The 121896-nt window shown below is 45.0% G+C and overlaps 3 protein-coding genes across 4 annotated transcripts in view; 1 reads left to right on the top strand and 2 right to left on the bottom strand.

Annotated features, from left to right (window-relative positions):
- Nucleotides 1–229: 229 nt before the first annotated feature.
- KDM3B (lysine demethylase 3B) lies at nucleotides 230–84932 on the bottom strand. The gene is made up of 24 exons (XM_056124298.1): nucleotides 84640–84932; nucleotides 63415–63582; nucleotides 58819–58932; nucleotides 55572–55677; nucleotides 53638–53762; nucleotides 49585–49659; nucleotides 46062–46661; nucleotides 40828–42064; nucleotides 39733–39934; nucleotides 31387–31601; nucleotides 30143–30295; nucleotides 26444–26551; nucleotides 22892–23019; nucleotides 19771–20053; nucleotides 18796–19052; nucleotides 14678–14944; nucleotides 12853–13024; nucleotides 12437–12527; nucleotides 12170–12300; nucleotides 10078–10197; nucleotides 8065–8204; nucleotides 7027–7203; nucleotides 4152–4286; nucleotides 230–1680 (listed from the first exon to the last, which is right to left on the bottom strand). Exons 1-24 carry the CDS (start codon nucleotides 84835–84837, stop codon nucleotides 1600–1602), a joined length of 5283 nt encoding a protein of 1760 aa, XP_055980273.1. The 5' UTR covers nucleotides 84838–84932; the 3' UTR covers nucleotides 230–1599.
- A 3062-nt stretch (nucleotides 84933–87994) lies between these two features.
- FAM53C (family with sequence similarity 53 member C) lies at nucleotides 87995–101620 on the bottom strand. Of its 2 annotated transcripts, none has more exons than XM_056124326.1 (5): nucleotides 101481–101620; nucleotides 97847–98076; nucleotides 97399–97456; nucleotides 92568–93352; nucleotides 87995–91019 (listed from the first exon to the last, which is right to left on the bottom strand). In XM_056124326.1, exons 2-5 carry the CDS (start codon nucleotides 97922–97924, stop codon nucleotides 90762–90764), a joined length of 1179 nt encoding a protein of 392 aa, XP_055980301.1. In that variant the 5' UTR covers nucleotides 97925–98076; nucleotides 101481–101620; the 3' UTR covers nucleotides 87995–90761. The 2 variants fall into 2 exon arrangements, with proteins under 2 accessions (XP_055980301.1, XP_055980300.1); XM_056124325.1 differs by lacking the exon at nucleotides 101481–101620 and adding an exon at nucleotides 101027–101415.
- Nucleotides 101621–110329: 8709 nt separating this feature from the next.
- The window catches only part of CDC25C (cell division cycle 25C), a 22497-nt gene continuing 10930 nt past the window's right edge, over nucleotides 110330–121896 (top strand). The window contains exons 1-7 of the mRNA XM_056124776.1: nucleotides 110330–110519; nucleotides 112089–112183; nucleotides 112910–112955; nucleotides 114624–114657; nucleotides 114736–114825; nucleotides 116401–116496; nucleotides 119997–120152. Coding sequence (XP_055980751.1) covers nucleotides 110332–110519; nucleotides 112089–112183; nucleotides 112910–112955; nucleotides 114624–114657; nucleotides 114736–114825; nucleotides 116401–116496; nucleotides 119997–120152 — 705 coding nt within the window. The 5' untranslated portion in view covers nucleotides 110330–110331. The remainder of the gene's footprint in view (nucleotides 110520–112088; nucleotides 112184–112909; nucleotides 112956–114623; nucleotides 114658–114735; nucleotides 114826–116400; nucleotides 116497–119996; nucleotides 120153–121896) is intronic.

Genomic DNA, 121896 nt, shown 5'->3' with positions numbered 1-121896 from the left:
GGAAACCCCGCTCTTCTGCCACTCACACGGTCCCTCCCTCGCCTTAAACTGCAGGATTTCATGGCAGCGTTCCTCTTCTACCAGGCGCGACTCCAGGAAGCAGAGAGTGACCGTCAGAAGCAGCATAGCGATGAAGATGTGAAACGGCTCCATCCTCTCCCTCCACCCCCTCCCCCACCGGGGCTCACTCTTTCAAGGCCAGCACAGGAAGCATTTAGTACACACCAAACAAATTTGTTAGATTTTTAATAAGAACATGGAAATCCCAATCAGCCCTTCAACAAAATTAAAATACAGAAAGTGAAATTAAAAGTATTCTACAGTAAATGACTTTTATTTAAAAAAAAAAAAAGTAACTGTGAACGTATAAACAAGCCTGCAGGGCACTACAGGACAGCTGGGAAGAAGATACATTTCCCAATGCACCTATGGGCCAAGAAATTCCATCATTTTCAAATAAATTCTTAATAAAACTCCACTGAGTTGGAAAGTTTTGCTGAAAATATTTCTGGACAAAACCCCAAAAAACAAAAGCCTCATGTAGGAAATCAAACTTTCCCTCGCATTTGGAACTGTTGAGAGGAGTCCCATGGGAACGCTGGTACGAGGTGAAACAGTTCCTGGAGTTAGCAGTGTGTGTCTGTGTCTCTGTGTGAACACAACACAGCCCAATCAAGACAGAATTCTTTCTCAGATGGCTGTTCCCTCAGATAGGACTGAGATGGGAGGGGGAGAAACTGAAAATATTCCAAAAAAGCCAATTGTTTTAAATTCTGCTTTGGCTAATTTTGTGCTATGATGGGCAGTTGACTTCTAAAAATCATATTTCTTCAAAGAATTTTATTGAAAGGAAGACTAAATGTAATGTGCCTCTCCGCATAATCCAGGAAAACAACTGTGGTATTTCAAAAATTCTAAAAATATCTACTTTCATGAAATAGTAACTATTTCACTACAAATCTATTTTTTTTTCTTCGCTAAATACACACGTTTCCTAATCCTGGAGCCTTCTGGGAAAAGCAGTGGGTTCTCCCTGGGTCCTGCAAGACTCCAGTGTTGAGGGGAGACCCTGTGGGGAATGGTTTCACCCTGTCTCCGGGACGGGCTGTGCCAGAGTCACACGCAGACACGGCCAGGCTCCCACCAGTTCTGTTTCAGCCATGAACCCTGACTTGTACCAGTTATGTGATCCCCACCTTCAAACATTTTCCCAATTTACTAGGCACGAGAGAAAAAAAAAAAAAAAAGAAAAGAAAAGAAAAGAAAGTTGTGCCCATGTTCCTGGTTTCCACGAATCTCCAATCACGAGAGAATGTGCAGAAGAGCCCAGCAGCGACCAGGCAATTCGGAGTCCCCAAAGGCCACAGGATGGGAATGTGACACCCTCGACTTGCAGTCTGAAACTGTGTGTGTTTGAACAGTGCGACTTTCCTGTGTCAACCGTCAGTGTTGAGGCAGCGTAGGAGGAGCGGCTGGAGAGTTTGTAATACTGACCACACTGGCTCTGGTGAGGGCCTCTGCTCCAGCAGAGAAGCCGCGTTCCCTGGATGTGTCGCATGAAAGACCTGCTCCACAGGACAGTCTGGACCTTCTCCATACCTAGGACCGTGCCAGTTTGGATTCGTGAGCTTTGAGGGTGCCAACAGCATCTTTCACAGCGTGATAAATGATGTTCTTCACCTGGGGAGAGCAATCAGCATGTTGAGGTCAGGGCAGCGGCCCCGGGCTGTGTTCTGCATATGACAATGTGTGCTCTACATCCGGTTAGCGGGGGGACCCCTCAACCAGGGCTGCATGCTTCTCAACTCAATACCAAGGTGACTGTTAAGTCACAGGGACATAAGTCTACTCAAACCATCATCTGAGCTTACTAGGTGTTAGCACTATGGTGAGGTTTTTTTAAAAATTAGAAAAAAAATTTGGGGCCAGACCTAGTTATGCTTGGGGGTTACTTCCTGGCTTTTCACCCAACGATTACTCCTGGCAGTGCTCAGGGGACCATATGGAATGCCGGGGATCAAAGTCAGGTTGGACATTCATAAGGCAAGTGCCCTAAGTGCTGCTCAGGCGCCAATGGTGAGGCTTTCTATGGACTTTCGTTTCATTGTTACCTTAATTCTCTGCAGTAGAGTCTATTACTCCATTTAACATTTAGAAATGCAGGAAGCAAAGGTTCCATGGTTATCAACCTTGCCTAAGGTCCATGGCCAGAGACACAGCACAGGGGTTAAGGTACTTGCCTTATATGTATCCAATCATGCTTTGATCCCTGCCACTGTATATGGTCCCCCAAGCACCAACCAGAAGTGACTCCTGAGCACTGCTGGGTGTGATCCCTCAAACCAATCAAAGTATCATCCCCCCCCCAAAAAAAAACCAAAGACCAAAAACCAAAAAAAAAAAAACCCATAAACAAACAATCCTTGCCTTAGATCCTATAGCTATTAAGAATGTTCTGACACAATAATGGTTAAGTGCTATTATTGGATTCCTCCCTCCTGCTTTGGTTGTCTGTGTAGTAGAAAGCAACAGTTAAAGGTACTAAAATAAGGCTTAGAGAGATAGTAACAAATATTATGCTGCTTGCCTTGATCCAGCTTTGCATATGGTTCCTCAAACACAAGCACCACTAGGTGTGGTCCAAACACTTCCTAGCCCCCTGCCCCACCCCCATCCCCCCAAATGAAGAGGTTTAGCTTTTAGTCAAGTCAACTGTTTTAGGGAGGGAAATGGGAAGCTTCAGCAATGCAGCTGAGTAAGTCTATGTACACGTTAATGTCTTTTTTTTTCCCCTTTTTAAGCCACATCAGTAGTATATGGGGGCGGGGTGGGGAGTCTGCTCCTAGCTCTGTGTTTGGGGCTATGGCCCTGCACTCTGTGGGGGACTGAATCTGGGACTCCAGCATGTAAGGCATGTGCTCAGCCCATTCAGCTCACTTTTGTCCCTTATTGCTTTGTGATACTTTAAAAATTTTGTTGTTGCAGTTTTCTGACTATACCCAGCTGTGCTCAGGGCTTATTCCCGGATCTGCGTGAGGGATCACTCCTGGCCACGCTCAGGGGACCATATTGGGTGCTGCGGATCAAACCTGGGTCAGCTATGAGCGAAGCAAGTGCGCTACCAGCTGTACTATTGTTCCAGCCTTTACTGACATAAGATTCTTAAAGAACTCCTGTAGTTTCCATAATAGGGACAGATACAGGACTGGAAGGACATAAAGTGACATTATAAGTAGAGACAGGAGGTAGAGTTTATAAATGACAGAATACTGGGACACTATTTATAATTGATTATTTAATCAATATAATCGGACATTTTTTGTTTTGTGCCAGAACTGGTGATGCTCAGGGCTAACTCCTGGCTCTGGGCTCAGGGATCACTCCAGGTGGTGCTTAGAACCATATGAGATGCTGGGGATCAAACCCAGGTTGGCTGTGTGCAAGGCAAGCGTTCTACCTGCTGTACTACTGCTGGCTCCCTATCAGTGTATTAAGATGAAATTCTATCATCTGGGGGCTGAAGCAATAGTACAGCAGGTAAGACTTGTCTTGCATGCAGCTAACTAGGGTTTGATCCCCGGCGACCCTTATGGTTCCCCTAATTCCTGAGTGGAGAGCTAGGAGAAACTCGAGAATCACTATGTGTAACATACCCCTCCTCCCAAAAACAGGTACACTCCACTCCAGGAGCAGAGAAAAACCGAATCTGGTAGCTTAGAAAAATAAACCTCACATTGTGAATATGATTCTTAAGGACACAGACTGCAGTTTCAAGTGGATTTAAGAAATTGAGTCTGCATAAAAAATTGCTGTGAGATGCAATTTTCTTTTCTCAGAAACATTTCAGAACACAGTGTCATAGTGCCTTTCCTACTAGCCTGAGGAAGTCAGGCCAGTGAAACTGTTATCTCCTAGCACAGAGAACTAGAACAGGGCCTCCTTGGAAATGACTAAGCGAAGAGATGAATATTCTCTCAAAGGAAATCCGAAGAGGAGTCAAATATTTTGAGCAGGGAGAGCCCCAGAGCCTCTGCAGACACAGTTTTCCTTCGTTACTTTTCCTCCATAGTTTCACTCCCAGAGCAAACCCTCAGAAGGAGAGGCCAGTGCTTGTGGCTGACTGGGGAGAGTTGGGTGAAAGTGTTACGTACCTGCAGTTTATCCTCATGGTTTGTATGGGTGTTGGAGAGGTGCCTAAATTCCTGGGTCAGGCGGAAACAGTGCTTTACATGTTCGGGAGACACAAAGTCTTCTGCTACTTTTATGCAACTGTATAGATTGTGAACCTGGAAGGGGAACGGTAGAGAAAAGATTAGGTATGCGAGTTTCAATAACACATGGAAATTGTTCATGATGTGGTTTAGTAAGAAATTACTTCAAATTTCCTTTCTTTTCCTTTCTTTTTGGTCACACCTAGTTGGCTGTGGAGGGCTTAGAGGATCAAATAGTATGCTGGGAATCAAACCCTGGTCAACTGCAAGAAACGTTCCTCACCCATTTTCTCCGATCCTTCCTATTTTTGGGGGCAGTGATGGTGGTGGTTTTGGGTCTGGACGAGAGGTGCTCAGTGCTCTGTGCTCAGAAATGGTCCCTGGCAGTGTCTGGGGGATTGTATTTGATGTCAGGGATTCAGTGTTGGTGACGTGCAAGACAAGTGCCTTACTTTCGATATTATCACTCCAGTCCCCTTTTTAAATTTTAATACCTTATTTGGCAGTGCTCCGGGGACCTACTCATGTAATGCTGGGGATCAAACCAGGGTTGTTACATCTGTATATAAGATAAGCATTTTAACCCTTGAACTAACTCCCAGCTCCCTCAATATTTTATTTATTTATTTATTTATATTTTTTTGCTTTTTGGGGTCACACCTGGGGATACTCAGGGGTCACTCCTGGCTCTGCACTCAGGAATCATTTCCTGGCGGTGCTCAGGGGACCATATGGAATGCTGGGAATTAAACCCGGGTCAGCCCTGTGCAAGGCAAGCGCTCTACCTGCTGTGCTATCACTCCAGCCCCTCCCTCAATATTAAAAAAAAAAAAGGGAAAAGAAAAATGAAAAAGCAAATGAGAATGGGATGGGGAGATAAGCTCAAAGGAACTGAGTGTGTGCCTGGCATACAGAGATCCCAACATTAATTCCCAACACAGTGTGCTGGGTTTGTAACCAGAACTGCATCGTCAGAGCATGAAAGGGCACATGCTCAAAATGCAGAAATACAATGATCAATTTATAAATTAAATGTTAGTACTTGTACAGAGAGGAGTCTAAAACTATAAACCAAATCACCTATTAATAGTGGACTACCTCTGGGGAAGGGGACAGAAAAATGGTATGACAGAGGTAGCTGAGCTGGGAATTGTTTGTTCCTATTTTTGGGTCATCCCTGGTGGTACTCAGGGTGTGGCTTGTGTACCTGGCTCTGTGCTCAGGAATTGCTACTGGTGGACTTGGTAGACCACAATGGATGTTGGGGGTCAAACCTGAGTCAGCTGCATACAAGGCAAGCAGCTTAGCTGCTGTACCATTTCTCTGGCTCAGGAAAAAAGTTTTTTTTAAAAATTTTTCCTTTTTGGGTCACACCTGGAAATGCTCAAGGGGTTACTCCTGGCTCTGCATTCAGAAACTACTCCTGGCGGTGCTCAGAGGATCATGTGGAATGCTGGGGATCGAACCTGGGTCATCTGCATGCAAGGCAAGTGCCCTACCTGCTGTACTATGGCTCCAGCTCCCTAATTTTTTTAAAATTGGGTTTTGGGTTACCTCCAGTGGTGCTCAGGAGCTACTCCTGGCTCTGTACTCAGGAGTGACCCATGGAAATGCTCAGGGGACATATGTGGTGCTGGGGATTTGAACCAGGGTCACAATATGCCTTACTTCCCAGACTGTCTCTTCTACCCTGGGAATTTAATTTTTTCTCCTCTAAGAGTCTCCCAAGCTATAGGTGATGAGAGTACATGGGTTAAGATGGTCTTGTAAGCAGCTATCCTCAGTTCAATCATTGGCACTGCAATATATGGTCCCTTGAGCATCACCAGGAGTGATCCCTGAGCACAGAGTCAGGAATAAATCAACCCAGAGAGCGATCAATCAAAACAAGTATTGGTATTCATAGGGAAAGATGGGGATGTCACTCAAACAAGAAAGTACATGCCTTATGTTCAAGGCCTGGTGGTCCCTGAGTAGCCCTTGACTTGGCTCTGGAGGCCCAAAAGTACTACCTGGCTTAAGCATCACCAGCTGTACATCCCTAATTCTCTAACGTAAGTTGATGTATACAGAAGAAAAATTTCTTTTTTTATGAGTAATTTTTAAGGGTCAGAAAAATAGTATAGTGGGAAGGGGGTTTGCCTTGCACGCAGCTGGCACAGGCTTACCTGTGAGCATCGCTGGGTGTAACCCAAAAAGTAAAAAAAAAAAAAAATTAAAAAAAAAATTTTTTTTTTTTTTGGTTTGTTTTTCTGGATGCACCTAATGCACTTTATGCTCATGAGAACCTTGGCAATGTTTGGAACCGTATGTGGTGCCTAGGATGCAACTGGGGTTGCCAGCTTAAATCCCATACTATCTCTGTGGACCCCACATTTGTATTGTGAAATTTCTGGGGTGGACCAGAGAGACAATACAAGGGTTAAGGCTCTCACACCGTGTCGTGTTGTACCGGCACCACGTCTCATCCTCCGAGCACAGAGCAGAAATAGTCCCTGAGCCATGCTGGGTGTGGTCCCAACACCCCCTCCAGCACACACATACAAAAATCCCATAAAGATGTGGGTCAGAGAGGGGTTCCATGGACTAATGCAGGTCCTGGTTCAATCCCTGTCACCACATGGTCCCCAGAAGACAGCCAGGAGTAACCCACACACACAGCTGGGAGTAGCCTCTGGGCATCTGTGGCCTTATCAATGAAAAAGAAAATGTTAGCGCAGTTTAAGTGCAATATCTAGTGCCTGGTTAAGAAAAAAAAATGAGAGTTGATTATTAGCTTATAATTGTTGAGCTTCACTCCCAAGAAGGAACCTACCTGGTGTGGGGCCCCAGCAGGTATAAAGACAGCATCACCCAGAAACTGAACGATGGCCCAACCTTGTACCCCATATTCTTCATACAGTCGCTTCCGGAGGGTCTGGTCCAGATACCAACTTTGGTCATGAATTGGGTCGTGATCAGGGGGATTCTCTTGACCTTGCTCTTCTCCAACCTAAAAGCATAATCAAAATTCAAAGAGAAAAAAAAATCAATAAAGCATAATGAACATATACACAAGGACACAAAAAGTATTTATAGCACAAATTCAACTTGCTTCAGCAAGTTTCCTGTGGAACAAAGTTCTGCTTTATTCTAGTTGGCATACTTTTTTTTTTATTTATTATTATTACTATTTTTTGCTTTTTGGGTCACACCCGGTGATGCACAGGGGTTACTCCTGGCTCTGCACCACTCAGGAGTTACTCCTGGCGGTGCTCAGGGGACCATATGAGATGCTGGGAATCGAACCTGGGTCGGCCGCATGCAAGGCAAACGCCCTACCTGCTGTGCTATCTCTCCAGCCCTGCATACTTTATTTTTATTTGTTATTACTTTTTTTTGTTATTGGGCCATACCTAGCAGGGTTTAGAATCACTCCTGGTGGACTTGGGGAACCATCTGAGTTTCCAGGGATGGAACCCAGGTTGACCATACGCAGGCCAATGCCCGCCCCGCTGTACTATCTCTTTAGCCCCACCCATCGACATCATTTAAACCATGCATTTAGGGGCTGGAGCGATAGCACAGTGGGTAGGGCACTTAACTTGCACTTGGCCAACCTGGGGTTCAATTCCCAGCATTCCATATGGTCCCCCGAGCACTGCTAGGAGTGATTCCTGAGTGCATGAGCCAGGAGTAACCCCTGTGCATCGCCAGGTATGACCCAAAAAGCAAAATAAATAAATAAGTAAATAAAATAAAGCATGCATTTAGTTCTTTGGGTTATTTTTCCAAGAGGTCTTTTAATGCCAAGAAATGACATTTAAGAAACCCTTGAATGACCGTGTCAGCATCCCCCCCAACTCAGCTGTACCTTTCGGAGAAGCTCCCTGATCTTCTCTGCGTCCTTGGCTGCATATATGTGCCACAGAGCACCAGGCTTCTCTTTCCCATCGTGAATCCTCTGCTTTGTCACCTCATCAGCATCTCCCTCGTCAATTGTCTTGAGTACCTCTGAGAAGAACAAAATGGCACTTTCAGTGTAAAAAGTTAATTTAGTACCTCTGAGTGAAGCAAAAATGTTTACTTCAAGCAAGTTTAGTTTAATCTAGGGTAGAATCAAAGAATAAAAACTTGTATTCTTCTAAGCTTCCTTTACAAAGAAAGTGACTCTAAATCATTCTTTCTTAATATGCAATATTTTGGGTAAATGATTTTTTTTTGTTTTGGGGCCAGACTTGGTGGTGCTCTCAAGGACAACTCCTGGTTAGGTGCTAAGGGACCATCTGGTGCCAGGGATCAAACCTGGGTATCCTGCCAGCAAAGAATGCATATGACCTATCAAGCTAGTTCTCTGGCCCTGAAGATGGTCTCCTTTAAAGTATATTTCTTGGCTCAAATTGAAACTGTATAGCCAGATTTTATTTATTTATGTATTTGTTGCAATGCTCAGGAGTTACTCCTGGTCAGCACTCAGGAATCACCCCTTACTGTGCTTGGGACACCATACAGTATGCTGGATATCAAACCTGGATTGGCAGCATGCAAGGAAAGTGTCTTACCCACTGTCTTTATTCTAGTGGTGCTCAAAGCTACTTCTGGTTTAGTCCATAGGGGTCCAGTAAATGGGGGTCATTCCTGGTGCTGCTCAAGACATCAAGTAATGCTGGGATCAAACCAGGGTTGCCTTATACAAGGAAAGCACCTTAATCCCTGTATTATCTTTTTGACCCTTGGATTTTGAAATTAATTAATGATTTTGGGTCATATCCGCTGTGCTCGGGGCTTACTCCTAGCTCTATGCTCAGGGATGACCTCTTGGCAGGGTATAGGGAACCATAGAGAGTGCTAGGGATTATTAAGACTTACTCGCCTCATTACTAACTCATGACCTAATCAGGTCTTGAATTTAAACTATAGATTATTCCTGTTACAAGCAGAGACTTTGTATGTTTACTAAAGATCTCGGAACCCTAATTCTATATATTTTAAGCCACAAAGCCTAAAGTGTAAGCTTTGCTGGCATGTTAGAAGGGTTAGCTTTTGTGCTCCAAAGCGATAGTACAGCAGGTAGGGTGTTTGCCTTGGATGTGGCCAAGCCGGTTCAATCCCCGGCATCCCATATGAGTGATTCCTGAGTGCAGAGCCAGGAATAACCCCTAAGCATCTCTGGGAATGACCCAAAGAGAGAGAGAGAGAGAGAGAAAAAAAGAAGGATTTGCTTTTTTGGTTTGGGGCTACACCAAGAAGGAGAGTCTTGGCAGTTTTTTGGGGGCTTGGGGGGGGGGGGTGGGTATGCTGTGGTAAGACTTGAACTTAGATCTCCTGCATATAAAGGATGTGCTCAGCCCATCAAATAGATTCTCTAGCCCAGGATAGTTTCTAATGATTATCTATTACAATCCCTGAAAAAAAAAGGGGGGGGGAGATAGTATAGGGGTTATAGTGCTTGTGCGACATGCAGCAGACCTCCAGAATTGTATATAGTCGGTCTCCCGAGCAAGTACAGAGCCAGAATTGGCATCTAAGCACCCCCCACCCCCACCAAGACCAGTCAGAGAGATAGCTCAATGTGCTGGAGCACATGCCTTGCATGTGTGGGACCTTGATCCCCCCAAACTGCAGTTCCCTAAGCACTGCTGGGTGTTGTCTTGGTGGCCCCCAACACCATCAAGGCACAGGATACTGCTGGCAAAGCACTCCTCCAAAGAGAAAAAGGAAAGAAATACAAGTAGCATCTTTTTGTAGAAGTTCCCCTTGTCTAGTACCATTAACATCCACTGAGCACCTATTATACATGAGGCTAGGTCGCGACAGAAGAGAAGCCTGTGGTCCTGAATGGGGACTCCCCCCTAACCCCCCAGCAGCACAGGCTCGACAGTCTTACCTTCATCGTGAGCACCCTCCCCAATGGGGATGCCGACGTACACCATCACATTGACGGCATCAGAGACATCTAAGTGAAGGTTTGTCGTGCCGACTCTTCTGTCCTCTGCTGTTATCAAACCTAAAGAGAGAAGGGAGACACGCAAGTCAATGTCATTTTTCACTCATGGGCCACATCCAGTGGTAAGGGGAGCTACTACTGGCTCAGTGCATGGGCACCCTGCAGTGTACATGGATGAATCTGGGACTCCTGTATGCAAAGAAACACTCCAGCCCCTGTGCTCTCTCCCTGTCTAAAGCCTCCACAGAGATCCATACTTGCCCAAAGGTGGTATGCAGTGAGTAACACTGGTGGAGTGAAGTAAATCCCTCTTCTCCACCGGAGAGAGGGCAGGGGCTAAGGGCTTACTGTGCATGCAGCTAGCCCCAGATTCCAGGCACCACCTGTGGTCTGAGTACCAAGCACTGCCAGGGGTCACTCCTACAAAGAGCCAGGAATTGGCGCTAGGTGTGGGCCACCCCCAGCTCAACAAATCACTCTTTCCCCCCCTAGCATTTTATTAGTTATTATTATTACTTTGGTTTGAGGGTCACACCCGGCAGTAAGCACTCCTAGTTTAGGCTCAGGGATCACACCTGATAGGGCTTGGGAAACCATAGGGGGTGCCAGAGAATGACCTGGCTCAGTGTATGATATACCCTCTCTCCCCTTATTAATTTTCTCGATATTTAGATCACATCTAGCAGGGCTTGGGTGTCACTTTTTGAGGCACTCAGGGTATCATGCAGAAGCAGGGATTGAACTTGGGGTTGGCTGCATACAAGGCAAGCATCTTAAGTACTGTGTTATCTCTCTGGCCCTTTTCTATTTTAGCAGCATTGGCTAGGCAACCAATTACCCCCTCCACCCGCCAGTGATCTATATATGGGCTTAAATGACATTCAAATGAAAAATGGCTTTTATAGTGATTCAGAATAGTATTCTTTAATCAGTAAGTCCACAGACAATAGTTTTTTCCTCAAATTCCAACTTGACCAGGCAACCCTCAGTATATTGACTGGTCCGCAGGTATAGAAAGGTTGAAAAGCACTGGCTTACTGCCTTGGTTAACTGCTAGCCTGTGGACCAATATTCCTGTCTTGACAGGGGCCTACTGCAGGTGTTAAAAAGATTGAAGAACACTGATTTAGGACATTACTGCCATGTCACAAAGAGCTGGTTGAGAAGGATGGTATGCAGAAGACTGTAACTGTTATCCTAGGCTTCTATAAACAAATCATCTTTTTCTGGGGCAGAAGAGAGAGCTCAATGCTGGTGCACATGCTTTGCATGTGGGAGACCTGGGTTCAATCCCTAGCACTGCGTGGTCCTGTGAACATTGGGAGCTGAAGCTGGGAAAAGCCCCTGAGCCCTTCTGGATATGGCAAAGAAAAACAAAAAGAAAATCATGTCAGTACTGGAGGTAGCTCAACAGGCTGAGGATATCACTGTGTTGGTATGCTGGAGGCTCAGGCTCGATACCCCGGGCACAAAAAGAAGTGACCATGGAGCAGAGCTACAAGTGAAAAAGAAAAATCTATCTTCTTCAGTGGAACTTTTTTTTTTTCCTTTTTGGGTCACACCCAGCAATGCTCAGGCATTACTTCTGGCTTTACACTCAGGAATTACTCCTGGCGGTGTTTGGGATGTGGGGGATCAAACCTGGGTTGGCCATGTGCAAGGCAAACGCCTACTCGATGTACTACTACTCTGGCCCTCAGTGGAACTTTTTAGAGGAAACTTTCGGAAGATCAGAGGAACATAAGCTTATGGACAGAGTGCCCAAAGAAACATGTGTATCAATAAAATAAAAGGAAACTATATTCAAAGTTATCCAGGACACTATTCATTTCCTCAGTCTCTTTCACTTGATACTTTATTTTTTGTGACACATCCAGCAGTGCTCAGGGGCAACTCTCAGCTCAGGAGTCGCTCCTGACAGTGAATGTGGTGCTGTGCGGTGCTAGTGGTCAGCCTTAATCCCTGCACTCTCTCTTTATGGAGAAATCGGAACAAGCCACTCAGGGCGGCGGTTATGGCCTCCTCCTCATACCGTAGGCATTGTACATCTTGGGGCCGAGATCAGGCCTCACGAAGTAGCTGGGTAGCCTAGAGGCCAGATTGAGCCTGCCATCTCGTTTGGTATATTCTGGCAGAGGAAGGTTCTCCATCAGATCTTCAAATCTACAAAGGACAGGAAAGATAAACTATCATCATCAAGAACAAAGCACAGGGGCCAAGCTCGCTTTGCGATAATCACTCTACGGTCCAGCAAGGCCCGAGTCTGTGAAGAAAAGCCAGAAGGTTGAAGTTGACTAACCTCGTTGGCATCATGTCCCGAAAATCTTCCCCAGGTGGCCAATCCTTGAGTTTGAGCACCATCGGCTGCCCATCTTCTGATCTCAACCTCTCTGTAAGAGAGAAAGACGCAGACACCTGCTTGACTGGCTGCTGCCAATCTCCCAACGACAGTGGCAAATTTTCTGAATCAGAGCATGTTTCTTTTGGATTTGGAAGCCCCCTCAACCAGGGCTATGGTACATGCAGTGCTGTTCCAACAAGCAGTGCAGAGGATCCCTCCTTTGGAGCACAATGCCTTACAGGAACAGGCCTGCTCTGGAGCTGTGTGACTCTACACGCGACCCAGTGGATTACAGGGCAGAACGATCCTGGAGCAGAAGCAGGGATACAGGTGCTCATTTCCCAAGCTGCTCAACTAGGTATTAGGATACTTACTGCATATGATCTCAAAGCCATCCCAGAAATCCCGAACTTTCACATCGGAGATTATAGCACAGTTCCTGCAGTTCACCAAGTCCACGTCCTGGTCTCCAAATTCCTGGCTGAATGCTTCTGGCTTCCAGAGTTCAGACTTGAGTTTTTTATGCACCCCTGAAACCAGCACAGGCTGTGGAGACAAAAAGATGCCCAAATGGAGCCACCCTGAAAATACTTTTATTTTTTCTTTTTGGGTCACACCTGGTGATGCACAGGGGTTACTCCTGGCTCTGCACTCAGGGGACCATATGGGATGCTGGGAATCGAACCCGGGTCGGCCGCGTGCAAGGCAAATGCCCTACCCACTGTGCTATCTCTCCAGCCCCTGAAAATACTTTTAATTCAAGAGTAAGGAGTAGAGTAGGGGATGGTCTATTCCCCATGATGATTTATTTATCAATGTTTATTACTATTCTCAGACTCATAATCTATGAATTCAAGATGTCAGCTAAAGCAAACAAGCGACTTCTATGATTATACTTGATTCACAACTTGAAGGCTATGCAATAGAAATCATCTCTGACGCCCTAGGAAAGATAAAGAGTTGACTACTCCTTTGGGACTACTACTTTACATAAAAATAAAAAACTTTCAGGACAATTCCATAACTTGTCCCTTCCTCCATCATTTGTTAAACTAAAAATCTGGGAGTGTTATCACTGAAGTACTTACGTGGCTTTGAAGTAGTCTTTTACCCAAGAGAGTACCACCTTCTTCCACCCACCATTACCTCATCCCGTATCACACTTAATGACACCTTTAAGGTGTTATTAACACCAGATCACCACCTCACAAAAACTGTAACTGTCTTTTTAAGAACACAGAGTTAGGGACTAGAGCAATAGTACAGCAGGTAAAAAACTTGCCTTGTATGTGGCGAACCTGGGTTTGATCCCTGGTGATCTCAAATGCATAGCCAGTAGTAGGCCCTGAGTACTGCTAGATGTACTCTCCTGCCTCCCAAAGGTAAACATAAACCACCCCCCCCAAAAAAGGGAAAAAATCCAAAACACAGAGCTGTATAGTTTAGAAATAAAAATATCTACAATGTATTTTAAGAAATCTTCTTCTTTTTTTTTTTTTGCATTTTGGGTCACACCTGGCGATGCACAGGGGTTACTCCTGGCTCTGCACTCAGGAATTACTCCTGGCGGTGCTCAGGGGACCATATGGGATGCTGGGAATCAAACCCGGGTTGGCCGTGTGCAAGGCAAACACCCTACCCGCTGTGCTATTGCTCCAGCCCCGGAATCTTCTATTTTTAAAAAAATCAAAACAGACTTGGAGGACAGCTGAATAGGCACATGGGAGGCCCAGTTCCCAGTTTGACCCCAGCGTTGCACAGGCTACTCCAGCACTGCTAAGGAGTGACCCCCAAGCACCACCATGTGTAGCCCAAAAAAAGCAAACCAAAATAACAACAAAAACCAAACCAAAACAAAACCACATCCCCGCAAAGGCCCCAAACTCAAAGGAGCAAAGCTATCTACAGTAAATTTACTAAGCCTTGGGGCCAGATTAGTGCAGCCAAGGGGACATTTGCCCTGTATATGGCCAGTCTGGGTTTGAACCCTGGAATAAGTCCTAAGCACTGCCAGGTATAGCAAAATAGCAAACCAAGTAACACCATCCCAACCCCCACCCCCACAACTTCTGGCCCCAAACTTAACCATATCCAAGTCTTGTTGTCAAAAGACCCCCTAAAGAAAGTGGCAAATATATTTGGTAGTTATGGTGGGCAAGGAGGTGACTGTCTGCCTGGGAAGTGCTTATTCTTGCTTACCTGGCCTTGCTTCCAACACTCCCGGAAGATCTTCCAATTGTTTTTGTTGCTGGGGTCGTGGAGACAAAGCAGCCTCCCGTCACAGAGCCAGGAGTGAGAAGTATGGGGATCCAGCACATTTAACCCCATCACCATCTCCTTCACCTCCTTTTGGGTATCAGTTAAGTTACAGGCCCGTTTTGCAGCATCTGAGGTTTTCTTATTTTCTACCACCGAGGCAATGATGTGGTCAAGAAAATTAGGTAGACTGGTCTTGTTCTTTGCTCCCTGCCAAACACAAATCCATCATGATAAGCTTGACAGAAGAATTATGAGAAGAGCATTCAAAACACCGTGACAAGAAGTTTGGATCTATCCAATTAAAAGTTACTGAGAACCTCCCAGAATGATTTCTCTCATGTGCGAGATACAAAGATAGTAGGGGAAAAACAAATGCCCAAAGGCAACAGAAGTGAAGAACATGAGAAAAGGTCTTCAGTAGGATGCATGCAATGTGCATGAGGGAAACACTACCACTATGACAATGGTGGAGGAAGTGTCACTCTGGAGTATGTTAGGCATGAAACTGAATCAGTAACAATACTGTAAACCACAGTGCCTAAAAGAGAAAAAAAGTGCCTGCCATAGAGGCAGGTTTGGGATGAGGTGTGAGGGAAACTGAAACTGGTATAGGAAATGGACATCGGTAAAGAAATTGGTGTTGGAATACTATATGCCTGAAAATCATGAATGGCTTTGTAAATCATGGTGCCTCAACTTGAAAAAAAAAAAGTTACTGAGATCTTTTGTAATTGGAGGGTGTATTAAGTTAGTAACTTAATACTTCCTAAACTGAATTATCTTACAGCAAGGAAAGAAAAAAAAAAAAAGAATCTCTCTGCCTTAAGCGATTTGAAACCCACGATGTAGTTTACATTCATTGTATTCAGCATATGCATCTAGACGTCTGGGATCATAAATACAGTAACTGGGTGAGAAAGATCACTGCGCAGGATATGACTCCTCAGTGGTAGACCCTGGCTTGCATATATTAAGGTTGTGGGCTGATTTCCAGCACAACAACAGTGATAAAAACGAAAGAAAGAGGGGCTGGAGTGATACCACAGCTGGTAGTGCATTTGCCTTGTATGCAGCCAACCTGGGTTTGACTCCCAGCATCCCATCTGGGCACCACTAGGAGTAATTCCTGAGTGCACGAGCCAGGAGTACATCCCTGTGCATGGCCAGGTATGACTCAAAATGAAAAAAAAAAAAAAAAAAAGAGTCTTACAAGAGTGAACATTGCTCCTGGGGAGCTGTCTGTGTAGAAAGTGAAATCTGGGGAAATGTAGTCATAGGACCTGTGACCAGGATCACCCAAAAGTACAAATCATTGCAGAAGCTGGACAATGATGATTTGTAAAGGAAACCTAATCAAAGAACAGGAAGAAACTTATCGGAAATAGTTACCCAGATAGTATTACCCCAACACTGAAGATGCAGAACCCAAATCTATGATCACTGACACCAATAATGACTTTGAAATTGGCTGTTATCCCCCAACCCATGAAAATGGATATACATATATACATATATATGTATATATATAATTTATTTTTTTTTCCATTTTGGAAAGGAAATACCCAGCGATGCTCAGGAGTCACTCCTGGCTCTGCACTCAGGAATTACTCCTGGCAGTGCTTGGGGGACCTGCTGTAATATTGCTCTGGCCCCGGGGGACAATAATGTTATTGAACCAGAAGCTTATGTAGGAAGAAATGGAATATTGACAAGTGTTTGCCTCTTGGGGGCCTGTCACATCTCTGAAGTCATCCCTGAGAACATAGCGATCTAAGACGCAAATGAGTATCCAAACCCCCATACACTAACACTGAGTTTCCTAATGAAAATCATACCAGACTACCACACATAAAAAGACTCTGAAAGTGGGCCTTAGAGATAGTATAGCAGGGAAGGTGCTTGCCTGGCATGTGGCTGACACAGGCTTGATCCCTGGCATCCCATATGGTCCCCCAAACACACCAGGAGTGATTCCTGAGTGCAGAGCCAGGAGTAACACCTTAGTACCTCTAGGTGTGGCCCCAAACAAAACAAACAAACAAAAGGACTGTGAACTCAAACTCCAGTTAAGAATTAAGATGACATTTGTCTATGACCACTATCTTTCATAAGGGCTGCAGTATTTATGCACTCTCAGTAACAGTTTACAGAACAAACCATGTGGATTTTATGTTATAAAATTTAGTTAGGAAAGTAATGAATTTTCATTCTATCTACTGTAATTTATTTATTTACTGTGCAAAGAGAAAAAGACTGCGATTGCAGAGGGAAGAGACGAGAGGGAGGAGGGAGAGAGGGGAAGGATTGGGAAGAAGAGAGAGCTGTCCACTATAATTGATATAAAATATATTATTTTCCTATCTCCTTACTCTTTCCTGATAATTTAGACTTATTCTTTTGTTATATATAAAATGTGTGCCAGTTTCAGTTATATAAAGGACTATGATAAAAAGGACAGATTATTATGCATTTATATTCTATCATACACCAAACCAAACAAAAATGCTGATAACAGGAACAAAGAAGAGAGAAAACCCTAGGAAAACAATAATTTCTGGGCCAGGAAACAATCCCACAGGACCGAAGAGCCTGCTCTGCATGAGGGAGCCCTAGTCCACTGCCTGGCCCCACTTCCTTCCTGAGCACCAATGGGCCCACACTAAGCAAACACAACAAAGGGTTAGAGTTTCACATTTCTGTTTGTTTTGGGCCACACCTGGCTGTGCTAGAGGCTTACTGCTGGCTATGTGTAAATGACGTGCTGCTGTACTATTTCTGTGCCCTAGAGTTATTTTTCTGGCCAGCATATCTGCATGATACACAATATTTCAAACAAGTAACTTTATCCATGCAGCGTTCTTAAATCAGGACAACTGAAAAAGGGAGTGTACCAGAGCAGCAGCAGGAATTTTATATCTCGGGAGGTTTCTTCTGAGCCCCAAACCTTGACTTTCCCATGATCCCAAGAATCTCTTATCTATGGGACTGGAGAGATAGTACAGCGGGTAGGGCACAGTGGGTAGGCACTTGCGCTGCAGTGGCCAACCTGGACTTAATCTGACATCCCATATGGTCCCCTGAGCCCACTAGGAGTGATGCTGAAAACTGATGCAGGAGTAAACCCTGAAGACTGCTGGGTGTGACCCTAGCTCCTTCCATGAACGATTATATAAAAAGTGGAAAGGGGAAAAAAAAATCAATGGGGTCTTAGAATGAAAGTTCAGTAATTCTAATAGAAAGCCGAGCTAGAGAGGAAGCGGAAGAGGGATGGGAGGATTGTGAATACACTGACAATCACATGGAAAGGATCTGTCAATTGAAAGGAAATAGGAGCAAGGGAGGTCCCAAATGCCTAAGCGACTGGAAGATGCTACTAACAAAGATGCTACTAACTAATAGCAAAGCAGGCAGAAAACAAGAAGTATGGTCTTTGATATGCTAGGCTTGAGACCGAGAACCCAGTATTAACGTACTGCCTCCATAAAAACTTTGTTTTGCTTGGCCTTTGAGCTGCACCCAGCAGTGCTCAGAGGCTTTTCTTGGCTCTGCTCAGGAGAGACCAATGACAGTGCTCTGTAGACCATCTGTAGTGCGAGGAGTTTGAACCGGGGTGGGTAGCATGCAGGCAAGTGCATTAACCCCCAAATATCTCTCTGGCCCCCAAATACTTTTTAAAGTGCCTGTCAAGAATATAATATATAAGAATATAATATATAATATATATATAATATATAATATATAGGAATATAATATATAAGAATATAAAGTGCCTGTCAAGAAATACTTTTTAAAGTTACTGTCAAGAATATAAAGAGATCAATGGATTAACTTTTCTATAAAGGAACAAGAAACTTCAATGCTTGTCTTAATTTCTATTGACTTGCTAACAGCAAAGAAAGTAAGTGCCTATGTAAAGCACTATAAACAATGTTAATGCTAATGATACCTCGTTAGCTAGACAATGTCGAGAACACAAGTCACCCTCTAACCCGAAACCATCTCTGACAGTTCTTTCATGGAAAAGCAACAAAGGCTAGAGCTGCAGAGTGGACACTTACTGCTGAGGATGAAGAGAAGACGGGAGGGAAGGGTATGCCGGTGTCCAAGGGGGTCTGAGGAAGTTTTCCGGGCCCAGAGTGAAGGAGGTCTCGAAGGCTAGAGCCTTCGGTTTTGTTGTTGGAGGCAGTGGGACCCAGTAACAGACTGTTAAAAAGCTTTGGAGTCAACGGAGAGACCTTTGCAGCGGAGTTGAATGAGTCCAGCCCAAAGGGTGAATGAGACTCTTTATTGAGCACCGACCTCAGGGACCCTGCTTCTGCAAGAAAACAACCGGGAACAGCGTCAGGCACAACAACAATCCCAGCAGGCAACTGACTCCTAAAAATTAGCCAGATGGGAAGGAGGAAAGACGCCCCTCCCCTGCCCCAAACTACATGCGCTCTGTCTGGGTCAAGCTGGTGAGCTCTGACTACATGAGGTCTCATGACCAAGGAGGAATCCCCACTTCTTTCTCTCTTTTCCAAGTCTGGACATCAGACTTCCTTTTGTTTCCATCCATCTTTTGTATCCCTCATTTTCTAAGACAGTTTCTTCAGCGGTCTCCACAACACATGTACTGGAATCGCTGGAGTGCGCATGGAACAAGGGATTCTGGGTTTTCCTCGAAGGAACCCTCACTTAATAGTTGCAGTGGGCACAGGAACTCTAAATATTCAACAATTCCCCAGATGATTCTTGTGCCCCCCAAAATCTAAGTCTAGTCCTCAACTCTGGCTGCACCACACCGGTTAAAGATCTGGTACTGATTCTGACTAAAGACATCTGGGGGAAAGGCCAGGCCTGTGCCTCTGAAACGAAGCTCCACTTCTGCGAAGAAGCTGGAAGAGATTCTCCCATTTTACGTGATCAGCCAGGGAAAGCAAGTGAGAGATTTGACAAATGCGGGTGGTGACGTGTGAATCTGAAGAATCCTAGAATAAGTAACTCCAATGTTCCACACACACAGGCAAGGCCGAGGCTTGTATGCAGCTCACCTTTTGTCTCTTCTTTAGCCTTCTGCGTGGCTAAATCTGCCAACCAGTGCAGGGCAGAGGAGGGTGGGGCTGTATCAGGGCAAGGGGGCCTGATGGCTTTCGGCTCACTGCTGCTATTTGCCGCCGAGCTGTCTGCCTTCAGAGGCTCCTCAGACCTGATGTCAGTGCTGTCAGCTTTGGGAACATGGTCAGGCTCTGGAGTCGTTACCGGGGCAGCTCCTCCTCCACCCGAGAAGGTGGTGGTTTCATTTCCAGAAGAGGCACTAGGGTTTATGCTAGGAAGCTAAAAGCACAGAAAGCCAACATAGTTACATTCTTTTTTTTTCACACCACATCTGTGAAATCTGGTATGCATTCTATACTTACAATACCTCTAAATTCACACTGGCCAGAAGGCTGTTTTTGGGGTAGGAAAGAATATAAATAAATGATACTAGATTTTGTGGAAAGAGCAGCAAATGACACTAGGAAATAAAACAGGAATTTTGTTCAGAATGCCTAAGGCTCAATTTCTCCAAAGACCAATTGGGGATCAGAACCTGTTTAGGGGACTGAAGAGATGGAAAGTTCCTTCCTTCCCTCCCTCCCTCCCTCCCTCCCTCCCTCCCTCCCTCCCTCTCTCCCTCCCTCCCTCCCTCCCTCCCTCTCTCCCTCCCTTCCTTCCCTCCCTCCCTTTCTCTCTCTCTCTCTCTCTCTCTCTCTCTCTCTCTCTCTCTCTCTCTAGGGCTGACAACTGCAGGTGGCAGGTTTGGGGGACCATCTGGGGTGCCAGGGATTGAACCTTAGGTCAGCCATGTGTGAGGCAAGTGGTCTACACATTGTACCACTGCTCTGGTCACTCTTTGTTCTCTTTTCCTTTCTATCTTCCTTGCTTTTTCATGGGGGGGGGGGGAGGAAGGAGAGGATGTGTGTGTGTCAAACTTTGTGGGCTTAGAGGCTACACCCAGTTCTAAGATCAGGGATCACATCTGCTCTGTGCTCGGGAAACATGTGGTAACTGGGGTTGGCTGCAACAAGACGAACATCTTAGCCTCTGAACTAGTTCTCTGACCCATTTTTCTTTGTTTTGGGCCACAGCCAGCAGCGGTCACTCTGCTCAGAGGTCATTCCTTTGATGCTTGGGGGACCATATGCAGTTGTTCAGGACTGAGCCAGGGTCAGCTGGCTACATACCAGGTCCCTTAACCCCTGTAGGACCTTTCCAGCTGCTACACATTTATATATTGTATTGAATGCCACTGTGGTAGCATTTATCAAATTATGATTATAACACTAAAATTAATCATTTAGTGCATTAGAATCTCTGTGGTTTATTTACTATTTGTGAATCTACTTAGTACCCCTGCTACACATACATAATGACTAAAAGCATAAATCTTGATAAAATGCAAAGAATGTATTGGTTATTAAGCAAATTTGAAATGGGTTTAAAGATTAATGAAGAATATTGCACTACCTATTTACAAGTTGGTTTTGGAACACACCTGGCGGTGCTCAGGGCTCTTCTTGGCTCTGAGCTCAGGAGACCACAAATGGTGCCCAGGATTGCACTTGGGTCAGCTACGTGCAAGACAAGCATCCTACCCTCTGTACAATTTCTGCAGCTCCTATGAGAATCGATCTTAAAATGGAATGCTGGGGCAAAGCAATAGTACAGTGGGTAAGGCTGCTGCTTTGAATGAAGCTGGCCCAGGTTTAATCCCTGGCACGCAAAGTGATGGATACTGGAACACTGTATGACTGAAACCTAAGCATAAAGAGATTTGTAAGGGTCTATTCTCACAGTGATTCAATTAAAAAAAAAATTCTCAGCACCCCATATGGTCCCCCTGAGCCCTACCAGGAGTTATCTCTGAGCACCATGAGATATGGCCCCAAAACAAAAACAAAAATAAAAACAAAAAGAGAAAAAAAAAAGTTAACTACTGGGGTTTTCATTTAATAATAATGGGTTGGGGAGAAGGTTCCAAGGCTGGAGTGCATGTAGGAGGCAGGGGTTCCACTCATTCCTGACATATGGTCCTCTGAACACTGCTGGGGTCCCTTACTACTAGACATAGGCCACTCCCAAGCACTGCACAGTGTGGTCTAAAGACTAAACAAACCCCCCATAATATTTGCAAACATCAAGTTGTGCTTGGCACCTAAAACTAATATTATATTATATGTCTGTTATAAATAAAATTTTAAAATCAAAGAGTACAAGGGGTCGGAGAGATAGTACAGTGGCAGGCCTGGGTTTAATTTCAGATACCTCACCCCCGAGTCAGCCAGGAGGGATTCCTGAGTGCAGAGCCCAAAATAAGCAAGCCCTAGGTACCACTGGGTGTGCCCCCAAAACAAAACAAACAAAATTAAATTATAACCCCTCAACTAAAAAAAAAAAAAATAAAGAGAGAGGTCAGAGAGACTGTAAAGAATTTAACTTGTCTGTGGCTGATCCTGGTTCACACTGGCACTATACACATAGTTCCCTAAGCACCACGAAGAATAACCCCTGAAAACCACTGAGTGTAGGTAGCCCCAAAACTCCCTTACCTAAATAAATAAATAAATAAATAAAGTAAGTGCAACAACAATTTACTGTAAAAATTACATCTGGTGTAACTTGGGAAGCTACATGATGCTAGGATGGAACCTAGAGCCTTGTGCATGTAAAACAAGGTAAGTGCTCTACCATTTAACCAGCACTTCCTATCCTCTTTTTTCTGTTTGTTTTTGGGTCATACCTGGTGGTGCTCAAGGCTTACTCTGGCTTTGTGCTCAGGGGTCACTCCTGGTTGGCTTCAAGGGACCATATGGGCCGGGGAGTAAACCTGGGCGAGATGCTTGCAGGTAGCTGTATTATCTTTCCAGCCTCTTGAGCATCGTTTTTTGGGGCTCTTTTCAGAAAAGCTTCTCTAGGAGGAGCTGGAGATGCGATTACATCACATGGCTTCCATGTGAAGACCTGAGTTTGATCCCCAGCACCACCAAAAAAGAAAAAAGAAAAACAGAAAACCTTTCCCATTCCTTCACTGCCATATATCCTACAGTTTCCTGGGTGAAGAGAAGTGCAAATTGGGAATTTTCTGGTACTACAAATAAAAGGTTTACATTAATGCTCCCCCAGAATCTTTACCTGTGACATCCCATTGGTGACAGCAGGTCTCAACACAGATTTGTTTTGCCGACTAATACAGGGACAGTTTGCTTTAATGCCCCACTTGCCCCGAGCAGCATGTACCATGTCTCCAATATTGTATAGAGCTGGAAAAAAAAAACAATTAACATCTGAATGCTTGTATCTGTCAGGTATTATGCTAGAGATCTTCCTCAATCTGTATCACCTCCAATGAGGTAGCAACCGTTTTATTTTCTCAAGCAGTACTCAGGAGGCCTGGACCTTGTCCACTGATTTTCGGCCCCAGGCAATCAAACTCTCTGGCTCACAATGTGGTGCCACTCAGGTCCTCTGGCCAGGGACCACCAAGGCTATGCTCTATGATGCTGGCAGGGACAATAAGTGGTGAGGATAAGACCTGAGTCAGGCGTATTCAAGGCTTACACCGAGACCCTGTGCTACTCTCCTTGAACAAGAAGTAGTAGCTTTACCGTCCAAAAAAATTTCTGAGGGGCCAGAGTGATACAGCAGGTAGGGTACTTGCCTTGCACACAGTCTACCAGGGTTTGATTGATGGCACTCAATATGGTTCCCTGAGCCTCATTAGGAAGTGATCCTTGAACACAGAGCCAGAAGTGAGCCCTGATCACCAAATTATATATATATATATATATATATATTTTTTTTTTTTTTTTGCTGGGGATGTTTTCAGCAGTGTTGGTTATACTCAGGAATGACATCTGGTGGTGGACCATATACAATTCGAGGGGTTAAATCTGAGAGCTAGATTAGCTGCATGCTTTACCTCCTGTACTATCTGGCTGGTCCTCTACCCTCCATTTTTGATAATGAAATAGGAACTCAAAGAACTTAGGTTATTTGCTGTTTAGTCAGTAAACGGAACTTAACCCACTTAGCCTTAATGTTCTATGTGCTTAACCACTAAGCTATATTCCTTCCCTTCTCTAGGAAACATAAACAAGGTTTTCTTCAGGAGAAACTCCAAGGATAGACATTAATATTTGACTGTGCAAACATACTTGAGATTTATGCACTTTAAACTACACCTTAAAAAGACAATAAAAGGAGCGGCTGGAAAGGAAGTACTGGGGTTAAGGGACATGACTTGCAAACATACAATAGATCCTGGCTTGCTCTCCAGTGTTAAGTGGTCCCCCCAAGCTTATCACAGGGAATTATTTTATATGTATCATATTATATATTGTTATAATATACTATATTATATTATTAGAGATAATCCTGGCACCACAGGTTCTGAACACCACCACATCCTCAGGTCCTTGCACTGAACCACAGGCCCAGATAGCTGGAAATAACTGGGAGGGGTGCTCAGGCCTCCTGACATAATTACATGGGAGTGCTTCTGTCCCCTGAAAAGTGGGTCAGAGATAGCTCTATGGCCTGAGAGTGTGCTATATTTGCAGGAGCTCTGAGCTGGAAGCTCAGCACTACATGGATCTTTGAGCAACATCAGGAGTAAGCAGGAGCAGCTGAAACACTGAGTGTGACCCAAACACAAAAGAAAACCCCCCTCCCCCACCAAAATAACTTTATATTATACTTTGGCTAGCAGGAGACAGACACACTATCACTGCATTCAGTGTGTCCTATTGCCTGGGGTATAAAGGATCAAAGGGTGGCCCCCACCAAGATTCCCTCCCCACATCCTCCTATTTTTTTTTTTGTAGTTGTGATGTCTGAGTGTTTCACATTTCATTGTAGTTCACCAGTGGTCACAGTTATGGTGGTGTCAGAGATGACAATGGCAGTGCTGGTGATCAATGTGATGATGGGGCCACACCAGGGAGCAAACTCAGGGACTCAAGTATGCAGGGCAGGTATTGTACCTCTGTGCCCCATTCCCAGGCCTACTGTGTCAAGCGTTAAGAGGAAGAGAAAATACAGGAAGTAGTTTCACAGATTCACCATCTTCAATTCATGTATGTAAATGGAAGCACGTAAGATGGCAAGTTTCTGGAGGAATCACGAAAATAAATTGAACTGATACCAACCTGACCCTTCCCACTTCTTTATGGTTTCAGAGATGAGACTGATCTACAACCAACCATCTAGGGACCTCTAAATAGTACAGGGGCTAAGGCATTTGCATTGTACACAGCTGATTTTTTTTTTCCCCGCTTTTTGGGTCACACCTGGCGATGCACAGGGGTTACTCCTGGCTCATGCACTCAGGAATTACTCCTGGCAGTGCTCAGGGGACCATATGGGATGCTAGGAATCGAACCCGGGTCAGCCGCGTACAAGGCAAACGCCCTACCTGCTGAGCTATTGCTCTAGCCCCTGATGTTGGTTTTATCCCTGATACCATACATGGCCCCGAGTACTTACCAAGAGTGGCTTCTGAATACCATTGGGTGTGGCCAGCAAACACCTCCACAATCAAACCAAACCAAACCAAACCTAACCAACTACCTATCTGAAGCATGACTTTGGTTTTGGTTTTCAACCTGAGAAGAGCTTTGCTGTTCTGGTCCCACCAACCATGGAAATATAAAATGGTATCTCAAGGACACCAACCTCTTTACAGGGAAGGAGAAGTGCAGTATGTATAGTGGCTGAACACAATCTAAGAGATGTCTAAAGACACAAATGGTCGATGGAAAGACATCAGAAAAACCCAGAGTGATAAAAACCAAGCACAATTTTATAGCAAATAAGTGTGTATATTTGTGTTAGCTGAAGGGGAGCCACCGGCTAGGGAGAGAACCTGAGGCCTCACATAGGCGCTAAGTCACATCCCTGACCCCTGAAACCAAAGGTTTTCTGTTTTGTGATGGGACCACAGCAAGGAATGCTCAAGGTTTACTTCTGGCTCTGCACTCAGGGATCACTGCTGGTATATCAGAGGACCATATATTGTACCAGAGAACCAACTCGGGTCAACTGTATGCAAAGAAAGCACCCATCCCACTCTTTTTTTTGCTTTTGGTGGTCACACCCGGTGATGCTCAGGAGTTCCTCCTGTCTCTGCACTCAAGAATCACTCCTGGGGGCTGGAGAGATAGCACTGCGGGTAGGGCATTTGCCTTGCATGCAGACAACCAGGGTTTAATTCCCAGCATCCCATACGGTCCCCTGAGCACCGCCAGGAGTAACTCCTGAGTGCAGAGCCAGGAGTAACCCCTGTGCATTGCTGGGTGTGACCCCCCCAACACACACAAAAAAATAAATAAATAAATTCAGAAAGAGGAAGTCTTTAAAAAAAAAAAGAAGGTCCCCAGCAGTGCTCAGGGGACCACATGGGATGCCTGGGATTGAACCCAGGTCGGCCCTGTGCAAGGCAAACACCCTACCCGTTGTACTATCACTCTTCTAGCTCCCTGGCACCCAAATAAAATTTCTGTTTGTATTTTGACCCATGTGTGGCTGTGCTCAGGAGCTACCACACCTTGGTACTCGGATCTCTCCTAGCAGTGCTCAGGAGACCACATGATGTGAGAGGCTGAACCCGGGCACCCTACATGCAAAGCTTGGGATCCAGCTTGCGCTCTCTCTGGTCCTTCCACCAAATTAATAAGAATTTCTTACCTGTGCCAGGGATGATCTGTGTGGGCATGAGATTTTCTGGTTCATGGGACTGTCCCTTTGCACACTTCAGCCAGGAGAAAACCTCTTCATCACCCATCTCTTCTGTCTCTGAAATAAAAACAAAAGATGATTTCACTATGCAGAGGCTCTTGAGATGTATCCCTCTCAATGTCAAAATTTCATAGCCTAAACACCATTTCTCTCATGAATCAAACAAGGTCTAACAGTTAACTTTTTTTTTTTGATCTTTTTGGGTCACACCAGCGATGCTCAGGGATTACTTCTGGCTCTGCACTCAGGAATTAGTCCTGGCGGTACTCAGGGACCATACGGGATGTTAGGGATCAAATCTGGGTCAGCTGCGTGCAAGGCAAATGCCCTACCCACTGTACTATTGCTCTGGCCTTTAACAGTTAACTTAAAAAAAAAATGGGGACCATATATGGTGTCAGGGTTGAATCCAGGTCGGCTGCATACAAGGAAAGCATCTTACCTGCTGTACTAACATAGTATTGGCTGCCATGGATATTGTCTTACAAGGTAATTTTGCACACTAGGTAATTTTTGATTAAATGCCATTTTTATACTTCTGAGGCTAAACCATTTCTACTGGAGGCCGGGGGACAGCTCAAGGGCGAGTGTGCGTGCTTTACAGGTTAGAGGCCCAGGTTCAATCAATCCCCAGTACCACATGGAGCCCTGAACAATGATAGAAGCAAACCTCAAACACCCACCAAGGACCATATCAGGAGTGAGTGAAAAACAAAAACATTATTCCTAACACCAAGGTATGATCCTTTTGGAACAGATAGAAACTGGATACCAGTTCCATCCACTCTGTTTGATGGGAATTCAAATTGTGAGTTCTGTGAAAGTCAATTGTTTTCCAAAGATTTTTTCTGAGGCCTTGAGAAGACTCATCTCATGTGCAGATGACTGCAGTCCAGGAAACAGAGCCCTGCAATGTCTCTGCAGATCGCAGGGTCTGTGTGGCTCTCACCTCTCAAATAGCCTGCCTTACGCTTCTCAGGCTGTGATATTTGTCTCAACTCAGTGAAGCTGTTTCCATTGTCTTTCCCTCTGCTACAGCGCCTGAAAATTCACTCTAAGAAATAAAACAGTACTTGTGGGACTCCTCTTAAGGACAAAAGCCTCAAGTGGCCTATTGTCTAATGTCTGAAACCATGATTTTATTTATCTTTTTTGGTAGGAGTAACTGATCTGGCAGTCTATATGTGGTACCTGGAAGGTTTCAGGCTCTATGCTAACTACTTTACATACATTATCTCACTTAATCCTCATAACAGTGAAAGAAAGACTCTTATTATCTTATTTTATAGACAAGGAAACAGACTCTAAAGGATTGGCATAAGACAATATAGTCATTGTAATGAGACATGAATTAGATCTCAAATGCCAGCAGCCTAAGTTCTAAATCAATGTTATAAAAAGTCACAACTCTAATTCTAAAAAAGAGGAGAAAAAAGAGATCAAGGATCAAGGAGAATTCTTTTTCTCTATAGGCCCTACTTTGCAGTGCCTAGTAGTCCACATGGCAACAGGACCAGATCTGGGCTTTCTGCACATAAAGCATGACTCCATTCGTTGAGCTATCTCTTTGGCCCAGGCAAGGAGAATTTGTTTTGTTTTGTTTTTAATGTCGGAGTACTGCTATTTATTCAGCCACTGATTAAGCTGATTGAATTAAGGAGAATTTTTTGACGTGCAATAAAATAAATAAAAAATAGGGGGCTGGAGCAATAGCACAGCGGGTAGGGTGTTTGCCTTGCCCACAGCCAACTCGAATTCAATTCCTAGCATCTCATATGGTCCCCTGAGCACTGCCAGGACAAATTCCTGAGTACATGAGCCAGGAGTAACCCCTGTGTATCTTCGGGTGTGACCCAAAAAGCAAAATAAATAAATAAATAAATAAAAATAAAGGGAAGCAGAGGATTTTGTTTGTTTGAGGGGGGGTTTATTTGTTTGGGGGCCATACCTGACAGTGCTCAGGTTCTATGCTTAGGAATCTGACAGGAAACAAAGAAAGTATTTCACAGATATTTCCCCTACAAAGACGAATAAAGGGCCAGCAAGTATATGAAATAATGCTCAACATCATTAATCATTATAAAAATACAAATTAAAACTATACAATGAGATACCACTTTTCACAATCACTATGACTGTAATAGAAGAGACAGGAAAAGTCTGGCAAAAAGTGGAAAAATTAGAATCCCTATACGTTGTTAGGATTAAAACGGTGTAACCACTCTGGAATAGAGTATGCCAGTTCCTTTCCTGCCACAGAACTGTGATATGATCAAGCAATTCTACTTCTAAGCACATATTCAAAGGAATCGAAATTTGCTTACACAAAAACCAGAGCAATGTTTATACTGCCACTATTCCTAACGGCACAAAGTGTAAAAATCCCAAAGTTCATCAACCGATAAGAGGGCAAAAAGAGGCTGGAGCTATAGTACAGCGCTTGCCTTGCACATGATCTCTGGCATCCCATATGGTCCCTGGAGACTGCCAAGAGTAATTTCTGAGCACAGAACAAGGAATAAATCCTGAGTACTGCCTGGTGTGGTGTGCCTCCCCCCAAAAAAAGAGAGAGGGTAAACGAATGACATGTACAGAGTAGGCAAATCTACAGAGATAATTATGTGTAGATTAGTGGTCATCAAGGGCTAAAAGGAGGGAGGAACTGAGGAATAGGGAGTGGCTGCTAATGGTTATGAGGTTCCTTTCTGAACTAATCAAAATGAAATTAGACAGTGGTATGGTTGCATAACCTTGAATATACGAAAACCTTTTTTAGTCTACATTTTTTTTTTTTTGGCCTTTTGGATTACACTGGCAATACTCAGATGTTACTCCTCGCTCTGCACTCAGGAACTACTTCTGGTGGTGCTCAAAGGACCCATATGAGATGCTGGGGATCAAACCTAGGTCGGCCACATGCAAGGCAAACGTCCTACCTGCTATACTATATCACTCTGGCTCCTGGATTTTACAGTTTAAAAATGGGTGAATTTTATGGAATGCAATTATTATAATAGAAAAATTATTCAATAAACAAAGCAAAGGAAAATGAAGAATAAATTTCTTGGTTTTAGCCCTCCCAGTTAGGATGGAGCACTGGCAATTTTTTTTTTTTTAATGTAGGAGTACTGCTATTCAGCCACTGATTAAGCTGATTGAATTTGGCATGAACGCCACGCTTTTTTTAATTTAGAATGTTAATTTAATTTTTAAAAAAAATTTATTATTATTTTTTTTAATTGAATCACAGAGAGATAGTTACAAAGTTTCCCTGTTAGAGTTTTAGTCATACAATGATCTGACACCCAACCTTCCAAGAGCACTGGCAATTTTAAGATTTCACAATGTAACGAAGATAAATGGAACTGAATAGCAAGAAGAGGGGCATACAAGGCCAGATAGTACAGTGGGTAGGATGCTTGCTCTGCCCACAGCTAACATGGGTTCAGTCCCCAGCATCATATCCCATCCCTGAGCCAACCCAGGAATGATCAACCAAGAGTAAGCTCTGAGCACCACTAGGTGTGGCACAAAAACAAAACAAAATAAGGGGGTGGTGGTGAAGCACAAACCCATTTCTGCATTTCCCAGTCCCACATAGATACCAGCAGGTTATCGTTAGCGTTGCACAGGGCATTATTTACTTACCACTGCGTGGACGGCTCTTTCTGAGCCTGTAACAGTCAAGGCAGACCCCAAATCCACATTTGCGACAAACCCAATGGATGTTGAAGAGAGTTGTTTCACATACGTCACACATCTCCCGCACACCACGCACTGCTCGCTTCCATGCCACTTTCTCTGGGGGAGAGGAACACAGCTGACATTAGCCAAGACTATGGTAGAGCTCCTTCCTACTTCAGCTGTTCTGTCCAGCACAGAAACTCACAAAGATTCATGCGTTTGTGTGTTTCTTCTATAACTGTAAGAGAGCCAAAGTGGATGACATTTCCATTTTGGACTAATCTTAATAATGCTGTCATTTAAGAGACTGAAAAAAATTCTCTAGTTATGTAAGGCATGATTTCATAGTACGTATTTTTTCTTAGTCTAGAAATAGTCTTTCACAGTCATGAGAAATGTAAATATCTAAATAAAGTGGGGTTATAGGAATGCAGTGGTACTTTAGTCATGATCCTGTGTATTGCTGAATAATAGAATTGGTCCAAAGCAAAATGAAAATAATTAAGAGTAAATCAAACCCAAGTAAGAACTGAAAAGCATATGCTGGGGCCAGAGAGAGAGCTAAGTGGGCTGGAGGGCAGGCTGCTGATACAGGAGGCCTGACTTAGACCCACAGCACTGCATTGTCCCACAAGCACCACCCAAGTAAAAATAAATAGAACAAAAAACTTCAGAAATCAAAATCAGGTAATGTCTTTCTATGTTTTAAACAAAAGTAAGTTCTGGGAGCAGAGATAGTATAGAGGCAAGACATTTTGCTCTTCTCTGAGGCCAACCCTGGCTTGATCCCTGTACCCCGTGATTCCAAATGCCTCTGGGAGTGACCCCAGCCACAGAACTAGAAGTATGTGCAGAGTTCCTGAACACTGATGGATACGGTCCAAAAACAAACAAAATCCCAGTAGAGCAGATTCTAGCTTCTAATTGCCAAAGACTGAAAGAATTGAGGTTCTGAGCTGGCAATGTGGCTCAGCAGTAAAGAAACTGAACCCTGGCTGGAAAAGAAGGAAAAAAAAAGAAGTCCAGAATGAGGTCTCTCTGGATATGATTATGTATAACTCATTAAGGACCCTTAGCTCATCGGCTATATATAGAACCCTTGTCAGTTTTGATTCATCCATAGAGAATGCTTCCTTCCTCCTTCCCTTTCAAAGAAAATCAAAGTCTCCAAGTAGAATGGCCTGGAAGAGCAGCAAGAGGTGCCTTACGGTGCGGCTCCACCATCATCATGGCCTCCTTCTCAGACATCACGAGCTGGCAGAACTGGTCCCCAACATTGGCCAGGATGTATTTTGAGGTTTCTAGGTCTATTCCTTCTGCTAGAGAAGAAGAGGGAATCCACAGGTTCATGGCATCAGGATCACTCTGCTGGGGACTCAGAAATCCCTCCACACGCAGCACCCCCTTTCGAGTGAAGATCAGCCTGAAAGAAGAAGGTAAGAAATGAGACTTCAGGTCAGTCACTGTGAACAATCTTCAACATATTTAAAAAGAGTACCCATTCCCTGTGTGAATGGGAAGGTTTCTTAGAATGCAGTACGCCTGATCTTTCTGTGGCCGTCCTAAGGCTGGGGAGACAGCTTAAAGGAGTGAAACGGATGCTGACATACATGCACGGGGTCGGTTAAGATCCCCGGTATCAATGGCCACATTTGGCACAGGCTGAGGCACATGTTTTGAATGAAGGGTTTCTGCATTGTGGTTGTGGGGGAGAGGGTGTCACACTTTTGGTACCCAGGGCTGACTTCTGGCTCTTTGCTCAGGGTTCCCTCCTAGGGGTGCTCTGGGACAATACGACAATATTAGCCCTGAGGATCAACCTTGGGTTGGCTGCTTGCAAGCTAAGTGCCTTACTTTTCTGTATTATCTTTCCAGACCCAAATGTAGGACTTCTGGGTTTGATTACCGGTACCGAGTGGTCACCCAAGCACCTGAGGAGCAACCTCAGAGCAACAAGTCGGTGTAGCCCCTGAGCACCAACAGATGTGGCCTAAAAGCCAAACAAAAGAAACCTTGATGACTGGGGCTGAGAGATAATACAGTGGGTAAGGCACTGGCCTTGCATGCAACTGATCTGGGTTCAATCCCTGGCACCACATCAGGTCCCAAGAGCACCGCCATGAGTGATCCAGGAGTAAGCCCAGAGCGAAGAGTAAGTCCTGAGCACCACCAGGTATGGCCCCCAAATAAAAAAAACCCAACTAAAGAAATAAATGTCACGGTCACTGTCCTCCTTTTGTTCATCGATTTGCTTGAGCAGGCCCAGTAACGTCTTCATTCTGAGACTTGTTACTGTGTTTGGCATATTGGAAACATCACAGGTAGCTTGCCAGGCTTTGCCGTGCGGGCAAGATACTCTCGGTAGCTTGCCAGGCTCTCTGAGAGGGGCAGAGGAATCGAACCTGGGTTGGCCGGGCTGGCCGCATGCAAGGCAAATGCCCTACTGCTGGGCTATATAATAACAACAGCTTTATGTTTTTAAAAAAATTATAATTAGGGGCTGGAGTGATAACATAGTGGGTAGGATGCTTGCCTTGTATGTGGCCGACTGTGTAGGATCCTGGGCATCCCATATGGTCCCCTGAGTCCCACCAGGACTAACCCCATGAGCACCAAGTGTGGTCCAAAACCCAAAAACAAAACAAAACAAAAAACCCAAAAATAAAACAAAACAAACAAAAAAAGACAAAAAACCCTAAACAATCACTTTATCACTTGACATTCCATTACTCATTGAATTGCTCGAGCCGGCGCCAGTCGTCCATTTGTCCCTGTCATGTGCTAGTGTAGCCCGATAGTATCTGCTTGTTCTAGGAACACAAAGAGCCTCAAATCGATTGTTCACGGTCTTGACGAAGAAGTCTGACCATCTTGTAGGTGGGCAGCCACGTGACCTTTTGACGTCCCATGGAATCCAGTCGGTAATGGCTCCAGTCCAGTGTTTGTCTCCAAATATCATTACATGTCCAGCCCATCTGATTTTCAATGCCTTGGCAAATGAGACAGCATCCCTGATTCTTGATCATCAACGGAGGTTGGAACTCTGGATTCTTTCTTTCATTTGAGTGAAGTGTGATACTCCAAGCATAGCTCTTTCGGTTCCAGATCCCGGACGAGAACAGTGCAGTCTCCCTCGCCGGGACCCCTTGGAGGGGAGCAGGTTGAGCTTTCCTCCCCGCCCTGACCGGGGCTCCGGCAGCTGAAGACCTCCAGGACCAGCCACCACCATGCTGAGATCACTCTCCGCACACATGAAGGTACTGGCAGAGGGACAAAGGCACGCGGGTTCCGGGGCCGAGACCTCTAAGCCTACTCAGATTGGAGTCGAGCATCTTCCATCCAGATCCTCCAAATTCCAGTAGGCGGGGGTCACATCTACCACCTGGCCCCCTGGTGCCGTGTAATCCCATCAGCGGCCAAGACTCAGAGACTATAAAATCCAGATCCTGGAACCGCGCGGCCGCATTTGCGGCCGCGTGACATCTTATCAGAATTTTTTTTAATGACCTCTTATTATCTCATTCCTACTTTGAACAAACCTGCAGGCTATCAAATGTAGCCTGCCCACAGGGCAGAGTCTGGCAAACTCCCCGTGGCGTACCAAATATGCCAAATACCAGTAACAATGACGGGTCTCATTCTCCTAAAGAGCTGTGAATATAATCTCAGGGCTAGGATGAAAGAGACATTACTGGGGCCTGCTCGAGGCAATCGACGAATAACAGGATGGTGAAATGAAATGAAATCCTGTTTTCGTAGGGCCCAGGTCTCTGAGGCATATGTTAATGCAGGAAGAACAGTGGAATTGAAAAGATGTGCCCAGAGCCGGAGGTTCTTCATCCTCTTAGCTATTTCTTCGACACTCCTGAAGGCGTTCCAAGCCGCTCTCTTCCTCCTGCACAACTCAGGTGCCAGATCATTCGTCATGTTGACTTCTCAACCTAGGTACACATAACTATTGCATTTGGAGATGTTTGTTCCATTGAGAGTGAATGGATCGTCAGGAATGAGACTGTTTCTCATAAACATTGTCTTCATGAGATTCAGCTGGAGTCCAACCTTTCCACACTCACGGTAGAAGTCGGCCAGCATTTGTGCCACTTGGCTAATGTTTGGTGTTATTAGAATGATGTTATCAGCGAAGTGGAGGCGATACAGTTGCCGACCGTCTACCTTCACTCCCATTCCTTCCCATTCCAGTCATCACATGACGTTCATGAGGACGGCACTGAAAAGTTTTGGTGAAATGGTATCACCCTGCTGAACCCCTCTTGACATGGATGATCACTTCCTTGTAGAATGGTGAGATCCTGGTAGTGAATCTGTAATACAGTTCACGGAGGATCATGATGTAATGAGTTTGAACACCGTTTGGCTAGGGCTTTGATGACTGCTTCCGTCTCAACAGAAAAGGTCTTCTTTAAATCAATGAACATTAGACAGAGTGGTATTTTGAACTCCCAAGAAACCTCAATGAGTTTGGTTAGCATGTGAATATGGTCGATCGTGCTGAATTCCGAAAAGGTTCAGAACCCGGCTTGCTCGCATGGTTGTCCTTCATCTAGTGTTCTGCTAATCCTATTCAGGATGACGCGAGTGAACAGCTTGTAGATGACAGACAACAGGCAGATCGGGCGATAGCAGCCAATGTCGTGGATGTCTCCCTTCTTGTACAGTAGTACAATCCTGCTGGTTTTCCACTGGGACGGAACCTTGCATTCAGACAGGTAGCATGTGAAGAGCCGAGCCAGTGTATTGATGAGTACTGATGGCAGATTCTTCATGTGTTCGGGTCTGACCTTATCTGGGCCGGGTGCTATTCGCTTCTTTAACGACGAAATTGCGTGTCGGATTTTGGAAGGGAGAACTTTCAAATGACATATCTGTCCTGCAGAATTTGGTATGTGGGCAAGTGGACGTGGCTATCGAAGAGATCTGAGTAGAAGTCATGGATAATCTTCTCCATTGCCCTCTGGAAGATGTGATAGATCCATCAGGACACTGGAGGGCAGTCATCTTGGTCTTGTAGTTGGCGAAGGACAGGCAGGCGTTGCGAATGTTTTTCCCGGCTTCTGCCGCATCTGCCAGCACTGCTGCTCTTCTCTCTTTGAGGTCTTCCTTGATCACTTCTCTGCACTGCTTTGCAAGCTTGGATGTCCACTTGTGGTTGCCTGAGGCTTGTGCTAAGCCACGTTGGCGAATGAGTTTGAAAGTTTTCGAAGACAGGCATCTTTTTGTGGCTATCTCTCAGCGTTCCTCGCACAATCATGGAAGTGCTGAACGAGTGGATCGTATTCTTCATCAACGTTGGCAATGATGGCATCTTCCCATGTTGCCGCAATAGTGCCGAAGAGCTCCCAGTAGGTGGTCGTTCTGGGAGTTCTCTTCTTAAACTTTGCAGCCCCTTCTCCCTTCTCTGTGAAGTAGAATTTTGCAAGAACGAGACGGTGGTCCGATTCTGTCTGGAATTTTGGGACAAAAGTGACATTGGTCAGGCAAAACTGTCGATTGAATATGATGTGGTCAATTTTGTTGTGGAACCGTCCACCGGGAGACTCCCATGTCCAACGTTTAGATTCGGCCTTCTGGAACTGTGAGTTACCATGGATGATCTTGGTCGACATGATGAACTCAGGCAGTCTCTCACCCTGTTCATTCCATTCTAGGCCAAGGTCCTGATGTGAAGTTCTTCGGCTGATCTTCTTGGTCCTATCTTGGCATTAAAATCACTGACAATGATCTTGTAGAAGGTGTGGACTTCTTTATAGAACTTCTCCAACTCCATGTTGAACTTCTCAATTTTTCCTTCATCATAATTGGATGTTGGTGCGTAGACAACGAAAACAGAAACTGCTGGCAGTGAGCCACATCTATTCAAGTGTAATCGTCCGATCCGGGTTGTTAGGCATTTGAATAAATCAATGTTCATGGCCAAGTTCATGTTGACAAGGATACCGACACCACCGGTGCCTCTTTTGTCTTATGTTCTGAAGAACAGTTCTCCAGTGTCGAAAACAACATGATGTGATTGATGCCTTCTCGTCTCGGTCAGACCAATGATGTCGTACTTGATCTTTCATGCTTGTACCATCAGGTCCTCGATGGATGCATCCGATGCCAGCATGCGTGCATTGAAAGTACAGTCATTTTTGTCCTTTGTTTTGGCAGCCTAGTTCAGCCTTGAGATTTTATCAGCCTCTCCTTCCTCATCCTTCTTAACACTGCCATATTGGTGGTTCTTTCAGGGTCAGGCTAATGAGACCCATTGTATTTACTGGTTTTGGCATATCTAATATGTCACGGATAGCTTGCCAGGCTCTGCTGTGCGGGCGGGATATTATTGGTAGCTTGCCAGGCTCTCCGAGAGCGATAGAAGCTTTTAGGGTGGCCTCTAATCACCCTTGCAGGTATTCCCATGGTTCAAACCATATTTGAACCCTATCAAATATGGTGTGGTAATCTTGGAAGATGGGTATTAAGTGTCTTATGATGTGTCTGGAAAGCGGCCTGGAGCGTGGTGGCGGCTAGGTAGTGGAGGTCAACAATAAAAACCAAAACAACAATAACAACCGTCACTGTCACTGTCCTCCCGTTGTTCATCGATTTGCTCGAGCGGGCCCAGTACCGTCTCCATTGGAGACTTTGTTGTTACTGTGTTTGGCATATCGAATACATCACAGGTAGCTTGCCAGGCTCTGCCGTGCGGGCGAGATACTCTTGGTAGCTTGCCAGGCTCTCCAAGACAGGCAGAGGAATCGAACTCGGGTTGGCCATGTTGGCTGCGTGCAAGGCAAACGCCGTACCACTGTGCTATTGCTCCAGCCCAACAATAACTACCAAAATCCATAATTATTGAGAGGACTTACTCCTTGTATGGCTTTTGGGAAGAGGGGGCAAGTGCTCATCACTTGACCCATATCCCCAGCTTTGAAAGATAATTCCCTATGTCAGATGCAGTGGTTTCATCCAGGCTTTATCTTATTGAATCCAATCACATTCACTTTCCAGTTTATTATTCCTTTCTGGAATACTTCCTTCAGTAATCTCCTGAAGATAACTCCCCAGTCATTGTTTCTTAGCTTTACTGTTCTCAATTTTCCCATCTCTAAATGTTGGAAAATTCTAGAACTCAGTCCTTGAACTGCTTCTTTTCTGATACATATTTTATTTTTGCAATGCCTGGGACTGAACCCACACTTCCAAAGCATGTGCATTACTGATTAGCTTTACTCTCTTCTGTGTCTATTTTCTGACTCCCTGAATGACTACCATTTATTTTTATTTAATTTATTTTTAAAGTGTACTCTGGGCTCCTGACTTTACTCTGGGCTTACACCCAGCTCTGTGCTCAGGGATCACTTCTAGCAATACTCAGGGGACCGTATGTGGTGTCCGGGATCAAACCTGGGTTGCCCACATAAAAGGCAAAACTCCACCAACTGCTGTCCTCTGTCTCCAGTCCAGTCCCATGATCTCCAATTATTCTTATAACTTTAATTTCTAAATTTTGTTTGGGTTTTGGAGGCATAACTGGCAATGGTTATGAGACCATATGTGGTACTGGGGATTTGAGCCAGGGTCAGTCACGTGCAAGGCAAATTCCTTACCTCCTATACTATTTCTCTGGGCCCATGTCAACTTAAATCTTTTTTAGCCACCCCTGATTTTTTTTTTTGCCTTTGGGGTCACACTTGGCGATGCACAAGGGTTACTCCTGGATCTGCACTCAGGAATTACTCCTGGTGGTGCTCAGGGGACCATATGGGATGGTGGGAATTGAACCCGGGTGGGCCGTGTGCAAGGCAAACACCCTACCTGCTGTGCTATCTCTCCAGCCCTGGGATACTGGTTTTAAGTTAATCTCAGTTCTGAATCCATTTAAGAAGTTGGAAGGGGCTGGAGCGATAGCACAGTGGGTAGGGCGTTTGCCTAGCACTTGGCTGACCCAGGTTCGATTCCCAGCGTCCCATATGGTCCCCTGAGCACTGCCAGGAGTAATTCCTGAGTCCATGAGCCAGGATTAACCCCTATGCATCGCCAGGTCACTGTCACTGTCCTCCCGTTGTTCATCGATTTGCTCGAGCGGGCCCAGTAACGTCTCCATTGGAGACTTCGTTGTTACTGTGTTTGGCATATCGAATACATCACGGGTAGCTTGCCAGGTTCTGCCGTGCGGGCGAGATACTCTCGGTAGCTTGCCAGGCTCTCCGAGAGGGGCGGAGGAATCGAACTCGGGTCGGCCATGTTGGCTGCCTGCAAGGCAAACGCCCTACCTGCTGTGCTATCACTCCAGCCCGGTATGATCCAAAAAGCAAAAAAAGCAAAAAAAATTAAAAAAAAAATCACTCTAAATAACTCTAAATAACTGGTGCCATTCAAGTTTTTCTTTTGTAAAGCTTTGTTTTTTTGGGCCACACACAGCTGCTCTCAGGTGTTACTCCTGGCACTGCACCCAGGGATCATTCCTGGAGGGCTCAGGGAACAATATGGGCTGCTGGGATGGAACCTCGGTGGGCTACATGCAAAGCAGCATCCTTCCCACTGTACTATGGCTCTTCAATTTCGTGACATTCAAATTTTTAATCTCAGTTTGGGCTTCTTTCCTCAATTCAGGAGTTAGATATCCAGCTGCCCTTCCAACATCTCCTTTGGAAACCTAACCGGAATCTCAAATTTAACATGCCCTAATTAAAATTCCTATCCCCTTTGCCCCCATCACTTATATATTTCTCCTGGAGAAATATCATCAATTAATGGTGATTTATTCTTCCAGTTTTCAGGTCAATAACCACAGAATCTTTTATACTTCCTACCTAACCATCATAAATCAGGTGGGCTCTACTTCAAAATAAATCCTTAATCCAACAACTTCTCATCACCTCTACTATTTCCTCCCTGCCACTATCACTTCACACAAGGATAATTCCACTGGCTTCCAAACATTCCCCTGCTTCTGCATTTGCTTTGGTATAATCTTTCTCATTAAGGCAGTCACAGTGATTCTTTTAAGATTTTCATCAATGTCAGTCATCAACTCCAAATCTCCAGTGACTTCTGACTCAGCATAAAAAAGACAAGGCCCAAGGTTAGCAAAATAGTACAGCGGGTAAGGCTTGCACGATGCTGATGGTTTGATCCCTGGCACTCACGTGGTCCCTCAGGAGTGACCTCTGAGTGAAGAATCAGGCACCACCGGGTGTGGCCCAAAAGCAAAATAACAAAACTAACACACACACACACACACACACACACACACACCCCAAACCAAAAAAAAAAAAGTCAAGGCCCTTATAGTATTTCTTTAAAATCTGAACTTATGTTGGGAATGTGGCTCAGCACTTGTTTTGCATTTCTGAGGCCTTACGTTTGAACCCAAGCTCCAAAAACAAATCAATAAATACGTAAATAAATTTGTAATAATAGCTAGTTACCAAAAGTCAACTACTTTGCCCCAATTATTCATTTATTTTACAATTAAAATAAATGCTCAGAAAAAGTGGGAGTAGCATATTACAAATGGACACTGGGAAGGAAGCCAAGAGAGGAGCCTGTACCTCCGGAAGTGAAAGAAGCGGCAGGCCACTGTGGAGTCATCTTGTTCCTGTTCCTTAAACTTTCTGTAACGCTCCAGGCGGCACTCACGACACTTGTGCAGGTGAGGGGCTACGTTGATGCAAGACCCATCCTGCAAAAAGGGCTCACCAGATTGTTTCAGCTTCTTCACTTTGCTCACATCTTTTAGCACTGACTGGCCAACTGCAGCAAAAGAGGGTGGGAAAATGTTTGGTTATAAGAGGTTTAAGTGTGACTCCACAGATCACTCATCCTGGGGACAGATACCTGTCCTGACCTTGATACTCCTCTTTGCAATGACTGGGCTTGTACTTATCGGTTTCATCTTGGCAGAAGGGCAGGAGTAAAGAGCTTTCAACTGGGAGCTAAGGACTATGGAGAAGTGTGGAAAGTGCCCCATCAATGATATGCAAACGGCTGTGGGCACAGAAACACACACAAGCAGAAAGTAGCTGTCATTTGCCTCTCATCTCCCAGGAAATGCCTCTTTCACTAGTCAAGGAGTCTGGGTTCCCAAGGGCCACCATGCTAATAAAAACATGCTTTTACAATCAGATTTTCTCTACACACTTGATCTCACATACTCCTAACAGGAGTTAGGACTTTTGGAAGAGAACTGAAACTACACACGTGCCAAGAGGAGCAAACTGAGAGGTGATTCTCTTTGTTGCATCAAATCTCTGAGTGGCTGTTACGTGAGAATGGAGACCAGTACTTAGTAACTCCCCTGAGGTAAATGAGAACGAATGGGCCAAAGTGAAGCAGAAAGGGGCGAAAGAAACACAAGGAAAAGAGTTCCTACCAAAAATCCCAGACTAGCAAGGTAGATCAAGGCTTATGCTCTGTGGCGTTAATGTTCTACAGGACAGAGATCCCTCTTACAGTGCTGGTTTAGATGCAATCCCGCCCTGAACCAGAAGTTCTGCTGAGGGTCCTCTACTGGTCCCTTTGGGGTATGGAATTCTCTAAGATTATAGAACTTTCCATCAGAGAGAGTGCCTCTGCTGCCCCAGAGCAGAGCGGACAGTCAAGGCCACTGTCAGCGGGACGCCCAAGGACAGCCCCAGCAGGATCACCTTTCAGGGGGGCGGTCCGAGGCCGGCCCTTGGGGGCCTGCTTCCCTTTGCCTTTGCCCAGCAACAGTTCAGCACCACGCTCCCCATTGGGGCCCAGCTTCCCCATCAGGTGCTCGGGAATCCCCTTCAGGCCTGTTTTGGCCTGCAGCTGCTCCTCAGAGTCGCTCATGTCTGACAGGTCACTGTTGGTGCTGGAGTCTGAGTCCTGTCTACAAGCCAAGCTCCGCTCATCCAGTGAGAACCTCTTCACAGCTTCAAAAGGAGCTTTGTTCTCCTGCGAAAAATCTGCTGGGGAGGATAGAAAGCTGCCTGAGTGTCTGCCAAAGACGTTGCTGAAGGTCTTGAGGAGAGGATTGTCCTGCTGCCCGGGTCCCACAGTCGGCCTCTCCTCCGTGGGGCTGGAGGAGAGAGTCGGCATCTCAATGGGCTGCGAGAGGCTGCTGGTGGGTGAGCTGGAGCGGCCGTTGCCCATGGCAGAGAGGCTCGGGCCGCTGGCGCCAAGAGTGGAGCCCAGAACACCAGACACCATTTTGGAGGAATCAGTTGTGATGAAGAGAGTTTTCTTCTTCGCTAACGACGCTGAATCTGCAGAGGCGTGCGAATCGGGCCAGCTGGGTGCCGCCTTGGAGGTGACTGTGGTAGCCGAGGAGGGGCTACCTGATGCCTGAGATGCAAAGCTGCTGAAAGGGCTGTGTTCGACCTTCTCCACAAACGCCAGGAAAGGGTTAGAGGGCTCTTCTCGGGACAGTTTGGGGGGCTGTAAAAATAGATTTTCGTGACTCTCTGGGGTGCGGGCATTTAGGAGGCTCCGTGGGAAGGCTGGTGTGAGGGTGGGCATGGACTCTGCAGGCACTTTCCGGTCCCCAGAGCCACCAGCCTTTGAGCCTGACTTTGTGTCTGCTCCGAGAGCGGACCTGCCTTTGCAGAGGTTCTCAAGGCTTTGTTTGAAAGAGTCTCGGCTGGAGGAGTCATCATTCAAACTCTCGGAAACGGCAGAGAAGTAGTTACTGGTAGGTAAAGTTTGGGACATGCACTGAAAAAACAAGTTTTTGGAGAGATCAGAATCTTTCTGAGACTCTGGTGCTGAACTGCAGCCGAAAGAGAAGCCCAGAGGTTTGTTCTCGGTGGCCAGGACCCCATTGGACTGGCTCCTTCCACTTCCAAAAGCCAAAGGTTGCGATGAACTTGAGAGAGATGCTCCAAATCCAGGTGAGGCCAGAATGGAATTTCTTGAGCTCTGAAAAGAAGGGAGACAAAGTTAGTGATGACGGCTTCTCTTGAGAACTTCACGATCATTTCTGAACATTTTTCCAGGACAATTAACTGTTCTTTCCTATAGTTCCACGAAAAACTGCTCTGACAACTAACATTAGGGAAGAATCTGCCACAGCCCATACAGAGGAACTTCTCTGCCTCTGGCGTGTGGATATCACTGAACTAGAAGGCCAGGGAGTCTTCCACGAGTATATTTGCAAATAAAGGAATTGCAATCAAGGAATTGAAGAAAAAGGTTCCTGGACAGAAATCACTTTTTATCTTGAAATACATCTAGTGGACCCTATATAGTAATATGACTCAATGACTGAGGGCTACTGTAAATTTTTTGGTTTTGGATCACATATATTCCCTGGCTTGGTACTCAGGGCCATATGCAGTGCTGGGACTTAAACCCAGGCCTCCAGCCTGGAAGGCATGGGCTCAGTCCATGACGAGCTACCTCTCTGGCCTTACTGGAAGGCTGGGTTTAATCCCCAGCAGCACATGATGCCCTGAAGACCTTCAGAAGTGATCCCTGAGCACAGAGGCAGGGGCTACACCCACAGACTCCTGAATGCCTCTGGGTGTGGCCCAAACTAAAACATAGGTACAATGGTGAATTTTGTTATTTTACCATAATTGAAAAAACATTCTAGATAAAAGAGCCCTAGTCAAAAAGGGGGAGAAGGATGATTTTGATTTAAGATATTCACTGAAGGGCCAGAGAGCAATTACAGGGCTTAGGGCACTTGCCTTGCATGCAGCAAACCCAGTCCTACATTGCCCCTGAGCCCTGCTGGGTGCGTTCCCTGCAGGCACAACTGGGAGAGGACCCAAGCATTACTGGGTGTGCCTGAACCCTGTGCCCTATCTCTAACCCCAAGCAAAAACAGATAACTCACTAAGCTCCTAAGAAGCAAGAGGTGTAAACTTAGAACTTTAATTAAAAGTGGCATAAGAAATAAGATCTCACAGGCTACCTATAGTTTGCCTTTTTGACAAGAGTTGACATTTGCTCTAGAGAATGCTTTGGGGAACTTTAGAGTTAAAAACTTAACAGTGCGTTATCCCTCTTCCTTTCCTTCCCAGTAACTGACTTAAAGTTTAAGCGCACATGCAGCTCGGAGCTCCTGCTGTTGCCTCTCTTGCAGGATGTGGCCAGGGGCCTCCACGCCTGCATGGCTGCAAGGAACCAGCAGCGGCTCCACTCAGGTTTCACTCCTAAAGTTACCCTTAAAAAATAACACACATGAATGGAAAACAATTTGGATGGTCTTTTATTTTCCTCCAAGTGATTAAATTCCAAATCTTTTTTTCCCCCCTCCAAATAAGAAAGTGATGACAAACTGATCTCAAGTCTATTTTCAGGGAAAAGAAATCTCTATTTTAGATTTGACATCATGACAGAAACATCCATATCTAAAATTTTATGTCATATCCCTGGAGAAAAACTAGGATGACACATTTGCACAATGATGCTAGTTAAGAGAATTTCCCCCACCTGTTTAGAAAATGCCCTGCATCCCTGTTCTGTCTACTCAACTCTGCTACTCTACCAGGATCCCTTCAGAGGCTCCCTTCAGAGTGTCTGAAATTTGTTTTCTTTTATAATCACTGTTTATATCCACACTACCTAAGATCCTCACATAGTTCTTGTGAGAATGCTGGTTAAACTGACAGGCCAAATCACATGTGGGGTGAAATATGCACTTATATACTTTCTCAAACTCTTCTGTACAGACATTTCATGCATCTCCCTCCCTTTCCCTGCACACTTAAGAGGGTGCATTTGCTAGCGAAAGGAAGTCAGAAATGAAATGTATATGACATTTATGTGGCACTATATATAAAATGATTCCATTTTAGGATATGAGCTTCTTCAGATAAGAGAATTCTTTGTTCATAATAACAGTATTTAGCACACAGCAGTTTCCTATACAAAATACAAAAAGAAAATTTATTTTATTTTTTTATTTCACATTCCAGTTTGAGGGCTGGGAGGTGGTATAAAGTTCTGGAGCCCATGCTTAGTATGCACAGTAACCCAGTTTATACCCTGGACTCATGACCTCACCTAAGCACCACTGATGCTTGGGTCTGGTGGCCCTTAGCATTGCTGGGTAGGCCACCCCCCAAAATAAATCAGTTTATGCGGGGCCATAGAGACAGTACAGCAGGTAAAGCACTTGCCTTCCATGTAGCTGATCTTGGTCCAACCCAGCACCACACTGGTCTCCTGAGCACCCCTAAAGGTCACCCCTTAAGCACAGAGCCAGTAAGAGCCTGAGCTCTGCTAGGTATGGCCCCAAAATATCAAAAACCAAAAAACCCAAACACTCACAAATCAAACCAAAATATATACAAAGACACAAGAAAACATACACACAAAGCCCAAGCAGTTTGAAAAAAAGATTATCATCATAAATTATACTTTGATAGGGGCAGGATGATAGTACAGTGGGTAAGATGCTTGCCCTGCACACAGTCGACCTGGGTTTGGCCCCCCCAGCATGCCCTCTGATTCCCCCCAAGCACTGCCTGCAGTAACCCCTGGGCATAGCCAGGAATGGCCTCCTCCTCAAAAAAAAATTATACTTTGATAACCAAATGTAAGGGCTGAAGAACTGGAACATAAAGACAATTCAACTCCTTAGCACAAGCTTTTCCATGCAGGTAACCTGGGTTCAAATCTCAGCCATCACGAGGTCCTTAAATATTGCCAGGCGTGACCCCCAAGCACAGAATGAAGAGTAGCCCTGGAGAACTTCTGGGTGTTGACTGTCCCTACAAAACAAACACACACACACACACACACACACACACACACACACACACTCCCGCCCCAAGATCTGTACACACAGCCAAAGATCTGTAACACACACACACACACACACACACACACACACACACACACACACACACACACCCTCCCGCCCCAAGATCTGTACACATAGCCAAAGATCTGTAAAAACCAGATTTTGATAATGCTTCAAATTTGGATTGCAGGGCAACTTGATGTTCACTTATATTTACCAAATGTTGCCTTTTTTGTTTGTCTGCTTTTTCTTTTGGACCCTCAGGGGATAGTCCCAGCTCAGTACTCAGGAAAACTATCAGCAGTGCTGGGGACTGAACCAGAGTCTCTTGCTTGAAAAGCGTCTCTAGTGTAAAAAGCACACATGCTCTGAACCTTTGAACCATCTCCCCAGCTCAACAAACATTCCGTTAGCCACAATATAGGTATGTAAGGCTTAAAGAGAAGGGGGAAAAATGCCAGAAATGTTTAATACTGTATCATATACTGGGAAGAAGCCCTGCATCCAGGGAAAATATCACAGAAAATAACAATAAACTGAAAAACAAAGATGCTGATAGTAGGTCTTACAGTATCCACTGTCACCATCACTGGAATTCACTAATCCTGCAGCCACAGGAGGGTCAACCATAATGTGAACTAAGGATCACTGAATTAGAAAGGTTCCCTGTCAGATCTATTCAGCATCTCATGAAATTATTCTACAATCAGTTTTTGGTTAGCTCAATTATTCAGGTGATTCCCCCCTCCCCTTTTCTTTTGTTTGTTCTGTTTCTGTTTTGTGGCCACACCCAGCAATGCTCAGGGCTTACTCCTGGCTCTGGCTCTGTGGGGGGGGATCACTCCTATCAGTGCTCAGGGGACCACATGAGATACCGGGGATCGATTCCCAGGTCAGCTGCATGCATGGCAAGTGCCCAATCCACTGTACTGTTGCTTTGTCCCCTCAGGAGACTTTTAAGAACTGATAGAGTTATAAAAATAAACAGTTGCTGAGAGAGCAGTAAAGGACCCAACACGTACAATTTTGGCATCTCAGAAATAGTTCTTCCTTGTGGCATTTTAAGATGCTTTTCAAGAGAAAAGAAAAGGCATATATAAAATAAAATCAAGGTCAAAGAATAAACCCACATTTTGCAAATCTGCCCCAGAAATAACTCACCTCTCCTGAGGTCTGCGACCAGCTGCCTTTCTGCTTCTCTGGCCCCGTCCCTGCCGCAAGGCCTGTGTCTGAGATCCTCACCGTGGTTGGGGTGGAGCAGGCCGTAGTGACCACAGTTGCTGAAGTCACCATGCCCTGGCCAACTTGTTCCAGTGTTTTTCCTGCCTCTTTGTTTTCGGCTCCACCCACCTCTGGGGCCAAAGGTGTCTGACCTGTGGCTGTAGAATATGGAGTGAAAGGTACAGGTGTGTCCCCACCTACAGGCTCATCCTGCACAACCAGAGTCCTGCCATTTTCTTTGGTGTAAGTGGCAAAGCGAATGTTGCGGTTAATCTGTGTGACAAATGTAGTTGGTGGCTGCTTGGCTCTCTGATCCAGCCCTGGCTCTCCACTGGCATTCCCTCCTTTCCAGGGCCCTCGGCTCGCCTCTCCTCCATCGCTCCCATTACTGTCTACTTCACCCCTGTCTCCTTTTAATTTCTTTGATGCAGGGTCACACCCAGAGTCCGAAGCACTTTTCCTCCTTCGGCCATCTTTCCCCTCTATGCTCTCTCTCTTCTTCTTTCCTTTGGAAGACTTTACTGCTTTTAACGTACCCCCCTACAAAACAAAATTCAAAAAAGGTTTATTACATGGGACCTTTCATCCTGTGAAAACCATATACCATTAGCTCTTTCCCATCTCTAGAAGCCAACAATCAAAGCAGGCACAGACTGAAAAATTCCAATGCCAGCTAAGATACCCCTTTGTCAAAAAGCTCCAAGATTCTGTGACTCAACATACACATACACATGCAAGATAATGATTACTATAAAACACTTTGCAAACTTTCTCTTAAAACCCCTTATACTTTCTCAAATGGACTATTTTGGGGGATTCTGAAAGACTGTAACATTTTGTTTACAGAATAGATCTAGGGAAGGTTGAGAAATCATCTGTGCCTTGATTAAAAGAAAAAAAACCGCCTTATTTCATCTTTATCTCATTTATCCAGAAGTTACCAAAAACTGGTGACAGCTAAATAGGAAAATCAACATGTGTAAAACTGTAACCAAAGAAAAAAATGAATTCAGAGATAAAATAAAGTTAGATTGCTCTGAGGGACACTATTTAAGAATGCAAACAATCACTAGACTTTATTTCAAGTAAGGACATAAGAGAGGCAAAAATCCATAGATCAAAGAGCAAAATCTTTTTTTCTTCCAGTGGTTTCATTAATGAAACCTTATTTGAGAGACCAGACATTAAAGGACACTATGTTAGAAGGGGTAATTCCTGTAGCTCTGAATAAACTCCTCCTATGAGAGGAAGAGGGAAGGAAGTCTCAGGATAGCAATTCTGTCAAGCAATCTTTGAGCAGTAAAGACACATCTTGGCTATTAGAATAGTGCCATATCATGAAACTGGTCTCTTAGCTTTAGTCAGATCATTTTCAGATAATTTCTTTCAGGTAATATATGTTGCAGTGGTACAGAAGCCAGCGTCACTTCTTTAGCAATTAATAGTTACCAACTCAATCTATTCTTACTGTCCCTGAATATTAATAGATTCTTTGTATTTATCTTTCTTTGCTGTCATCATCATTATAGCTATAATGAAAACATTTTAAAATTTTTATTTCTTCTTGCATTTCTGTACCTCTCTCCAGTCTTCATTTCCTTCTTTTCTGCAATTTGTTTCTACTTCTCTTAATGAAAGTTAAAATTATTTTTTTTCTCATAATTTTGACAATAGGCTGGAGTGATAGTATGGCGGTAAGGCGTTTGCTTTGCGTGCAGCCAGCCCGGTCAAGGTAGGTTCGATTCCTCTGCCCCTCTCGGAGAGCCCGGCAAGCTACCGAGAGTATCTTGCCTGCACAGCAAAGCCTGGCAAGCTACCCGTGACTATTCGATATGCCAAAACACAGTAAAAACATGTCTCAAAATGGAGACGTTACTGGGCCCGCTCGAGCAAAATCTATGAACAACGGGAGAAAAGTAACAGTGAATTTTGACAACATTCATCTGTTTCTCAATCTTTTACTCAAAAGCAGTTTCCAGTTAAGAATTCTCTTAATTTGATCCACTTTTTAAACATTCTTAATTTTTCTTCAACCTTTATCATCACCCAGAGTTCTGTGTTATGGATCACACAAGTACTACCAGTGAAATTTTGCTCGTTTGCAAATTCCAGATGAAGTGATTATGGGTCTCTGACACAAGTTATTGTAAATCTTAGTAAATGGTCAATTATTAATTATATTTCTCAGTTAAGATGTCAGATCATTGCAAAGCTAACAAGAGAAGAGCAAACAACTGTTGCTACAAATCACAGATCTGTACTTGAACTCATATAGCCAACTTGGCAGTCTGACTCCGAGCAACCACCTGAGCAACAAATTCTATCTATATTGTAATGACTATACATGAGAGTCTAGTGGGTAGGCAGTTGAGGGCACTGAAAGATCAGTACTCTCCAGTTACACATGGTTAGATGAATGGTACCTGGCATGGAACAAGTGAATTAAAGAAATAAAAGAATTTAAAAAAGGGTCTTAATACAGCATTCCAAGTAACAAGTATTTTTAGCCATTTTTTTTTTTTTTATAAATTTATTTACTGAATCACTGTGAGAACAGTTAGAAAGCTTTTGGGTTTAAGTCTCGGTCATAGAAGATGAAACACCTGTCCCTTCATCAGTGCCCATTTTCCACCACCAAAAACCCCACTATAACCCCATCCCACACCCTCCCGCTACCTGTGGGGCAGATGATTTCAATATTACTCTCTCTCTACTTTGATTACATTCAGTATTTTGACACCAGTCCCATGATTATTATTTGGGATTTTACCCCAACACTCATATCTGCCGAAAAGGCAACATTAGACAATTTGTTTTCTATTGTTTAGCCATATTTTTAGCACAAGACACTCTATTTGTGATGATATGATACACAGTAAAGAATTGTTGAATTTGCCAGGACTCTTTTTTCCCCCTCTGATCTTGCTTTATCAAGTTAAGATAAACGGTATAAAGATGATGAAGAACTACATGCTCAGCTGCAGTGACTGGATAGGAATATGAACAGGTAGTAAGAGACTAAGGAAGATATGGACAATGAGTTGTCTGAGTTGATGTCCTACTGAAGGAAATTCACATTATGATTCCTCGACTAGTTCTGAGCTAATTAATAATGTACGTTTTGGGAGGCTATGATAATTCTAAAGTAATCTACCATGTGCTGAGCACTGAACTAGCATCTGTTTAGTTTGGTTCCTTTTGGGATAGGGATTTTTTAGTTCCCCTGGAGCTTATTATCACCTAATGGAAATAAAAGAGAGTATGTATAGAATTTTCTCAGACTAGGCTTTTTTCTTTAGACTCTCCTCCCTTAACTAGACAAGACAATGGCAAAGGCAAGAAATGTGCATTTTCATATCAACCTAGAAACGTAAGAGCATCCATGGGTAACACACATAAGCAACATACATAACCAGATAACGCAACTCAGGAGTATCTTCAGAGATCTAGTACATTACTGTACCTCATTCTGAGGCGCTGAATTATCCATCAGCATCACATGGATCAGTCTGGGATCTACGGACTTGATCTCACCACTCTACGGCAGCAAAGCAGAAAACAGGAGCGAATTTGTAAGTCTTTTTCTAATATCTTTGGGCTGGAGCGATAGCTCATTGGGTAGGACATTTGTCTTGCATGTAGCCGACCCCAGTTCAAGCTAGCCGTGACATATTCGATATGCCAAAAACAGTAACAACAAGTCTCACAATGGAGATGTTACTGGTGCCTGCTCGAGTAAACTGAGGACAGTGCTACAGTGCTATAGTTATCTTTGTTTCCACCCTCCTAGTAGAATAAAAGCTCCCAGGGAGCTGTGATGGCTACAATCTTATTCACTGCTAGAATAATAGCTGCAACAAGGTCTGGAATGTGGTAGACATATATATGTTCATTTTTATTTTGGAGGGCTCTTACTCAGTGGCAGGTCACACACAGTGGTACCATATGTGGTACTTGGGATTTGAACTGGAGACCATGGGATGCAAATTAGCAAGCACCTCCCCTATTGTACTATGTTACCAGGCCCTATTTATTTACTTTTAAACTGTTTTGAGACCACTTTGGTGGGGTAGGAGGATCAAAGCCAGGGCCTGGGCTGGAGCACTAGTACAGTAGGTAGGATACTTGCCTTACACTCAGTCACAGTCAACCTGGTTGAGTTTGGACCCTCAAACCCTGCACCCTGCTCCAGGAGTGCTCGCTGGTAGAGCCATAGTAAACCAGGTGTAAGCAGGAAACACAGCCGGGTATGACCCCAAACCCAAAATAAATAAAACCCAAATAAATCCATAAATAAATAAAATGTAAAGAAATGCTTTTCGGCGGGGACTATGTAAACATTAGATTTATCCTTTTGCTGAAGAGGGAGTATACCCAGTAGTGCTCCGGGGACCCTGTGGTTTGGGGCCCAAGGCTCCGTTAATTGCAAAGTATGAGCTCCAGCTCTGAGTTCTCTTCCCAGTCCACACAGTGTAAACTTAACATACACTTTTTTTTTTTTTTTTTTTTGCTTTTTTGGGTCACACTTGTTGATGCTTAGGGGTAACTCCTGGCTCTGCACTCAGGAATTACTCCTGGTGGTGCTTGGGGGACCAAAAGAGATGTCAAAGACTGAATCCTTGTCAACCACCGTCTTACCTACTGTAATATTGCTCTAACCCCAACATACACATCTTTTGATCTCACTATTGTAACCTAGAACTTTATTCCAAAAAGTAAATTTGAAATAGTTTATAATGACACATATATGGTCAAAGACATTCATTTGCAATATTATTTATATTAGTGAAAATACAACCATGATGTGGGCCAGAGAGACAGTATGGGGGTTAAGGTGCTGACTTGAATGCAACTAACCATGGTTTGATGTCCGGCACTGCATACCAGTCTCTGAGCACAGCCAGGAATGACCCTGAGCAGAACCAAGAGTAGCTACTGAGCAGTGACAGGTGTAGCCTAATTCCCCCAAATCTAAGTAGCTATCAATTTTAAATTGTTAGAATGTATTACTCCTGACTCTGCACTTAGATATTACTGAGTGCAGAGGAATTAAATGTTTGAGGAATTACATGCACCTTTGAAAGGATAAGGTAGGGGCTGGAGAGATAGCACAGCGGGTAGGGCATTTGCCTTGCACACGGCCGACCCGGGTTCAATTCCCAGCATCGCATATGGTCCCCTGAGCACCGTCAGAAGTAATTCCTGAGTGCAGAGTCAGGAGTAACCCCTGTGCATTGCTGGGGTTAAAAAAAAAATGATAAGGTAGATTTATAGATCTTTATGGGAAAATATGCTTATAATTTACAATTAAAAGACTGAATTACAAACTATAATCCCATTTTCAATAAAATATGACTTGTGGAATTGTTATACAAATAGCTGATACATACAAAAACATACACACAGAAGATAAGGAACATGGAATACATTCTAAGATCCTTAACACTGGAGGGAATGACAATTGCCTAAGGTAGAGGATGGCTTATACTATCCAGTTTACCTTTATGCTCTACTACTTGAAATTATACTGTTTGTTTTTTTTGGGGAGGTGGAGTGGAGGGTAGGGAAGCATATGAAAATCTGTTAAAATTATAAATTTAATTAACTTTGTTTTTGTTTTTGACCCACACCTGGCAATGCTCAGGGGTTACTCCTGGCTCTGAACTTAGGCCTCATTCCTGGCAGTTCTAGGGGGAACCAACCATATGGGACACCAGGGATCAAATTTGAGTCAGCCACATGTAAGGCAAGGGCGTTACCCACTATACTTTCTGGCCCCTTGTTCAGTTAACTTTTATCCCTTAAGGATCCACCCAATGTTGTTGTTTTTTAACTCAAAATTCTGGGTTGGAGTTCAGCTGGTAAAGCACCTGCCTTGCAAATTGCTGACCTGCGTTCCATTCCCAGCACTACATGTGGTCCCCCAAGTCGGCTAGGAATGATCCCTGAGTACAGATCCAGGAGTAAGTCCTGAGCACCAGCAGGTGCGTCCTCCTCAGAAAAAAAAAACAAACAAACAAAACCCACAACAATCACAACCACCAAACACCTCAAAAAAACATCTAAGCCATTACTGTTTACATTCAACATGATTGCTACGGACAAGTCTGAATCACTTCAAACTGTCATAAATACAAAGCATAGCTATTTCCCTCAAAATAACACCTCCTATTTTTCCTAGATAATTCTCCAGGTAGCTTTAGATGCTATATTCTTTCTATTTCATGACATTATTCATTTTTTCTTTTCTTTTTTCTTTTTCCAAAAGAAGACTGAATGGTAGACAGAAGGCTACTAAATTCTGCTTTTTTTTTGGGGGGGGGGGTGGGCCAAACCCAGAGATGCTCAGGACTTACTCCTGGTGGTGTTCAGGGGAACATTTGGGATGCTGGGAATTGAACCCTGGTTGGCTGCATGCAAGCAAAGTGCCCTACCCACTGTACTACCTTTCGGACTCCTCATCTGAGTGGGGGGCGGGGGGGATGGTATATATATTACAAAAACAAAGGCTGACTAGATTTTTTAAAAGCTATATATCTTTATGAATATGGAAACACAGTGGTACCAACACAGTAACTGCATATTGTTTATTTATTTATTTATTTATTTTCTTGCTTTTTGGGTCACACCTGGCAATGCACAGGGATTACTCCTGGCTCTGCACTCAGGAGTTACTCCTGGCAGTGCTCAAGGGACCATATGGGATGCTGGGAATCGAACCCGGGTTGGCCGCGTGCAAGGCAAACGCCCTACCCGCTGTGCTATCTCTCCAGCCCCTGCATATTGTTTTAAGGAATTCAAAATACTTTCGCTTCTCAGTTTTTAAAAATATGCAGTGAAATAAGTAGGGTGTTATCTAACTATGACAGAAGACAACTGGTCAGGAGGTTTGAAAAGTGAGCACTCCTAGAGTTGCCCCTGGTGCCCTGATCAATGCTTGGGAGGCACCCTGCTCACTCCCACTCCCGCTTAAAAAAATATGTTGAGCAGCCAGAGAAATAATACAGAGGTTCATGTGCCTGCCTTGCATGAGGTTGATCTAGTTCAATCCCTGGCGTCACATATTTGACTAAGTACTACCAGGAGCGACTCCTATGCAGAGCCAGGAGTAGGTACTACGCACTGAAGGTGCTGCCCCTAACACCCTCCCACCCCCACAAAGTTAAGGAGACAGCTTACTGGCTTGAGCACATTCTTTCTAACAGGATTCCTGGCAACACATGGTTTCCCAAGTACTACCAGATGTTGTCCACACAAAACAGTGAACAGCAGGTGAAAGAGCCCACAAAACTGGAGGATATGCTTTGCATGTGGGACCCCAGGGAGCAGCCCCGAGCACTGCTAGATGCATCCCCGAAACCAAAACAAACCAACAAAGGTGAACAGCTTTTCTAAAGGCCATACAATTACTAAGTGATACTAACTTAACTCTTCTGTGTAGTGTAGCACATATTTTCTCTACAATGGACCCTATCAGGGGATGGCTGGAGCTTAGACAAAATGACAGAAAACCTACCTCAGTGACAGACACCTCCATAAGACGGGTCATGGTGTCCTGATGACTCACAACGCCATAGAGCCAACTCTCTTCCCCCTCAGGCTGGTACACTTTGACCCTGTGACCTTGAACACTATAGGGACCTAAGGAGAGATCAAACAGTACGGCTTATTTTTGGTTAAATTGTATATCATGAGTGATTCTAAAAATGTAAGGAAAACTATAAAGGTATAAATGTTGGCACTTTTAGTCCTCTTATGTGAAACTAAAAAATTAGTAATTTCAGATTTACCATAGTTAACAATGTCCAAACAAATTCACCCAGTGATCTTTATAAATTCTATCTGGAGAATCCTTACATTCTCCTGGGAGTTTCAATATTACAATTCTAGAAGCAGTACAGGGAAAAGAAAGAATACCACATATCAGAAACTACAGGTAGTATAAAGAAAATGAACTCGTATCTATCTGATATAAACCCAAAATAAAAAGTGAGAGATTTTATTGGGGAGGAAAATACATCCTATATTTGTTCAGACTGTTGGTGCAAGACTGGAGACTTCATAAATTGAACTCTGTGCCTGCTCTTACTCAAGACTAGAGTGAAAATGATTCTATAGCATTTCAGTATTTCTGTGGTCACAGCATAGTAGCATGTTCAGAGATGGTCAAGTGGGTGGGATGTGGGTGACCAAGGTTCAACTCCTGGCATCCCATATTATCTCCCAAGTACTACCAGGAACAACTCCTGAGCACAGAGCCAGGGGTAACCCCTGAGCATCATCAGGTGTGGTCAAAAAAAAAAAAAAAAGAGGACAGCAAGCTGAATGTGCTACTATGCTGTGACCACAGAAATACTGAAATGCTATAGAATCATTTTCACTCTAGTTTTGAGTAAGAGCAGGCACAGGGTTCAATTTATGAAGTCTCCAGTCCTTGCAACAACAGTCTGAACAAATATAGGATGTATTTGACTTGAATGTAGCACAACAGGAAGAATAAACAGGGTCACAGAACTTCCCTCGGCACATACCTGTAACTGAAGTGGTAATGTGAACAATTCTTTTTGTTTTCATTCTTAAAAATACTGTTAACATGAATGAATCTGTGAATATCTTGCTTTATGATTGTACTCTAAGCTATTTGTTCGTGTAAAGTCTTTTGTCCTTTAGAACATTACCAACATGAGCTCAACAGATTTTCTAGCACCTTAACATTTATCTAGTAAAAGGATTGTCTAATAAATACTTAGGAAAAACGAAAAAATAACCCAAAAAACCTCTGGGGCTAAACAGATTGCACAGCAAGTAGGACATCTGCCTTGCATATGGCTGGCCTGGGTTAGATCCCCGGCATCCCATACGGTTCCCAGAGCACCTCTAGGAGTAATTCCTGAGTGTAGAGCCAGGTGTAACCCCTGAGCAGAGCTAGTTATGGCCCAAGACCAAAACAAAAATCAAAATAAAAGAATAAAACCTCTCATAACAAAACTGTATTACAAAATAAGACATGAAGGAAATAGAGGTTTGAGTAAGATCCTTTTTTCCAACCCGATCTAGTAACTGGAATCACCACTGACTAGCTACAAAAAAGGTGAGCCGGTGAGTCACTAATAAAAAATTAAAAAAAAAAAAAAAAAGGTGAGCTCAGGGGTTGGAGAGGGGATACAGCAGGTAGGGTGCTTGCTTTGCATGTGGCAGACATGGGTTTAATCCCCAGCATCTGATAAAGTCCCCTTAGCCTGCCAGGAGTAATTTCTGAGTGCAGAGCCAGGAGTAACCCCTAAAAACCACTGGGTGTAACCCCCAAACCAAAATAAATAAATAAATAATTTTAAAAGGAAGGTAAGCAAAAATATTCAGAGTTACTTGGTATTCGCACCTTCGATTCTCTTTCAACACTGGTCATATACATGATTCAGGACTCAGGACAGTACACTACATGGTTCTTACCTCGGCTGAATATCTCTTGTACCTTTTGGTCACTGATCAAAGCATTAATTGTTTCTCTCAGTGCAGCGTGTTCCAAAAGAATTTGGTTTTGGCTATCTGTTCCCATCTGGCAAAGATAAAAGAAAATAATTGAATATTAATAATAATAGCAACAATATCTATCCAGATGAGGAAAATTATCCCCCCGAGGAATTCCATATTGATTGCCAAAGAATCCTTGTTTGAGACAGTTAAAAAAAAAAGACACTAGGATCAATTAAATTTAGGAACTATTATACACTGTATCTTTCTATGTAAAATAGCATTAAAACCTCTGGGAAAAAGTTAGAAGAAAAACTTTAGTGTTTGTCACACTTAAGGATAAAAAACTTATTCTAGAGGCTAGAGAAATAATATAAAATAGAAAAGGTGCCTTGTATGTGGCTGACCCAGGTTTCATCCTTGGCACCATATATGGTCCTTTGAGCCCTACCAGAAGTGATCCCTGAACACAGAGGTTAGGAATAAGCCCAGAGCACTGACAGGTGTGGCCCAAAATAAAAAAAAAAATTCTAGGCTTGTTTTGAGGCCACATTCAGCGGTGCTCAGGACTAACTCCTGGCTCTGTGCTCAGGGATTACTGCTGAAGGAGCTTGGGGGACCATATGGGGTATTAGGGATCAAACACTGTTTGGCCGCATGCAAGGAAAGCACCCTACCCCACTGTACTATCGCTCTAGCTCCAAAAGAAACATTTATCCAACATATATTTTATTTTTTGATTTTTGAGCAATACCTAGCAATGCTAGGTATTATTCCTTGCTCTGTACTGAGGGATCAATCTCAGTGGGCTTGTGGGACCATCTGGGATGCGAGGGATCAAATCCAGGTTAGGAGTGTGCAAGGCAAGTGCTTTACCTGTTGCACTATCTTCTTCGGCCCCTTTATCCAAATTTATTAAGGTCCTATTCACAACAATGAATAAAAAAAAACTGCTGAAACTGAAGCTACAGTACAGCTGTTAAAGTGCTTGCCTTGCATGCAGCCAACCTGGGTTTGATCCCTGGCACCCCAAGTGGTCCCCCTGAGCAGCACCAAGAATGAATCCCGAGGCCAGAGCCAGGAGTAAGCCCTGAGTACTGCTGGGTGTGGCTCAAAACCAAAATCTATGGGGCCAGATGATAGTACAGTGTGTAGGGCACTTGCCTTGAACGAGGCCTACCTTAGTTCGATCCCGGGCATCCCACATGGTCCCTCGAGCCCAGCCAGGAGCGATCCCTGAGTGCAGAGCAATGAGTAAGACCAGAGCACTGCTGGGTGTGACCCCCAAAACAAAAACAAAAATCCCTAAAAAAAGTTGTTTTTTTTTTCAATTTTTGGAATAGACTGATAAGAGGGAGTGAGACCCACTGAGGGAGAAAGACACATCAACAAATAAAATCATCTTTAATAGTTCACAAGAGAGTTTCAGAAACACTGCTCTGTGCTATCTTCATAAGACATAAAAACTTGGGGGCCAGAGTAATTGTCCAGTGATTATGGTGCTTGCCTTGCACGCAGGTGTCCTGGATTGGATCCCCAGCACCCCATACAGTTCCGTCGAGTCCACCAGGAGTGATCCCTGAGCACACAGCTAGGAGTAAGCCCTGAACACTATTAGGTGTGGCCCCTAAACAAAAGCAAAGAACAAATACTTTTTATTTGGTCTATTTTGGAGCCACACCTGGAGATGTTCAGGGATCACTGCTGATATGCTCAGTGGATAGAACTCAGGTAGGCAGCATGCAAGGCCTTGCCCCTTTACTATATTTTTGGCACAAAGTTTTACAATTTTTAACCTTTAGAGAAATATACTAGCATAAATTCCAATTCTCTAGATCACTAGTTTGTTTAAACCACTAATTTATCCCTTTCTTTATAACTAAAGACATAATACCTGTGCTATTCAATATTTAATGTTGCTTGGAGCCACCCCAACCACCCATGTAGTAGGAAAATTTAGGAGCAGAAGTGGGAAACTAGAGGCAGAACCTCTGAGTGACCCATTCTAGGAGTGGGTAGAGATGAATAGGTCATAAATCATAAAGTCATGTCTGGAACAAGAGGAGCCAGACTGAGCTGGGTAGGAATGGAACAGGGTCACAGAAACAGTTAGTAAATGTCTTTATGGAACCTAAAAAAGAATGTATCAATCACTGACTGTACCAAGCATGATGTATGTTAGCAACCACGATTATGTTAGATGAGAACATTGTTCCCATTGGATTGTTGTATCCTGTATCTAGCCTATATAACTGTGTAAACTGCGTTCGTGGCTTGACCCATCTTGGTGTTAGCCAGGTTGAGTTCACGTGTGTAAATAAAACTTGGCTCTCCCTCTAACCTCTCATGTGTTTGATTCTTGGTCAGATTTCTGTAACATCATCTTTACCACTGACAAAATGTAGGTCCCCCAGACTCAAGTAATCACCTCTGGAAAACCAGCTCTTCTGAAATGACCCTCAGAACTATGATCTTGGGCCAGAGACCCAAGATACACTGGGTAGGACCTTGCCTTGTACTTGCTTGACCCAGGTTCAATCCCCAGCACCACACAGGTTCTCCAGAGCCCAGCTAGGAGTGATTCTTAAGTACAGAGTCATAAGTAGTTCCTGAGCACAGCCATGTGTGGTCCCAAAACAACAGCAACAAAATAAGTGTAATCTGTAGTGCTTTATTAATTTTTGTGCCCTCCACCCAATTTACTTAGTCACACCTACTAGTGCTCTGGGCTACTCCAGGACTCCCAATAGTGCTCAAAGAACCATGCAGAGGTGCTGGAGCAATAGTACAGTGGGTAGGGCATTTGCCTTGCACGTTTGCCTCAACCCGGGTTTGATTCCCAGCATCCCATATGGTCCCCTGAGCACTGCCAGGGATAATTCTTGAGTGAAGAGCCAGGAGTAAACCCTGTGCATCGCTGGGTGTGACCCAAAAAGAAAAACAAACAAACAAACAAACAAACAAAAAAAACACTATGAAGAGCCAGAGTCCAGCAGGCTTGGGAAAGCAGTGCACTCCAAGCCGCTCCCCAGCCCCAGGGGTTTTTAAGGTGGGTTAAGGGTGTGTAGTAGGAAAAAAAAAAGCCTCTAATCAGCAAAAGGAGATCAACTTTATTTACACAGGGGAAAATAGGAAAAAGCCTTTAAGTTAAAAGAAAAGAGGAAACACCCATGTTTATAATCAAAAGAAATTAGCAAGAAAAGAAATGAATTTAGAATTTGGGTACCTGGAACAAATGCAATCCATTAGCATCTGACAGGAAACGAAGCTCACGATCCAGAAGGTATTCAACTGGCACCACAGAACCCAAACCCAGCTTATCTACCAAAGGAGTGAAAGTCTGTGAAGGACAAGGACAAGAAATTGATTAAAACTTGGAAAAAAGCAAATAAATAACAAATCAAGCAAATATCCACCTTCAGAGAAAATATCCATTGTTAATGTACCTTTCACCCCGGTAATTATAGATAAACTAAAGCCTAATAAGTCATTGGAAACATTCCCCGCCCAGCCTCCAGCCCTCTTAATAATTAGAGAAAGCAAACTGGAGCCAAACACAGCTCAAGACTCTTGCAACCCAAAAGAACAAGAATGGGAAATTCCTCATTCTGACCAGAGATCTGGCAAATCATGCCAGTTCAAGAGGGCTAAATTAGTGTAAAATTCTCAGAATTACAAGTAATTCCATTATCATCTTTAGAAGTCCTAAAATTTTTTTTTCTTTTCTTTTATGGCTTTTGGGCCACACCTGGCAAAGGTCAGGTCTTATTCCTGGCTTTGCAATGCTTAGGGGAAAATATGGAATACCAGGATTGAACTTGGGTTGGCCACATGCAAGCCAAGGGCCCCACCGACTGTAGTATTGCTCTGGCCCCTAGAAGTCCTAAAATCTTATGAAATTTCTAAAATAATACTGGTATAATAAATGTGCATCATAAGCTCATAATACTATTTCGTAACTTGACAAAAATCATCCAGTGAGCTATAATCATTTAAGTTTCTTTTAAAAGCTCTGTCACTGTCACTGTCTTCCCATTGTTCATTGATTTGTTGGAGCGGGTCCAGTAATGTCTCCATTGTGACACTTGTTACTGTGTTTGGCATATCAAATACGCACGCCATGGGTAGCTTGCCAGGCTTGGCCGTGCGGGCGAGATACTCTCGGTAGCTTGCCAGGCTCTCCAAGAGGGGTGGAAGAATCGAACCAGGGTCGGCAGGGTTGGCCGCATGCAAGGCAAATGCCCTACATGCTGTGCTATTGCTCCGGTCCTTAAAAGCTCTATAAAAACAAATGACAGTCCAGAGAGATAGTACAAGGTTTAGGTGCTTGCCTGGCATGCAGCTGACCCAAGTTCAATTCCTGGCACTGCAAATGGTTCCCTGAGCCCTGCCAGATGTGATTCCTAAGCACTGAGCCTGAACACAACCCAAAGCAGCTCAAAAACAAACCAAAAAAATAACAGGTTAGAGGGATAGAACAGAAGGTAGGCTCTACTAGAAGATAATTTTGTAAATGATATGAAATAACAGCTTGAAAGGTTTTATTTCTCTCTCTATATGTACATACATATATGTATTGGGGGGGCCACATCTCATTGTGCTCGCATTCAGGGGTCACTCCTGGAGGGTTCAGGAGACCATACGGAGGAAAAGGAAACTGGGTCAAAACTGGGTCTGCCACATGCAAGCAAGCATCTTACCAGCTGTACTATCTCCCAGTCCCTAAAAATATTTTGATTATTAGCCACAGAATTTAAGAAAAAACTATGTAATCATTATGTTTTATCAACACAGAAATAAATGGATACTCAGTTAAACTTTAATGGACTATTTTGTTCAAGGGCTTGGAGAGCAAGCTAAGTTTCTTTCTTTCTTTCTTTCTTTCTTTCTTTCTTTCTTTCTTTCTTTTTTATAGGAGCTCATACCACCCAATAGCAAAACAAAATAAAAAACACTTGAATTGATATTTTTCCCAAACAAAACATAAAAAATGGCCAAAGAGGGAATTAACATCACAAATCATTAGGAAAATGAAAATCAAATTCATAAGGAGATCACCCTACTGCTGTTAAAAGGAAAAACCTATTATTGGGGGCTGGACTGGCAGTACAGAGGGTAGGGCACTCACCTTGCAAGCGGCTGACCCAGGGTTCGATCCCCGGTACCCCTTTTTGTTCCCCAAGCCTGCCAGAAGAGAACCCTGAGCACAGAGCCAGGAATAACCCCTGAGCATTGACTAGTGTGGCCCCCAAACAAAAGATACCAAATAGGCCAGAGAGACAGCTCAACTGATCACTTGTTTTGCATGTGGAGTCCCCTGGTTCTGTGCCTTGCACCACAGGGTCCCTCAACCACTACCAGGTGTGGCCCCTCCCCGCAAAATAAAAAACAACAGAAAAGATCAACAAACTGGCAAGGATGTGGAAGAGAGGGAATCCTTTTGCACTGTTAGTGGAATTGTAAACTGGCGGTCTCTGAAAAAACAGTATGGAAGTTCCTTAAATTAAAAGCTGGGGCCAAAGATACAGTACAGCAAGTAGGATGTCTGTCTTGAACACAGCTGACCTGGCATCCCATATGGTCCCCGACTTCGGCCAAGGTGATCTCTGACCGCAGAGCCAGGAGTAAGCCTGAACACTGCTGAAAGTGGCCCAAGAATAACAACAACAAAAAAAGAAATTAAAGGTAAAACTATCACATAATCCAGCAATTTCTGTGTAAGTAAGTAAAAGAAGTGAAATAGAAATCTTAAAAAGACATCTGCACCCCTATGTTCAATTCAGCATTATTTATGGTAACTAAAACTGGAAGCATCTTATGTGTCTGGCAACAGATGAATGGAAAAAAGAAAATCCTGCAATTTGCGGTCAGAGCAATAGTACAATAAGGTAGAACCCTTGTATTATACAGGAGCAATAAATACAGCAGGTAGGGCAAATGCCTTGTACCCGGCTGACCCAGGTTCAATTTGTGCAACTTGGGGTGAGAGCAATAGTACAATAATAAGGTAGGACCCTTGCCTTACATGTAGCTGACCTAGGTTTGGTTCCTAGCACTACATACAATTCCCTGAGTCTCACCAGAAGTGATCCCTGAGCAGAGAGACAGGAGTAAGCCTCAGCACAGCCAGGTGTAGCTCACAAAAAAAGAATAAAGCTAAAAGAGAAAATTCTGCAATTTACGATAGCAAGGAAGAAGTCTGAAGTTATTAAGATAAGTGAAATAGCTTAGAGAAATAGCGTGATCTCACTAATGTATAGAATCTTGAAGTCATTCATAAGGTCCTGAGAGATATAATGGGTAGGGTACCTGTTTTACATGTGGCCTACCCATGTTCAATCTCTGGCACCACTTATGGTCCCCCTAAGCCCTGCCAGGTATGGACCAAATTCCATTTCCCACCCTCCACATGTAGAATGTGTTCCCAAGCAGCCCTAACTAAGTAATTTCTGGAGCACTGCATCAGGTATGAACAAGTACTACAACTGAAGAGTGTGACTCCCAGGCAAGCACCTTTGTCTGAGTGTGTGAGATGCCAGGTCATAACAACAGCAAAGCACACCCTCAGAAGGAATCCCTGAGTATAGTCAGGAGGAAGTCATGAACACCACTTGGTATGGTTCCCCAACAAAAACAACAAAAACCAAGTGAATGCTGGAGAGATAGGACAGAGGTGAGGGGCTTGTATGTGGTCAGCCCCAGTTTGATTCTGCATATGGGCTCCTGAATAGAGTCAGGAGTGATTGGAGACTCTGTGACCTGAGCAAAGAGCCAGGAGAACTCTGTGAGCACCATTGGGACTAGCCCCGAGAACTTGATCTCCAAACCAAAACAAAAAGGAAGAATAGGAAGATTTTATAAGAATCTGAAGAGGCTGGAGCGATGCTAGAGCAGGTAGGGTGTTTGCCTTGCATGCTGCAGGCCCAGGTTTGATTCCGGGCATCCCATATGGTCCCCCTATCACCACCAGAAATAACTCCTGAGTGCAGAGCCAGGAGTAACCTCTGAGCATCACTGAGTGTGAACCAAAAAGAAAAAAGAATCAGAAGATTTCAATTGCTCTGGATTAGGTGGAGACTTCATTACTTATTTTTTCTCCCATTCATCCCTCTGTGGATGTCACAATGACACTGCGGGTTGCAATCTTTAGTTGTGGTTCTCACACACGTTTGGGGGTGACACCTTGCAAGGGATCATTGTGGTGCTCCTATATAGACCCATCAGGGGCCACACTCCTCTCTGAGGACTCTCAGGTTTTTCTAATGTAGGTGCTTGCTGAGGGTCATTCCCTCAGTTGCAACCTGGCTGTGATGTGGCCTCATGCCAGGTCTGCACGTGGTGCACACATTGGCACTGGGAAACCAACTAGGGTTTCATGCTTGCAAAAAAGGTGCTTTAGTCACTAAGTCATCTCCCAGCTCCTAGGTGAAGAAAATCTTTAGAAACAAAAAAGTACCAAATATTACCTAAAAAAAAAAAAAAGAGAGAGAATTTGGGGCTGGCGCAATAGTACAGCGGGTTGGGGAATTGCCTTGCATCCGACTGACCCAGGTTCGATCCCCAGGACCATAAGGTCCTCAGAGCACCGCCAGGAGTGCACAGCCAGGGATTATCCTTGAGTATGCCGGGTCTGACCCAAAAAGAAAAAAAAGAGAATTCAGAGGGAGAAATGATCTAATTTTTCCTTTGGTAACTTCAAAATAAGTGTGTTAGGATAAAACACAAGACTGTGGTAAGTCTAAAGTGTCCAGCTATTTGATAAATACTATAGAGTATAGTACTGAAGTTCTAATAATTTTTCTAGATAATAAAAGTTACTCACCAAGGCTGGCCACTGTGCAATTGAGACTCGAGTGCCCTGGACAAGGATTGGGTCCTTCCGGGGTGCCCATACCAGAGACCCCTCCAGCAGAAGCACAATAACCTCTTCAGCATGAACTTTAACCCAGGAGTGTTGTTTCCAGTTACAGCCATCAAATTCTACAAAGATCTGAAAAAAGGAAATAAATAGCTCAGGGGTCACATTTAGAAAATTCTTACACTGGAGCATATAAAAGGGGCTAGAGATATAGCTCTTCCTAGATACCTGGCATCAAAAAACATTTTAAAAGGGAATAAATATTTAAGTAAATAAATCCCATTTTGAATAGCTTCTTTGAAAAGTTCTATTAACTTACTTTTAAATTCTTTTAACAGATTTCAAAAAACCCCAACAACTTTATTTTAGCTTCAGTTCAAGAAAGCTAGTCTTAGCCCACTACAACATCTGCTACATGGTACATCTGCCTTAGAGTGATCTTCTCTGCAGGTATTATTTTTTGTTTCCTTTATTTTTCTGTGGGGCTGGGGATCAAACCCAGGGTCTCAATGTGCAAGGCAGACTATTGGTCCTAGTCTTTGTTTCTGAGTAAGTGATATATCAACATAATATATAATAGCACAGAGGATAGGGCGTTTGCCTTGCACTCAGCCGACCTGGTCAGCCCAGGTTCGATTCCTCCGCCCATCTCGGAGAGCCCAGCAAGCTACTTAGAGTATCTTGCCCGCATGGCAAAGTGGCAAGCTACCCGTGACGTATTCGATATGCCAAACACAGTAACAAGTGTCACAATGGAGATGTTACTGGGCCCGTTCAAGCAAATCGATGAACAACAGGAGGACAGTGCTACAGTGCTACATGGTATATAATTCAAAAGACTAAATAGTGAAAGACGGCACCTGCCTCCTTGGGCAGAGTGCATGCATCACCTGTACAAGGCCAGGTTTAATTCCAGGCACCACATGATCCCCAAGTATCAGCAGGAGCAACTCCTGAGTAGAGCCAGTAGTCCCTGAGCACTGCTGAGAATGGTCCCCAAGTAAAAGAAAACTAGAACTAAACAGTACCATGGCCACCAATTATTTATGGGGGGAGGGCCACAGCCTTGAGGTACCAGGGATCAAACCAAGGTTAGCCAAGTGCAAGAGCCTACTCAGGCCCAGGCCATCAACTACTAGCAGAAGCATGATGCAAACACAATGCTTTGCTTCTTTCAGAAGAGACACTCCACTTTTTAAAATAGACTAGAAGTTTATACGAGTGGGGCTGAGGAGACAGAACAACAGGTTGGGGGCCAGAGCAATAGTAAAGCAGTACGGTGTTTGCCTTGTACGTGGCTGACCCGGGTTCAATCCTTGGCATCCCATATGGTCCCCCCACTCCACCAGCACTGCTAGAAGCAATTCCTGAGTACAGAGCTAGGAGTAACCCTGAGCATCACTGGGTGTGGTTCAAAAACAAAATAACAAATAAACAAGAACAGCAGTATGGGTGCCTGGGCCCAAGAGGGTTTGATTCAGGCACACCATAAGGAGGTTGGAATTCCCCTAGGAGTGATTCCCTGAGCACAAAGGGAGGAATGCATCCTGAGCACTGTTGGGTGTGGATCAACAACCCCCCCCCAAAAAGAAGTTTTTACACCTGATTTCTGTTAAAGAACTGCATTTTTCTAGTGAACTGGCCCAAGTACACAGGTTGAGGCAGTTGCATATCATGCAGCTGACACTGGCTCAAACCTGGCACCGCATATGGTCACCCAAGTACCAGCAGTAGGCATGGCCCAAGCAGAGACAGGAGTGGACCCTGAGCACAGCCAGGTGTGGCCCCCAAGCACCAGCAGATATGCACCCCACAAAAAAACCCGAAACAGAAACTATCGTTTTCTAATATGCTTTATTGTTCCATATAAATTCTAACTTCTATAATTCAATACAACGTCAAAAGCTCGGTATTAAAAAATCAATAAAAGTAATGCCTAATAAATAGCTCACAAATATAAATATATATCACAAAAAGGCTAGAGTATATGTATTTATTAATTTTGCTTTATTGGGTCACAGCCAGTGATGCTCAGGGGTTACTCCTGGCGGTGCTTGGGGGACCATGTGGGATGTCGGGGATTGAACCTGGGTCAGCTGTAAGCAAAGCAAATGCCCTACCTGTTGTACTATCACTCCAGCCTGAGTACATGTATTTATAGCCTCCTCATTTTCAAAGATTTTTACTTGGCTTCAGGCTGGAGAGATAGCGGGTAGAGCACTTGCCTCGCAAGCAGTGGACCTGGGTTTGAGCCCCGGCACTACATAAGGTCCCCCACTACTCACCAAGAGTGATCCCTGAGTACTCTAGGTGTAACCCAAAAACCAAAAAACAACAACAAAAGAATTTTGCTTCACTTTTAGCAAACACATGCAACAAAGTGATAAATTATAAATTAGAGGGCTGAGATATGATTCAGAGGATACACAGGTAAAAGTTGGGGCCAAGCTCAGCAATACATCACTTGCTTGCTTTGCAATTGTGAGGACATGGGTTCTATGCCCAGAATTAGGAAAAAAAGGAGGGGGGCCGGAAAGATAGTACAACGGGTAGGGTGCTTGCCTTGCATGTGGCCAAACTGGGTTTTACTGCCAGCATTCCATACAAGCCCACCATCAGAAGTAACTCCTGAGTGCAGAGACAGGAGTAACCTGGAGCACCACTGAGTGTGGGGAGAGGAGAGAGAGGAGGAAGGAGAGAAAAAGAGAGAGAGAGAGCGAGAGAGAGAGAGAGAGAGAGAGAGAGGAGGGAGGGAGAAGGCAGTCAAAGCCAAGAAAACAACAGAAGTGACTATCAGAGTGAAAAAGGGAAAAGTGAAGCAAGCAATAAGGATCCAGAGAGCTGCTGCAGCTGAGTAATTGGTTGAGCTTCCTAGGTCAGCCTGAAAATAGAGAAGACAGCAGTATAGTTCTCTCAGTACAGTTCTCTTTGGGAAAGAAAAGAAAGCAATTTCTCAGAAACTCTTTCAAACCATTTGGTTCCATGAGAAATTTCTCACCTAAAGCCTCCTAAAGCAACAATGAGTAATGCGGGAAAGTGTCAGATCTCCACAGCTGTAAGTCCCGGTGAGCAACCATGAAGTTAGAGGCACCAAGCACTTCCGGTGACTATTAGGGGGCATGCACATGTATTCATTATTATTCTCCAACTATAAGAGGTCATGTAATATCTCAAACTCAGGGTCAGAGAACACAAAAGGGTACTTTTGTTGTATGTGGCTTATCCCCATTCAATCTCTGAGCAGAGAGCCAGGAGTAAGCTCTGAGCATAGGCAGGTGTGGCCTGGAAACCAAACCCAAACCTCAAACCCACAGGACCTGATAGTACAGTAGGTAGAGTACTTATCTTGCACACAGCCGACCTGGATTAGATTCCTGGCATCCCATGTGGTCCCCAGAACCCAACCAGGATTCCTGAGTGCAGAGCCAGGAGTAACCCCTGAGCACTGCTGGGTGTGCCTCATGCCCACCACCTCCAAAAACCCCTCAAATACATTAAAATTGCTACTGAATTCATAACAGCTTTTGCAAGTATATTCAATCAATCATACGTGTGTGTGTGAGGGTGTGTGTGTGGGGGTGTGTGTGTATTATAGTTACAACTATGTGAAAATTCAAGGAACTTATACCTGAAAAATACATTTTTAAGCCACTGCTCAGTCTAGCATTAGGCTTAATAGGTAATACTTGTGAATTCATTACCTGGGAATTTTTTTGGTAGTAGCCTGCTGAAAAGTTATCCAAGATATTAAATTCATTATGTGATACTGTGACTTCAGTGTTTATAATATGCCATGTAAACTTCACTGCTGCCTTTATTTATATATGTATTTATTGTTTCGGGGCCACACATAGTGGTGCTTAGGGGTTACTCCTGGTTCTGTGCTCAGAATTGAACCCTGGTGGCACCATGTGGTGCCAGGGATTTGAATCAAGTTGACTGCATACAAAGTAAGTGCTTTAACACTCTGTACTATCCCTCTGGCCCTTTACTGATACTTTAAAACAAACACGTACCAACTGTGATGAGAAAGAAAGAAGAGCACGAAGATCTGAGCTACACTGATTATAATCATGACCTATCCACGTGTGTTCCAGGGGAATAATATACAACATCAAATAACTTCGAAAAAGATTAAAAGCCAAATGTTGATTCAGGCACCAAAAAAAGGAAGCAGAATAATGAATGCAGCTGAGGCCTACGTGCTAGAAGGCTTAGCTCCACTCTATTGCAGAAGTTTGCCACAACACATGTTCCTTCTCAAGCTTGTCATCATCTTCCCTTGCAATAAGACACAACTGGTCTTACTTCAAGATTGTCAGTTTGCTGTAAATATGTAAACATATAAAGATGAAATAAAAATAATGATGCCAAAGAAATAGTACAGAGGTTTAGGCATTCGCCTTGCATATATATTCGCCTTGCAGGCTATCGAATGTAGCCTGCCCACAGGGCAGAGTCTGGCAAACTCCCCGTGGCGTACCAAATATGCCAAATACCAGTAACAATGATGGGTCTCATTCTCCTAAAGAGCCTTGAATATAATCTCAGGGCTAAGATGAAAGAGACGTTACTGGGGCCTGCTCGAGGCAATCGACGAATAACAGGATGATGAAATGAAATGAAATGAGTTCTATGCATATAGACTGCATTCAAAACCAGAGCCAATTATAATGTGTTACTTGATCAATGACATGCCTTAAGATAATCAGAAATAAAATAAAATATGAAGAATCTTTCGACGTAATAGGTATGCAGAGAAAAACGGCTGTGGGCTGAGGTCAAGGAAAGTGCCAGTCAAGTTGTAGGTTGGCCAGCGGCTAACTATAGCATACTGTAGAGAAGGAAGGAACAGGAGATGATGCTGGGGGGAAGAAGGCTTAGTGTGGCAAACTTTGAATACCAGGATTAAAAATTAAAGTTTTAGGGGCCAGAGTGATATTACAGCAGGCAGAACCTTGTCTTGCACACGGCTGACCCAAGTTCGACCCCTGGCATCCTATATGGTACCCTGAGCACCTCCAGGAGTAACCCCTGAGCAATCGCAGGTGTGGTCTGAAACCAAAAATGAACAAAATTACAGTTTTAAGTGCCACAGAAATAGTACAATTGGTAAGGCAATTGTCCTGCACATGACCAATACAGGTTCAACCCCGGACACCAAATATGGGCCCCCAAGCACTGCCCAGAGTGGTCCTGGAGTACAGCGCTAGGACTAAGCCCTGAGCACTGCCAGGTATAACCCCTCACAAATAAAAAAAAATAAATAAAAGTTATAGGGGCTGGAAAATACTACAGAGTTAAGTGTTTGCCTTTGTACCTTGTCAACCTGTTTGATTTCCTGACACCACAACTAAATGCCTTTAGTACCACCAAGACTGACCCCAGAGCACACAGAAGTCTAGAGGCACTTCTGGGTATGATCCAAACCCCACCCCACAACACCCCCCAAAATAGGGTTCTATCAAGCTGCTAGCACAAGGTATGTTCATATGTATAAGTACGTAGTTGTATAGTTGCCATTAAGGTTCTAGTCAAAGTTGGGAGAGGAATAGTCACTGGTGTTAGTAAAACTCAGGGAAGTTATATAGAGTTGAGAGAAGGGAGAGTATAGAGACTGTTTTTTGAGCCACATCCGGTGATGATCAGAAATAATCTTGTCCCTGCACTCAGGGATCAGTTCTGGTGGCCTCAGAGGACTTGGTGATCAAACCCAGCTCAGCCGCATACAAGGCAAACACCCTACCTGCTGTACTATCGTCTGGCCCCTCGAAATTATTTTTATATGTCGTAGCAGTGAAACTAAGAACTGACTTATGTTTGCGAGAATTTGATCGCCCAGCTTACACTTAACATGTAAGTGTAAGGGACAGGTAGTTCAATAGGCTGGAGCATGTGTTTCGCATGTGGAAGGTCTGATTCATAGCACCACAAGGCCCTGCGTCCCACCAAGTACCATGCAGGGAATAACCCCTGAGCACCAAAGAGCATAATCAAAATCAAAACAAACAAAAAGTAAAGGACTATTTAAACATTACTAGGGATCCAGGAATGTAATTCAGCAGTAAAGCATTACATGTATGAGGCCCTGGGTTTGATGTCTGGCACCAGTAAAGGGAAAAAAGGGGGGAGAAAAAAAAGACTTGGATTTGATATCAGAGACTGAAACAGAGGTGTCATTACAAAGATAGACTGATGCCAGAAGGAAGCATGGATAGAAATCAAATAAGGCCTTGCAAGTCACAACAAGGAGTACATGGAGTGCTCAAAGCCCAAGCTGACAGTGACTCTGAATGACACAATGCTCTATGGGTATCACTAAGAGAACCACACAGGGGCTGAAGATTCAGACAGCAAAAGTGGTAAGGTGCTTGCCTTGCATGCAGCCAACCCAGATTCAATCCCTGGCATCCCATATAGTTTCCCTGGCACCGCCTGGAGCAATTTTTTTTTTTTGCTTTTTTGGGTCACACCTGGCATTGCACAGGGGTTACTCCTGGCTCTGCACCCAGGAATTACTCCTGGCGGTGCCGGGGGACCATATGGGATGCTGGGAATCGAACCCAGGTTGGCTGCGTGCAAGGCAAACACCCTAACTGCTGTGCTATATATCACTCCAGCCCCAACCTGGAGTAATTTTTGATTGCAGAGTCAGGATTAAACCCTGAGCATCATGGGGTATGGCCCAAACCCCCAAAAAGAAAACCTGACAGAGACATCTTGGTAAATGATGATGACTGTATCAGGTTGCAGTTCTAGTTTGCAAACCACTTCTGAAACTAGACATAAGAGGGGCTAGAGAGAAAGTACAATAGTTAACACATGGCTGCAGCCCTGACACTGGTTTGAATCTCAACAATGCATATGGTCTACTGAGCAAAAATCAGAGGCCAGAGATATAGTACAATGGTTGAGGCACTTGCTTTGCATGCAGCCCACCAGGGTTCAATTATTGGCACTGCATATGATCTCCTAAACCCAGCCCATAGTGAGCCCTGAACACAGCAGGGTGTGGGCCCCAAACTAGGCAAACAATAAAATCAACACGAGGGGTGGAGCAATAGACAGTGGATAGGGTGCTTGCCTTGTATGTAGCCAACCAAGTTTGACCACTTGATACCACATATGGTCCCAAGCCTGCCAGGACTGATTCCTGAGTGCAAGTGGGGAGTATGGTCTAAGTACCACTGGATGGAGTCCCCTAAACAAACAAAATATCAATTTATGAGGGCTAGAGAGTAATTTGTAAAGGGGTTAAGGTGCTTCCTTTGGAGGCCAGAGTAATAGTACAACAGGTAAGGCACTTCCCGTGCACGCAGCTAACCCGGGTTTGAATCAGGCATTCCATATTTTGATTGCAAAGCTAGGAGTAAGTCCTGTGCTTTGTCAGTGTGACCCCCAAACCAAATGACAAAAAATAAAATATTTTCTGAAAAAAGGTGTTTCCTTTGTTGGTGGCAGATACGATTTAATTTCTGGCACCACATGGTCCCCAAGAGCAAATCCCTGGATATGAAGCTGGGAGTAGACCGCAATCCTCTAGTCCTACACCCCCCCATCAATATATGAGTCACAAAACTCTAAGCCATTCTAAAACACAGATACAAGAGCACTGAAGGAAGCCATTGTACTAAAGTTGCAATGGTTTTTATTCTTTGTACAGACCTTGAACATTAAAAAACTTAAATACTCCTAGGAATCATCATCACATATCTGAAAACATCAGAGAAAAGTTGAAATACATGGGAGCAAAATTTCATCTAATTTAAGAGCAATTATCTCTTAACCTGTCTGGGCAAAGGATAAAGAACAAAGTGTTTAACTTGACAACTACCACAGTGCTACATCTTCTGGGATCATGCAACAACTCCAGGCTAACAATATGAATTTGTTTTGATAACAATAAAGGATGTGGATCTATGTAAACATACTCTCCCAGGGTAAGGTTTAGCGAGCCCTAGCATTATGCTTCACCTCTTTGCTAGATAAATGAAACAAATTAGAACATATAAGGTAAAGAATCATTTCAGAATAAAATACACAATATGAATACTTTAAAAAAGTAGGCTAGAAAGAAGGGATATAGACTGGAAAAAAAACCCACAAAAAACAACAACAACAAAAAAAACAATGAAAGAGGTTGGGCTGGGTTCTGAGATGACCAAGGTAAGATAATCAAAACAGGATTAAAATAGCTGGGCAGGGGCTAGAGCAATAGCACGGTGGGTAGGGTGTTTGCCTTGCACGTAGCCAACCCGGGGTTCGATTTCCAGCATCCCATATGGTCCCCTGAGCACTGCCAGGGGTAATTCCTGAGCGCAGAGCCAGGAGTAACCCATTTGCTGGGTGTGACCAAAAAAAAAAAATAGCTGGACAGGAGCCTGGAGAGAAAGTGCAGTGGGTTGGACATTTGCCTTGTCTGACACCTCATACAGTCCCCTGAGTACCACCACAGGAGTAACCCCTGATCACTGACAGATGTGGTCAAAAACTAAAAATTAAAAAAATGAAAGTTTAAGGGGATGGGCTTGGCCATGGAATGCAAACCATGCATGTATGAGCTTTGGGTTCAATCCCTGGCATCAAAAAAAAGTATTTTTTCATTTTTAGATTTTCAAGTTAGACTTTCTAGTATATACATATTACAGTTAGAACCCAAGGATAGAGGTAAAACACATCATTAGTTTATGTTAAAACTCTTGTTTCATTTCACATTTCCTTTTATTGCTTACATGTGTTTACATTAATTTCAGTGACACTGAAATAAAAATTTTAAAATACTAAACAGGGGCTGGAGAGATAGCACAGCGGGTAGGGCGTTTGCCTTGCACGCGGCCGACCCGGGTTCGATTCCCAGCATCCCATATGGTCCCCTGAGCACCGCCAGGAGTAACTCCTGAGTGCAGAGCCAGGAGTAACCCATATGCATCGCCAGGTGTGACCCAAAAAGCAAAAAAAAAATAAGTAAATAAAATAATAATAAAACAAAATACTAAATAAATTACCGTTTGAAAAACTCATTAGTAATCCAAGTAGTAAAGGCCTCCACGTTTGTCACATAATCATGTAATCATCTGTCTGTTTCTCCATAGGCCATTCTTACTCATTAACATAAGTATCATTTATTTACCCGCTCATCAAAAACAGAATTATCACTTATAAGCTTAGCCCTCACCAGAACCTTGAATATGAAGGTGAACAAGCTAGTACTTGGGACTTGGACCCTACGTGAGTCAGTTGGAAAGAACAGGAATTATTACAGATATATGCGAAGGCAATAACAAAGATGCTCCATCAGTCTGGAGAAGGTACCTGCCTTTGTAAACTAGATCATTTCAAGAGACAGGAGCATACAAAGTAGGGTTTAAAGGACAAGCTGCATTCTTCAGGCAGAAAAGAGAAATAAAAGACTTTCTAGCAGGTGCAGAGGCTGGGAAACAAAAGCAAATTTGAGTGTTTGAGGATTAAGAGGAGGTTAAGTGTGCTCCAAAGGGCTAATTGCCATGTTAATGAATAATAAACTGAAACCTGCTAGTACAGGTGTCTTGTTGGCTAGCAGAGTAGTTTCTTCTTTCTTTTCTCTCTCTCTTTTTCCCCCTCCCCAACATGCTTCTGAACATCTTTAAGAGATGTCTGCAATTTCCAACTGCTAATTCCCTACAATCTCTGATTTGTCACTGAGCTGGTTCTCAGAAGCCTGAGTCCCGGACCTGCTTAATAGCTACAGGTAATAGGGGAGCTACTGATAGTTTTGAGGGGAGCAAAGGGAGACAAGGTAAAATGTTCTAGCAAAAATAATACCACGTGGAAGGAAAATGTTCAATTGAAAAAAGAAATCAAAATAAAACCACAAAATATTTTATAATTGGAATAAATGGCTACACACACTTTATGCTATGAAAAATACAGAGAAGATGTACAAATGATAGATCGACACTTAATAACCAAAGCAAAAAAGATATTCAAGACATATTATATAGGGAAAAGCAGGTTGTGGATTATCCTTTGAGGGGTAGGAGAAATAGGAGGAAAACAAGAATTATGAGGCAGTCAGGAGCATTTTGTTTGATCAGTAATTTTTTCTTTAAAGTATATTTTTATATTACTTATAAAATTAACTTTTTTAAGGGAAAAAGTAAACTTTGGGGTCAAATTGGAAAATAAATTTAAATGGAAGGAAACAAAAGGTGAAAAACCAATCACAAAGCATTAATGTACAGTATTTATACCAGTTGGGCAGTATGAACAAACCAGAAAATATATTTTAAAAACTAGAGATGCATAGTACAGTGGGTGGGACTCGCCTTGTTCACACCAGCAGTTTATGAAAAGGAGATGGAAGACTAATTCCTAGGCTTCCCAAATTTTTTTTTCCAACTTTCCTACCTATTTTCACTAAAAGTGATACTGCAAAACTCTAAGACGTCTTGACAATCTGGGACTGCTATTTTCAAACAAAATTGTTTTTCTCTCTAGTTCCTTTCTCTTTGATTTTCAAGAAATTAAACGCTACATGGTACCTTAGGAATAAACAAAAAAGGCAAGCATGCCTACTGTGTGTGCAGTGTTTTTATTAGTAGCTATGGTCTGCATTTGGAGTCCAGCTTCCCCATTCTTCCCGTAATGTAGTCACGAGCAAGCGACTTTACTTTGTTGAGCCTCTTATTTCTCTTGCCTATAAATAGGAGCAGTAAGTACCTCAAAGGATAGTCTTTAGGATTATTGGCTTTTTGTGTTTTAAAGAAAGAACAGAAGGGGCTTAAGTGACAGTACAGCAATTAGGGCATTTGCCTTACACTGACTCTAGAACCCCATATAGTCCCCCAAACCCTGCCAGGAGTGATCCCTGGGCAGAGAGCCAGGAGTAAGTCCTGAGAACCACAAGGTGTGGCCCCAAAACCAAAAAATATCAAAATGAAAAGGAAGGGCAGAGGACATCAGTTAAGACATCTGCCTTGCATTATCCCCTGGCACCACCAGGAGGGGCCCCTGAGCACAAAGCTGGAAGTATCCCCTAGTACTGCTGTGGGGGGGGGGGGGGGCGGTGATTTTGCAAGAAAAACAGAAAAATGTGTATACTGTGTCTCAATTTCACTTCCAGTAATAATTCTAGAAACTAATCCTAATAATAAAAATAATAATATTCACAAAACTGTTCATCACATTATTGGTAATGTCCAAAATCATAATTTTGTTATACAATAAAATGTAAACAGTTAAACAACTCAACCAATAACATTTCTAAGATTGTCTTAAAGAGCATTTATTGTTTTTCTTTCAATTATGAAAACAATGGTTTAGAATGGTAGCACAGTTTTGCCTTGCACATGACCGACCCAGTTCAGTACCCCCAACCCCACCTGAGTGATTCCCGAGCAGAGTCAGAAGTAACCCCTGAGCACTGCCAGGTGTGGCCCAAAAACAAAAACAATTATGAATGCAGCAACACATTACCTTCAGAAAACACAGAGTAGCACCATAAAACCCGAATCACTCAACGCAAATATTTAGCAATACACGAAAACTGCCATATTAAGAGATAAAGCAAAATTAAGAACTGAAAAGAGTACAATGCTAAGAACATAAACAATTCTAAGATTGGATGAATATGTGTTAAAATATAAACAATGGTTTCTAATGCATTGCAGTATTGGTGGGGCCTTTTGGGCCTTTAGTTGTTAAAAATAATTTCTACATTTTGTACTGTAGACATACATTACTTCAGAATCAGAAAACCAAAAACAAAATAATGATTCTAATTTAATAATGCTTCTCATAAACAACAATAAACAATGGGCAATGAATTCTTGAGGTCTCAAATATGCTTCCAATAATGCCAAGACAAAAAACCAGTAGTGAGTTCATAATAAAAGTAACTTAAAGATCAACTAAATTGGGGCCGAAGCAATAATACAGCAGGTAGAGTGCTTGCCTTGCATACAGCAGACCGGTTTAATCCCTGGGAACCTCCAACCCTGCCAGGAGTGATCCCAGAGTGCAAATGCAGGAGTTAGATCTGGGCACATTGGGGGAGGCTCCCCCTCAAAAACAAAAAATAATCAGCTATCTTATAACAGGGGGCACATAATTAAAATTGTGTAACATTCCAAATACAAAATTTAATTACCTAAAATTGGCTTCAAAACATTTTGTTAGATAAGATGGTGAAAAAAAGGTCTTTAAAAATAAATAAATAAATAAATAAATAAATAAAGGTCCATGGGCTGGAGAAATAGTACAGCAGGTATGGTGCCTGCCTTGCATGTGACCTACTGGGATTTGATCCCCCGGCATCCATGTAGTCACCTGAGCACAGCTGTAGTGATTCTTGAGTTCAGAACCAGGAATAAACCCTGAACACAGCTAGGTGTGGCCCCAAAATAGAACAAAAAAAGAGGTATTCGCTAAAGAAAATAATATGGTGGAGATTCAGAAAGATTTTCTGTCACAGAGGAGATAGAATGCAGGATGAACAGTCTTCTTTTAGAATTCTGATGGATGACATTGTTAAAAGAAAAAGGTAAAGGGGTACAATACAATGAGGAGCAGTAATCAGGGCTACTTGCTGTAAATATCTTTTTGGCACCACCTAGTTTTCCTTATCTAATTCTTCACACACTAAGGAACTTTCTTATCTGTTATTTGGTCTCTTGAGCAGACCAGAAGGGGGCTCGGTGCTGATCTCTGCGTAGGTATATCTCCCACTGTAAATTAATAACCTTTCAGGTGGATTCACAAATCAGTCTCCAGGGTTTGGTTAGTGAGAATCAGTCCCTGAGAGCCTGATTACCCCTGAAGACATACCAAAAAATGAAGTTTCTGTCCTTGCAAAACAGAGAAAGGTCACATTATACAAGTCACTACTGAACAATCAGGAAGGTTTCACCTATCTAAAGAACAAGGGTAAAAGACTCTTGGTAGATCAGAGGGCTTAAAAGCCACCAACCTGTCAAAGGCAGAGGAAAACTGAGAAGCAGCAACAGGTGTTGTGTCCCCTGGGCTTGTGGGAGCAAAGCCTACAGGAACCCACCCCAGCTGTCACCAACAGAAAATGCCTTGTTACTTACCCTCCTCTTGGGTTGGGGTGGTGAGTTGCCGGAGAAAATAAATCAACCAGAACAAGTTAAGGATAAGAAGGCAGCGAATGAGTGCTAAGGGGGTGGGGGCGGGGAATGACTCCTCAGCAGGTGGGTAATGAGAGACACTTCTTAGAATCAAATGAGTAATTAAGAGGAAAGGAAGAGGATATAATGTGATCAACAGTGGACATAGTATAAAGAACTGAAATAAACAGAATGCAAATACAAACTAAGAAAGAGCTATTAAGACTTTTGGGCAGCCAGAGCGATGGTCCAGCAGGGAGGGAGAGTTCAACGGGGAGGGAGCTTGTCTTGCATGTGGGGGGATGGAGGGTTGATCCCTGGCATCCCATATGGTCCCCCTAGCACCGCCATGAGTAGCCAGGAGTATAATTTCTGACTGCAAAGCTAGAAGTAATCCCTGAGCATTGCCGAATCTGATCCAAAAAGCCAAAACAAACCCCCCAAAACAAAAAACTTTCAGGCTAGAGAGAGAATACAACAGGTAAGGCATTGGCCTTGTACTCTGCTGACCTGAGTTCAATTCCTGGCATCTCATTTGGACCCAAGCTCTGCCAGGAATAATTCCTGAGTGCAGAGCCAGGAATAAGCTCTAAGCACAGCTGGGTGTGGCTCAAAAAAAAAAGAAAAGAAAAGAAAAGAAAAATGATGGTAAATGTGCTCAGAGTGGTTTACACTCAAATGTTACATATTTTTTTTGGAGTTCTCTAAACCATATACTGATGCACAAAAACATTTTCTATTTATTTAATAAACGGGATAAGCTAGCAAAATACCACTCATTTAAAAGTTTTTAAATTTATTATTATTTTTTTTAACCACACCTGGTGATGCGCAGGGGTTACTTCCTGGCTCTGCACTTAGGAATTATTGCTGGCAGTGCTCCAGGGAACATACGGGATACTAGGCATCCCATACGGGCGGCCACCTGCAAGGTAAGTGCCATAGCCATTGTACTATCTCTCCAGCCCTCATATTTTCCATTTTTGGAATTATTAAAAAAAATGCAGAGCTAAGAATAAATCTAGTCGAAAACAAAACAAAACAAAAATTACACTTAAACTGGATCTGTGGCAGCAAATGAGGTTCCTCAGGGTTCAAAAGAGAAAAAGGACACTTAAGTATAATCATTAAAACTTCCATAAATTCCCATTTTTCAATTAGTGCTAACATTCTATGTCTGATCATAAATCAAAAATAAATAATGATGGATTGCACACTAGAAAACAGGACACTATTCTGGACCTGACTAACAAGTACATGATGGAAAAACAAAGTAGAGAAGTATTTTAAAGTCCACCTAGCCGGAGACAAAGGAGAGGTTGGCAGATAGGTTTTCACTCCTCTTGGAAAACTCCCAGATAGATGAAATGTGGTACTAGCCAGAACACTGCTACAATTATTATATTATCTGGAATCAAATAAAAGGAGTACTTTGGAGTCCACCTTTTTTTTCCAGATAAAGATGAAAGATTAAAGGATAAAGAAAGAGGCAGATACACTTCACTCTGCAAGTTCTGGATATTGAGATAGCAAAGAAACATTCAAGTCAATACCACTAAAAGCATCATTTAATTCTACCATAAAGGGCTGGATATGAAGCAGGGTGGAAAAGTACATATGTATGTGTCTTGCATGTGAAGAGCTAAATGTCCAGCACCAAAAAGAAATAATAAAATCAAAATTAAAAAGATGGTTTAATAAAATTGGTGCTGCCACAATGGTTATTAAGACAGAAAAAATAAACTAAGATTCTCCCACCCTGCAAGTCATATTATAAAAATATCTCAGATGTAACAGAAAAACTGAAAAATACTGGATCAGACAGTGCACTAAACTTTGCATGCAGGAGGACTACGTTTGATCCTGGGTACCACATGGTCCCCCTAAGCACCAGAGAGCCACACCAGAGCACCAATTCAAGAGTAGCCCCTGTACTCTGGGGGCCTACCAAACTGACTAATATTTATATGAGCACAAAAATGGGTGAGTTTTCCCCAAACAAGTAAATCAAGAAGAATCAATAAGAGAAGTCAAGAAATCTGATCTGATATGATGACTGGGGCCAGAGCAATAGTACAAACAGCACATGGTCCCCCAAGCACAGCCAGGTGGGACACACACCCACACCCTCATATATACCCCTGATCTCTCCTCTCTCTCTCTCTCTCCTCTCTCTCTCTCTCTTTCTCTCTCTCACACACACACACACACGATCTAAGGACATAAAAAAAATTCTTTTTGGTAGCAAAACAACTCATAAACAAAGCCAAAAGACAAGTGTGAGAAAATAACTGTTACATAATTGACAGGTAAAAGTGTTCAAATCCCTAATATGCTCCAGCGGGCCCAGTAACCTCTCCATTGTGAGACTTTGTTGTTACTGTGTTTGACATATCGAATACGTCACAGGTAGCTTGCCAGGTTTTGCTGTGCAGGCAAGGTACTCTAGGTAGCTTGCTGGGCTCTCCGAGAGGGGCGGAGGAATCAAACCTGGCTCAGCCGGGCTGGCTGCACGCAAGGCAAATGCCCTACCGCTGTGCTATCGCTCCAGCCCCCCCTAATATGCACAGTGATAATAACTTGCAGGGTTTTTTGGTTTGTTTTTGAGCCACACTTGCAGTGTTCAGAGCTTACTCCTGTCTCTGCACTCAGGCATCACTCTTGGTGGTATTCAGGGAACCATATGGGATACCAGGGATGGAAATCTTCATGCCCCAGTGTGCACGGTAAGAACCCTAACCACTGTACTATCTCTTTGGCCCCTAACTTCCAGGGTTTTTTTTTTTTCATTTTTTAAATAATTTTAATTTTTTCATTTTTTAAATAATTTTAATTATTGAATTTTGTGCTCATATAAATATTATGAATTATTTTTCATTTTTTAAATAATTTTAATTATTGAATCACCCGAAAGCTTTACAAAGCTTTCGGGTTTAAGTCTTGCTCAACAATGAAACACCCGTACCTTCACTAGTGCCCATTCTCCACCACCAAAAACCCCAGTATACCCCTATCCCACACCCTCCCCCTACCTATGGGGCAGATGATTTCCACATTACTTTCTCTCTACTTTGATTACATTCAATATTTTGACACCAGACCCACCATTATTATTTGGGATTTTACCCCAATACTCAGATCTGCTGAAAAGGCAACAATAGACAATTTGTTTTCTATTGTTGGTTATGAATAACATATAATGTCACATGGCTGCAGTAGTGGCTGTCCAATTTTGAAATTCCGAAATTTTATCAATTAAATCTGGAGGGATTTCTGCCAAAACCTGCTGGGTTCCGAGATTTGTTCCTGTCTCTTGGCGCATGGCCATTAAGCAGCTTGATCAAGAGCCAGAAAGACCGTTTGTGGGCGGCGACTCGACTCGGGGTCTCCTTGGGACGGGTAGGAAAGGGCCGGCTCTAGCCCCATCCCGTGAGGCCCTGCGTGTCTCGTCACTGCAGCCCCAAACCTGACTGTCCAATGGCCTCTGGCAGATGGCAGCCACCGAGCCACCAAGGGGGATCAGATGAAGGGACAGCACCCTTTTCCCCCTGGGGTGGCCCGGCGACAGTAACCTACAGCGCAGTAACTTCCAGGACTTTTAATGGGCAAAAAGTTTACATAAATAACTCATACAAGAGCTTAGGATATAGACCAGGGGGGTAGAGAACTTGCTTTGCACATGAGAGGCTGAGGTCACTCTAGGCACCAAAAAACAAAATAAATTGCTCTGTGCTCAGAATTCACTCCTGGTGAACTCGGGGAACCAAAGGGGGGCTAATAAAAAAGGAGGGGGTGGAGACAGAAACAAAAATATTACTAGACATAAAAATGCTAGTTACTGTTTTTTTTTACCTCTCAGATTGCCCAAAATAACAGACTGATGATACCAGTAATGACACAAATGGAGGGAACAAGCTATATGTATGCTGATGTGAGATGAACTACCACCTTAACAGAATTGAGCAGAGATGTTTTGGGTCACACCCAGTGGGTGCCAGGAAGTAAGCATGGGGTTGCTATCATGCAACTATCTTCTCAACCTTTTGAATGCTACAGTCTTATTAGAAACAAAATGGCACTAACAAAATAAAAAAATAGTTATAGAGCACATGCCTTTTAAGTGTGAGGTCTGATTTGATTTCCAGCACTGAAAAGAAAAAAAACAAAAAGTATATATTCTTAACCTAACAATTCCATACCTCTCTGACTAAACTAATAAAATGAAACAGGATTACAGAGATACACTTACAAGTATATTCTCTGCAGCATTGTTTGTAATGTCAAAAATATAAAGATAACTTGAATGTCAACAGCAAGTGCTAACAATAAATTGAATGCATTCATTCTATGAAATATATTTATCTAAAAGGATGAGTAAGATCTGTAGATACCCATGGTATAATGTTAAGTGAGAGAAAAAAAAATCCTTTTATACAGATGAATTTAAAAACAAATCATATGGGGAAGGTAGGGGTTTGAGCTACACCTGGCAATGCTAATGCGACCAGGTGGTGCTAGAGATCAAACCGGAGTCAGCCACATACAGAGCAAGCACCTTACCCCTTGCACTATCTCTCTGGTGCCTTAAAAATAATTTGGGGGAGCTGGGAGATGGCTCAAAGATATGGACCATATGCTTTGCAAGTGGGAGTCCTAGTGTCTAATACCCCACTTGCATGGTCCCTTGGACACTACTAGATGTGGCCCCCAAATGATGATAATTATTTTGGGGGCCACACTCAGCTGGGTTCAGGGCTTAATACTTGCTCTATGCTCAGGATTCACTCCTGGTGAACTTGGAGAACCAAAGGGGGGTACCAAAGGGGGATCAAATCTAGGAAGGCCACATGAAAAGCAAACACGTACCTGCTATCTATGTCCAGTTCCTATGAAAAACATTTTTGGATCAGTACTAACAAAGATAACTTAAGAGAGAGCTAAAGAATAAAAATTATTGGCTTTTCCTGTGTATACTTCTGATTTTGGGGCATTTTACAAAATGAAGTTTTGTTTTGTAACTAAAAGAAGAAATCTGGCTTGCTCCAAGCCTGTGTTCTCCTTTGAACAGTATCTAGCTTGCTTGTCTGTTTCTCTGCTTGTTTTTTCATTCTGGAGAAAACCGTGTTCTCTCTTGAACATGTACTCCTTTCTTTAGCTCCCCATGCATCTTTCTAAGTTTCATTCAATGAAAACTACCTTGCTACACACACACACACACACACACACACACACACAAACAACTCTACAATTTGGGGGAAGGTCGGGTGTGGGGAGGTCTGTGTGCCTGTTATGTCTATCTTACCTATTTATGAGAAGGACCCAAGGTCTGTGCAATTTATTTGGATCAATGATTCAACATCACAAAAAGGGTGTCAAATTAGAAGAACTGAAGATCAATGCATAAAAATCCATTAAACTAATTTTGTCACAAGACTTGAAAAAAAAAGGCTCGTTTTGAAATACAAATAAAGCAGTATTCCATGAGATTTAAAAAAAGCTGTTTTTCTATTTCATCTAAAAATTTCTATTTAGCAGCCACAGCTGTGATGAAGATGCCACCCACCTATCAACAAAACTCCCTATCAACAGAGCTCTGGCTTTCCTTTTTTCTTATTTCATCTTAAGGTAGCACATGGCTTTGGTATTGACCAAAAAAAAAGATTCATTAAGTAAATCGGGATTATATTTTGAAACCTATCTTGATCACAAAGAGGACATTAATGGAGCCTAAAATCAAGACGTGTATTCAGTCACTTCAAAAACTCCTTCCCTCAACCCTCAATTACTCATCCTTAACAGGGGGCGCCCTGCCATGCATTACTCAAAACCAAGCAAGCCTGAAAACATCTTAAACATAAGTGAATGAAAGTCTACCCAATCACAGGCCAGCAGTTTGCAAACTCCACCCTTGAGTACAGGAAGAACACTTTTGATTGGATGACGGTTGTGTTTACTACAGTGTGTGGTGCAAATTGGAAAGACCCACATGCCCAGGGTCCAAAAATAAAAAAAAGAAAAACCTCTTTAATAAAAAAAGGAAAACAACCGACAAGCCCTGATCCTGTCATTAGTTGTTTCATCACAGCAACAGCAATTCTAGAGCAATTCTGCAAACTGGTGAAAATTCTAAAGGCCCTGAGTTTTGTTATGGCAGTTTTCTTGGCTATGTCCCATGATATGCATACAAGAATACTTATATTCTCAAAACACTTTGCTTCCATTGACATAGGGTTCCACGTAAGGTACAAGAAGTTGTAGGCTTTGCGGTAATTCCTAAGAATTCCTGCAACTTTTTACTTGATTTGAGACACCAATTCCCTGTGCCCAGTGGTAAAATTACTCAGTATTTAGCATAGTATCTCAGTGTGTTTCAAAAACCTCCGTCCTTAGGGAGCCCAGCAAAACACAAAGTGACTAGGTAGCCATTTCAGGTTCAGAGCTCATTAGCAATTCACCTGCTGAGGGAAACTGGAATATTAACTTCTGACCAAAAGATGAGCACAAAGTCTTTGGTCAAAACATGCATATAATGGTGGATCTTAAGTACACTAGGCATTCAAGGTGATAAATTACGAGATATGAAGACACCTCTCTCACGTCCCAACCGCAAGATTATCTTCTAAAGAAAGCATACAGGAATTTCATTCGAATCCCCTTTTTCATCATCCACAAAACCGTACGTTCACTCTTGGTATCTTCTTACCAAATCTAACCCCCTCCCAAAGAGTTATAAATGTTCAAGTGGCCTTTTATCCTAGAGCACCGAGAAAGAACAAAGCAAGTAAACTCAAGCTGCAGAAGCAAAGTATAAGGCAATCTTAAATGAAACAACCCATAAACTTTGCATATATATGAGGGGTGAAAGCTAACATAAATGATCAGTATGTAGAAAGTTACTATGCTATCAATTCTCACAGAATGCATTCTCGTTTATGGCGAATTAAATACCTGCAGAAGCCAAGTTCGTTTGGAAAATGTACCTCTCTTTGCTTGCGGATTTGTTAATTCCAAAAGAACCCTTCTATTTTTCACAGCCTTGTCTCACTAGAGAAGGGCCACTATCAGAACAAGGAACTAAAGAGGTTTGCCAAAACCCAAACATTATTTTGTCGCAGCATTAAAACAAAAAATAAAACGCATCATGGTACCGAATGCTAGTTAACTTTAATCACAAAATACACCAAGCGAGGCAGAGCCAAGCCCCAACGCAAAATTTCAAAACAAAACCTCACCCAAGGTTAGGGGGTTAGGGGGCTGGGGTAGGGGGAGTTGCCGCTGGGAGCAAGGGGGAAAAAAAATACACACCACCCAACAGCCCCATTCGGCCGCTAAGACCGATTTCAAACTTATCAAGTGCAGCTACTGTCTGTCACCCAGAAGTGCAAAGCGAGGAGCCCCAAAGTCCAGAGCGCTGGGGTTGGCCAGGATCGCCAGGCCGAGCCCGGCTCAGACGAGGAGGAAGTAATTGCCAGATTAAAAAAAAAAAAAAAGCCCCCGAGCAGCTTCAACTGCAGCGTCGGTGCCTCCCACCATCGCCCACATTCCCGCCCCACTTGGGGCTGCCGGAGCATGGAACCAAGGCGCGGGGTCTCGGGGGGAGAGGCTGGGAATTACAGGTTCGGGTCTTCCAGGGGGCAACAGCAGCACCGGCCGAACTCCGAGGGGACCCGGGGGCCCAGAGTTCGGGGAGCCCACACCGAAGGCGTGTTTGGGGTGTGTGTGTGTATGTGTGTGTGCGCGCGTGAGTGTGCGTGTGTGTGTCTGTGTGTGGTTGGAAGGGGGGGTGGTCGTTGAGAAAGGGGGTCGCCCGGGAGGCGGGGCCTGCCGGGTGGAGGTTACAGCTCTTGGCGCCCCGACTGCAGCCCCCCAGCCCCCACCGCCCCGGGAAACAGGGGCGCGTACCCCGACGGGAAGCCACGCCAGCCAAAGCTCGGGGCGCCGAGAAGCCGGCGGGGGGCGCTGGAGAGATCTGGGGGCGCGGAACTGGGTCACCCCCGCCCCACCGCCCCCTCACAAAGGCCCCCGGGGAGGCCGCCCGCAGGCCCCGCAGCCCCGGCCTCGAGTGCCCGTCTCGGCCGCCACTTACCGCCAGGTCCTGGGGCACCGCCCCGCTCATGGCCCGCACCGTGCCGGCCCGCCAGGCCCGAGTGCGCAGCGCAGGCCCCGGATCTCCGCCCGCCGCCGCCGCCGCCGCCGCCGCCGCGGGGGCCGAGGCCGAGGCCGCGGTGTCCGCGAACAGAAGCAGCAGCCGCTTGCCCACCGGGGAGGCCGCTGCGTCCGCCATCGCCAGGGCCGGCCGGACCCGCGCTCCCGCCCGCCACCTCCCTCAGCCACCACCGCCGAGCGCCCGATCCGCCCGCAAGGCCTCCCTCCGCACCACCCGCGGCCGCGGCTCCCCCCACCCCCCCCAACAACCACCACCAACCACCGGCGCGGCGCAGCGCCCCCCGTGGCCGGGAGCGGAGCCGCAGCCCGGGCCCCGCACAGCGCCCCCCGCGCTCTGGAGCGGGGAGGCAGCTCTGGGCCCCTAGCCGTGCTCCGCCCCAAACCTCCCCGGGGCCTGCAGTGCCCCCTGCGGCAGGGAGGGGAATTGCAGTTTCTGCCAGGGTGGGGGAGTGGGCGGGTCCTTCAGCACTCCCCCGTGGTGCCTTCCTTCAGGGTTCCAGTCTTCCTTGGATGGGGGTCCCTATCTGAAATTCCATACCCTTCTAGGTCACCAAAACTAAACTGGAATGGGGGGGCGGTGAGGCTGAGGGACAAGACACTGAGAGAGCGTCAAGTGCCCTAACATCCTATTGATTGCCGAAACTGAAAATACGTACTACTTTCCCGTTGTATTTTGGGAAACAATCCCCGTTACTATACCATATACTATACCATACGGGGCACAACGTGGTTTCTTCTGATTGGCTCATGACCACGGTGCTGTCTCCTTCTCTACTAACAGGACTTTAGAGGCTCCTCTCCAACTGGCGAATTCGTTATATCCATCAGATGCGATAATCCGCTCTTTCCATTGGCTGCAAGCCAACACAACTTCATCTCGGTGTTTTCACTTTAGCCCAAAGACCAGATTCTACCCCTCCCCCTCTTCCTAGTCCGCCAATATTATTCAAGTTCAGGTGTTTCTCAAGAGCTGGAAAGAACCCAGCAGTAGAGTAAAATAGAACCTACTGAATAGAACCGCATCGTACCGTAGAGACAAATGGGGCTTAGATCAACGAAAACACCACCACACATCCAAAATTCATTTTTTAACAGGCATAGGAGATTGATAGTACCTGATAGAAAAGGGGCTGTGGAAAAGGCCAGATGCTAACTTTTTGCCTTATCATTCACGATAGGCAATGGAAAGTATCCAATCTTTAAGGATGGAGGACGTGGCTCAAGAGAACACTAGCTTTGCATGTGTGAGGCACTGGGTTCGATTCCTGGCACTGTGAAAAATAAAAACTAGAAAGTCAAGTTTGACAGAGGTTCTATTGTCTTATGGATGCATAGTCTTGAGTATATATGGGAAACTGAAACAAACCATACAGAATCTAGTAATTATCCATGATAATTTCTAGAAAAGTCACTACTTCATTGACCTGCCCCCTATTAAAATAGCTGTGGTTCTTTTTCAAGTTGTATGAACTTTCTCAGTTTTATCATAACTTTGTCTTTACTCTTGATCTATCTTTCTTAGCAAAAGTTGGGGGTAGGAGGTAGACACACCAACTAGCGACTTTAGTAATAAGTATCAAACATCTAGTTAAATATTTGCAAACTAATGCTGCAGAACACTAAGGAAACTTTTTCTTGAGCTTTTCCTTATTCCTTGGAACTTCCATCTTTTACAGTCTACCTGAGATCATACCCAAATGTTCTTCTGTGCCAGGACAGGAGATACTTCATAAAGCACATGACCCATAAGTGATAGAAGAACAAGGATGAATGCATATAGAGAATAGCTGCATTACAGTTTTTCTATCAGAATTCATTGCTGACTTCTCAGAAACGAGATAGAAATGTGCTAAGGTACAGGAAAACAAGCAGAAGAATTTCTTTCAACAAATATGGCAGGTACTTTTCATGTGCCAGCAACTTTTCAAAGTGTTGGAGACACAACTCTTAAGACAAAACCTTTCCCTTCATGGAGTTTACATTCTTTCCCATACTAGTGGGACCTCAGAAACAGGAAATGAAATCACACTTGGCCTTACAGAAAACAAACAGCAGAAAAACTCGTTTTTAAAAAAATGAATAGGGTTAGGGATGTGGCTAAACAGTTGAGCACATGCCTTGGCATGTATAAGAACAAGACATGTGTAAGAATGAGACAGAGAGAGAGAGAGAGAGAGAGAGAGAGAGAGAGAGAGAGAGAGAGATGAGGGTGGGAGAGAGGGGGAAGAGAGAGAGGGAGGGAAGGAGGGGGGATGGGGCGGTCATTTTAGATATTCAAACTGCCACTACTGAAACAGGTGAATTAAGACAGTAACGAAAAAATAATCATTCTGAGCTTTCCTAGACAAATCTTTGTCCCACTCCCTAAGCCCTTCATTTCCTGAACAAGTGACAACTCCCATTCTTTCTAGTGTATTTTTACCCTTCAGAGGTTCCAGGTAGTCAAATCAATCCTGTCCTCTAGGCACACTTAATTGGTATTCAGCAATGAGTGCCACTAATATGAAGCAGGAAACTGGGACGAAGGCTAAGCAACTTGACTCTTGTGCCTGGCAAGTCAGCACCACAGCTGGTTAAAAAAAAAAACAAAAAACAAAAAAAAACCCTATGCCTTAGGGACAGAAGGCTCTAGCTTGAATCTCCAAGCAACTCCACTTCTCCAACATTGGAGGAATGCTTACACAGGGAAAAGATATGGGCTAGAAACGGCTAAAGAGAGCAAACCACACAGCTTTTGGCAAACAAGCATTCCAAATTGAAGTTTTAGAGAAAACACAGCTAGGACATAAGGGGAGCCCTGGTCCTAGGACCTTTCCCAAAGCAGTATTTTAAAGATGGAGGAACTGCTTCCATCTTTGAAATTTGTATTATGCTGACCGAATCTCCATCTCTCCAGGATATATGGTGCAAAAAGTCAAAAGAGAAATTCCTTATCAAATTTTCCATTCTGCATTCTCCAACTTCCCAAAGTCTACAAATCAACCTAGACAAGTTCCTGAGTGCACCATCAAGCATTTTTCAGGGAGCAAGAATGTATTAGTGCTTGGCTTCAACCTGCTCGAAGTGACAGTGAAAGCAGGAAAGAGGAGATGGGATAAGAGGAGCAGGAAACAGCCAAGGCTGGAACAGATGCTAGGCACTAGGTTAAGAACCAAAAGTTTCAACATGTACTAGAGGAAGGAGCTCAAGGCAGCTGGTTTTCTCCCTGTTGCTTCTCTGTCTTTCGTGGTGAAGAAGGGAAGAAGACACTTTAATACACAAGGTTGCTTGGGAAAATGGAATATTCTAATAAAACTTTATTTTTTCAAACACAGCCACAGAGGCAGGACCTCATGTTTAACACACACAGACTTAATGGATTTTTTTTTAATATAAAACAAAGTTTACGAAAAATTTTTTTTCCACTTTTTGTAATCCCATTAGCACAGGGACTTTGGCAGCAGGTGGGAGTGAAGGGCAGCTGGAGCTGCCACTGGGCAGTCACCGGGCACAGGAGGAGAGCACCAGCCTGGGAGTGGCTTCACTCACACACGCAGGAATACTCACCTACTGGTCAGCCACACCACACACACAACACAGATGCAGATGTCTACCCAGCATCAACCACAGCCTGTAGAGGTGTGCTCCACTCTGGGTAAGCCCAATGTGAGGAACTCCAAATAGTCAAAACAGCTAAAGTAGAGGGATGTTGTTTGCTTTACAAAAGAAGCAATCACAGGCTGCTTTTTTAATGATCAGCAATCCAAATGCACTGAAAAATAGCATTTGGTTGACACAGAACCATTGGAACAGATCTACTGTGTAAAGCAGAATGAAATCACTTCTTACAAAAGGCTTATCCCAGGGCCACAAATGCTTAGATCAGGAAGCAAGATGATAGTTCCAGCTTAACTTTACAGTCTTAAAGTAATGGAATTCAAATACGTTATCTATAGGCCATCTCCCCTAAGGATGGTGCCCTAGGGCTGTAGGGGAGCTGGGGGAAAGCAGCATTACTGCCCTCACTTCTTCATCTTAGGGCCTACTGAGACCCCAGTGGCATTGCCAGTGGCCTATTAGAAGCTGGCAGAGCCAATCTGCAGCAGAGAGCCCAGGGATGAGTTTGCCCCAGGAGGAAAGAAGCTGGCACCAGGGAAATTATGGCCTAAAGAGGGAGAAGGGCCAGGGGAGGAATGAAACCAAGGATGGGCAACTCCTGGGCTCACAGTTTCCCTGGATTCTCCAGAGAGCCTCTCTGGCCCCTATAGACCCAGCAGCTCACTGGTAATACGTGGTAACTAGCAGGAGAGGAGAAGGGAGGAGTCCTGGAAGGACAGAACCTCTGAGGCCAGAGGCTGAAGAAATGGCCACCTCCTCTGGAGTGGAGGCAAGGAGGCTGGAGCCTCAAGGATGCTCTTCTCCAACATGGGGGAGATCCAGAAAAAGCAACTCAACTCACCCGGAAGAAGACACAGATTGTGGTCTTCCTCCATAGCATAAGCAACTGGGGTCCCTTGACACCCTGGAAGTCGAAGAGGAAAATACCCTTCTAATACGAAGGGTCGGTCTAACTGGATCATGGGGAGTCTAACCAAAGCTGGACAAAGCTACACAAACTCATGTGGCAGCGAATTCAGTATTCGGCTCCACTGGTGCCAGCCCTCCATGGCTCCTGTACTGGGGCTCTCAGGACCCACTGCCTGGGCTCAAGTTGTGGAAGACCAGAAAAGGGGAAAAAATAAAAAAAGGAAGAAAGAAATTCAGTCCAATAACAACAACAAAACTCCCAGTTGCTTCTCACAGCCTTTGCTTTACATGTCCTCAGCCAATCCCTCAGTGAGCCCCAACCTCCCCGAGGTCTCTCAGGGCCAATTAGAGGCAAATAAACATTTCCTGGCAGGAGTGGAAGACAAGCAAACTAGGAAATGCTGATATATCTCCCTTGCTCCTTCTCAAGCAGGTCAGGAAAATGGTTAGACCCACATCATTTAAGGACTCATTTCCCCATAGCCCGCTTCCAAAGGGCAGTGACGGGTGAATTTCCTCAGGTCTGCAAGGCGCTAAATGCCTCTTTTGCAGGTCAGTTCCATGGATGCTAGGAACTAACACAGGGCCTTCCATCGTTATTCTTGACCCTTGAAGGCCAGAGGGTGGGGAATAAAAGGTCCATTAAGGAGACAGGAAGAGAGACGGAGTCCTTCACCCCTGGCCTCAGTTGCCCACAGGTGTTTGCATTTGCTTAGAGGCAGACTGTATACAACCAAGGTAAAGTCATGAGGGAAAGAAAGGGGCAGCCCAGCATCGGTGGGTAGAGCTCTCTCTGGCCGCCAACACTAAAGATTTCTCGTGGGGAGGGGTGGGCCTAAGGAATGCAGCGACCATTCGTTGAGGTCACAGCACTTGAAAGACCCTTCTATACCCCAAAGCAGAATCCTTTGCAGAGCCAGTGGTACTTAGGGATTCCAAGCCTGGTTCTGAAGCTACTTTAGGAGCATAACTTGGTGCCTTCCTCTTGACTCCTTGAACAAGCCAGCCGTGCCGTGAAACCCAGGCTGGGGGGGTGCCATGCTGCTCTGCTGAGAGCACATGCCCTCTTCCCTAAGGCGACACAAGCATACCTTCACGGGGTCCACTCCCATGCACACACACACTCTCACACAATTTCTCCGAGGAGGCCGAAGGAACCCCCCACCCTGGCCAAATTCTAAGACACAAGTGCCCTTTTGAAGCAAAGGGGCTAGTGAAATTCCCCGAGCTGGGGTCGGCAGACCCCTTCCATCCCTGCCCACTGCTTTGTCAGGGGCAGGGATACTCACACTCAGGGCCGCCACGGGAAGGGTCTGCTCGGGGCTGTCCCTCCCACCACCAGCTCCGTTTATCTTGTCCCGGCCAGTCTCTCGGCATGGTCGAGCTTCCTAGAGTGAGAAGATTTCCGGCTGCCCTGAGTCGGAGCCCTCCACTCACCCCCATTCCCAGGCTGGGCCCCCCGTCGTGGGGCCTTGACACTTGTTAGTAGCCATAAGAGAGTCAGTCCGTGTGGCCCCAGGAAGCAGCCTCTCAGTTTTAGTTCTCCTCAATCAGATTCAAGTCCAGGTCCCCAAAGTCCTGCTGGCACAGTGTCCGCTTGCTCAGCGCCTGTCGCCCCCACCGCACAGCCCCTTCCTCCTCCTCTTCGCTTTCACTCAGCACCTGGGAGGAACCCCCAACGGGGCTGCAGGAAGCAGAGAGGGGTGGGGGGCTACAGGCCATGAACCACGGCGGAGAGATGCCGCTGCCTTCCCGGGCTGTTTCTTGGAGAGAGACACCTCCTGAGTATGGTTTCTGTCAAACAAACAACAAGCGTTAAGCATGCAAAGGCAATACTAATTTGCCAAGCCTCCTGATCCAAGCTATTTGCCATGTGTCTCTCTTGGTTATCCCTGAAAACAGGAGTCCTAGGTTTTAAGGAGACTTTGTAAATTCCCTAATAAAATTTTATTATATTTTTTGGTGGGGAGAGCAAGTTGCGCCACACCTGCTATGCCATCTCTCCAACCCACTTAATAGAATTAAAAAAATTTAGCATTCATTAAAGTACATTCCTCTAAGGAAAGAGCCCAGAGGCTGGAGAGATAGTACAGCGGGTAGGGTGCTCACCTTGCACGCAGCTGACCCAGGTTGTATCCCCAGCACCACATATAATCCCCCCAGCCCTACTAGGAGTGATCCTTGAGAGCAGAACCAGGAGTAAGCCTTACGCATCACCAGATATGAACACAAACCCCCCAAAAAAGAGAGAAAGCACCCAGCTTCAGATTTAAGATTAAAAAGTAATTTATAAGGGGTGGGGGAGTGTGCTGGCGGCTTGCGTTTGATCCCTGGTACTACACTGTCCCACAAGTATCACCAGAAGCACCAAGCTGGGAGTAGCCCTTTAGCACAACCAGCATGACCAAAAATCCAAGGCCAAAAAGATCATTTATACATTCCACTTGGGCAAGAGTATCATCTGCGTCTCCCACTACTGTGTGGCAAATGCGCAGGCAGAGTCTAGCTCACAGCAATTATTTAATAAATGTGTGCTGAATGACTGGAAGAATGACTGAATAAATTCTCCTCAAAGAAGTCTGTGACCCAGTGGTTTAGAATATGTTCTCATATTAGGAAGTCCAAATAGGGTTGCTGAACAGAGGAATGATTCAGCAGCCCTCACAGACCCCATGAAGCAATGAGGATACAAGTGGCAAAACCAGCCTTGAGCACAGGGAGAGGCAACAATGGTTCTTCCGTAGTTCATGCCATCTCACCAAGGTGGGGAAGTGCCTTTCACAAGAGAGTCTGGAGTCCCAGCTGGAAGGATTAACTTAACTTTCACTCGTTTCTCCCGAGTTCCCTGGCCTGAGGAATTTCACAGGCCACGGGACTTCCAGTGCTAACGCTGGGACAGCTTCAAGCAAACCTGGGATAGTAGATAACCCGAGTGAAACTTCAAAAGAAAGGAGCCCCTGGGGAGCCCCGTCAGGAGGCACAAGCCAGAGAGCTCAACAGTGAAAAGCAAGGAGGCAAGAGAGATGGCACAGCCAGGAGGGTGCTTGCCTTGCACCTGACTGACCAGGGTTCTATCCTGGACATCCCATATGGTCCCTGAGCACCAACAGGAGGGAATCCTGAGTGCAGAGCCAGGAGTAACCCCTGAGCACCACCAAGTGTGCTACCCCCCCCCAAAAAAAAAAGAGTGAAGACAAGGGGCCTGGAAGACGCTGGGTGGGAAAGTACCTCTTGCATGCCCGAGACAGGTAGGTCAGATGGCAGGCATGGCACATTCGCACGGGGGACACAGAACAGAGAACCCCCACTTCCCTCCAAGCCTCCCAGTCCCGCTGGTCCCACCTGATTCATCTTGTCGAAGTCCAAGGAAGGCCGCAGCCGCCGGGGGTCCTCCTCGTGGCGCCGCTTGACCCCAGCTTTGCGGGCATCCAGATCACAAGGCTGTGAGCGGCTTCGGGGAAGGTTGCGGAGGCCTCGTGGTCGCCAGGGCAGTTCTGGGGAGGAGGCGGGGGAGCTCCGGGCGGAGGGCAAGAAGCGGCTCGCCTGCGGGCCCAGGCTGGGTGAGAGGGAGAAGCGGCGCTGGGGGGGGCAAGGTGACAGGGACTCGGCATCACTCTCCCAGGAGCCACTTTGGGGGGAGGTGACACAGGGTCGAGAGGACTCTTGGGCCAGAGCCAGGCTGAAAAAAGGGGGGCTGTAGGGCCTGCGGGGTGGGGCACATTGAGAAGAGGCACTGGGAGCTTGGAGGAACCTGAGGCTGGAGACCCGCTTCGGGGGGCTCTGGTGAGGCACCTGCGGCCCACCCCCTCCAGCACTGCCCCGGTGCTTGATGGGAGTCCACAGCTTGGAGGGGGCGGGCCGCCACACCGGCTGCCAGCGAGACAGGTCCACGGGCACTGAGAGTGAGCGGCAGTGCCTCTTGGAGGGAGGAGCGGGGGGCACGGGAAGCTTCTCTGGGTCTGGGGGCTCGGGGCTTAGGACTTGGGAAAGGGGCTGCTCATGAGGGGAGCTTCCCCGGCTGGGCGGTCTGAGGTGCAGGCTCAAGCCTGAGGGGTGGTAGCTGAGGTTGAGGCTGTCCTGGAACTCGGCACAGGAACAGTGGGGCAGGCCTCTCCAGGAAGCACCTTCTGGAAGGCATTTGTAACAAAAATATTATTAACAATATCGAACATACTTGTTAAGAGATTATTACATGCCAAACAATGACAATGAGCACTCCATCTAAGGATTCCCCCAAACCGCAGAAAACAGGGACAATCATTAGCGCCCCCCCACCACATTTCACAGAGGAGACATTCTAGTAACCAGCTACATGTAATCTAAAAATGAAAGCTAGACACAAATCCAGGTATATCTAACGCTAATCTTTCTTACAATTTGGTTGGTTTCTGTTATGTGGGACACACCCAGCAGCATGGGGGAACAGGGCCACTCCTGGCAGAGTTCAATCTGGTGGGGGACAATAGTGCTCAGGGGTGGTGTGCGGGGATCCTGGAATTCGAGGCCTAGCTCTGTCTCCCCGGCCCAAGTCTAAGTTTTTTTGTTGTTTTTTTGTTCTGTTGCTGTTGTGGAGCCACACCTGGTGATAACCAGACAGTTACTCTTGGGAGGCAAGTGCTCAGGGGCCTGCCCCAGGAGTGCTGGGGGACCTCGAGGTGCCTGCGATCAAACCTGAGCCTCAAGCATGTACAGTAGCTCTCCAGGTGATCTCTTCCCAGGCCCCAAGTCTAGGTTTTTGTTTGGCACACACCTGGTGGTACTCAGGGCTTACTTCTGGCTTTGTGTTCAGGGATCTCACCCGGCAGTGCTTGGGGAGAGGGAGTCAGGGAACACGCAGTACCAGAGAGCAAACCCGGGTAGGCAGCATGCAAAGCAACAGCCTTAGCTCTGGTACTATCTCACCCGCACCAGGGTTAGGTTTTTTAACCACTGTGCTTGCTATATTGCTTCCATGATGAAAACTCACTTGAAATTGGAAATATATTCTCATCTATTGTCTGCCACTTGGTCTCACAGATAGGACAGCAAGTATTGTGCCTGTTCCCCCCTCCTGTACTCCAACCACCCTGATCTGCTCCCCCAACTCCCCAGACCTCAACTGTGGAAAAGGGACTGATTCTCTTTTCCTTAGTCTTTTCCACTCCCGGTCAACATCATCAAGAAGGAATTAGGGCTGCTGAAGAGGTATCGAGAAGGTAAGAGAAGAGTCATTCTGAAACTAAGCAAGCAGGCTAAGAAAGGCCTTGGATGGTGACCTATGCCGTGCTGGGAACCGAAGCCACAGTACAGAAAGCAAAAAGCTTGCCTTGCCTGCAGCTGACCTGCTTCAATCCCTGGCATCTCATATGGTCCCCAGGAGTCTGCTAGGAATTATATCCTTGAGTGCTGAGCCAGGAGTTAGGCCTGAGCACCATCGGTTATGGTCAAATTTTTTTAAAAAAGAAGACTTGGGGGGCAGAGTGATAGTACAGTGGGTAGAGTGCTTGCTTTACAAACAGCCAATCCAGGTTTGACCCCCAGCATCCCATATGGTCCCCAGAGCCCCTCCAAGAGTGATTCCTGTGTGCAGAGTCAGGTGTAACCCTTGAGCATCACTGGGTGTGGCCCCAAAACTTAAAAATAAATAAATAATAAGGAAGACTTTATGCTTCTTAGGTTCCTTTGTATCTGGCTACTCATACACAATAATTCCTTTCCTTAGGCCTTCTCTTAATTCCAAAGTTTAGTGGATCAGGAGAGGAAAAGGGGAAAGACGGAAAGGAATGGTCCCCCCTCGGTGCATTCTAATTAAAATTTTACTTTTGAGAGGCAGTTCTATAAGGTACAAAGGACTGAATCTAAGCTCCTTTGGCTAGGGCTAGATATTTAGAGCAAATAATGTAAAATGTCAGATTTGAAACTGAGAAAACTCACAAATGATTTTGTTGCTTGCTGGGTGGCACACCTTGGTTCAGGAAATCTTAATGTGGTTCCAGGGATCCAACCAGCATCAGATATGTGAAAGGCAAGCACCTAAACCCATGTACTTTCTCTCTCTCTCTCTCTGGCACTGTCCCTTTTTTTTTTTTTTGGTCTGGAACCAGAGGCTGAATCCAGGCTTTCACATACGTAAGGAGTGTACTTTACACTGACTCACATACCCCGTCAACAATTGGCTTTTTTCGTCTTTTGAACCACATTCAGCTGTGCTCAGGGCTTATTCCTGACTGTGCGCTCAGGGGTCACTCCTGCTGGGGCTCAGGGGACACATGAGGTGCTCATGATCAAGCCAGGTTAGCTGAGTGCAGGCAAGTGCCTTACCTGTTGTACTATCTATCCAACCTCCATAATGAACATTTTAACAGCTCTGCCTGTTAATCTCCATTAGGTCAGAGACCATTCATGTAACGTTCTGTATTTACGGGATAGTATCTGATCCTCAGCAATAACTAAACAAGAGGAAGTTGGTGAACAAAGATGAGATGCAATACCAACTTGCTTCCTTTGCCAGGTGGCCCAGAAAAGAACCTAAGACTCAAGTCTAGTAGCACGGAAAACAGTGTTCTGGTCGTTCAAGAGTGATCTTCATGTAAATGCTACCTTGATCCAAGCCCCTATCACTGAGCCACTTTTTTCTTTTTTTAGTTTTTAGGCCATACCCAACAATGCTCAGGAATTACTCCTGGCTCTGCACTCAGTAATTACTCTTGGCAGTATTCATGAGACCATATGGGATGCCAGGGATTGAACTTAGGTCGGCCATGTGCAAGGCAAGCGCCTTACTCACTGTACTCTCTCTTTGGCCCAGACAGAGTAATTTATAACCTAAGAACTTACACTGCTTGTCTAACACATGGCCAACCTCGATTAGATTCCTAGCACTACATATGGTCCCCCAAGCAGTGGGTTGTGGGAAAAAAAAAAAAAGGATGTTCCCTACAGTTTTGCATTATAACAGAAGACAAACTGAGGGACAGGGAGACCTGGGCCTCCTACATGCAATCAAGCACTCAGCCCTTCTTTCCTGACAATCCCCTTCAACTTCTTTATTTTAAATTAAACACTAAAAAAATTGCAGGCACTAGAGACATTGTACAGTGGGTAAGGCACTTGCCTTGTAAGCGGCCGACCCAGGTTCAATCCCCAGCATCCCATATAGTCCCCTGAGCACTGCCAGAAGTAATTTTGAGTGCAGAGCCAGGAGTAACCCCTGAGCATCACCAGTGTGGCCCAAAAAGCAAATTAATAATAATTTTTAAAAAGTAAAAAAAAATTGTGAATGTAGGGGTCAGAGAAATAGTATAGCAAGTAATGCACTTATATTACATTCCTTTGACCTGGGTTCAATCCCTGGCATCTTTTATGGTCCCCTGAGCACCACCAGAAGTGATTCCCTCAGTGCAGAGCCAGGAGTAACCCCTGAGCACCAGTGGCCCCCAAAACAAACAAAAGTGAATGGATTACCTATTCAAAAAATCTGATTAGGGTCTGGAGCGATAGTACAGTGGGTAGGGCGTTTGTTTGCTTTGCATGCAGTTGACCTGGGTTCAATCCTCAGCATCCCATAAGGTCCCCTGAGCACCGCCACGAGTAATTACTGAGTGCAGAGCCAGGAGTAATCCCTGAGCATTACCAGGTGTGACCCAAAAAGCAGAAAAAAAATTATAAAAATTCTCATAAGGGACGCCAGTGAAATTGTATAATGGATAAGGCACTTGCCTAGCAATCAGTTAACCCTTACAAGCTCTCTAGCAGTATATACAGTCATTTCTAAATAGCAGAAATAATCCCTGAGCACAAAGTAAGGAATAAGTCTTGCATACCACCAGGTGTGGCTCAAAAAAAAAAAAAATTCTAACAATGAGTTAGGGAGACAGTTCAAAGGGTTTGTGTGCATGCCCTGTATGCAAGGGGCTTTGGGTTTCATCCCCAGCAACCACATGTTCCTCCAAGTACTACCAGGAGTGATCCCTGAGCACTGCAGCCTCTGAGCACAGCTGAGTGTGGTCCGAGACCCCTGCACCCCCACCCCCACCTCAAAAGGCCCCACATAGCTAGGAAAAAAAAAATGAAGTTGCATGCTGGTACAATAAAACACAAGTGTCAATCTCAGTGACCCAGGCAAAAAATGTCTGTCACTAGAAATGTTTGGATGGAGGCAGAGACACACACACATACATACACAGTGTCTTACCAGACACAAGCTGGAAAGGGTTCCCACAGCTGGAGATGTCTGCATGATCAGGCAAAGGCTGGGAGAAAGAGAATACCCATGATTCAGGCCCAGAACATGGTTTCTAGGAAACCCTTCACAGCTCACCCCTGCCAACTCATGGGCTAGAGGGGATGTTAGGGACTCCTATGTGCTCAATTTTTCTTCTTGTCTTCCCAAAGTTAGCGGGTGCAATAATCCAAATCTTCCAACAGCTCACACCCTTCTCCACCCAAGTGTGTCCCTTCTCAATTGGTGGATTTTTGCCTGCCCCCTTCCTTTTGGGCTGGGTTTGAGCCACTAGTGGGCTCTTTTGGTATAAATACCATATAACTTAGATAGCATAGGACCAGGGTGAAGTGATAGCAACAAACAGCCTCAGAAAAAAGGGGGAGGGGTTTGTGAAGAAGCAGGAAGACTGGTCTTTTACCAGACTGATGCTGAAGCGTGTGCATTTCAGCTCATCCAGAGTCTGCTTCTGTAGCTGCTCAGTGATCAGGGTTATCATGATTCTCCCCAGGATCTGACTTGCACACTTTGGAGCAAATGATGGATGTCTTCCCTGTTGTTCTTCCAGACCTCACTCGAGAGCCGTCTTCTGCCACTGCAGCACCATTCTAGCACCATTGGGACTTCCCTCTCCAGTCATGCCTGCTGAGTCTGCCAATTACAGAGGGACCAGGCCCAAGTGATATTAGAGATGTACCTGGTCCAAAGATGAAAATTGCATGGCACACATACCACAACATCCCTATGCCAGGCCTCTGGCAGACATTAATTGATCAAAGCTCTTTCCTGCTAAGCCTAAACATAGTCTCAGAAACATTCTGAACCTGGCACTCCACAAATCCAATAAAATGAAATGGAGTTGGCAGGCAAGTTGAAACCTATATGCCACTCCTAACCTGGTTCATACTCTGCTCACACTACCCAGAATACCAGAACCACTTAGGAAACAGCTCACGTGAGATAAGGATGCCCAAATGGTCACTTCCATCCTGATTAGACCAATATTTTCTTTGCCTTCCAGTCAGAAGCCAAGAGAAGTAATCTTTTCTTAAACTACACAGAAATAACAGGGAACAGGGAGGAACAGTGGCTGCAGAATGTCGTTCTGCTTCAGGCCAGAGTGAAGTTTTATACTCTCCCTTAGCCTCAACACCTATTTGAGACATATTGTTTCCCAACATCTACTGTATATATTCTTGTACAGCACAGCAAGGGGATAAGGAAATGGTACCAGGGTAATTCCAATTACTTCTCAATTCTACAAATGTTAACGACAACTCTGTGACTTCATCCAACTAAGTTTTTAGACTGATATGACTCAAGCAGCCTGGATGCAATTAATCAAGACTCCAATGGTCAGTTTGGGTAGAGGCAAACTATCAGCAAATGCTTCTCAAAAGCCTATACAACAACTAAAGGGGCAGGCTAATCTAGTGTATCAGCAACGTTCTACCTTTTTCCAACATGAACACAGCTCGCTAGCTGGTATACGAAGCATTTGCTAGTAAAGAAAATTATCAAGAAATCTAAATTTGATTCAATCTGTTATTACAGTTTTGGGAAGACATTTAATCTTTTCTTAGCCTCAGTTTATCTATCTGCAAAGCAAGCAGAATGACTTATCTGTTACAGGACACTAAAAGACAAAATACCAAGATGTAAAAAAACCTTACATCATTTGGTCTGTACAAATGAGAAGTCCACATAATCTGCTGTTTCTCACCCCTCCTGCCTGTTGCTCTACAGAGCCTCAGAATGCCAAAAGTGATATCATGAGATGAAGAAAGCAATCGCAGCGTTCATCTGTCTGGCAGAATGCCAACCTCCCTCACCTGTATACCAAGAGAAGCCCAAGAGGGCTCTTCCTGTGACCTTGGGGGCAGATCACCCTCCACTTTTGCAAGGGAGTAATCATCTCTACCATATTCCCACCTCAGAGAGGGCGGCCTCAAGGAAGAGCAAAGAAAAATACCCCGGGATGTACTTGGAGTTCTTTGGAAGAAAGGTGTGGGAGAAGTCAATCATCATTATAGTTAACTATCATTTTCATGCATAATTATTATTACCACCCTGAACGAAGTTCCAGCTTCCTGCGAGCTCCCTTCAGCTGCTTCCCCTACGTTCTTGTGGGAGAAGTTGCAGCTTAGATCACTTCTGCTCTTAGTTTCTTAACTGCCCTCTCAAACACCAACCAGAAAGAGAACCTAACTGCAGGCCTTGTACCCGAGAGACCCCAGGCCTCAGCCTGACCAGCTAGCAGCAGCAGCAGGAGGAGGAGGAGGAGTGAAGCAAACTCGGTTCAAGCTTTTCATGAGGCATTTGGCCAAACAGCAAACTCCCAGCCCTCTCTGGGATCAAGTGAAGAGAGTGATTTTGTGTTTTTCTGCATTTTAATTGTTGGGATGTGGCCACACAGGGCGGTAATTGGAACAATGCAACTACCACCCCGCAACTGATACTCTCAGTCTGAGTTTCCTAAAACAGGCCAGGCAAAGAGGGGGAACAGAACGGAAGCCATAAGGAATCAAACCAGGACACAAAAGAAGGCAAACCAGCTCCGCGAGGGGCCTCCTCTTTCTCAGGCAGGCATTGAAAAAAGTGCAAGAAGCTCTCCCTTGCCGCCTTCCTTCCCCTTCCATTTTGTCTGGGGGGGGTGGGGGGGAGGCAGCTCCGAACATTCACTGAACAAGTTAAAACTTCTCAGCTTCCAACTGGCCCAGGGTGCAGCCCTGCACAGAGGAGCAGGCCGCGAGGCCCTCTCCACAGTCCTAGCAGGCCCGATTCTCAATCCATGCTCTCACCCCACCGTCAAGACCCCTAAAAGAAAGACGCCCCCCATTGCTTTCACCCCATCTCCTATTGGATGGCAGGGACCCCTGACACCAGATTTCAGGGATGCTGAGCTGGTGCAACCTCGAATCAAGTCAGGCCAAAGGGGGGTAAGAGCCCCAATCCCCTGGGGGCCGTCCCTCCACCAACCCCCCCGCGGGTCCCAGCCCTACCCCTCTGGGGGAGTTGGAAGGAAAACATGAGGGGAGCAGGGAGGTGCAGGCACTGCTAAGTGGGGACCAGTCTGCCTCTTCCTCCATATGGCTCTGGTGGGAGATCGGGGTGACAAGTGGGTGCACCCCTCCCCCCACCCCGATGAAGACGCAAAAGCCCTCCACACCCACCCTCCCAATCTTCTACCTCTCCCTTGGCTCCCCTGCCGGTCCCCGCGGGGTGGGGCCTGGGGCGTCCGCTAGCCTCGCGGCGGGGGAGGGGGAGCCTGCAGGGCCAGCTCCCGTAGGAGGGTGGGGGGGATGGATGGGTGGAGAGGGGGGGGCCTGACGTCCGCTTCTTCCCACTCAGTTTGCATCCTCAGGCCGCGGGAAGCGAACTCGCGACGCAGGGGGATGGCGAAGGTCTGGGACTCAGCGCCCCGCCGCCCCCTCCCCCACCGCGTCCCGCGCCCCCCCTTCCCCCCCAGCCCCGGCGGAGGCGGCCGGCGAGGCCGAGGCGCGCGGGCGGCCGGACTGGGGGAGGGGAGAGGGAGGAGGAGGGAGGGCCGGCCGGGGTGCCCGCCCCGAGGCCCCAGCGCCACCTGCCCTCCGCCACCTACCGCCGCTCCACCAGCTCCCGGGGCCGCGGCCGGAGCAGCTCTGAGCGCTCCGTTCGCCCCACAGTGCCCTTAAAAGGCGCCAGCGCGAACCAACAGGCCCCGGAGGAGCGCGGGGGCCCCGCTGGCCTCGGCAGGATCCCCCCGCACGGCCCCGCCGAGCCGCAGGCCCTCGGCCCTCCCCTCTCCCGGGATCTCCCGGAGGCTGCTGTCGGGGGCGAGGCCGGCGCTCGGGTCCGAGCGGGGCGGGCGGGCAGCTCACCCGCGAGTCCCCCCCTCCGTTCGGGCGCAGGAGGTGGACCGGCCCAGCTGGAGGCACGGCGCGCGGGCCGCGGGGGAGGCCGTGCCCGGGGAAGGTAAACAAAGCCGGCCCGCTGCCCGCAGCGCGCCGCCCGGCCCCGCGCCGCTCCCTGGGCGTCGGGGACCACGCCGTGCCGGGGGCCGGGGCGCCTCTCACCTGCTCTCCTGTCCCGCCCGGGGCCGCCGTCTCGACGAAGGAATCCCCCGTGCCCAGCAGAGAACCCGTCCTCGGCGCGGAGGCTGCTGGGCAATGTAGTCCGCGCTGCGATCGGGGCCTACTCCGGAGCCCCCGAAGCCCCCTTGGCCGCCGCCGGGTCGCTTCCAACCGTGCCCACCCAGGACTCACAAAGGTTGCGGGGCCGTTTCCACTTGGTCCCGGAACGAGCCGTTGCCCTGAATACTTTGGACCATTGAAGAGGGCCCAGGGCTGTGCACTCCTTCCTCTCCCTCTAGCCCCCCCCAAACAGGATGAGGTAATGGGATTGTGATTATGACATCATAGGCGGGTCAGTTGCTTGCGTGGGGGGCGGGGGGAGTACGGTGGTTACAGCTGGACCACTTTCCTTAACGCGGGAAGGGAGGGGGATAGGCAGCTGCGGGGGAGGCAGGGATGTGGCTGGTGCTATATTTCCTCTTCCTTTTTTAAATCTCCATCGCTACCACCATCTTCCCCTCTCCGTCCCAAGTTTCATTCATTTTGGGAGGGACTGGGTGTAGACAGTAAGCAGGTGAGGACGTTGGGGAAAGATCTGACGGTTTCTAGCTCTTATGTAAATTGAGTCTCCGCTATCTACATCGAGGTTCAGATTGGCAAAAAACATAGGAAAAACAGGGAGATTCACAACAATGCCTTCGTCTTGTGATTTTTTTCTAGGGCAGAGGTTTAGTTTTACCTTTGAAAAAAATCAACTAGTAGGAGTAAGGCGAATAATGTTCGCTATCACACTCAACAAGAAGTGCCCTGCAACACATCGGTCTCCTCCAAATATTTTGTGTCGGCGCTCAAGTTTGTCAATTGTGATTGACTGAAAAAGGAGAGCCCCTGGGGGTCTTCCCTACATAGCCAAGGGAGGGGAGAAGGCAGGAAGTCTATGCAAATTAAAAAATTTGAAAAATGAAAAAGTGAAGTACTTATCAAGAAATCGGGTTGAGGGATGATATGGGGATATGTTTCTTTCTCTTGCATAATTCCCTTTGGAAAAGAAAGCAAAGGAGCATGGATTAGGCCCCTGAAATATCGGAGACCCAATTTCCTATAAAACTGCTGTGACGCATGTTACATCCACACTACAGACTAGTAGTGGTGGTTTGGGGGTTTTGTTTTGTTTTTTTCTTGTTGGTTTTGTTTGGTTTGATTTTTGGACGACACCTGGCGATGGTCAAGGGTTACTCCTGGAAGTGCTCAGGGGACCGAATAAGGGGCTAGGAATCGAACCCTGGTGGGCCATGTGTGCAAGGCAAGCACCTTACCCCTTACTTTCATTCCAGTCCCTGTAGTAATGGTAGTATGCTACTGGTTTGAATGCCAAATCCAGCAGTGCTCAGGAGCTACTCCCAGCTCAGTGCTCCTGGGGTTGTTCCCAGTGGTGCTTGGGACCATGCACTCCAGGGTTCCAGCCCTGGGCTCCTGAAACCTCCAGCCCTTTGAGTTATCTCCTCACCCCTCTCCCCCATTTTAAATATGTATTCTTGTTTTCCCTTACTGTCAAATGAGACCATCTTCACAGATGCAATGCTATAGAGGTTAGATGACTGACTATATTATGCACAAAGGTAGCTTTTTGTTGGTTTTTGTTTTGTTTTTGGACCACATCTGACTACTCAGGGCTTACATACTGCTCTGTGCTCAGGGATCACTCAGGAGTGATCCCTGAGCACAATGCATATGGTCCTGAGGTGCTCAATGGACCATATGTATTGCAGGGTATCAAATCAAGGTTAACCACATGCAAGGCAAGCACTCTACCTGCTGTATTATGATTCTTGCCCCTGTTCTATTTTGTCTTTAGGCCACAACTGACTGTGTTCAGTGCTTATTCCTGGCTCTGTACTCAGGTCATTCCTGGTGGGGTTTAGGGAATCATACATGGTGCAGAGGATTAAACCTGGATTGGCCATATACAAGGCAAGTGTTTGGGTGTTTGGGTTTTTTCTTTTTTCTTTTTGGGTCACACCCAGTGATGCACAGGAGTTACTTCTGGCTTTGCAATCAGAAATTACTCCTGGTGGTGCTCGGGAGACCATACGGGATGCTGGGAGTCGAACCTGGGCTGGCTGTGTGCAAAGCAAATGCCCTTCCTGCTGTACTATTGCTCTAGCCCCAAGGCAAGTGCTTTAATCTCTGTACTATCCTTCCTGCCCACAGAGGTTATTTCAACATTAATATTTAAAAAAATTATTTAGAAAGATGTGAGGGGAAAGGGAGAAGTATGTGTTCGAGAGAGAACATGGGCTTCTCCAGAGAGGCAAAAGGCAAGTGAAACAGATACAAGCAAGCGAGATACATATTCAAGGGAGAGCACAGGCTCGAAGAGCAGGCATAATTAAGTATTCGAAGGTACTAAAGTCTTTGGTCTTAACCACTAGGTGATCCTCCTTTTTATTATTAACCTTGCTTATGAAAGGTAACTGATTGAGTGTGAGAAGTTAGTCAGGGCCAGAGAGAGCGTAAGGGGCTGAGTGCATGCTTGGCGTGTGGGTGCCTGCGCTGAGAACTGCTAGAAGCGGCAAGTCCTCCTCTCAGAACAAGGAGTAGCCCCTAAGAACTACTGGATATGGCCTAATAACTAAAATAAAAACCAAAAAATAGTGATAGCACAGCAGGTAGGGCATTTGCCTTGCACGCGGCCGGCCTGGGCAACCTGGGTTTGATTCCGCTGACCCCCTCGGAGAGCCCGGCAAGCTACCAAGAGTATCTCGCCCACACGGCAAAGCCTAGAAAGCTACCCATGACATATTCGATATGCCAAACACAATAACAAGTCTCACAATGTTACGGGCCCGCTTGAGCAAATCGATGAACAACAGGAGGATAGTGACAGTGACCAAAAACAAAAACAAAGAAGTTTGCACTGGCTCACTTGAAATATGTTGAAAGCGGGTTAAGGCATATGTGTGCAGCTGACCTGGGTTCGATCACCAGCACCACTTATAGTCTGGTGATTCCTGAGTGCAGATCCAGAAGTAAGCCCAGAGCACAGCTGGGTGTGGCCAGGAACCAGAAAAACAGAACATGAAAAATTTGAAAAAAAAAAAAAAGCCTTGGTGGTGAGGTGTGGGAGGGAACCCTGCAAGTCTGCTTTTCAGCCTCATTTCAAAGGCAAATATTCCTCTTAGATGAAGTATAAAATGGTCCCTTCATAGCCCAACATCCCCCCTGTTGCCAATTATAATTAAATCTTTATTTACAAATTTTAGTTCTGTTTTTTGTCTTCTACTTTATCCTACAGCCTCTTTTTATCTCCTTTTGTTGTTAATTGTGTCTTGGTTTTTTGGTCTGGGGGCCAAACCCTTAGTGGTGCTAAGGGTTTACTCCTGGCTCTGAACTCAGGGATCACTCCTGGTGGAGCTCAGAGGATCATATGTGGTGCCAGCTATCAAATCCTCAAACCCAGATCTTTTTTTGTTCTTGGGTTACTGTTTTGAAATAGAACCCATCTTGGACTCTATTCCTGCAGATACCAGCAGATACTAGCAAAGCTTCTCTCTGGTCTTCATGGAACATTTTTGTATGTTCATTTGGTTTTTGGTTCTTGGGCCACACCCAGCGGTGTTCAGGGCTTACTCCTGGCTCTGTACTCAAGAATTATTCTGGAGGTGTTCAGGGGACTATATGGAATTCCAGGGATGAAACCCAGGTTGGCTGTCTGCAAGGCAAACACCCTACCTGCTGTGCTATCACTCCAGACCCATCATCCAGATATTTTGAGGGTTTGAGGGTTTTTTGAGTTTTATTTATTTGGGGGGGGGCTTTTTTGGTCATACCCAGAGATGCTCAGGAGTTATTTCTGGCTCTGTGCTTAGGAATTACTCCTGGCGGTACTCAGGGGACCATATGGGATGCTGGGGATGGAACCCGGGTTGGCCACATGCAAGGCAAACACCCTCTCTGCTGTACTATCACTCTAGCCCCAAGGGCTTGAGGGTTTGGAGGTGTTGTCCAGGAGGCTAGTTGAAGGGGTGAAATTTACTGGCTCTATGAAACGCCACTCTCTGCCTACATAAGCAGCAGAATCAAAGGAACATTTAACACTTTCAGATTCTCCCTATTTAGCTGGTGAAAGCGAAAACCTCTACACAGAGGGGAGAGGTGGGGCTCAGTATACACTCACAGAAGGAACGGGGAACAGTATGCTCATGTCTCAGGCTGACTGTGGGGTAGAGGTCAGGCAGGAGGAGGGAGGTTTCCTAGGAGTGGAGGGTTCTCCTCTATCTGATTGGGCCATCCCAGACACAAGCATCTGCTGTGTCTCTTCTTGTATGGTATTTGATGGTGAAGTCCTGTGTGTTACTGTGCCCTGACAAAGACAAACATATTGACACATCCAGGTGAGAGGCACAGCTCACTGTTGCATCATAATTAATCAGAAGACTTGTTAGAGGTTCCCTGAAAATGAGGTATGATCAATGGCCTCAATCCAATAGGAAATAAAAAATAATCAGATCAAACACTGTAATTCCCAACTAAAAATCTTCCTTCTGGGAAACTAAATCAAATATTACCAAATATCCTCTGAAAGAGAGGTAGAAAGATAGTTTTTGACATCCTTTTGTGTGTTTTTTAATTTGCTTTTGTTTGGGGACCACAGCTAGCCATGCTCAGGGCTGATACCTGGTTCTGTGCTCAGGGGTCTCTCTTGGCAGTGCTTGGGGGACCATCTACAGTGCTAACAATTCAAACCCAGGTTAGTCATGTGTACAGCAAGGAAAGCACCTTAAACCCCTGTACTATCATTCTGACCCTGTTTTGGGTTTTTTGGGGAGTTGCACCCAGTGTTGCAAGGCGGGGGGCTGCTACTGATTCTGTGCATGGGGAAGTGTCAGTCCTTTAGGTGCTCAAGGGGACCATGCAGTACCAGGGACCAAATCAGTCCTCCTGTATGCAAAACATGTGCTCAGCCCACTCTCAAGCCCAGTATTTGACTTTCTGTTTCATTTTTGGGTCACACCAGGTGCTCCTCAGGAGCTCCTCCCAGTTTGTAGCTGGGAAGAGTGGGGTTGCCCCCAGTGTACCAATGGGACCATATGCAGTGCCAGGTCCCTGGCCTTCTACATGCAAAGCTTGTACTCTAGCCCATTGACTTATCTCCCTCCCCACTTTCCCTCTCAGTATTTGACATTCTTTTATTTTTATTTTATTTTGTTGACATTCTTTTCAAATGCCTTCCACTGGGCTGGAGAGATAGTTCAAAAGGCTGAACACATGCCTTGCCTGCAGGAGACTTGAGTTTGAGCTCACACTGCATACTTCCTGGAGTCCTACCAGGGGTCGCCCCAAGCATAGAGCTTGGGGTAGTTCCCTCTACCCCGCAGCACCAGGTATTGCCCAAAAATAAAGGGGGAAATAACCCCATAAGTATGGGGCTAGAGGGGCTGGAGCGATAGCACAGCGGGTAGGGCGTTTGCCTTGCACGCGGCCGACCTGGGTTCGATTCCCAGCATCCCATATGGTCCCCTGAGCACCGCCAGGGGTAATTCCTGAGCGCAGAGCCAGGAGTGACCCCTGTGCATTTCCGGGTGTGACTCAAAAAGCCAAAAAAAAAAAAAAGTATGGAGCTAGAGCTTTAATACAGTAGGTAAGATGTTTGCCTTGCATGTGGCTGACCTGGTTTCTATTCCTGGCATCCCATATGGCCCCCCAAGCACCACCAGAAGTAATTACTAAGCACTGCTGGATAGGGCTCAAAAACCAGGGAAAAATGTTGTTTTTTTTTGGGGGGGGGTCCACATTTGGTTATGATCAGAGGTTACTCCAGGCTCTGCTCTCAGGAATCATTCATGACAATGCTTTGGGAGCCGTACAGGATGGCAGGGATACAACCCAGGGCAGTTGTGTGTAAGGCAAGCACTTTACTCACTGTACTATCTCTCCAACCCTAAAACCACTAAGTTGTTTTTGTTTTTCTTATTTGCTTATATGTTTTGAGTCACACTGAGAGGTGCTTAGGGCTTACTCTTGGCTCTACACTCAGGAATCATTGCTGGTGGGGCTCAGGGGACCACACAGGACCCAGGGATCAAACTGGGATTGGCCATTTGCAAGGTAAACATCCTACCCACTATACTATTGCTCCAGCTCCTAATTTCTTTTCAAATTCTTATGTTTTACCATCAGCTGACACAATTATAACCATTTAGTTGATATTTTTATGACCACTCACAGTGCACTCAATTGGGGATCTGATGAAGAAAGCACTGGTAGCCAGACATGTACTTGCTTTAATCTATTTACTTTTTTTTTTTTTTTTTGCCTTTTGGGTCACACCTGGCGATGCACAGGGGTTACTCCTGGCTCTGCACTCAGGAGTTACTCCTGGCGGTGCTCAGGGGACCATATGGGATGCTGGGAATCGAACCCGGGTCGGCCGTGTGCAAGGCAAACGCCCTACCCGCTGTGCTATCTCTCCAGCCCCAATCTATTTACTTTTGACACTGCTATAGTTCAATATTTTTCTGTCTCTATCCCCCACCTCTGCGGAATTATGTTATGGTCCTATGAAGTGTAATTATAGTGATCAAAGCAGAAACCAGTTCATTCCATATTTCTACCCACAGCCTGATTTTTAGACTCTGGTATGGCAGGGTTCCATGCTGACCCCCACACTTACCTTCTATCCCAGGTGACAAAGACTCTACACACCTCTTTCCTGGGAAGCAGATTCTGTATTAGGTTAAAAGCCAACTACTGGGCTGCACATCTCAGCCACCACCACCTCCAAGATCCTACAACAGATGTATATTATATTTCTGGTTTACTTTTTCTCAAACATAAAGATTACATTTCTGATTTGTTTCTCAAAATGTGTTCTGCGGGGCTGGAGCAATAGCACAGCGGGTAGGGTGTTTGCCTTGCACGCGGCCAACTCGGGTTTGATTCCCAGCATTCCATATGGTCCCCTGAGCACCGCCAGGGGTAATTCCTGAGCGCAGAGCCAGGAGTAACCCCTGTGCATTGCCGGGTGTGACCCAAAAAGCAAAAAAAAAAAAATGTGTTCTGCAACTTATGTTCTATGGGTAGCACCTGGGGGGCTTGTTAGACCTCTCCTTGAACCTAGGAGAATTATTTGGGTAGACCTATAATTGTTTATTTTGTGCCACATCTGGTGGTGCTGGGGGAATGGGAGCTAACTTCTAGGTCAGCTCTCAGAGGTCGCTCCTGGCTTGATTCTGGGGGACAAAAACATGCACTCAGGATGTTAAGAATAAATTCTAGAGTTGCAGAGATAATACAGTGAGGAGGGTGCTTGCCTTGGGGGCAGCCGACAGATTCAATACCCAACATCCCACATGGTCCCCTGACCACCACCAGGAGTAATTCCTAAGCGCAGAGCCAGTAGTCCCTGAGCGTCGCCACGTGTGGCCCCAAAACCAAAAGGGAGAAAGGGTGGGGGAAATCCTGGGCTCTGTGCTTAGGGATCGTTCCTGATAGTGCTTGGGTGACCATTAGCGATTCCAGGGATTGAACTCGGTTTGGCAGTGGGCAAAGACAATCGCCCTTCCCCACGGTACAATCTCTCCGCCCCCCCCCCCCAAAATTATCTGGTTAAGATTCAAATTTCAATAGTTTAGATTCTTTGGACTGTGATACGAATTGTTCCAAAGAGGATTCATCTATTCTGCTTTAAATTTTTTTTTTTTTAATTTACTCTCACACGATCTAGCAACTCTGGGAAGCTTAATACTAAAAGAACACCAAACAAGGAACTCTCTTGCAAATGCCAAGGCTGTTTTACACCCATCTCGCCCTAGCGTCTGCCACACCTTCGGCAAATGCTCCTTCTCCAGAGGAAGAATAATACAACTAGAAGGGAAAGAGCCACGTAACGACACAGAAAAGCAGCAAGGAAGCGTTTAGAACCTGTTTCCACCTAAACTTAAACCTCCAGGTAATATCCCAAGAGCAGCTGTCGCCTGCAAGGTGCCATTTAAATCTCCCGGAGTTGGAACGAGGGAGGGAAGGCAGAGGTCAAGAAGAGCGTAGCGATTGGCTAGAGGCAGAGCCAATGGCGCGCCACTTTCCGAACCTTGATAGTGAGCCAATCGTCGCCCTTCTTCTGGTAGCCAGGCGGGGCAAGTGTTGTTCCTACCCGAGCAAGCTTACGCCCCCCAACAATGATACGACTCAAACGATTGGTCGAGGGAGAATGGGCGGGCTCACGTTCTGACGCAGCTGAGAGGCGATTGGCTATTGGGAAGGCGGAAGGTTCGAATGGCTGAGGTCCGGAGCTGTTAATTTTTCTTGCTACTAAGATTCCCACCTGGATCCCGTCCAGTCGAGAAGCAAGGGTATAATTTTAAACTCGTCTCTTCAGAAATTTCTTTTCTTTCTGCTCAGGCCTCCACTTTTGATTTCCCCACCCGCTTTCCTTTCTTCTCAAGGTAAGTCTGACTAGCACGACGTAAAGCCTGGCTCCTGCAGACCTCGTGGTCACTGCCATGTCCGGTAGTGGCCCCACAAACGAAAGTTCGGAGGGCCTGTTTGGCATTGCCGCGACTTAGGAGGCCTCAGTTCCTTCTCGGTAGGAGCCGTGAGCTCTGTGTCCCCGCGCAGGTCAGCCCGCGTCTCAGAGCCTCTTTCCAAGTTGCCTCTCGGGAAATTCGGGTTCCCAGGGAAAGGCCAAGCCGCTTGGAGCTGTGGTTCCCCGTTTGGGAATGGCCCACCGTCCAATACCTGTAGGTTTGTCTGCTGCTTTGAAGGGTGGTTGGTTGAATGTCGTACAAGCTGAACCATCGGTGGTATAGCTACAGAGACGAAAGGTTTTATTCTTGTCTTAGAGAGCACGGAAACCATGTCTGCACAGCTCTTATCCTCAGGAGAGAACGGAAGTCCTGACTCAAGACTTAGTTTTAGGTCCAAGCAGAGAAAGATATTAAACCGACTCCTGGAGCGAGACTCTTCATTCACTAATACCGATCTCCCTAGAACTCCAGTGAGCAAAGACGCTGATGATTCTGCAGACCTAAGCATTTTGTCTGGGTAAATCTAATTCACGTTTCATATCTTATCACCTTTGCTTTTCCAAAAGCTTTTGGGTGTTTTTTTTTTTTTAATTGAGGGGGTGCTGGGAGATGGTAGATCATGCAGATGCTGGGGATCAGACCTGGGGCTCTAGCATGCAAGGCATGCGTCCTAGCCTTTTGAGCTTCTCCCCTGCTCCTTTTGGCTGGTTTTAAAAAAGTTTTTATGGTGGGATGGAGAGATAGTACAGCAGAGAGGGAGCTTGCCTTACACGGTCCTTACCCTCGTTCTACCCCCAACATTCCATATGATCCTCTGAACACTGTCAGGTGTAATTCCTGAGTGCAGAGTCAGGAGTCACCCCTGATCATTGACAGGAGTGACCCCAAAACTTAAAAAAAATTAATAATAATATAGATGATTGTTATTATTTCTGGACGGGAACTTAGAGATAATACAGTGTATAGGTCATTTGCCTTGCATGCTACTGACCTGGATTTGATTCCTAGCATCCCATACAGTTCCCCAAGCTCTGCAAGGATGATCCCCGAATCCAGGGCCAGGAGTAAACCCTGATCATCACTCTGTGTGGACTAAAAAAAGTAATAATAATAAAGTAAAATAAATTATTTACACCCCAGAGAGATAATTGAGGATATAAAGTTCTTAAGCAGGCCTAATATGAGTATGATTCGTAGGCACAGCCTGGAATAAGCCTCGAGCACAGCAGGGTGTGGGCTCCCGCCAAAGTATTTGTAGTTGATAAAGGGTTAACTTCTTTTTCTCTTGACTGATTCTTTTGAGTTTTAGAATTCTAAGACATAGAAATGATCTTATCCAATCTTACCTAGATTTTGTGAGGCTCAAATAATGTGTTCTGGGAAGGATCTTTCAAAACTATAGCATTATATCACTTATTCATGCTCTGACTGTTACTATTGTTAATGTTCTCTAAATTGTGGTCATGCTTTAACTTGCAATCAAAATGTGATAGTTATAGATTTGAAAAAAATGTAGTATTTTAGGGAGAAATCAAAATTGTTCAGTGTGCAGGGAAGAAAGTATGGGGTGAAGATCCATCTTAACAAATAAAGTTTGACTCGGTTAAAAATAATTATCTTGGGGCTAGAGAGATAGCACAGCGGGTAGGGCGTTTGCCTTGCACGCAGCCGACCCGGGTTCGATTCCCAGCATCCCCTATAGTCCCCTGAGCAACACCAGGAGTAACTCCTGAGTGCAGAGCCAGGAGTAACCCCTGTGCATCGCCGGGTGTAACCCAAAAAGAAAAAAAAAATAGTGGAGTTCATGCCCAATTCAATCACCCTAATCAATGGCTGGATAAATAGCAATACTCCTACATAAAAAAAATTAAAAAGAATTATCTTAAACATCAAGATAAAATACGGTATGCATTATTGGAATAGAGAAAGTTGGGAGATTTTTCTCAACTTATTCTGAAATAATTCCAGAGGCAATTAATATTTTTGGACCTTGTTTAGATAATGTGATAGTCATTTATGGGTGCTTCATTAAGAAGAATAACATGTTATTGCAACCTAATGGGGATCTTGATTTTTGTCTCAACAGAGAAACCCCAAAATGTCGCCTTAATCTTTCTAATTTTAGTGTTGGGGAGATGTCTGCCACTCAATTTAGTGCTTCCACAGATATTGATGAAACTGGTAAGGAGAAGGAGGTAAAGATCTAAAGGAAAGAAGAATCTTTTTGTTTGTATTGTTCTCTTTCTTTCTTTCTTTCTTTCTTTCTTTCTTTCTTTCTTTCTTTCTTTCTTTCATAGTTTTTGGCCACACCAGGCAATGCTCAGGAGTTACTCCGGGGAACCATATGGGAGTCCAGGGATCAAACCTGGGTTGGCTGCATGCAAGGCAAGAGCCCTACTCACTGTACCATCACACAGGCCCCTAAAAGAGAAGTCTTTAACATAGTTTTTATTGAACGAAATCTACTTAGAGTTGTGACTGGAGAGAAAGTAAGGAAATACATGTTCAAGAGACAACCTGGGCTTCTCCAGAGTGGAAAAAACTAAACTAAAATGACAAGTTTTATATTTCTTGTTTATTCTCAGCTGAGTCAAAGAAACCAGCATAAGAAAACATTCCTAATTCTTTTGTTTGTTTCTTTTGTTACTTAGGGGCCACACCTGGTGGTGTTAAAGATTTACTTCTGATTCTGTGCTCAGAGATCACTCTTGGCGGGACTGGGGAACTTTATGGGATTCTGGGGGTTGAACCCGGAATGGTCAGATTCAAGGAAAATGCCCTGCCCTCTATATTATTTTTCCAGGCCCTCAACTAATCCTTACACATTTTTTTTTATAGAGTCTTTAACTAACGGGAGTCTTTTTTATTAATCCACCCTTTTAATATTTGTTTACTATCTGATTGCAGGTCTCCTGGATTCTTCAGGACCTCAGGAAATACTGTTAGCTAAGATGTAAGTTTTTTTTTTTTCTAAATGAACTCCATACTAAAGCACTGGTTCATTGATTTTATCTTATACAAAATGTGCAGAATGTGGAACATTTCACTTCAGGTGTAAAGTGTAAAGTGTAGATTGAATTCCTTCTCTTCAAAGTTTTTTGTTTTGTTTTGTTTTGTTTTGTTTTGGGGCCACACCCAGCAGTGCTCTGGGCTTATTCCTGGCTCTACACTCAGGGATCACTTCTGATGGGCTTGGGAGACTATATGACGTGCCAGGGATCAAACCCAGGTCAGCAAGGCAAGCGCCCTACTCACTGTACTATCACTTGGCCTCTGTTGCTAATTTTGTGTTATTTTGGGGCTACAGCTACTGTTGCTCAGGAATTACTCTTGGGTGCTTAGGCTTTGCTCCTGGGAGAGCTAGGGAGAACACGTGATGCCAGGGATTGAACTTGGGTCTCCTTCATGCAAAGCATGCTTCCTAGCCCTTTAAACTATTTCCTTGCCTGAAACTATCATCTTTGATGTGTTTCTATGTATATGATTATGCTAGTGAAACAAGGATCTTTTTATTTAAGTTTTTGTTTATTTTATATTTTTCAATTTATTTTATTTACTTATTTTTTTTTTGTGCTTTTTTGGGTCACACCTGGCGGTGCACAGGGGTTACTCCTGGTTCTGCACTCAGGAATTACCCCTGGTGGTGCTCAGGGGACCATATGGGATGCTGGGAATCGAACCTGGGTCAGCTGTGTGCAAGGCAAACGCCCTACCTGCTGTGCTATTGCTCCAGCCCCAGTTTTTATTTTTTTATTGAATCACCATGAGATACAGTTACAAAGTTTTCATAATCGAATTTCTGTCAACAATGATCAAACACCCATCCCTCCACAAGTGTACCTATCCCACCATCAATGTCCTCAGTATCCCTCCCGCCACCCCCACTCCACCCCACAAATGTCTTTTTTGAAATTTGTTTTGGACGTTACCCTGCAGTGCTTGGGGGCTATTCCTGGCTCTGCTCAGGAATCACTGCTGGAGGTGCTCAGAAGACGTTTATATAGAGATCAAATTAAGTTTAGTAGACGCAGATACTTTAATCTCTGCATTATCTCTTGATCCTCTGATAAGGATCTTACACCCAGGATGTCACTTAACATCTTACTGTATGCACATCCTACGTATAGTTACTAGAAACATATAAACTATGGGGCCTGAGTTATAGTATAGCGGATAGGGTGCTTGTCTTGCAAGCATCTGACCCAGGTTCCGTTCCTGGTATCTCATATGGTCCCCCGAGCACCACTAAGAGTGATCCTTGAGCACAGAGCCAGGAGTAAGCCCTGAGCACTGCTGGTGTGGTCCAATAAAAAAAATAAGTAGGGACTGGAGCAATAGCACAGCGGATAGGGCATTTGCTTTGCACGCATTCGACCTGGGTTCGATTCCCAGCACCCCATATGGTCCCCTGAGCACTGCCAGGGGTAATCCCTGAGTGCAGAACCAGGAGTAACCCCTGTGCATTGCCGGGTGTGACCCAAAAATCAAAAAAATAAATAAATAAAATAAAACAAAACAAAGTATAAGACTCCTAAAATGGAAGTGAGGAAAATTGCAGAATTACCCAAGTAGTATTTGGGGTCTAAATGGCAGTTTTATGGTTTTGTTTTTAAATCTACAGGACTCATCCCCAGTACCATATAAAATGCAACCCAGTGAGTAACTTTTCTTTCTTGGGCTTGGCTTTGTTTCTCAAGTCACAGAGGAAGCTGAAGGTCTCGGATCTCTTGTAGGCACAGCTACTTTGTAGTACTCCCAATGCTTCGCTCCAAGGTCACAGAAAGAAAGATGCAATATGCAACTCATCCACAAAGGAAGAAAAGGTGAGTGTTGACTGGATATGTTGATATTTTAGCAGTTTGCTTTCTTTCTGTGGATCATTTCATTTGTATCCTAAGACTTAGAGCTGTTTCTACTACACCTTGCTAACAAGCAAACTGCATCATTTTTAGAAAAATTTCTTAGACTGTTATTTGTTTCCTTCCTTAAGATTTGACCTTAGGGCTGGGGATGTGGCTCAGTAAAGATTTGGTCCAGGGGCAGAAAACTAGCTTCCAGGTCTTTCCCAGCATGTCTCATTATCACTGGTCAGCTGACAGTTTAATGACGAAATTCTGTTACTGTAGCATAAGGAATTTAATACATTTTGTTTAAAACAGTTTAAGGTAATTACATATATGTTTATTAACTCTTTGCATAACTTCACATGCAAGTCTTACTTTTTAATTTCTTTTTGTTTGTTTTTTGGGGGGCCCAACCTGGCAGTGCTCAGGGGTCACTCCTGACTGCACTCAGGAATTACTCTTAGTAGGTTCGGGGGATCATATGGGATACCAGGGATTGAACCCAGGTCAGCTGCATGCAAGTCAAATGCCCTTCCCACTGTACTACTTACTGCTCTGACCCCACTTTCCATACACTTTGTTGTGGTGCTTACGTGGGTCACATCCGTTTTAGGTTGTAGTGGGCACATTTGACTGTGCTGCTGGCAGGACACCTAGATTTTTTTTCTGTTTTTGTTTTTGTTGTTGGTGTTTTTGTATTTTTTATGTGTGGCTGTGATCAGTGGCTGCTCTGACTCTGTACACAGGGCTTACTCCTGACTCTGTGCTCAGGGATCACACCTGTTGGGCTCAGGGACCATATGGGATGCCGGGGATCAAACCCAGGTTGGCCGCACTTAAAGCAAACGCCCTACCCTCTGTAATACGTGTCTTTTTTTTTTTTTTTCTTTTTGGGTCCACCCGATGATGCTCAGGGGTTACTCCTGGCTCTCCTGGCTCTGCACTCAGGAATTGCTCCTTACTCCTGGCGGTGCTCAGGGGACCGTATGGGATGCTGGGAATCGAACCCAGGTTGGCTGTGTGCAAGGCAAACGCCCTACCTGCTGTGCTATAGCTCTAGCCCCTGTAATACCTTTCTAGACACCTACCAAAAAGCTTTCTTTTTGATCAAGCTGTACTATTGCTCTGGCCCTAATTTGATTTAATTAATTTTTTTTTTCTTTTTGGGTCACACCAAGCGATGCTCAGGGGTTATTCCTGGCTCTGCACTCAGGAATTACTCCTGACGGTGCTTGGGGGACCATATGGGATGCCAGGGATCAAACCCAGGTCGGCCACGTGCAAGGCAAATGGCCTACCCGTTGTGCTATCGCTCTGGCCCCAAATTAATTATTTTTTGGTGTGTTTTTCTTTTGTCTTTGAGCCACACCTGACAATGTTCAGGGGTTACTCCTGGCTCTGCACTCAGGCATTACTCCTGGTGGTGTTTGGGGGACAATATGGGATGGCAGTTATCGAACTCAGGTCTGCCTCATACAAGGCAAATGCCCTCCTGCTGTACTATTTCTCCTGCTCCCTAATTTTGATTTTTAATATATATATTTTTTAATTTAGGAAAACAATTTGAAGCCCTTGGACTGGTGGGCATCGGGAAAACAGAAATTTCAAAAGAAACTAGGAGGCCCTTTTATGTCTCCTCTTTCTGTAAGGGTGAGTCACTTAGCATTGTTATCCAGGTTAACCTGAAGTACTGCGGGGTATAGGATGGAAGATCTGGGGTTTATGACCCTCTGAGTTTTTCAAGCTGGTGTGAGTGAGAAAAGAGGTTGGAGAAGCAGTATCTGAACAGGGAAAAGGAGGAGGTAAACACAGTAATATCCTTTGGTTTCAGAAGAAAAAGTGTGTGTGTGTGTGTGTGTGTGTGTGTGTGTGTGTGTGTGTGTGTATTGGCCACACTAATGGTGGTGTTCAGGGTTTACTTCCTTTGCTCAGAAATCACTCCTGGCAGAGTTCAGGGAACCATATAGGAGTTCAGGGATCTAACCCAGGTTGCTGTGTGCAAGGCAAGTGTCTTATTTTCTGGCTCCCAGAATGTTTTTATTTATTTTCTTTATTTATTTAATTTTTTTTCTTTTTGGGTCACACCAGCGATGCACAGGGGTTTACTCCTGGCTTTGCACTCAGGAATTACTCCTGGCGGTGCTCGGGGGACCATATGGGACGCTGGGAATCAAACCTGGGTCGACCATGTGCAAGGCAAATGCCCCTCCCCACTGTACTATCGTTGCTCCAACCCCAGAATGTTTTTATTTTTTTAAAAATTTCTGCGGTAGGGTCTTCTGGAAATATAGCATAGAGGTTAAGGCACTTGCCTTGCACACAGCTAGTTGGTCCAAGCTGGTTCAATCCTAGCACCCCAAAGTGTGGTCCCCAGCACAGAGCCAGCTATGGCTACTGAACATTGCTGGGTGTGCCCCCTCACAACTTCTCCTTTAGTAAAATGTTTATCTGATTTCGTTTCGGGTTTGTTTGTTTGTTTGGAGCGTTGGTGGTTTTGGCCTATACCCCACGGTGCTCAGGTGATATTTCTGGGTCTGTGTGTGCAGGGGCGACCCCTTGTAAGTGCTGCGATGGAATGGGGGGTGGGGGTTGACTACATGCAAGGCAAGCAACCTTATCTCCTGTACTATGTCCCAGCCTGTTTATTTGATTCTGACAATATTTTCTGCCAAATATGAAATGGTTTAACAATAGAGAAAAGTGTAGATAACCAAAAAGCTATTTGGGGTTGGAAAGAGAGTTCAGGCTGAGTGTGTACTTTGCGTGAGTCGGGTTTGGGTTTGATCCCCGGAATTTCATGTTCCCTCAAGCACAGCTCAGAGAGATTCTTGAGCATAGAGCTAGGAGTAACCTCCTGAAGCTTCCAGGTATGACTCAAAAGTGCCAGTCCCCCCAAAAAGAAAAAGGTACATTATAGAGAAAACCCACAATTCGTATTTTACCTCTTTTACTATTATTTATTTGTTTAGGGCTTTTGGGGTTATACCTGGGGGTCTGGGGGATCACTCAGGGATCACTCCTGGATCTACACGCAGGAATTACTCCTTGCGGAGGTCAGGGGACCATATGGGATGCTGATGTGTGTGTGTGTGTGTGTGTGTGTGTGTATGTATGTGTGTGTGTGAATCCCAGGTTGACCAGTGCAAGGCAAACACCCTCCCTGCTCGATTTTCGCTCTAGCCACTTACATCATTTATTTTCAGTCTTAACTAACTACATGTAATTTTATAATCTAAAGTTTGTATTACATGTGTTTTGTTTTGGGGCTGCACCCACTGGTGCTCAGGGCTTACTCCTACTTTGAACTCAGGGATCACTCCTGACCGTGCTTGGGGGGACCATCTGGGGTGCTAGGGATCAAACTTGGGTCAGCCTTGTGCAATTCAAGCACTCTCCCCATTGTATATATTTAGTCCCCAGTACTCAAATTCAAACTCAGGCCCTCATGCCTTCAAGGCAAGCCTCCAACCATTGAGCTATTCCTGGCTGCCCCATAGCTACTGTCATCTTACATTGTCTAGGCACTTACTGGCTTTAAAACACAACGAACCTCATGGTGTTTCACTAATAAAAATTAAAAAAAAAAAACCCACAACAGAGTCTTGGGGCTGGAGCGATAGCACAGTGGATAGGGCATTCATTATATGCTGTATAAAATACACGATTTATAGATTTTTTCTTAGAACCTAAGGCTGTCATCATATTTGATGATTAGTGGTCATTGGCATTATGATTCTAATTCTTTTTTTTTTTCTTTTTGTTTTTGCGCTATACTCAATGGTGCTCAGGGATTACTCCTAGCTCTGTGCTCAGGGATTATTCCTGGTGGTTCTCTGGGATGCATATAGGATGCTGGGGATCAAACCTAGGTTGGTCATGTGCAAAGCAAATGTCCTACTTGCTGTACTATCTCTCCAACCTCTGAAAGATTCTAATTTTAATAAGGTTCATTTTATCTGGACTGGCGTGATAGCACAGTGGTAGGGCATTTGCCTTGGGCGCAGCCAGCCAGGCCGAGCCAGGTTCGATTCCTCCGTCCCTCTCGGAGAGCCCAGCAAGCTACTGAGAGTTTCTTGCCCGCACGGCAAAGCCTGGCAAGCTACCCATGAAGTATTCGATATGCCAAACACAGTAACAACAAGTCTCAAAATGGAGACGAAACTGGGCCTGCTCAAGTAAATCGATGAATAATGGGAGGACAGTGACAGTGGTCTTTTATTATTTATTCGCTTATTTTTGTTGTTGTTTTTTGTTTATTTGTTTGTTTTGGCCACACCAGCAGTGCTAAGGGTTTACTTCTGGCTTTGTGCTCAGGGATCACTCCTGGTGGGACTCAGGGGACCATTTGGGGTACCAGAATAGAACTTGCATCGGTGCCTGCCAGGCAAGCACCTTACTCACTTCGTTCTCTCTCCAGCTGCTGATTGTTCATTTTTTTTGGTTTGGGTCACACCTGAGAATACTCAGGGGTTACTTTGGGGTTGGCCACGTGCAAGGTAAATGCCATTCCCCTTGTACTATCGCTCTGGCCCCACACTTCCTTCTTTCTCTCTCTCTCTCTTTTTTTTTTCTTTCTTTCTTTCTTTCTTTCTTTCTTTCTTTCTTTCTTTCTTTCTCTTTCTCTCTTTGTCTCTTTTTTACTGAGGCTTTCTTAACGGTGCTTGAGGGCTTTGAGGGCCACTCCTGGTAGTGCTTGGTCCTGGGTGTTCTGATATTGGGAACCAAGCTCATGACCTCAAGCACGCAGGATATATGCCGCACTCCTTTGAGCCACCACACAGGGCCTTGTTCTCTGTGTTTTTCTGTCATATTCAAGAGTAATTTCTGGGGCCGGAGCGATAGTACAGCAGGGAGGGCGCTTGCTTTATATGCAACTGACCCAGATTTCATCCCCAGCATCCCCTATTGTCCCCCAAGCACTGCCAGGAGTGATACCTGAATACAGAGCCAGGAGTAAGTCTGAGCACCACCAGGTGTGGGCCTCTCACTCCCTCCCCCAAAAAAAGAGTAATTGCTAAATCCAATGTCAACTTGCTCCCTAACTTTATACTTTTACCTCTTACTTACATTTAGGTCTTTGATATCAGTTAACTTTTATTCATAATATAAAGTTCTTAGATAGTATTTAACATTACTAATATATTTGATAGAACAACAAAAACTTGGTGGAGTGTGAAATGAAATATCTGGGCAGTCCCATAACAGTTCCAGAATTGCATAAAAATCCAGAACCCAGAGAAGACCTAGCAGAAGAGATTTCAGGTGAATTGATGGAGTTTTCCCTAGAAGATCAAGATGTGGCCAAGGTAAGTGTTCTTTGATGGTTACTCTAGTTATTATTTTTAATATTCTTGCATGCATTTCTTCTCTTTTTTTTTTTTTCATTTTTTTTTTCAATACCCAGCAGTTCTGGGGGCTACTCTCAGCTCAGTGATCCCAGTGATATTCGGGACCATGCAGCATTAAGGAATTTAACCCAGGATGCTGTGAATCCAGGCATGCACTCCAGCCTTTGGGCCATCTCCGTGGCACCTTTTTCTGCCTTCTTAGATAATGTTGCTTATCTAATAGGTGGCAGCCACGATACTAGGCGGTAGAGTACAGAGATCAAGAAGGTATAATCAGACTTGGGAAATGGTGTGAGCAAACCCTGGGTTTGATCCCTGGCACTGCATGGTCGGTCCCCTGAGCACTACTTTGGTGTCCCTGGAGCTGAAATGATAGAATAATGCATAGGGCATTTGCCTTCCTGGACTTGATCCCTGGCACCCTATATAGGTGGTCTCCCAAGCCTGCCAGGAGTGATCCCTGAGCGCAGAACTAGGAGTAAGCCCTGAGCACAGCCGGCTGTGGCACTTTGGTTCAAATGCAGGGAACCACCCCACATATGGTCCCTTAGCACTGCCGAATATCGCCCCAAGAAAGAGGACATGGTTCTGTGCTCAGACGGGACTCACTGTGAAGACTGTGCTGTGTGTGTGTGAGGCCCTGGGTTCCATTTTTGGCTCCAGAAGTAAATAAGGAAGGAAGACCTGGTGTGTGTCTTGGGGCTGCCTGACTGACAGGGTGTCGGGCCCTGTGGGACTCTTCTGACTGTTTGCTAACCAGGCTACATTACTAGTTTGTAGATTGCCATTGGTATAATCGAATATTAAGTGGTGCTTTCAGATGTATTAGAAATGGGTGGAATAGGGCAATGCTATTGTGGAATAGGGTTTTTCAGCTACTTTACGATTTATCCTTAGTCTTTTATATCCATCTCCACATCTCTAAGAGGAATATGAAGCCTGTGGCTTGTTGGGTGCAGACTAATACGTCGAAGATAGTTTCTGAGGCATTTAACATTTCTGGATCAGCTTTATTTCTTTGAAACAGTACACGCAGGATTGTGTGTTTTTTGTGGGGTGTTCACAGTTTGCCATGCGGGGGGTGGGGTGGTTACTGGGCTTGAATCTGGTGATCTTGCAGTTAGCCCTTTTAGCCATCTCTGTGACTCAGGAATGCTGTTTAAATTTATTTTTTAAGGGAACTATGATATTGTGGAATTAGAATGCTTGGATTCTAGTCCTCATTCTCTTGTTTAATATTATAGCAATCAGAGAAACAGTGACCTATGCTGCAGCTTTATTTCTCTCTTTGAAAAAAGGAGAGCAGGGTCAGAGTGATAGTACATGGGGAGGGTGCTTGCCTTGGATGTGGCACACTATCCCCGGCATCCCATGTGGTCCCTTGAAGTCTGCCCTGAACACAGAGCTAGAAGGAACCCCTTAGCACCCCTGATTGTGACCCTAAAGCCAAAAAAACAAAAAAAAAAATAGAGAGCAGCAACCAGAGTGATAGTACAAGGTTAAGGCATTTGCCAGGTTTGGAGCCTGGCACTGCCAGGAGTGAGTCCTGAGCACAGAGTCAGGAGTAAGCCTTAAGCGTGACAGGCCCCAAAACAAAACCCAAAAAATCGGGGCTGGAGAGATAAGTCAAAGGGCTAGAGTGCATGCTGGCCACCTGTTTTGATCCCTGGAAACACGTGGAGCAAGCTCAAAACAGCAGTGG

This window comes from Sorex fumeus, unplaced genomic scaffold, assembly GCF_029834395.1.
Source record: "Sorex fumeus unplaced genomic scaffold, SorFum_2.1 ptg000051l, whole genome shotgun sequence".
Lineage (NCBI taxonomy): Eukaryota > Metazoa > Chordata > Mammalia > Eulipotyphla > Soricidae > Sorex > Sorex fumeus.
The sequence above is the reverse complement of the archived record's forward strand: the minus strand, read 5'-3'. Positions and strand labels throughout refer to the sequence as shown.

Excerpts from the sequence above, each read along its gene's own strand:
- KDM3B (XM_056124298.1), bottom strand. The coding sequence starts at position 84,837 with ATGGCGGACGCAGCGGCCTCCCCGGTGGGCAAGCGGCTGCTGCTTCTG. Across the intron at positions 46,662-49,584 it reads ATTCAGCGCCTCAGAATGAG|GGGGGTACGTTAAAAGCAGT; the intron begins GTACAGTAATGT and ends TTTGTTTTGTAG. Across the intron at positions 26,552-30,142 it reads AAAGAGCCGTCCACGCAGTG|AGACAGAAGAGATGGGTGAT; the intron begins GTAAGTAAATAA and ends TTTTTATTTCAG.
- FAM53C (XM_056124326.1), bottom strand. The coding sequence starts at position 97,924 with ATGATAACCCTGATCACTGAGCAGCTACAGAAGCAGACTCTGGATGAG. Across the intron at positions 97,457-97,846 it reads CACGCTTCAGCATCAGTCTG|CCTTTGCCTGATCATGCAGA; the intron begins GTAAAAGACCAG and ends TCTTTCTCCCAG. Across the intron at positions 93,353-97,398 it reads CCCTTTCCAGCTTGTGTCTG|AAGGTGCTTCCTGGAGAGGC; the intron begins GTAAGACACTGT and ends AATGCCTTCCAG.